General features: G+C 46.1%; 2 protein-coding genes across 26 annotated transcripts in view; one reads left to right on the top strand and one right to left on the bottom strand.

The window, feature by feature from the left end:
• The window catches only part of FNBP1 (formin binding protein 1), a 204412-nt gene extending 203788 nt beyond the window's left edge, over window positions 1-624 (bottom strand). For 7 of the 24 annotated variants that reach the window (XM_083160836.1, XM_083160839.1, XM_083160844.1 and 4 more), the window contains exon 1: window positions 294-622. In XM_083160836.1, coding sequence (XP_083016962.1) covers window positions 294-317 — 24 coding nt within the window. In that variant the 5' untranslated portion in view covers window positions 318-622. Of the gene's footprint in view, window positions 1-293 lie in introns of all 24 variants that reach the window. The other 17 variants (XM_083160859.1, XM_083160835.1, XM_083160838.1 and 14 more) reach the window with 4 other exon arrangements.
• A 50391-nt stretch (window positions 625-51015) lies between these two features.
• On the top strand, window positions 51016-123436 carry FPGS (folylpolyglutamate synthase). Of its 2 annotated transcripts, none has more exons than XM_083160834.1 (15): window positions 51016-51051; window positions 82072-82200; window positions 85829-85882; window positions 90778-90842; window positions 91886-92000; window positions 94764-94841; window positions 94926-94987; window positions 96480-96582; window positions 98733-98810; window positions 98887-99037; window positions 102997-103092; window positions 106211-106361; window positions 120800-120875; window positions 121134-121200; window positions 122675-123436. In XM_083160834.1, the coding sequence occupies exons 1-15, from the start codon at window positions 51031-51033 to the stop codon at window positions 123088-123090; spliced, it is 1662 nt and encodes a 553-aa protein (XP_083016960.1). In that variant the 5' UTR covers window positions 51016-51030; the 3' UTR covers window positions 123091-123436. The 2 variants fall into 2 exon arrangements, with proteins under 2 accessions (XP_083016960.1, XP_083016959.1); XM_083160833.1 differs by lacking the exon at window positions 51016-51051 and adding an exon at window positions 73319-73536.
• Window positions 123437-144179: the final 20743 nt, after the last annotated feature.

The raw sequence follows: 144179 nt of genomic DNA, 5'->3' as shown, positions 1-144179 counted from the left end.
CACCAGGCACGCACACCGACAGGAGGGGGATCAGCACCATTTATATAATGAGAGACGGAGAACAAACGCTGTATATACAAAAAGGTTGAACCCCAATATTGCAGAAATAAACACAGATCAGGGACTGGATATAGAGGTGGGAGCAGATGGATCAGAATAATCCCTGATATACTGTGTGTGATAGAGGGAGTGGATTATACAGAGAGTGATGAGGGAGAGACAGGACAACAGTATACAGCGGGTCACACATTATATATCGGCTGCTGCTGCTATCGCCGCGGGTGGGGACTCACCCAGAGCTCTGTGCCCCAGCTCATGATGTCCCGGGGGGCGACGGGTTCCCACGCCCGCTCCGCGCTGCAGAATAACGGTACACTCCTCTCTGTCCGCCCGGTAGCGGCTGGATTCCCGCACGGCCTCACAGGAGGACGGACACTAGCCACACCCAGCGGTGGCCCCCGGGGCTGACGGCGGCGGGCAGAGGGCGCTCCCGGTGTATCAGTCTCCGGCCGGCTGCAGCGTCCCCCGTGCACACAGTGTGCGCGTCTCTGGAGCGTGTCCGCGTCTGGGGGGCGGGGCCTCGTTTGACAGCTCGGGGACGCGGACCTCAGAATAACGGTTATTAAAAAATCTCTGAGGAGAGAACCAATCATCTGTTAGCAGGCGTGGCCCGTGCCTGCTACACGAGGCTTGGAACGCAGCCAGGGCACACAAGTGGGCGTGGCGCAGAGGGAGCCGTATTTCTAGGTAACACTGCGCCGCCTGGTGGTTGATGGATACGCTGTGCAAAGCATTTTTAGCACATTGGTAACCTGAAAAACCTGGAAATGTTTGGGAGCAAATGACAATCAAAAAAATGTTCCCAAACGCTTGAAAACAGACAGTGATCAGTCACACAAATTGTTTCAATCATTCTGATATAACAAATTTATCAAAGCAGATATTTTTTTCTGTTTTCCTGCATTTGGTTGGAAATGTTTGATTGTCAGTTGCTCCCAGACATTTCCAGGTTTTTGTTCCCACCAGATAGATCAGACAGAAAAATCTGTACGTGTGTACGCACCTATAGAAGGATGTGGATTATTACATAAACATTAGGTCGACCACTACTGGTCGATGGTAAAAAGGTTGATGCATGAAAAAAGGTCGACACAAGCAAAAGGACAATAGTGAAATGGTTGACACAGGGAACATGAGTTTTTGCAGTGTGTTTTGATTTCATGGATCCCCAATTAGTGAGGTGCCGGATGACTCAGCGACAGTGGGGATTCTGACAGTCATTACCCCGACGTGGGAATCCCGACTGCTCCCTCGTGGGGGTCCACGACCCCCATAAAGGGGGAATAAAATAGGTGGCGAGTGCAGCGACCCCGCTGTGCAGTCGGGATTCCCACGTCGGGCTCCCGACTGTCTGTGTGTTATACCACACCCCAATTAGTGTACAGTTTCTCTATTGCAGTCCATGGGGATCAGAAAGTACGGACAAGTCATCTGGATGAAACAATTGTGAAAACCTCATGTCGACCATTTGATGTGTTGCCCATGGTTATGGTATAAATCATCTACAGTCTCTAGGTCTACAATCATATAGTCGACCACTAATGATCGACAGTCACAAGGTCGACAGGGTTAAATGGTCGACAGGGTCTAAACGTCGACATTGAAAATGTTGGCAGGGTCCAAAGGTCGACAGTCAAAATGCTGACAGGGCACAAAGGTCAATTGGTAAAAGGTCGACAGGGCTCAAAGATCAAAAGTGAAACAGCTGACAGGGTCAAAAGGTCAACATAAAAAATCGACATGGTCAAATTGTCGACATTGAAAAATGTTGACATGAGTTTTTTATCTTTTTAGGGTGTCTATGTTTGACACTGTCTACGTGTACCGCTGCGCTCGCCATGCTTTGGGCTCGGTGCCTCGCTGCGTTCTGCACACTATATTATTCTCCCTCTACGCCCTAGTGGATGGTAGCGCATGAAATACCGCCTGTCGGCTCAAAATTTAGTTACAAAATACATGTCGACCTTTTTCATGTTGACCTTTTGACCATGTCGACCTTTTGGCTTTTGACCTATTGACCCTGTCGACCTATTGTCTGTCGACCTTTAAACCCTGTCGACCTATTGTCTGTGGACCTTTAAACCCTGTCGACCTTTTGACTGTCAACCTTTAAACCCTGTCAACCTTTTAAGTGTCAACCTATATTGGTCGACCTTATGACTGTTGACCTAGAGTCATTCTATGATCAGTCCGATACTGTTGCCCATTGCCATGTCGACTTTTTGACCATAGTGGTCGACCTATCAACCTGAACCAGCATAGATAACCTCCCACCCTTATGTGTACCCGGCCGCCTCATCATATGTCATTTCTCCTTAATCGGGGGAGGGGGTCCTATTGCTATTGGACAACTACAATGTCCATCATGTCTTGCCAGTTGCACCTTGGGGTATATTCCATTGAAGAGAGAGAGAGAGATGGGATTAAATTTGCTAAAGCTTCTAAAAATGAAAAAAAAAAACCTCACCTTCATCTTTCGCATGGACTGGATAGAAAGCTGCTTCCTTCTTCTACACCTGGGAAAGCCTCATTACTACCTTACTCTGTGCGATTGACCCAGTGGTATGAGAACCGTGTCTTGATTGGTGATCCGCCTATTGAGCTGCCCAGTGGGTGAGCTCCAGACATCTTTCCCCATTATTGTATTTTTAAGCATAATTCTTTTGCAATAATGTTTAAACATTGTATGTACAATTCCTATCCAAGTAGTTGAGTCATATTTAAATCTATAGGCAATGACAAGACACTGTATTGTATCAAATCCTGTTTCACTGTATTTCATTGGGCGGTATTCAATGTGAATACCGGCGACGTGCAGCGAATCCTGTTTAGGATTCGCTGCACATTCGCCACTGGTCACCGCGTTCCGGAGCCTCGCCGGCTCCGGTATTCAACGAGTCAGGGGCTCGCTGCTCCTGACCGGCGAATGAGCTCCTGCGGCGAACACCGCAGGGAGCCTGAGGACGGTGGAAGGCAGGGAGATGGAAGTCTCCCTGCCTGCCCCAGAACGTTTGTGGGTGGGAGGTGGGCTCCCCGGGTGCCAGGCAGCACAGGCTGCCCCCCGGGAGTGCCAGCAGGGGACCGGGTATATTCACTACACCCGATCATGCATATGTAATGATCGGGTGAAGTGAATATATGAATATGTAATGAGCGGCTCGGCTCCGGCCCCCTGCTGGCTGCTGTGTAAAAAAATATATATATATATTCATGTGCTTACAAATTCCTGATTTTTTTACACCAATTGTAAAAAACAAAACACTTTATTTTAAAAGATCACCTTCCACTTCACCATAAAAAGATAGCGATTGCTACTCGGTGAATCATGGCGAAAAAAACCTTGAAATGTATTCGCCATCTGGTCATTGAATAGGGTGATTCACCGTTTTAGTCAAAAATTCGCCAAACAGCACAAAATCGTCATAAAAACCTGGTGAATCAGCCTCATTGAATACCGCCCATTGTCATTTCTTGTAACGCTTGAAATGCTCAATTCACCTGTGTACTTTGTGTTCCTATGCTTCTGCTTCAATAATAATAATAAACACATGGGGGACCCTTACTCTTTTTGTCCCCTGTATTCTTAGAACCAGTACTGGTCCAAGAGCCCGGTGCTGGTTTTTGAAATACAGACCCTATTCATATGTCCCCTGTATTTCTGGAATCAGCACCTGCTAAAGAGCCCGGGGCTGCTTATACTCGTGGAGGGGACTTTATGCCATTAACTAAAATGATTTATTTTTGCACAGAGAAGAATCACGTGGATCTAAATGATCCATATGATGCTTCAGAGACATCTGTATTTGGCTGCTGGGAAACCCGTGGGCAGCGGGTGGTGCTGACCTGTTCGCTAGGGTGCCAGTGTAATCAGCCTAGCGAACAGGTCCAAATAAGACCCCAAATTTACAACTGTGACATATAAGCGTGTTTCTTTCTTTATATTTGTGCTCTGTGATTTTTATACCCATGTATTAATGTATGATGTGTTATTGTTACTAGTTTTGTCTTTTTCTTTTTGCAACTTTTCTATAAATAAACACAATTAAATGAAAAATATTTATTAAGATGGTGAAATGTTATTTTGTTACAGCCGCAGCTCTAAAATGCTCTGAAATCAATGGTTGAGTTACTCCACTAGGAAGTCATTATGATTTTAGGGGTGTAGAGAGCCACACGGGGCACGGAGCATTGTCAATAAAGGGCCACTTGACAAAAAAAAAAGAGAAAAAAGTACATAAATTTCTAAACACAGCCTCAAATCATTAATTCTCGGTGGGTACTATTACCCCAGCCCCACGCTTCTTACCTGCAGCCCAATCTCCCCAGCGCAGCACACAATCTGACTGTAATGGGTGAGTGTGTGTGTGTGTGTGTGTGTGTGGGGGGGGGGGGGGGGGTTGGGGGGGGGGGGGGGTTCTTAATGACCTGGTGTCAGATATCTCCCAAGCACCAAAATCCATTTTCCTTCATGTTTCTTTTGTATGTTGCCATACCCTCCAACTTTTGAGGGGAAGAATTCGATACAAAATTGGAAAGGGGGTGTGAACCACTGGAAAAGGGGGCGTGGTCAAAACTCCTTTCCTGTGGCTCCCAGCTGTCGTGGGACTACAAGCCCAGCAAGGCATGTCAGTCACACTCTTATTTATTAACATTTATACTCTGATGCACCGAGCTGTCTGAGGGGCACAGATGACAGCACTTAAGGCAATCTAAAACTTTATAACTTTATTTATAACTCATAGACTTTCGCCAGTCCTCCTCACCCGCCTCATGCCGCACCATAGGCTCCTGCTCCCGGTCCCGCAGCACAGCGATGTTTACACTTCGCATCCTGGGGGGACCCAAGGCCGTTGAGTGGATCGGATGCGGCTTTGGGGACATGTCCGCGTTGCTGAAGCATGAGCTGGCCTACTGCCTCCAGCTCCCTCTGTAACCGATGTCTCCCGTCAGTTTGTCCATAGCTCGTTATGCAGCTGAGCCGCTTATCGCACAAGAAAGGCCGGATTGGAGGCCTCTTTTCCTGCCGGCTTCCTGCTGGGGTTGGTGGGGGAGAGATGCTAACGTCCCCCTGTCACACTGCGAGGACCGGTATGCACCGCTGCAGCATATACACAGGCGTGGATGGAGTTGGGGAGCGCTGCTATCTCTGTGAGTGTGTGCTCCGTGTTATTACACGCACCCAGTGATGTGCGGAGGTGGCTGTGAGCGTGGGATGCAGTTAAGATGCCGGCGGTCGGGATGCCGGCGTTCAGAATCCCGACGCCGGAATCCCGACCACCGAAATCCCGACACATTCTCCTCCGTGGGTGTCCACGACACCCATGGAGGGAGAATAAATTAGTGTGCCAAGCGTAGCGAGGCACCGGGCCCGCTGCGTGGCGAGCGCAGCGGCCCGCTGCGTGGCGAGCACAGCGAGCACGCAAGGGGGTGTGATCCCCGTCCCCCCCTTGTCGGGATTTCGGTGGTCGGGATTCCAGCGTCGGGATTCTGAACGCCGGGATCCCGACCGCCGGGATTCAGTACTGAATCCGTGAGCGTCACTGTCACAGCCACCACTGCACCCCCACCCCAGCCGCTAGAGACACCTGGCCCCTGCCCGGCTACTCTCCCAGATTTCTTGGGGGGGGGGGGGGGGCGGCAGGGGAAGCTTTGCCTAGGGCATCTAGAAGCCTTGCACCGCCCCTGCAGGAGCGCACAGTCAGTGACAGCCCAGAGCAAGGAGGAGTCGGGGGACAAAGAGAAAAACCGGTACATTCGGTACAGTTGTTATTTGCCGGTACAGACCATTACAGACCTGCCAAATTCGGTACAGTTGGAGGGTATGTGTTGCTAGCTCTTCAGTTCTAACTTTATGTCAAATGTCATATATTCAGAAGCGTACCTAGATATTCATAGGCCCCATAGCAAAAGTTTGTAAGGGCCCCCTATTTAGCAACTGATGGTGATAAATGTATGTAAAACATATTACTTAGACAGCTCTGGGGCCCCATAGCAGCTGTACCCCCTGCACCTATGGTAGCTACACCCCTGTATATAACACATGTAACTGTGACAGGGAAGGTGGCCCCTCTCAGCTCTGGGCTCTGCACACCTGTAATCCAGACAGGCTTGTGGGTGGAGTCTCAGCAGTCTGTGCTGAGTCAGCTGTGAGTAAGGTGTTTGGTGAGCTCCAGCAGCTGCATCCAGTGTTTGCAGGGGGATTCCCTGCGATTTTCCCCCAGGGGGATGGATCCTCCTGGGGGACATGTCTCCCGGAAGTCCTCACGTGGTTGTGGTACTACAGAATCCAAAGTGAAAATTCCTGGTGCCCAGACAACTAGTGCGGTTGGCCAGTCTGGTGCATCAGGTAGCAACATGAGCAGCTCGAGAGGCAATGACGGCAGTTCCCTCAGCATGGCTTCGGTACAGGTAGAGCCGCAGCAAGCCCTCCCTATGCCACAGGGTGCTCTCCTGTGTGATGGAACACAGGATGGAGCAGAAATGGAAGTGACCTGCTCTGTTGGCAAGGCTCCAGTGGGTCAACTGGAGCCTCAGTCGGATAACCCCAAACTCTCCCTGGATGCTCCCCTGATGAAGTAATGCAGGATCGAGTAGCAGCAGCCATTGCTTGTCCAGGGGGGAGTGAAGCGGGGGGGGAGGTGAAGCCTCTAGATGCATTGGAAAATGTACCTACATCCCCAGGTAATACAGAGGATGAAGAAGAGTGTGGTGAGGAGGAGGAAGAGTCCTTTAACAATTTCTCTATAGAGGACCTGCAAAAAGAAGCCAAGCGCATACAGTCCAGAATTGCAGATAAAAAGAAAAAAAGAAATACCTGCCGCAAGTGGGAAAGGTCTGTACTGAAAGAGTCAATTGAATCCCTTTCTACCAACCTGGAAAGGGTTAAAGCCAAATTACAGGAGAAGCGACTGGAGAAGCAGGCAGTAGTGAAGGGGTTACCTGATTGTGATGGAGCTCAGCTGTTAACGAGGCCTGTGGAAATGGCAGAAGCTGCAGGTAGCACACCTGTGTCCCTTTCTGCTGAACTCGAAAGTAAAGCATCAACTGAGAGTGTGTCAGTCCTGGCAGCAGCAGAGGATGCCAGAAAGGTAACATTGTCTAGTATGGATCAGGGTGTCTCTGCTAATAATAATATTCCTACAGCAGCTGGTAATGTGGGCTCTGCAGCAGCTCAGCATGGTAGTGACTTTTGTACATTATCTGTATGGGATGGGTTAACAGACAAGGCTGTGAAGACTGTTTCTAACATTGTACAGACTTCTGCTTCTCACAGTGACTTAGTGCAGCCTTGTAACACGGCACAAGGGATGCCTATCTTGGACAGAAACATTTTATCTGAGGGGGGTAGGGAAGTGATTCAGGCTGTATATGGCCAGTTGGATGCTCCAGCCAGGTTAAAAGCTGCAGCTGAATCAATCAGCAGTGAGAAAAAGAGACTTGAAGCCAGAAATGTAGTAAATGTGTCTAATGCTGCAAATAATAAGACTGATGAAGTAAATAAGAAAATTGTCCCAGGCACAAGGTCTTATGCTAGTTTGGTAAATATGAATGTACCCCCAACAGCAGTTACTTCTGGCCAAATGACTAAGAGGAGAAATCTTTTGCAATTTAAATGGGCAGGGACAGGTGAAGTCCCAACTAAAGAAGTCTTTTTAGAGATGATTTTCAGCCTGGGCTTCCATGCTTCAGATCTGTATGCCTGTATCCATCCAGTCAAAACACCTGACTTTGATGTAAGTTTCCTTTCCTATCAGGGCTTACAGGCTTTTTGGACAAAGTGGCAGGCATGCAGATCCCAGGCACCATATAGTAACTATAGAACTAATTTGGTTACAAAGCAGGATAAGGTTAAAATAACAATATTAGTCAGAAATGAGTCCATTCCTGCCCAGGATATTTTGTTTTGGTTGTCCAGATTCTGCACAGTGCAATCTAATTTAATAAAGGTTGGTTTCACAATGGGAGTCTGGGGAGGTGCGTGGTCGGCTATGGTTCAGTTAAAAAGTACGGATAAAGGTTTCTTGCATATACCATCTGCGGCCTATATTGGCAGAGACCGCGTCCAGTGCTTTTACGCTGGGCAGCCACGCACCTGCTTTAGATGTGGAGACTTCCGCCACTTGAGTAGTGATTGTAATGTCACCAAATGCACACTCTGTGGGAAAATTGGGCACATCTCAAGAGACTGTAATGATGTTAAATGTAACCTTTGTGGGGAGGACGGCCACCCTTACAGTCGATGTCCATGGGCAAGCCATAATATGGAGAGTGAGCGAGAACAGAGGGAGGAAGCTGTCAGGAAAGAGAAGGAGGGTCCAGTCAAAGAAATTGTCTTTGTAGGTGTGAAAACCAGGGCGGCTAATGTTGGGGAAAAGAAAGATAAATTTCAAAAAGAAAATAAAGGGAAGAGGAAAAAGGATGACAGTGAAAAATTAGTCCTCTCTAATAGATTTGATGTCTTTTCTACTGATGAAGAACAGGAGGGGGAGGTTCTAAAAAAAGGTAAAGAGTTATTTTTTGTCCCCAAGGTTAGTAAGAAGAAAGCAAAGCAGGGTAAGAGAAGGAAACAAGTGGAGAATGAGGAGAGTAGTGGAGAAGAGGGATTAGAGTGGGATCCGGTAGGCACAGAATTAGGGGCTGAGGAGGTAGCTGGAGATTCTGAGATAGATGGTACAGGCTGCTCTACTCAAGAGATGGTTATAGAGGAGACACAACAGGTAGAGGAAGATGAGGAAAAAATTGAAATGGATTCGTCAAATTCAGTAATTGCACCGAGTGGGGTAGCTGCAAAAGACCTATTGAGAGTTCCAGGTTTACCTCCTAAGTCAGAGAGTAAACCACCAGATCCTGGACCCTCACAAAGTAAGGGTGGTCTGACCCAGAAGTCAGGCAGTGATGGCATGCTGGGTGCCATTGGGGAGAGGGAAACCTCTCTCAAAGGGAAAGGTTCTAGAAGATCTAGGTCTTCAAATAGGGTGTCTGGGAAGAATGTAAATGAAAAGTGAGCAAGGTCCTGCTTTTATAACCCAATGAAACATGGATCCCCAACCCATACGATGTGCCACCATTAATGTGGCTTCCGTAGTCTCTGAACGTGCTCGTTTTATGGCCTTTGATTTTTTCAATACGGTTGAGATTGATTTTTTGTTTTTGCAAGAGACCAGAATTAGTAAGTTGAACATCCTCCACAAGGCAAAGAGGGAGTGGAAGCGCTGGCCTTCTTACTGGTCTCTTGCGGCCGAGCCGTACAGTGGGGTGGCAGTGCTTTTTACTGGTATGGTAACCGTGCACAGGGTTATAGAATTACAGGCAGGTAGGTGTATGATTTTAGATGTCAATCTGAGGGGACATGACCTGAGGCTCATTAATATCTATGGACCACAGTCAAAATGGGACAGGAAATGTCTCTTCAGTGAGATAAAACCGTTTCTTTTTACGGCTCAGCAGATTGTCTTTGGTGGTGATTTCAACACCGTTATTAGGCCAAAAGACAGGGGAGGTTCAAAGACAGCCCTGGGCTATGATTCTAATTTTTTAGTTAGCATGGTTAGACAGGCAGGTTTGGTAGATGTGCACGTTCGCCATTCTCCAGACCTCACGGGTTACACTTTCTTTAGTGGTAGTTGTAGGTCTAGAATAGATAGGTTTTTTGTTAAGGAGACTTTGAAAACTTTGCCTCCAGAGGTAAAGCCAGTAGAGTTCTCTGATCACGTTTTTCTCTCTGTCATTTTGAATGCTTCAGAAGCTACTCAAAAGGGGTGGGGCCTATGGCGATTGAATTCTGAGCTCCTAAAAGAGGAAAAGGTTAGACAATCCCTTAGAGACTTCTTTCAATCTCAGGAAACACTTTTGGAGGCTGGATGGAGTAGATCTGAGTGGTGGGAAGAGATTAAAAAGAGAATTCGGAGATTCTTCAAGAGGTTGGTAGCTAAAAAGAACTTGATAAAGAGAAATATCTACCAGAGTTTGAGAAGGAAATTAGATTTCTTGATTTCTGAGGGTGGAGATAGTGGGGAAATCTCCCGAGTGAAGGCTCAGATGAGGGAATATCAGTATAACCGTCTGGATTCTTTGATTTTGGAAAGGGATTTTGGCAAATACCACTCGCCTGATCCTTACCAAAATTGCGGAAGATCAGTCGAGATGAAGGAGGTGAGGGGTCTTTTTGACAAACAGGGTGTTCTTCGTGAGGATAAGGAAGGCATCTTGGGAGTCATTAGATCTTATTACTCCGAATCTTTTGTCTGAGCAGCCACTTATCAGAGAGAGGATGGAAACATTTCTGAGGGAGACACCTGGACTTTGTAATCAAGATGCCTCGATTGAAACCTTGGGTAGGAGTGTGACAGCAGAGGAAGTTAAGATGGCGATTGATAAGTTGAGTTGTAAGAAATCCCCAGGCCCAGATGGTTTAACATCTGAGTTTTATAAAGTATTTGCTGACCTCTTGATTCCTCGCCTTGTAGAAGTATATAATGAGTGCCTGGGTGGGGGAATCCTCCCTCCTTCTATGAGGATATCTGCCCTCATATTACTGTCCAAGGGGAAGGACCCATCTCGTATTGAGAACTGGCGCCCCATCGCACTTCTCAATACAGATAGAAAGATTTTGGCAAAAGTACTTTTCAACAGGTTGTCAGAATTTTCAGAACACCTGCTTTCCCCATCCCAGCACTGTACTGTGAAGGGTCGAAGCACATTTAGTGCTGTCCTTGGTGTCCGGGAGGCCATAGAACGGTGCAGTGCTGAGAAATGGGGAAAATACTTGCTGGCGTTGGATCAGTCTAAGGCTTTTGACCGAGTAAATCATGAGTACCTATGGGCCCTACTTGAAAGGTATGGTTTTCCAGTCAGGGTGGTCTATTGGCTCAGAACATTATACAGTCAGGCCGAGAGCTTCCCACTTGTAAACGGTTGGGTGGGCCCTGCTTTTGAGGTGAGCTCTGGAGTTCGTCAGGGATGTCCCCTGAGCCCTCTCCTGTATGTATTCGCGATTGACCCCTTCATACGAAGGGTAGAAAACGGTACGGTGGGAGGGGTGCAGCTGGGCCCAGAGTTCCCTTTTAAAGTGGTGGCTTACGCAGATGATGTCACAGTGGTTCTGTCATCAGTGGCAGAGGCACGTGATATGGAAGAGCTCATCTGTGAATACTCTATAGCCTCGTGCTCTAGGGTAAACCAAGAGAAGTGTGAAGCTTTCTGGATGGGGGAGGAAGGAGAAGAATTTTCCCTTCCGGACAGCCTCCCCCGGCCCAGTCCTCAGATAAAGATTCTAGGTATTTGTTTTGACCATGGTGATTATGCCACTCTAAATTGGGTGAAGTGTCTGGAGAATGCTGCCAAGAAAGTGGAGTGCTGGAAGAGGTGTAAATTCTCTTTCAGGGAAAGGGTGAACTTGTGCAAAACTTACCTGATCCCGTTATTTCTATATGTCAGCTATGTGTGTTTTTTTGCCTCAATCTTTATGGGCCAGGTTGAACTCCTTGTTTTTCCTTTTATTTTGGGGAAACAGGATGAACCTAATCAAGAGAGGTATTACTTACAAGTCGAGGAAAGACGGAGGGGCTGGCATGATCAACCCTGTCGTCTTTTTTGTTACAACCTTTTTAAAACTTAATCTTGGGAGTTTATTGTTAGAAACTCCTCCTCGATGGGTAAGTGGATTTGAAGTCTGGGTGTCCCCCTTCCTCAAACTTTGGTTAGGTGGTGGCCAAGTGAAGAATCTTCAAATTCGGAAAGGGTATCTTCCGATCTACGTTATCCAGAGCTTGAAGGTGACAAAGCGTTGGGGTCTGGAAGTGGGGGAAGTACAAAACCTTTCCAGGAAGGAGTTGGGGGACAGGATTTTGCGAACCCACTTTCATGTTCCGTTGTCACTAAGGGATTGCCCGAGTGATGTCGCTTCAGCTGGATTGGCTCTCATAAATTCAGAGAGAATACCGCCGAAGTTTAGAGACATTGCTTGGCTTTCTTTCCATGGGAAGCTTTACGTGAAGGGGAACATGATGTGGAGAAATGCCAATGATCGTGGTTGTCCACGGGAGGAGTGTCTAGGGAAGGTGGAGACGATGGACCATTTCTTGATCAAGTGCCCCTTTAATGTAAATGTTTACAAGAGAGTTTCAGGAGCTTTGGGTATCCCGTGCCTTTCGGGGCTTAGTTACCCAGAGTGGGCTTATGGAGCATTCAGAAGATATGGTGTATTTAATTTGACCACAATTTATTTAGTTAGTTTAGTAGTTAGATACCACACATGGATGGCACGGTGTCAGGTTTCCCTAAAAGATAAAATCCTTCCTTGTGAAGTGGTGGTGGATTTGATTCTGCACGAGGTGGAGAGGATGATGGATCTAGACCGGAAAAGGGTAGATGCTGTTAGGTGGTCCAATTGGTGGGGCCGCCTGAAACCCCCTTGAGTGGGTGGCAGATATCCTTTTCCAGGTTTAGCTGGAACTTTCTATCTTTTCACATCCTTTAGATTTTGGTAATAAGGGTTTTTTAATGGAACAGGTTTTGCATAGATCTAAAAAGCCTTGCTCAGTTTTCCTTTGCAATATTGGGATGAAGTAGTTATAAAGTTAATATTCATGTGTATATATTTCTCTATTGATATTTTGCTTATTAGGCAGATGTATCCTTTGAGATTGCGGTTTCAATTCATTTATGTTATGTATTAAGATTTCATTTGTAAAATACTATTTATTTATTTATTTATTGTGATATATTGTAAATATTGTAAAATTTGTTGCAAGTTTTAATAAATGGGAGAATTCCCTCTCAGCTCTGGCCCCATAGCAGCTGTACCCCCTGCACCTATGGTAGCTACACCCCTGTATATAACACATGTAACTGTGACAGGGAAGGTGGCCCCTCTCAGCTCTGGTCCCCATAGCAGCTGCATTCCCTGCACAAATCATAGCTACACCCCTGTATATAACATATGTAACTGTGACAGGGAAGGTGGCCCCTCTAAGCACTGGGACCCATAGCAGCTGCACCCCCTGCACCTATGGTAGTTACACCCCTGTATATAACACATCTAACTGTGACAGGGTAGGTGGCCCCTCTCAGCTCTGGTCCCCATAGCAGCTGCACCCCCTGCACCTATGGTAGCTACACCCTGTATATAACACATGTAACTGTGACATGGAAGGTGGCCCCTCTCAGCTCTGGGCCCCATAGCAGCTGCACTCCCTGCACCTATGGTAGTTACACCCCTGTATATAACACATGTAACTGTGACAGGGTAGGTGGCCCCTCTCAGCTCTGGTCCCCATAGCAGCTGCATTCCCTGCACCTATGGTAGCTACATCCCTGTATATAACACATGTAACTGTGACAGGGAAGGTGGCCCCTCTCAGCTCTGGGCCCCATAGCAGCTGCATCCCTTGCACCTATGGTAGTTATGCCCCTGTATATAACACATGTAACTGTGACAGGGAAGGTGGCCCCTCTCAGCTCTGGGCCCCATAGCCAGGGCCGGTGCAAGGCACCGGAGCGCCCCAGGCGAGTCGGGGTGGGGGCGCCCCGGTGCGGGGGGGGGTAGTACCTGTCCTGCTGCGGCGCTGTGTATTTAAATCTGGCGGCGGAGGCAGCGGGGGTCCCTGCAGTCCATTAGAAATCACGAGCGCTATCCGCCGGGCTATGCGGAAGCGCTTCTAGTGTGAAAACACTGGCAGCACGCTGATTGGCTGAGATCAGCGTGCGCCGTGCTGCCAGAGTTTTCACACTAGAAGCGCTTCCACATAGCCCGGCGGATAGCGCTCGTGATTTCTAATGGACTGCAGGGACCCCCGCTGCCTCCGCCGCCAGATTTAAATACACAGCGCCGTAGGACAGGTACCCGGGCGGCACAAAATGCCGCCCTCCAGTGGCTGGCGCCCTAGGCAAATGCCTAGATTTGCCTAGTGGTGGCGCCGGCCCTGCCCATAGCAGCTGCACCCCTTGCACCTATGGTAGTTACGCCTTTGCATATATTCTTTTCATTTGGTTATAAATCGGTAGACGGAATAGTAATCCTGCACAGTTACAAATCTCAGAAAGATTATAATGATTATGAAATTCTTGGTCTGATTCGGAACTTATCGCCGGGCTGCGTATATAAATAAAACTGACTTTTATTTCTGCCGGAGAAGGCCCATAGGGGGCGGAGCTGAGGTCATGTGACGTCATGTGACGTCAGTCGCTGACCCAAGCAGGCATTGATCCGCCAGGGTAACGCCCAGCATTTTCATGGGGACACCCATAAAATGCTGGGCGTTATAATATTTGTGCATGTGCAGGTCCCCGCCATCGGAAACGGGGCTGAATGTGGCCCTGTCCGATTAGGTCTGAATTAGGCCCTCAGACATGTTGATTTTCTGAATTCTGTTTCTCATGTACAGTACCCGTAAACAGGGCCGGCAACAGAAATCTTGGGGCCCTGTACAATGATATTTCTGGGGCCCCACACCTAATCCCAAATCCACACTCTTCTGCATGAGCCTCATTTAACCTTTTGCTGCTCCAGATCCTGCTTTCAGGTGCGGATTTCTCGTGTTCTCAGTCCTGCTGGCTCCTGGCTGCTGCTGGCTCCTGGCTGCTGCCGGCTCCTGGCTGCTGCTGGCTCCGGCTGTTGCTTCCTGCTGGCTCCGGCTGTTGCTTCCTGCTGGCTCCTGGCTGCTGCTTCCTGCTGGCTCCTGCTGCTGCTGGCTCCTGGCTGCTGCCGGCTCCGGCTGTTGCTTCCTGCTGGCTCCTGGCTGCTGCTTCCTGCTGGCTCCTGCTGCTGCTGGCTCCTGGCTGCTGCCGGCTCCGGCTGTTGATTCCTGCTGGCTCCTGGCTGCTGCCGGCTCCTGGCTGCTGCTGGCTCCGGCTGTTGCTTGCTGCTGGCTCCTGGCTGCTGCTTCCTGCTGGCTCCTGGCTGCTGCTGGCTCCGGCTGTTGCTTCCTGCTGGCTCCTGGCTGCTGCTTCCTGCTGGCTCCTGGCTGCTGCTTCCTGCTGGCTCCTGGCTGCTGCTTCCTGCTGGCTGCTGCCGGCTCCTGGCTGCTGCTGGCTCCGGCTGTTGATTCCTGCTGGCTCCTGGCTGCTGCTTCCTGCTGGCTCCTGCTGCTGCTGGCTCCTGGCTGCTGCCGGCTCCTGGTTGCTGCTGGCTCCGGCTGTTGCTTCCTGCTGGCTCCTGCTGCTGCTGGCCTGTCACTTTCACAAAAGAACGCTGAGCACTACGAGCAGGCAGGGCAGGTCTTTTGCAGAGTGCGGAACAGATGACCTGCACATGCGCAGTATAAGTACAGGAGCCAGAGACTGAGGCCACAGAACCAGCGGCGGGTACGGGTGTGCGCCTGCGGCCCCAGGCCGTGCGCACACACAGAGTAGATGGCTCTGCGCGCCAAGTGGCAGGGCACACACACACACAGTAGACGGCAGTGGAACACAGTGAGTCAGTCAGACTCAGCCAAAACAGATGGTGCACAGTAACAGCCGGGCCGCAAGGGTCACTGACAGGCCAGCTAGTACAGGCAGTGGCCGTGCCGGGGTATGGAAACTCTGGGGCCCTTCAGATCTCTGGGGCCCGTCACACTTGTCCCCCTTGACCCCCCCTGTCGCTTGCCCTGCCCGTAAACTTGGGGCCCCTTATCCTTATCACCCTGTACATAGAATAGGCAGGATGCTGACAGCAGGAGAGTAGAACAAAAGTTTTTTATTCATAGAAAATAAAATTATTGCATTGATCATTTCATTAAATATATTTTCAAAGAAAAAAAAATCTATCAGCTTTTTTTCCCCCTGTTTTCCATGAAGGTGGAAGTGTCAAATGGCGCATATATATATATATATATATATATATATATATATATATATATATATATATATATATATATATATATATATATATATATATATATATATAATATATATATTTGTAGAGGGGAGGCACTCCGACTTGAGCCTTTTTTAAGTTAAGCTGTACAGACAGCGAGAAAAACTGCTGACTGCCCTCCAATCTGCAGGGGATACTGCTGTATGTAGACGGCTTGGGGGGATGGCGGCACTCGGCAATGAAACAGACTCCACACTGGTTAAACCAACGTTTCTGGGCTTTATTAGCCCCTTTATCAAGGTGCAGGAAGAACACACATACATACAAACAAAATACATTTATACCTTACCGTCCGTTCACGCCACCCGCCGTCTCCCGCCTCGGCGTCTGAATGATGACATCACCCGCTTGAAGACGCTACGGGTAGCGTGGAGGGATCCCGTGCTGTGTTGTTGCCGGGCAACCACCATAAATAATATGGCCACCGGCTCCCCGGCAATCACTCAATGCTGTAGAATAAATACAAAGAATCACCATAAAAAAACATACAAAACCTTTAAAAAACACCATAAATTGTGCTATTGCAGACATCGACTAACAGCATAGGTCATCTCAATAATAGGAAATCTCATACACGAACAGTATTAGACTGTATTTTTCTTAGACTTCTTCCCAGTGTCTGTACATATTATATTATTACCAATGCAAGAACATATTTGTATCTGCCTACGTAGGATAATACTTATAATGGAGCAATACACCTTAATTATAAACTAACTCTAAAGATATTTCAATGGAGTTTTCTATAAGAGGTGTTTACAGGATAATTATAACACAATTATAAAAAGCAGGACAGCCCTAGGTTCTCATTGAGCCCCCGGGGACTTAAGGTATCTAGTAGGAAAATCCACCGGCTCTCTAACTGGAGCAAACGTAAACCCCGATCACCCCCTCTTTTTAGGGGGGGAACATGGTCAATGATCCTATATCGGAGCATTGCCATGTTATGTCTGGCCTCGGCAAAATGCCGGGCTACCGGTTGTTCACTACGGCCAGATTGAATGGCAGCCTTAATGGCTGAACGATGTGCAGTTGCTCTCTCCTTGAACGATCTTTCAGTTTTGCCCACATAGTGGCGTCCACAGGGGCAACTTATCAAATAAACAACAAATTTAGTATTGCAACTAACTCTGTGGTGCATTTTAAATTTTTTGCCTGTATAGGGGTGACAAAAAGAATCACCCTGAATCATGTATGAGCAGGTAATGCATCCACTGCATTTAAAGCATCCTGTTTTAGCTGAACTCCAGAATGCAGAACTTTTTTTAGGAGGGGGAAAGGATACATCATTCCTAACTACAAAGTCCCGAATGCTCCTACCCCTGGTGTAGGAATGCATCAGCGACTTGTTTTTAAAGCAAGGTAGAGCAGGATCTGAGGTCAAAATAGGCCAATGTTTTTTAGCAATTTTTCCCAAAGCTGGGCTGGCTGGATGGTAAGAATTCACCCAGATCACTTTGTCATCTACTTTTTTAGATGCAGTTTTAGAAGTTAACGCCTCTTCTCTTGTAAGGCTCAACACCTTCCTCCTAGTGTCTGCAAGTAAATCATGGTCGTATCCTCTCTCTGCAAATTTGGCTGACATGGTTACCAAACAATTATCCAATTCATCATGCGCACTGGTGATTCTGTGCGCACGAAGCATTTGCGAAAAAGGAAGACCCTTTTTCAGTGGGATTGGATGGAAACTTGAATTTAGCAGAATGTTGTTTCTGTCAGTCGGCTTGTTAAAGAGGGCCGTTTCAATTTTACCATTATTAATTTTGATGTTGACATCAAGGTAATGTACTGTCAACTTGTCCATGACATATGTAAATTTTACTGGAGAACATGTTGAATTGTGGCTATCTAAAAGTGTCTTAAGATCACCACTATCTCCCACCCAGAACACCAGGAGGTCATCTATGTATCTAGTGTACAATAGTAATGACCCCCTGGTGACCGGGTTGTGAGTAAACAGGGCTTGTTCAATAATGAACATATATGAGTTAGCGAACGATGGGGCCACTGAGGACCCCATCGCACACCCTTTAAGCTGCAAAAAAAATTTGTTATTGAACATAAAATAATTGCGCTTCAGCGTCAATTCCAGCAAAGTCAAAAACAGTTCAACATCAGGACCTGTGTACAGTGGGTTGCCAGCAATTAATATTCTAACAGCTGCTAGACCAGCTTCATGCGGGATGCACGTATAAAGACTTGTTACGTCTATAGTACTAAGCGTGCACCCTGGGGGAACTGTCCCCAAATTTTTTAATTTAATTAACAAACTGGTGGTATCTTGTAAATAACTGGCATCGCCCTGCACACATGGCTGCAAGAAGTAATCCAGAAATACTGAGATGGTTTGATACAGAGAACCCCGGGCAGATATAATGGGTCTGCCTGGAGGTTTAACTGGATTTTTGTGCAATTTAGGAATCGCATAAAGAACAGGAATAATAGGGTAATCGACATTCAAAGCTTTTCTGGTGGCAGCATCTATCTGGCCATTGTTAACTGCCTGATTTAGAAGTCCATCTAGTTCTGTCTTGTACCCCACTGTTGGATCACGTGTTAGGGGACAGTAGGTGCTGCTGTCCGCCAACTGGGCATTTATTTCTGCCACATATTCAGAAGTGTCCAACACAGCAATGCCCCCTCCTTTGTCAGCTGATCGTATAGTTATTGATGGATCGTCTCTCAAGCTTTTGAGAGCGGTCCATTCTTCCTTTGTAAAATTAGATCGTCGTGCGCACAGAATCACCAGTGCGCATGATGAATTGGATAATTGTTTGGTAACCATGTCAGCCAAATTTGCAGAGAGAGGATACGACCATGATTTACTTGCAGACACTAGGAGGAAGGTGTTGAGCCTTACAAGAGAAGAGGCGTTAACTTCTAAAACTGCATCTAAAAAAGTAGATGACAAAGTGATCTGGGTGAATTCTTACCATCCAGCCAGCCCAGCTTTGGGAAAAATTGCTAAAAAACATTGGCCTATTTTGACCTCAGATCCTGCTCTACCTTGCTTTAAAAACAAGTCGCTGATGCATTCCTACACCAGGGGTAGGAGCATTCAGGACTTTGTAGTTAGGAATGATGTATCCTTTCCCCCTCCTAAAAAAAGTTCTGCATTCTGGAGTTCAGCTAAAACAGGATGCTTTAAATGCAGTGGATGCATTACCTGCTCATACATGATTCAGGGTGATTCTTTTTGTCACCCCTATACAGGCAAAAAATTTAAAATGCACCACAGAGTTAGTTGCAATACTAAATTTGTTGTTTATTTGATAAGTTGCCCCTGTGGACGCCACTATGTGGGCAAAACTGAAAGATCGTTCAAGGAGAGAGCAACTGCACATCGTTCAGCCATTAAGGCTGCCATTCAATCTGGCCGTAGTGAACAACCGGTAGCCCGGCATTTTGCCGAGGCCAGACATAACATGGCAATGCTCCGATATAGGATCATTGACCATGTTCCCCCCCTAAAAAGAGGGGGTGATCGGGGTTTACGTTTGCTCCAGTTAGAGAGCCGGTGGATTTTCCTACTAGATACCTTAAGTCCCCGGGGGCTCAATGAGAACCTAGGGCTGTCCTGCTTTTTATAATTGTGTTATAATTATCCTGTAAACACCTCTTTTATAGAAAACTCCATTGAAATATCTTTAGAGTTAGTTTATAATTAAGGTGTATTGCTCCATTATAAGTATTATCCTACGTAGGCAGATACAAATATGTTCTTGCATTGGTAATAATATAATATGTACAGACACTGGGAAGAAGTCTAAGAAAAATACAGTCTAATACTGTTCGTGTATGAGATTTCCTATTATTGAGATGACCTATGCTGTTAGTCGCTGTCTGCAATAGCACAATTTATGGTGTTTTTTAAAGGTTTTGTATGTTTTTTTATGGTGATTCTTTGTATTTATTCTACAGCATTGAGTGATTGCCGGGGAGCCGGTGGCCATATTGTTTATGGTGGTTGCCCGGCAACAACACAGCACGGGATCCCTCCACGCTACCCGTAGCGTCTTCAAGCGGGTGATGTCATCATTCAGACGCCGAGGCGGGAGACGGCGGGTGGCGTGAACGGACGGTAAGGTATAAATGTATTTTGTTTGTATGTATGTGTGTTCTTCCTGCACCTTGATAAAGGGGCTAATAAAGCCCAGAAACGTTGGTTTAACCAGTGTGGAGTCTGTTTCATTGCCGAGTGCCGCCATCCCCCCAAGCCGTCTATCTATATCTATATATATATATATTGTAGTGATAGGCGACTTTCAAATAAAGGAGACAGACGCCTGCTCACATCTGATGTAAGCAGGCGTCTGTCTCCTTTATTTGAAAGTCGCCGGAGTGCCGCCCTATCACTACAATATATTTTGGGGACCTGTTGGTCTGCCAAGGGAAGGCACCTGGTGCTGCTACTTCTACACTGAGCCGTGGAGTGCCGGCTACCCCACAAACTATATATATATATATATATATTTAAAAATAAGAAGGGTTGATAATACTCCCTCTCCAAATCCATAATAATCGTTAGCCGAGAGGTAAATGTATGGAGCTTGTAGTATCTATCCCCATAACGACCGCTGTGTGCAGGGTGATAATGCTCCAGCCAATCAGCTACAATATGTACATTTACAGTTGTGAGCTGATTGGCTGGAGCATTATCACCTTGCACATAACGGTCTTTATAGGGATAGATTCCACGTCTCCAAGTTTCATACATTCACCCCTGAGTGCTTGGACCAAGGGCCCTGATTCTGTTCCATCGGTGTTCACATGGGGGACCGATGCTAAGCCTCTGCACATGCCCATATTCTCATATGCTCATGTTCAGGGCTTCTGTGGTGCTCGCACAGGGATGGGGGGGGGGGAATGGGGGCGGTGATGGTGATGGGGCATGGGAACCCCCTGCATTTCATGGGCATTCCCATGCAAATGCGAGCAGGATGAAGTGTGTTGGGCGGGTGGCTGAGTCATATGAGGTCAGCCTTCCGCCCTTTCTTCGTTACGCTGCCCACACATATAAGTCAGTCTCCACTGGGCAGGTGAAATCATTGGCTGACCATTGGATGATGATGTGTTTTTGTTATGTGAGACAGGTTGCTCAGGGCTGCTCTCTAGTGGTGAATAAAACATATGTAATCTCTATATAACGTGGCTACGGTGCTTATCACCTCCATGCGGATTCAGGAGGGGACACCCAGCAGGAGTCTGGGGATAAGAAGCAGTGGGCAGCCCCCAGTACCTGCACCTGCTCCCCCCAGACGGCCAAGCAGCAGAGCTTCTGCACCCCAGTCAGACACGCTGAAGATGTTTGTGCATGCGCAAAAAAAGGGCTCACCCACTGCCTCTCACTGTCACCATCTGCCTTTTCTTGTCACCCATTGCCTCACCATCTTCCAACGGCTCCCTGATAGGCAGCCTCACACTTTGTCTCTTGCCTGTATCACTATTTCCCCAACACTCTCTACCCCGTCACCATCTCCCCGTCATATGAATAAGGCGTTGCTTTTCAGGCCACGTCTCTTGCAAGGCTATGCCGTTTTGTGAGGTCACACTCAAAGTCCCCTGGTGCATGCGAATATCACACCCCCCCCCCCTTCTTTTCCTTCCCCTGTCATGGTGACCCCCTGTTATTTTGTTCTGGATCCACCCCTTCACATGCACACACCTGCTTCTGCTGTATTATTGGTCCCAGAGAGTCATACAGGTCCCTCAGTTCCTGAAACCCGTAATGGGGTTTAGGGTCCCAGATGTACCTCCCTTTGGTGAAAGCTGGGCAGAACTTTGACACAGGGAGCCTTTTTTGGGCCTTCCCTTCAGGGCCACTATCAAGAGGGCACAGCTGTCCTGGGCTCGGCCACTCTGACAGAGAGGGAAGGGCCCAGGCTACTCAATCCGCCCACCGCACCCCCCGCAGTCATGCCCGACAACCTCTGCTGAGCTGCCCCCGCTGAAGCCCACTGCTCTCGGGACACTTCTAGAGCGCAGGCTTCTCCTTCACCATTTACAATGCTGCACCATCTGATGAGCCAATCAGAGTTCATGAACCAGCAGCTGCTCAGGTTGGCCGCTGGGCTGCTAGCTCCAATTGGCTCACAAGCCGGCCCGCCAGTGTCCAGAGTTGGAGGAGAAAACTGCGCTCCTATGCAAACACTTCGGGAGCAGTAGGATTCAGCGAAGGCAGCGGAAGGGAGGGGGGAGCCTGTGCTTTGCCCTGCTACCCCCCAGTAGAGCCGGTGGTGAGTGGGGGTGGGGGGGGAGGGGGCGGGGGACGAGCCTAGAAATCAGTACCGAGCACCACAATTCTAGTGGCAGCCCTGCTTTCCTTAATGGATTTTGATGAAAACATCAATGAACTATAATAAATAACAAATGACTATGGAGCAACTCATCCTGTGTGGGAGCCATATCTCCCAACTTTGTGGTCGCCCGACCCGGGACACTGCTTACGCCTGCCGAATGGGGGGTGTGGTCTAATTTTGGGGGTGTGGCCTATACTCGCAGCTCCCCCATGAGGCCACGCCCCCATTTTGCCGCTATGGGGGTATGACCCAGAGGCTCTGTGAGCCTCTAGCCATGCCCCCAGGCTGCGGGAATAGATGCTGTGCGCATGCGCACAGCATCTATTCCCTGCTGCTTAGCATCCAACAGGGGGGACTCCCAACAGCCCCCCCTCACCGCGGGACACTGCCGCCCGGGACAGCGGGACAGGCCCTAATAATCTGGACTGTCCCGCTAAAATAGGTTCTGTCATTTTGATGGGCTGGTAACTAATCAACAATTGTCTGAGAATCCTCCGCAATGCCAGCTACAGAAGACAGGTGGCAGTGCAACATCAACACTGCCACCATCAGCTCATTCTTCATGTGCGCAGACGGTATCCGGTTCCTGGGACGATAATGTCACTAGATGGACCACTAAAGGTCGACAGTGACTAGTTTGAAACCTAAGCATGATCGACATACCCTAGGTCAACAATCACAGAAGGTCGACACATGGTTATGGTCAACTTTCAAAAGGTTGACACTAGTTTTTCATGTACTTTTTTAACGTTTGTACCAACTTGGTTAATACTTTACTTTTCAAGTGGGCATAGAGTTACAGTTAGATTATAACGTGTGCCAAGCATAGCGTGGTACCGCGCCTGAAGCATGATGAGGGCGGCGAGCCATGTGAGGGAACGCGGTCCAATTATACGGTGTCCATGTCGACATATGTCAACATAGACATTTCTATGGTTTCGACATAGTCACTGTCGATCAATAGTGGTCGACCTAGTGACTGTTGACCTAGACATTGTCAACCCATTATCCAAGAACCGTGCAGACGTTATAAGAAAATCACTCCTATCTATTTATCATTACATATTCACGGTATTTTCCCCAAACTCTGATGTTTTATCTCCGGGATATAATATAGAGGAATCACATGAAATATCTCCAATATGTGCTGCACCCACTCCATTTCTGCAGAGCAATCCGAGGCTGGACCCCGATAGGATAGGCCTATGGGCTATGGGCTGCTATTCTACAGAGAGGGACACTTTGTCTCTCCCAGCATGGTGACACACGTGCAGTGTACACAGGGGACCTGAACCGGGAGGCAGCGTGATAGCGTTATGCTCTAAAGGTGCCCATACATGGTACAATTAACGGGTGCAATGCGATGCGCGCTCCCACGCACATCACATCGCACAGCATAAAATGTATGTGCTGCATGGACTTTTTTAACTAGATCGCATTGCACCGTGTATGGCGGCATCACCCTGCTTCCACCGCTTCCCCAGGACAAGCACTTATCAGAGCCAATCTCCCATCAAGAGCAACTTGGAAAATGTGCCTGAAAATAGTAATTTTCACTTTGCAATATTTTTCATATATTTATCAAAACCGCATAAAAAATGTGACTTGTGAAAAATATGCCAGTTCCCAGCCGCTCCTGGAACAGTGCAGAGCAGCAGTAACCCCTCTATACCCAACACTACATCCCTAACCCCTCTATAGCTTACCCTATACTACTCACCCCTCTTCTATAACCTACACTACATTACTGACCCCTCTATACCTTACCCTATACTACTGACCCCTCTTCTATAACCTACACTATATTACTGACCCCTCTATACCATACACTATATTACTGACCCCTCTATACCCTACACTACATCACTGACCCTCTATACCATACACTATATTACTGACCCCTCTATACCATACACTATACTACTGACCCCTCTATACCCTACACTACATTACTGACCCCTCTATACCCTACACTATACTACTGACCCCTCTATACCCTACACTATATTACTGACCCTCTATACCCAACACTATATTACTGACCCATACCATACACTATACTACTGACCCCTCCTCTATAACCTACACTGTATTACTGACCCCTCTATACCATACACTATATTACTGACCCCTCTATACCCTACACTACATCACTGACCCTCTATACCATACACTATATTACTGACCCCTCTATACCCTACACTATATTACTGACCCCTCTATACCCTACACTATACTACTGACCCCTCTATACCCTACACTATATTACTGACCCTCTATACCCACCACTATACTACTGACCCCTCTATACCCTACACTATATTACTGACCCTCTATACCCACCACTATACTACTGACCCCTCTATAACCTACACTATACTACTGACCCTCTATACCATACACTATACTACTGACCCTCTATACCATACACTATACTACTGACCCCTCTATACCATACACTATATTACTGACCCCTCTATACCCTACACTATACTACTGACCCCTCTATACCCTACACTATATTACTGACCCTCTATACCCACCACTATACTACTGACCCCTCTATACCCTACACTATACTACTGACCCCTCTATAACCTACACTATACTACTGACCCTCTATACCATACACTATATTACTGACCCCTCTATACCCACCACTATACTACTGACCCCTCTATACCATACACTATAATACTGACCCCTCTATACCCTACACTATATTACTGACCCTCTATACCCTACACTATACTACTGACCCCTCTATACCGTACACTATATTACTGACCCCTCTATACCCTACACTATATTACTGACCCTCTATACCCTACACTATACTACTGACCCCTCTATACCGTACACTATATTACTGACCCCTCTATAACCTACACTATACTACTGACCCCTCTATACCCTACACTATATTACTGACCCCTCTATACCATACACTATATTACTGACCCCTCTATACCCTACACTACATTACTGACCCTCTATACCATACACTATAATACTGACCTCTCTATACCCTACACTATACTACTGACCCCTCTATACCGTACACTATATTACTGACCCCTCTATACCATACACTGTACTACTGACCCCTCTATACCCTACACTATATTACTGACCCCTCTATACCATACACTATATTACTGACCCCTCTATACCCTACACTACATTACTGACCCTCTATACCATACACTATAATACTGACCTCTCTATACCCTACACTATACTACTGACCCCTCTATACCGTACACTATATTACTGACCCCTCTATAACCTACACTATACTACTGACCCCTCTATACCCTACACTATATTACTGACCCTCTATACCCACCACTATACTACTGACCCCTCTATACCCTACACTATATTACTGACCCTCTATACCCACCACTATACTACTGACCCCTCTATAACCTACACTATATTACTGACCCCTCTATACCCACCACTATACTACTGACCCCTCTATACCATACACTATAATACTGACCCCTCTATACCCTACACTATATTACTGACCCTCTATACCCTACACTATACTACTGACCCCTCTATACCGTACACTATAATACTGACCCCTCTATACCCTACACTATATTACTGACCCCTCTATACCATACACTATACTACTGACCCTCTATACCCTACACTACATTACTGACCCCTCTATACCCTACACTATATTACTGACCCCTCTATACCCTACACTATACTACTGACCCCTCTATACCCTACACTATATTACTGACCCTCTATACCCAACACTATATTACTGACCTCTCTATACCATACACTATACTACTGACCCCTCTATACCCTACACTATATTACTGACCCCTCTATACCATACACTATATTACTGACCCCTCTATACCCTACACTATACTACTGACCCCTCTATACCATACACTATATTACTGACCCCTCTATACCATACACTATATTACTGACCCCTCTATACCATACACTATATTACTGACCCCTCTATACCATACACTATATTACTGACCCCTCTATACCATACACTATACTACTGACCCCTCTATACCTTACACTATACTACTGACCCCTCTATACCCTACACTATACTACTGACCCCTCTATACCCTACACTATATTACTGACCTCTCTATACCCACCACTATACTACTGACCCCTCTATACCATACACTATATTACTGACCCCTCTATACCATACACTATACTACTGACCCCTCTATACCATACACTATACTACTGACCCCTCTATACCCTACACTATACTACTGACCCTCTATACCCTACACTATATTACTGACCCTCTATACCATACACTATACTACTGACCCCTCTATACCCTACACTATATTACTGACCCTCTATACCATACACTATACTACTGACCCCTCTATACCATACACTATATTACTGACCCCTCTATACCCTACACTATATTACTGACCCTCTATACCCAACACTATATTACTGACCTCTCTATACCATACACTATACTACTGACCCCTCTATACCCTACACTACATTACTGACCCCTCTATACCCTACACTATACTACTGACCCCTCTATACCCTACACTATATTACTGACCCCTCTATACCCTACACTATATTACTGACCCCTCTATACCATACACTATACTACTGACCCCTCTATACCATACACTATACTACTGACCCCTCTATACCATACACTATACTACTGACCCCTCTATACCATACACTATACTACTGACCCCTCTATACCATACACTACACTACTGACCCCTCTATACCATACACTATACTACTGACCCCTCTATACCATACACTATATTACTGACCCTCTATACCCTACACTATATTACTGACCCTCTATACCATACACTATACTACTGACCCCTCTATACCCTACACTATATTACTGACCCTCTATACCATACACTATATTACTGACCCCTCTATACCCTACACTGTATTACTGACCCCTCTATACCCTACACTATACTACTGACCCCTCTATACCCTACACTATACTACTGACCCCTCTATACCCTACACTATATCACTGACCCCTCTATACCATACACTATACTACTGACCCCTCTATACCCTACACTATACTACTGACCCCTCTATACCATACACTATATTACTGACCCCTCTATACCCTACACTATACTACTGACCCCTCTATACCCTACACTATACTACTGACCCCTCTATACCATACACTATACTACTGACCCCTCTATACCCTACACTATATTACTGACCCCTCTATACCCTACACTATATTACTGACCCTCTATACCCTACACTATATTACTGACCCTCTATACCATACACTATACTACTGACCCCTCTATACCATACACTATATTACTGACCCCTCTATACCCTACACTATATTACTGACCCCTCTATACCGTACACTATAATACTGACCCCTCTATACCCTACACTATACTACTGACCCCTCTATACCCTACACTATATTACTGACCCTCTATACCATACACTATACTACTGACCCTCTATACCCTACACTACATTACTGACCCCTCTATACCCTACACTACATTACTGACCCCTCTATACCCTACACTATATTACTGACCCCTCTATACCCTACACTATATTACTGACCCCTCTATACCCTACACTATACTACTGACCCCTCTATACCCTACACTATATTACTGACCCCTCTATACCATACACTATATTACTGACCCCTCTATACCATACACTATATTACTGACCCCTCTATACCCTACACTATATTACTGACCCCTCTATACCCTACACTATATTACTGACCCCTCTATACCCTACACTACACTACTGACCCCTCTATACCCTACACTATATTACTGACCCCTCTATACCATACACTATATTACTGACCCCTCTATACCCTACACTATATTACTGACCCCTCTATACCATACACTATATTACTGACCCTCTATACCCTACACTATACTACTGACCCCTCTATACCCTACACTACACTACTGACCCCTCTATACCCTACACTATATTACTGACCCCTCTATACCCTACACTATATTACTGACCCTCTATACCCTACACTATACTACTGACCCCTCTATACCCTACACTACACTACTGACCCCTCTATACCATACACTATATTACTGACCCCTCTATACCCTACACTATATTACTGACCCTCTATACCCAACACTATATTACTGACCCTCTATACCATACACTATATTACTGACCCCTCTATACCGTACACTATAATACTGACCCCTCTATACCCACCACTATACTACTGACCCCTCTATACCCTACACTATATTACTGACCCTCTATACCCAACACTATATTACTGACCTCTCTATACCATACACTATACTACTGACCCCTCTATACCCTACAATATACTACTGACCCCTCTATACCCTACACTATACTACTGACCCTCTATACCCTACACTATACTACTGACCCCTCTATACCCTACACTATACTACTGACCCCTCCTCTATAACCTACACTGTATTACTGACCCTCTATACCCAACACTACATCCCTAACCCCTCTATACCTTACCCTATACTACTGACCCCTCTTCTATAACCTACACTGTATTACTGACCCCTCTATACCATACACTATACTACTGACCCTCTATACCTTACACTATACTACTGACCCCTCTATACCTTACACTATACTACTGACCCCTCTATACCTTACACTATACTACTGACCCCTCTATACCCTACACTATACTACTGACCCCTCCTCTATAACCTACACTGTATTACTGACCCTCTATACCCAACACTACATCCCTAACCCCTCTATACCTTACCCTATACTACTGACCCCTCTTCTATAACCTACACTGTATTACTGACCCCTCTATACCATACACTGTACTACTGACCCTCTATACCTTACACTATACTACTGACCCCTCTATACCTTACACTATACTACTGACCCTCTATACCCTACACTGTACTACTGACCCCTCTATACCCTACACTGTACTACTGACCCCTCTATACCCTACACTATATTACTGACCCCTCTATAACCTACACTATATTACTGACCCCTCTATACCCTACACTATACTACTGACCCCTCTATACCCTACACTACACTATATTACTGACCCCTCTATACCCTACACTACATCCCTAACCCCTCTATACCATACCCTATACTACTGACCCCTCTTCTATAACCTACACTATACTACTGACCCTCTATACCATACACTATATTACTGACCCCTCTATACCATACACTATAATACTGACCCCTCTATACCCTACACTATATTACTGACCCTCTATACCATACACTATACTACTGACCCCTCTATACCATACACTATATTACTGACCCCTCTATACCGTACACTATAATACTGACCCTCTATACCATACACTATACTACTGACCCCTCTATACCATACACTATATTACTGACCCCTCTATACCGTACACTATAATACTGACCCTCTATACCATACACTATACTACTGACCCCTCTATAACCTACACTATATTACTGACCCCTCTATACCCTACACTATACTACTGACCCCTCTATACCCTACACTACACTATATTACTGACCCCTCTATACCCTACACTATACTACTGACCCCTCTATACCCTACACTATATTACTGACCCCTCTATACCCTACACTATATTACTGACCCTCTATACCCAACACTATATTACTGACCCTCTATACCATACACTATACTACTGACCCCTCCTCTATAACCTACACTGTATTACTGACCCCTCTATACCCTACACTACACTACTGACCTCTCTATACCTTACCCTATACTACTGACCCCTCTATACCATACACTATACTACTGACCCCTCTATACCCTACACTATACTACTGACCCCTCTATACCATACACTATACTACTGACCCCTCTATACCCTACACTGTACTACTGACCCCTCTATACCCTACACTGTATTACTGACCCCTCTATACCCAACACTACATCCCTAACCCCTCTATACCTTACCCTATACTACTGACCCCTCTATACCATACACTATACTACTGACCCCTCTATACCCTACACTGTACTACTGACCCCTCTATACCCTACACTGTACTACTGACCCCTCTATACCCTACACTATACTACTGACCCCTCTATACCCTACACTACATTACTGACCCCTATATAGCCTACACTATACTACTGACCCCTCTATACCCTACTCTATATTACTGACCCCTCTATACCATACACTATACTACTGACCCCTCTATACCCTACACTATATTACTGACACCTCTATACCCTACACTATACTACTGACCCCTCTATACCCTACACTATACTACTGACCCCTCTATACCCTACACTATACTACTGACCCCTCTATACCCTACACTATACTACTGACCCCTCTATACCCTACACTATACTACTGACCCCTCTATACCATACACTATACTACTGACCCCTCTATACCCTACACTATATTACTGACCCCTCTATACCATACACTATATTACTGACCCTCTATACCCTACACTATACTACTGACCCCTCTATACCTTACACTACATTACTGACCCCTCTATACCCACCACTATACTACTGATCCCTCTATACCCACCACTATACTACTGACCCTTCTATACCCACCACTATATTACTGACCCCTCTATACCCACCACTATACTACTGACCCCTCTATATCCTACACTATACTACTGACCCCTCTATACCATACACTATACTACTGACCCCTCTATACCCTACACTATATTACTGACCCCTCTATAACCTACACTATATTACTGACCCCTCTATACCCTACACTATACTACTGACCCCTCTATACCCTACACTACACTACTGACCCCTCTATACCCTACACTGTACTACTGACCCCTCTATACCCTACACTATATTACTGACCCCTCTATACCCTACTCTATATTACTGCCCCCTCTATACCATACACTATACTACTGACCCCTCTATACCATACACTACATTACTGACCCCTCTATACCCTACACTATATTACTGACCCCTCTATACCCTACTCTATATTACTGACCCCTCTATACCATACACTATATTACTGACCCCGCTATACCCTACACTATACTACTGACCCCTCTATACCCTACACTATACTACTGACCCTCTATACCCTACACTATACTACTGACCCCTCTATACCATACACTATACTACTGACCCCTCTATACCCTACACTATATTACTGACCCCTCTATACCCTACACTATATTACTGACCCTCTATACCATACACTATATTACTGACCCCTCTATACCCTACACTATATTACTGACCCCTCTATACCCTACACTATATTACTGACCCCTCTATACCCTACACTGTACTACTGACCCCTCTATAACCTACACTATATTACTGACCCCTCTATACCATACACTATACTACTGACCCCTCTATACCCTACACTATATTACTGACCCCTCTATACCATACACTATATTACTGACCCCTCTATACCATACACTACATCACTGACCCCTCTATACCCTACACTATATTACTGACCCTCTATACCCTACACTATATTACTGACCCTCTATACCATACACTATACTACTGACCCCTCCTCTATAACCTACACTGTATTACTGACCCCTCTATACCATACACTATATTACTGACCCTCTATACCCAACACTACATCCCTAACCCCTCTATACCCTACACTGTACTACTGACCCCTCTATACCCTACACTATATTAACTGACCCCTCTATACCCTACACTACATCCCTAACCCCTCTATACCCTACACTGTACTACTGACCCCTCTATACCCTACACTATATTACTGACCCCTCTATACCCTACACTACATTACTGACCTCTCTATACCCTACACTATACTACTGACCCCTCTATACCCTACACTACGTCACTGACCCCTCTATAACCTACACTATATTACTGACCCCTCTATACCCTACACTATATTACTGACCCCTCTATACCCTACACTGTATTACTGACCCTCTATACCCTACACTATATTACTGACCCTCTATACCTTACCCTATACTACTGACCCCTCTTCTATACCCTACACTGTATTACAGACCCTCTATACCCTACACTATATTACTGACCCCTCTATACCCTACACTACACTACTGACCCCTCTATACCATACACTATACTACTGACCCTCTATACCATACACTACATTACTGACCCCTCTATATCCTACACTACATTACTGACCCCTCTATACCCTACTCTATATTACTGACCCCTCTATACCCTACACTACACTACTGACCCCTCTATACCCTACACTATATTACTGACCCCTCTATACCCTACACTATATTACTGACCCCTCTATACCCTACACTACATTACTGATCCCTCTATACCATACACTATATTACTGACCCTCTATACCCTACACTACACTACTGACCCCTCTATACCCTACACTATATTACTGACCCCGCTATACCCTACACTATACTACTGACCCCTCTATACCCTACACTATATTACTGACCCCTCTATACTCTACACTATACTACTGACCCCTCTATACCCTACACTATACTACTGACCCTCTATACCCTACACTATATTACTGACCCCTCTATACCCTACACTATACTACTGACCCCTCTATACCCTACACTATATTACTGACCTCTCTATACCCTACACTATATTACTGACCCCGCTATACCCTACACTATACTACTGACCCCTCTATACCCTACACTATATTACTGACCCCTCTATACTCTACACTATACTACTGACCCCTCTATACCATACACTATACTACTGACCCTCTATACCCTACACTATATTACTGACCCCGCTATACCCTACACTATACTACTGACCCCTCTATACCCTACACTATATTACTGACCCCTCTATACCCTACACTATATTACTGACCCTCTATACCCTACACTATATTACTGACCCCTCTATACCCTACACTATATTACTGACCCCTCTATACTCTACACTATACTACTGACCCCTCTATACCCTACACTATATTACTGACCCCTCTATACCCTACACTATACTACTGACCCCTCTATACCCTACACTACATTACTGACCCCTCTGTATCCTACACTATACTACTGACCCCTCTATACCATACACTATATTACTGACCCCTCTATACCATACACTATATTACTGACCCCTCTATACCCTACACTATATTACTGACCCCTCTATACTCTACACTATATTACTGACCCCTCTATACCATACACTATACTACTGACCCCTCTATACCCTACACTATATTACTGACCCCTCTATACTCTACACTATATTACTGACCCCTCTATACCATACACTATACTACTGACCCCTCTATACCATACACTATATTACTGACCCCTCTATACCCTACACTATATTACTGACCCTCTATACCATACACTATATTACTGACCCCTCTATACCCTACACTATATTACTGACCCCTCTATATCCTACACTATACTACTGACCCTCTATACCCTATTCTATATTACTGACCCCTCTATACCCTACACTATATTACTGACCCCTCTATACTCTACACTATATTACTGACCCCTCTATACCATACACTATATTACTGACCCCTCTATACCCTACACTATATTACTGACCCTCTATACCATACACTATATTACTGACCCCTCTATACCCTACACTATATTACTGACCCCTCTATACCCTACACTATACTACTGACCCTCTATACCATACACTATATTACTGACCCCTCTATACCCTACACTATATTACTGACCCCTCTATACCATACACTATACTACTGACCCCTCTATACCCTACACTATACTACTGACCCCTCTATACCCTACACTATACTACTGACCCCTCTATACCCTACACTATATTACTGACCCCTCTATACCATACACTATACTACTGACCCCTCTATACCCTACACTATATTACACTATATACCCTACACTATACTACTGACCCCTCTATACCATACACTATAATACTGACCCCTCTATACCATACACTATATTACTGACCCCTCTATACCCTACACTATATTACTGACCCTCTATACCATACACTATATTACTGACCCTCTATACCATACACTATATTACTGACCCTCTATACCATACACTATACTACTGACCCCTCTATAACCTACACTATATTACTGACCCCTCTATACCCTACACTATACTACTGACCCCTCTATACCATACACTATATTACTGACCCCTCTATACCGTACACTATAATACTGACCCCTCTATACCTTACCCTATATTACTGACCCTCTATACCCTACACTATACTACTGACCCCTCTATACCCTACACTACACTACTGACCCCTCTATACCCTACACTATATTACTGACCCCTCTATACCCTACACTATACTACTGACCCTCTATACCCTACTCTATATTACTGACCCCTCTATACCTTACACTATAATACTGACCCCTCTATACCCTACACTATATTACTGACCCCTCTATACCCTACACTACGCTACTGACCCCTCTATATCCTACACTATACTACTGACCCCTCTATACCCTACACTATACTACTGACCCCTCTATACCATACACTATATTACTGACCCTCTATACCTTATACTATACTACTGACCCCTCTATACCCTACACTACTGACCCCTCTATACCCTACACTATATTACTGACCCCTCTATACCCTATACTACTGACCCCTCTATACCCTACACTATATTACTGACCCCTCTATACCATACACTATATTACTGACCTCTCTATACCCTACACTATATTACTGACCCCTCTATACCATACACTATATTACTGACCCCTCTATACCCTACACTATACTACTGACCCCTCTTCTATAACCTACACTATATTACTGACCCTCTATACCTTATACTATACTACTGACCCCTCTATACCATACACTATACTACTGACCCCTCTATACCATACACTATATTACTGACCCCTCTATACCCTACACTATATTACTGACCCCTCTATACCATACACTATACTACTGACCCCACTATACCCTACACTATACTACTGACCCCTCTATACCATACACTGTATTACTGACCCTCTATATCTTACACTATATTACTGACCCCTCTATACCCTACACTACACTACTGACCCTCTATACCCTACACTATATTACTGACCCCTCTATACCCTACACTACATTACTGACCCCTCTATACCATACACTATACTACTGACCCTCTATACCCTACACTACATTACTGACCCCTCTATACCATACACTATACTACTGACCCTCTATACCTTACACTACACTACTGACCCCTCTATACCATACACTATATTACTGACCCTCTATACCATACACTATATTACTGACCTCTCTATACCATATACTACACTACTGACCCCTCTATACCCTACACTATACTACTGACCCCTCTATACCCTACACTATATTACTGACCCCTCTATACCATACACTATACTACTGACCTCTCTATACCGTACACTATATTACTGACCCCTCTATACCCTACACTATATTACTGACCCCTCTATACCCTACACTATACTACTGACCCCTCTATACCCTACACTATATTACTGACCCTCTATACCTTACCCTATACTACTGACCCCTCTTCTATACCCTACACTGTATTACAGACCCCTCTATACCATACACTGTATTACTGACCCTCTATATCTTACACTATATTACTGACCCCTCTATACCATACACTATACTACTGACCCCTCTATACCCTACACTATACTACAGACCCCTCTATACCATACACTGTATTACTGACCCTCTATATCTTACACTATATTACTGACCCTCTATACCATACACTATATTACTGACCCCTCTATACCCTACACTATATTACTGACCCCTCTATACCCTACACTATATTACTGACCCCTCTATACCCTACACTATATTACTGACCCCTCTATACCCTACACTATACTACTGACCCCTCTATACCCTACACTATATTACTGACCCTCTATACCTTACCCTATACTACTGACCCCTCTTCTATACCCTACACTGTATTACAGACCCCTCTATACCATACACTGTATTACTGACCCTCTATATCTTACACTATATTACTGACCCCTCTATACCATACACTATACTACTGACCCCTCTATACCCTACACTATACTACTGACCCCTCTATACCATACACTATATTACTGACCCCTCTATACCCTGCACTACACTACTGACCCCTCTATACCCACCACTATACTACTGACCCCTCTATACCATACACTATACTACTGACCCCTCTATACCCTACACTATATTACTGACCCTCTATACCATACACTATATTACTGACCCCTCTATACCCACCACTATACTACTGACCCCTCTATACCATACACTATACTACTGACCCCTCTATACCCTACACTATATTACTGACCCTCTATACCATACACTGTATTACTGACCCTCTATACCATACACTATACTACTGACCCCTCTATACCATACACTATATTACTGACCCCTCTATAACCTACACTATATTACTGACCCTCTATACCATACACTATACTACTGACCCCTCTATACCATACACTATATTACTGACCCCTCTATAACATACACTATACTACTGACCCCTCTATACCATACACTATACTACTGACCCCTCTATACCATACACTGTATTACTGACCCTCTATATCTTACACTATATTACTGACCCCTCTATACCCTGCACTACACTACTGACCCCTCTATACCCACCACTATACTACTGACCCCTCTATACCATACACTATACTACTGACCCCTCTATACCCTACACTATATTACTGACCCTCTATACCATACACTATATTACTGACCCTCTATACCCTACACTACATCCCTAACCCCTCTATACCCTACACTATACTACTGACCCCTCTTCTATAACCTACACTATATTACTGACCCCTCTATACCTTATACTAAACTACTGACCCCTCTATACCATACACTATACTACTGACCCCTCTATACCATACACTATACTACTGACCCCTCTATACCCACCACTATACTACTGACCCCTCTATACCATACACTATACTACTGACCCCTCTATACCCTACACTATATTACTGACCCTCTATACCCTACACTACATCCCTAACCCCTCTATACCCTACACTACATTACTGACCCCTCTTCTATAACCTACACTGTATTACTGACCCTCTATACCATACACTATATTACTGACCCTCTATACCTTACACTATACTACTGACCCCTCTATACCCTACCCTATATTACTGACCCCTCTTCTATAACCTACACTACACTACTGACCCTCTATACCTTACACTATACTACTGACCCCTCTATACCATACACTATACTACTGACCCCTCTATACCCTACACTATACTACTGACCCTCTATACCCTACACTATACTACTGACCCCTCTATAACCTACACTATATTACTGACCCTCTATACCATACACTATATTACTGACCCCTCTATACCCTACACTGTACTACTGACCCCTCTATACCATACACTATACTACTGACCCCTCTATACCCTACACTATACTACTGACCCCTCTATAACCTACACTATATTACTGACCCTCTATACCATACACTATATTACTGACCCTCTATACCATACACTATAATACTGACCCCTCTATACCGTACACTATATTACTGACCCCTCTATAACCTACACTATATTACTGACCCTCTATACCATACACTATATTACTGACCCTCTATACCATACACTATACTACTGACCCCTCTATACCCTACACTACATTACTGACCCCTCTATACCCTACACTATATTACTGACCCCTCTATACCCTACACTATATTACTGACCCCTCTATACCATACACTGTATTTCTGACCCTCTATACCATACACTATACTACTGACCCTCTATACCCTACACTATACTACTGACCCCTCTATAACCTACACTATATTACTGACCCTCTATACCATACACTATATTACTGACCCCTCTATACCCTACACTATACTACTGACCCCTCTATACCCTACACTATATTACTGACCCCTCTTCTATAACCTACACTATACTACTGACCCTCTATACCCTACACTATACTACTGACCCCTCTATAACCTACACTATATTACTGACCCTCTATACTATACACTATATTACTGACCTCTCTATACTCTACACTATGGGCCTTATTCTGGTTGGAGTGGCCAAACGTGCGTACGTTCGCTATTAACGTACGCTAGCCGCACGCGGCCGTTGGGGTTAAGTCCACCCACAACTCAGCCGCATACGTACGGGCATAAACAACGTAGAAGGGGAGTGGCGTACAAGTGAGCGTACGCCAACGTACACGGACGGGCCAGCCTTACACTCCGACGTCTCTCGTCCGTCTTCCCACCGCCTTCTTGCGGAGATCTGAGCGTACGCCAGCTTGCACGGACGGGTCCCTATTGTTTACAATAGAAAAGTCAGCTTATGTCACCGCTCGTGAGAGTGAACGTACGTCCGTGTACGCTGACATACCCTTCATATATATGGACCTGCAAATCTTGCCTTTCAACTATAATTATGAAAATTAATTAATTGATTGAATTAATTAATGTGCAAAATAGTGGTCATGGTCTTAAAACATTGCTGAAACATCCTTTGTAGGTGTTAGATGTGGTTTATGTTATTGTATCCTAAATACAAAACCTATGTTTGTATTAGAGTGAACACGTTGACACATGTCGACTTGTGTAGATTGAGTGTGCTACTGTGTAAAGTCTATGAAAGCACGTAGTGAATGTGTCTAACTGTTTAGCAAATAGCTACCTTAGCAAATATAAGCAGGTCTTAAAAAGATTCTTACCTTAAATTAAACAAACCTTTAAATGTCGAGAAGTATAGAAAGATAAGCTTCCAATGTGTTTGAGTGCTGTGTGTGGCTTGCAGGTAGTGAAATCATGGTTTGGACTTAATAGACTGCAGCATTGCTTATTACATTCAGGTGTATGTGTTTGAGTAGGAATCAGCGTTAATTAGCAAACTCAGGCGCACGCTGGCATGCGGTATCTGTAGGGGTGGTTTGAGTTGGCGGTTGGCGGCCGCCTGTTTTGTGTCCGAAATGAACGGTGCCTTAGTCGATCGTGCGGTAGTAGCACCGCTCATTTTTGGTGCACACCCCCGTGTACGCCCATATTTACGCCCATTTTCCCTCATTATTTCGGCCGCTCCCCTCTTCACGCCCCTATGCCGCCCCCAATACCCGTACACTCGCGTACAGGTTTTTTCGCACGTAGAGACCCGTCCGTAAGCGTTGGTGAGTGGTCGCGCCTGCGCATTAGCGAATGTACGCATGCGCAGATCATAAAAAAACCCGGGACGTACGCGTACGGCCCGGCCGCTCCAACCAGAACCAACTGACCCTCTATACCTTACCCTATACTACTGACCCCTCTTCTATACCATACACTATATTACTGATCCTCTATACCCAACACTACATCCCTAACCCCTCTATACCTTACCCTATACTACTGACCCCTCTTCTATAACCTACACTATATTACTGACCCTCTATACCCAACACTACATCCCTAACCCCTCTATACCTTACCCTATACTACTGACCCCTCTTCTATAACCTACACTGTATTACAGACCCTCTATACCTTACCCTATACTACTGACCCCTCTTCTATAACCTACACTGTATTACAGACCCTCTATACCTTACCCTATACTACTGACCCCTCTTCTATAACCTACACTATATTACTGACCCTCTATACCAGGGACCAGCAACTGGCGGACCGCGGCCCATCTCTGTACCGCGGAAGCCAGATCTCCGGACCGCCAATTACCAGAACGGCGGGGGACGCGGACACAGATCTCCTCCGTCTGACCTCATCCTACTGACCTGCCCGCAGCGGCTTTGTGGTGCCGGGACTGCAGCCGTCAGGAGGTAACTGCAGACGCTGTGTGAGTGCTGCTGTACACAGCCTCATACACCTCACAGCTCCCATTGACCTGCGCTGAGCGCAGCATTACGCACAGAGAGACACTGCGCCCTGACTGTGCCCTAACTGTGCCAAGGATGAAGTGTGTCCGCCTTCTGCTGCCCTGCATGGCAGCACTGCTCTGTGCCCGGGTGGCTGCAGCTGTATCAGTGGAAGAAGAGCTGGTGGCCCCTGTCAGGGTGGAAGCTGATGCCGGCCAGGAGCCACCACCCCAGGATAGAAAGGTGCTGTACCGCCTGGATGCATTTGAAGAAGCCCTGACCCTGGAGTTGGAGCCTGACCCCAGCTTCCTTGCACAGGACTTCAGTTTGCAAAACGTGGGTCGCCCCAAAGGCTAATGGAGAAGAAGAGGTGGCAGGGACCCTGGCTGACCTGGCTGGCTGCTTTTATTCTGGCACTGTCAATGGGGACCCTACGAGCAGCGCAGCCCTGAGCTTGTGAGCTGGGATCAGAGGTGCATTCTATCACCGGGGGGAAGAGTACTTCATCCAGCCCAGCAACCATACACTGACAGTGGCTGCTGCTGCTTCTGCTAAGCCGGCCAGTCCTCTGGTTCTGCATCTGCTCAGCAAGCGGAGCCGTGCCAAAGCCAAGTGTGGAGTGACAGATCTCAGCCCCCGGCAGTTGGAAACTGATGAGCCACCATCCACCAAAACCATGCCACCACCAGGTAGGACACTCACCCTCCACTTTCTTTAAGCCAGGGGCTTCCATGTGTCACAAAAACTTTTTTAAACTTTATTAGTTGCCAGGTGCACTGGGGGAAATATACAGGATTCCTTCCCCCCCCCCCCCCCCCCCCCCCCCAAAAAAAAACCCTCGGTGAAGAGGTCTGTGCTCTGTGCAGTCAGAATATTTCTAATTATTTTGATTGAGGTCCACAAAACACAAAATCTAATATCTGAATATGAATATATATATATATATATATATATATATATATATATATATATATATATATATATATATATATATAATGATATTTGATTTTGTGGACCTCGATCAAAATAATTCGAAATATTCGGACTCCGTTAAAAAATACTTGCCTACCCCTGCTCTATACTCTACACTATATTAATGACCCCCTACGTACCTTAAACTATACTACTGACTATATTACTATAAAAACATTGATGGTAATCCATTGCATAGTTATGCACCATTGATGGCCAGTTGCACTTTCAAACATCGATGGTAAAGACAACGATTGCCATCCCTTGCAGGAAGAAAGCAAAATCATCTCTGTACTCTCCTCTGCACTCTAGCACATTCTGCTGATGTCATCAGACACACAGTGAGCAGCCAATAAGCAGTTTATAATAAACCATGGGTTGAATAACCCGGGTTGGACCATTTGGCTACATCTGTATCATTGAGAAGTCCCCTCAAGTGTAGAGTGCTGCTTCTCTCCATGGAATTACCACTGAAGGGACAAAAGACAACACACAAATATAGGCCAGTGATAATGACCCTCTAGGACTCATAGTCTCTGACACCATAAAGTACCATGTGGAATTGGCAGGGCCGGTGCCACCACTAGGCAGCTCTAGGCATTTTCCTAGGGCGCCGGCCACTGGAGGGCGGCAGTTTCCAGCAGGTCCCCCCAGATGGAGGTAAGCAGGTCCCCCCGTATGGAGGTAAGTGGCCGCAACTCCCCCCTACTCCTCCCCCGCCGGAATGACTAGGCCCTGGAGTTACCTAGCGGCACTCTCGACATCTCCCCCCACCCAGCCGCATCACCCGACACCACCTCCCTGGCTAACACACACCCACCCCCTGGAATGACACGGCAGCCTGCCACCGCCTCACCCGACACCCCCTCCCTGGCAAAATCCACCCCTGGAATGCCGACGCAGTTACCAGCGCCCCCCACCGGCACTGGTAATTGGTGTAATCCCCTTGATTTTTATATGGGTATGGATGACATTTTTCACATGACCCCAGAAAAACGTGGACTTTTCCAGATCATATGGTTCCCGTGGTTAGAATTCAAGGCAACGTCTTCATATAAAGCTTTATACCCATGATGTTGAAGTGACAATTAGCTAATTAAAGATCTGGCTGTGATTATCGTAACTCAATCGGGTGTGGATTGTTAGGTCTACAACAACTAGACAAGCATTGGGTTGACACCACTAGGTCGACAGGCAGCAAGCTCGACATGGGTCAAGGTCAACCTGTGTCTAGGTCGACAGGACATTAGGTCGACACAAGCATTAGGTCAACATGGGCAAGGTGGAGAGTCAAAAGGTCGACATGGGGTTTATCACTGTTTTTCACCCGAATGTCACAGTCGACATGGACACAGTTTGAAGTGCACCTTCGGGCACGGTGCCTCGCTGCGCTCGGCACACTATTGTATTCTCCCACCACGTCCTAGTGGATGGTAGGGCATGAAATACCGCCTGTTGGCGGGATACGGTCATATTGTCTACAGCATTTAGGTCTACAAGCATTAGGTCTACACCACTAGGTCGACCTGCATTAAGGTAGACCTGCATTTAGGTCGACATGACTGAATGTTGACAGGGTCATTAGGTCGACTTTTATAAGGTCGACAGGGTCATTAGGTCAACATGGGGAAGGTCTACAGGCAAAAGGTCGACATGGGGTCATTTGACTGTTTTATGAGTCTACATGTGCCGTATTTCATGCCCTACCATCCACTAGGGCAGGGCTGGGCAATTGCGGCCCTCCAGATATTGATGAACTACACATCCCAGTATGCTTTGCATTAGTTTTGCTATGTGGCCATGCTGAAACTGATGCAAGGCATGCTGGGACGTGTAGTTCATCAACATCTGGAGGGCCGCAATTGCCCAGCCAGGCACTAGGGCGTGGTGGGAGAATAAAATAGCGTGCCCGAAGCATGGTGAGCGCAGCGAGCCATGCGAGGGGACGCGGTGCTATGTTGACTGTGTTGACGCTTGAAAAAATGAAAATAAAAAAAACATGTCAACTTTTTCACTGTCAACCTAATGATCCGGTCGACCTTATACCTGTCGACTTAATGACCATGTCGACCTAACACATGTCGACCTAATGACCCTGTCAACCTAACACATGTCAACCTTCAGTCAGGTCAACCTAAATGCAAGTCGACCTAATGGTGTAGACCTAATGCTTGTAGACCAAAATGCAGTCTGACGAATGATCCCATTCCCTGTTGGCATAGGTTGGCTCAAAAAACAGTGAAAAACCCCATGTCGACCTTTTGACTGTTGACCTTGCCCATGTCGACCTAATGCTTGTGTCGACCTAATGACCCGTCAACCTAGACCCAAGTCGACCTACACCCATGTTGACCGTGATCCTTGTTGACCTTAACCCATGTTGACCTTGTTGCGTGTCGGCCTAGTGGTGTCGACCTAATGACCGTATCCCCTCATAACCATACTGACTATGCACCACAATGCTTTTTTGTTCCATTCTGGACGGACTTCCCTCTCAGGTATCCCCTCCCTCTCTTTCTTTCTCACCTCTTTACACTGTGTCTTTTACAACAGGTTCATGATTGTTGTTTTCAGATATTATACATTTCACGCTTTTTTTTATACCATTTTAGATGACTGTCATTGTTCTCCTGATCCTTTGTGTTATAGAATACCAAATTACTGTACTGGTCATATATACCATTTATACATGTATATTGATATATGAAAATAAATAATTAAAAAAATAAACTAAAACATCCTTACTGCAATAATGGGAAGTACCTGTTATACTGCTGCATGTCTATAAAAAAAAAAAAGATATATGATTTACTAAGCAGTTGTTTTGAAATCAATATGTCAGATGGTATGGCCATATAACCACGGCAGCTTGCAAAAAGAAATCAATAACTAGGCTTCGCTGCTGCCCACAGTGTTGATATCAACTAGGACTAATGGTTGTGCTTTAATTACTGTTTTATTAAAGCAAGGAGTGTTTGTTTAACAATGAAACGTGTTTATAACATAATGCTGACATACCACGGGGACGTCATGCTTCATAAAAGCAACAAATTGTGATGTGCATAGTAAGACAAGGTGCGTCACTGAAATGTTGAACTGCACTCAGTTGTATATACTATAGGAGTTGCATCCAGTTGTATATATTATGGAGGTCATTCTGGTTGACTCCGAAAGATACGATCCTTGCAGCTTTGCGAGCCCGGCCCAGGAGACACTGCTGCCACGCGCCGGGGCCCCGGCCAGAGTACGTCCGGTGAGTAACACCAGGTACCTCACTCCTGAACCGCTGTACTTGACTGTTCCTGTTTGGCATACTCATAGAAGTATAAAAAAGTTCAAAATACCAATGTCCACATGCCTATGGTAGACGTATCGGCCCTTTTTACCACATTTGACCACATTGACCATATCGACCTATTCACTTTCCACCTAGACATGGTCTGTACCCCAATGACTCCTACTGCTAGGAAAGGCCTAGTGCTGAGAATAGAAGGATCCCCTTGTCCACTGGAACAGGGGTATGTCATACTTACCTGCTGTCCCATGTTCCGAGATGGGGGTTGTCAGGTTGCGGTGATGTGCAGCACCTTTCCAATGTTTCCCATAGCTAGAGAGACTGGACTGAGCCTATTCGGAGAGGAAGTGGACACACGAAACAGGTAAGTGGACGGAACAGCGCATCAATTGGAGTGCGCACATTACAATGCGACGGAGCAGCTGGCAGAGAGAGCGAGGAGCAGGATGGAGCAGATCAGTGGGACAGCATGGATTGGCAGGCAGACTAATTGGCTTCACAACAACAAAATGGTGCTCTAATTGGCGCTGTAGTCCCCTCTTTTGGGTGATAAAGATAGTCACCACTATATGAATAGAGCTTGGCAATTCTTCCGTCTGGTCGTTCTTTATCAATTTGAGAACTGACCTTGGAGAATGGCCCTATATGCCCGTAACAGTTTCCTTGAATCTTCCCAACCTTGGCATGCATGGATCACAACCAATCAGATTTCATCGCCAGGTGGCCATAGAAATACACACTCACCAAATTCAGGTGCCCTATGTGGCTTGGCATATAATTTGGCTTAAGATACCGCTCATTTTGGGCCTTCTAATCAAAATCGTTTACAATATAAATCATTGTCTACGGCAGTGGTTCCCAACCCTGGTCCTCAAGTACCCCCAACAGTGCACGTTTTCCAGGTCACCCAGCAGGTGCACTCATTATTCAGGCACATTTAAAAAGATCCAAAGGTGGAGCTAATTATTTCACTGATTCTGTGTGGAGACCTGCAAAACGTGCACTGTTGGGGGTACTTGAGGACCAGGGTTGGGAACCACTGGTCTACGGTATGAACGACTAACGATGTGCGTTCCCGGCACATAACCCTCCCCCCTCCCCCTAGTCGTCTGTACATGACAATCTCTGAATGACATCGTTATATGTGTATGCACTTGATGCTGGAGCTCCGCCAACAGTGTGTTCGCGCCTGTAGAATCTGCCCGACTTCAATATTTTTTATCCAACTTTTATTGAAAGTATTGTGCCAAGTAGCAGACTATAATTTCTATTTACAGAAACATAGAGGGTCAGATGCTCTAAGCTTCAAAAGTAATAAAATGGAGAGTGATAAATCACCAACTAATCAGCTCTAACCTTCCATGTCACAGACTGCGTTTGAAAAATGTCAGGCAGGAGCTGATTGGCTGGCTGTTTATCACTCCCCATGTTATCACTTTTGAAGCTTAGTGCATCTGGCCCAGTGGTAGCCAACCCTAGCCCTCGAGAGCTACCAACAGTTCACATTTTCCAGACAACCTAGCTGCTGCACTCATTAATCACTGACACATTTTAAAAGATCCACAGATGGAGCTAATTAGCTCACTTGTGATTCTGTGAGGAGACCTGCAAAACATGCACTGGTAGCTCTCGAGGACTAGGGTTGGCTACCCCAGATCTGGCCCATAATCAGTCAATAAATACTAAAAGCAACAACACCTGCACAAAAAACACATAGATATGAGGAATTGCATTAAATTACAATGTCATTTTGTCGTTTCACAAATAGGGGTGGTCTGGTCTCCAGAAGCACAGAATGCTGCAAATCCAAGTATTGAGAGCTTGAACCAGTGGCGGAACTTGTGGGTGGTGAACCCAGGTGAAAAAATATAATTTGGGACCCCTTCCTCCACCCCAACTCAAGTTTACAATACGTAACACGACAGTGGGTGACAGGGAGAGGCAGGGGTAACATGGGAAGGCAGAGGGTGACAGGGGGAGGCAGAGTGTGCCAGGGAAAAACAACTGGAAGAGGATGACATGGGCCCCATAGTCCTCAGGGGCCCATGTGCACTGCACCTGCTGTACCAGTGGTAGTTCCGCCTCTGGCTTGAACATTTAGCTCTTCTGTGGTACAAAGTAGTACATGGAATAGCAATTCATTGTGTGGTCACGTGTGTGCCAAATAATCTGCCCTAGGCGCTATTGAATTCTAGCCAGTGAGTTTATAGCCTCGTTTTAGTGGATTATCCAGTTTAGTTTGTTTTTGCTATTTTATATGTTTGATTTAGACCTTTACCTTAGATACCATACTGGGATAGTTATATAAGTGTATAAATAGTTCACAGAGGATCACAAACTGTCATTTGTAATCTGACACCTGCTCTGATGGAGACTCGCTTTAAGGTATGAAGAGAAAATTATACTATTGTTACTATTTAATAGTGTGTGTGTGTGTGTGTGTGTGTGTGTCCCATCCCCCTCCCCTGTGCTGACAGCTTACCCAGACTATGGCCCTTATTCTTGTTCACTCACAAAGGCAAACTCCTTCTCAAATGAAAAAAAAACATGTGCAGGGGGGCAGATGTAACATGTGCAGAGAGAGTTACATTTGGGTGGGTTATTTTGTTTCTGTGCAGGGAAAATACTGGCTGCTTTATTTTAACACTGCAATATAGATCTCACTTTGAAGTAAAACCCCACCCAAATCTAGTTCTCTCTGCACAAGTTACATCTACCCCACCTGCAGTGCACCTTGATTTTGCCCATTTGAGAAGAAATTTGCCTTTGTGAGTGAACCAGAATAAGGGCCTATGGCCTAGTAATGATGAGAGCACACACTAGACCAGGGTTTCCCAATCTTTTTCTAATCACGGCACCCTAGAGTATCAGAATTTTTTTAAGGCACCCCTAGGCCCCAAAAAATATATATCAAATGAAGTAGATTGTGTTTATATGAGCTTCTTAGGGTCAGTTATGTGGTAAAGGGCAGGATTTGGTTCTGATTGTACACATTTTATGATTGGCAGCAACCAGCACTGGTTTTGTCCAGAAATAATTAGTACTATTACATACCTCCCAACTGTCACGATTCCGTCGGGACAGTCCCGATTTTCGGGTCCTGTCCCGACGTCCCACCCGCGGCAGGCATTGTCCCGCTGCGGGGGGGTGGCAGTTGGGAGACCCCCCAATGTAGTAGAATAGACGCTGTGCACATGCGCACAGCGTCTATTCTCGTATGAAAATGAGGTCGCGGCTAATTAGCATAAGCCGCGCCCTCATTTGCATACGCCACGCCCCCTTTTCGGGCGCTCGCGCGGCTTCGCCGCGCGAGTGTCCCTATTTCTTCCAATGAAAAGTTGGGAGGTATGCTATTAGGGAATGCTAAAACTATGGCGAGGCATGCTATGATTCTAGGACTTGTAGTTCCACAACAGCTGGAGGGCCATAGTTTGGACATGCCTGGTGTAGGGCTTTAGACAGATCCTCAGCTGCAGATTTGGGGCCTGTTTTTCCCTAGAGATACAAGGATGGTGTGGTATATGCCTGGGGGTCCTGGTAATAATGGCAGGTGTATGGTGGGGAAGGACTCCCACATTATACCCAGTAGTGTACAGTACCTGCGCTGATCCCTGGGGTAGGGAGGTAATATTGTGCTGTTACGATGGATGGGGGCACTTACTCAGCAGGGGGGGGGGGGGGCAGCACACAAATGTCTCCCCCAGCTGATGGCGGCCATTTCCAGGCTGCTACTTCCCTGTGGTGCCGATGCTGTCACTTTATAAATCTCCCACACTGCGGTCAGAGGGCCCGATTCAGACCTGCGTATATTTGAAGCCTAGAGACACCACCCTGCCGAACGCATGCCCCCCCCCCCCCCCCCCGAACAAATCCCCACAATAGCATGCAGCCGCAAGCCATCCAGCCTTCGTTCCACTTACTTATCAGATGGCTGCAATCCAATGCATCATGGGACATCAGCTGCCCACCCAAGAATACATGGGCACCCCTGCGTTTGCAGTAGTATGCCCAGCATTTCTATGGGCGTGGCCACCGTTCTATCCTTCTAAAGCCCCGTACACACGGGGGAGATATATTGCTCAGCAATATATTGCTAGCAATATATTGCTGAGTGTCTCTCCTGTTCATCAGCGACCAGAGATGGTCGCTGATAATCAGGAGACTCTGCCGGGGGAAGAGGCAGGGAAATAGCTGCGACCAGCGACCATCAGGGGCTGCACACGGGAGCGCGCACCCGGCGATTCATAGCCGACAGCACACACAAATCACTGGCAATATGGTCGCTCAGCGACCATATTCCCAGCGATATGTGCTGAAATTGCACCCGTGTGTACGCACCTTTAGATGGACAAAACCATGTGCACTGCAGGTGGGGCAGATGTTACTTGTGCAGAGATAATTAGATTTGGGTGGGGTTTTACTTCAAAGTGAGATCTATATTGCAGTGTAAAAATAAAGCAGTCAGTATTTACCCTGCACAGAAACAAAATAACTCACCCAAATCTAATTCTCTCTGCACATTTTACATCTGCCCCACCTGCAGTGCACATGGTTTTGTTCATCTAAGAAGGATTTTGTCAGAAAGAATGAACTAGAATAAGGCCCATAATGAGGAGACACGGAACGTGACATGGAGGAGACACGGAACGTGACATGGAGGAGACACGGAACGTGACATGGAGGAGACACGGAACGTGACATGGAGGAGACACGGAACGTGACATGGAGGAGACACGGAACGTGACATGGAGGAGACACGGAACGTGACATGGAGGAGACACGGAACGTGACATGGAGGAGACACGGAACTTGACATGGAACGTGACAAGGAACGTGACATGGAGGAGACACGGAGCGTGACATGAAGGAGACACGGAACGTGACATGGAGGAGACACGGAACGTGACATGGAGGAGACACGGAACGTGACATGGAGGAGACACGGAACGTGACATGGAGGAGACAGGAGACACGGAACGTGACATGGAGGAGACACGGAACGTGACATGGAGGAGACACGGAACGTGACATGGAGGAGACACGGAACGTGACATGGAGGAGACACGGAACGTGACATGGAGGAGACACGGAACGTGACATGGAACGTGACATGGAGGAGACACGGAACGTGACATGGAACGTGACATGGAGGAGACATGGAACGTGACATGGAGGAGACATGGAACGTGACATGGAACGTGACAAGGAACGTGACATGGAGGAGACACGGAGCGTGACATGGAGGAGACACGGAGCGTGACATGGAGGAGACACGGAACGTGACATGGAGGAGACACGGAACGTGACATGGAGGAGACACGGAACGTGACATGGAGGAGACACGGAACGTGACATGGAGGAGACACGGAGCGTGACATGGAGGAGACACGGAGCGTGACATGGAGGAGACACGGAGCGTGACATGGAGGAGACACGGAGCGTGACATGGAGGAGACACGGAACGTGACATGGAGGAGACACGGAACGTGACAGCTTATCTAATTACTTGTAATAATGCACACATCACAGGCAATATGATTATTTGTATTTTTAAGGGAACATTAAATACCATAAAAGACATAAAAAAAAAACCAGACATCCATACTGTTATCCAATTTATGTGATTAAAACTCTAGGATTTACAAATGATAAATACTTGTACATTAAAAAAGAGAAAAGAAACCGTATCTGAAACCGGCAACCAACAGCTAAAACCAACACATTTTGACAAGATAGAGTCGTGTCTCATCCCTCAAGGTGCGCACACACTGACCAATATATCGGCCGTTCAATCGAATAGCCAATATATCGATGGACCATTGATCAATGTGTACCAGCAACACAGTCGATGTCCCAATATATCTAATATCGACCCATCCTGCTGTGTGTACAGACGATCCCACACAGGAGCCCCAAGTGATTGACAGCTTAACTGAGTTGGCACATGTGAGTCCAACCAGTTTTGATGTGAAGCATAACGGATCAGGCAGCGACTATGGATAACATTCCGTCTTACCCGATGAAAAGCGGTATCGGCACACATAACATGCGCTGATACCACTTCTCACCCATAATGGATGTTCTTCCATCTACCCCATGGTGGTTTAGCATGTCTTATACACATATTAAGTTACCCAGCTCCCCGTGCCTGCATTACCAGTGTGCATTTCTTCCTGATAATTCAGGATGACAGCCCCGGCCCCCAGGGGGTATCAGAGGACATCTCATTATGACCCACATGCTGTTAGTAATCAGGAATCACACTGAAACAAATCAGTAAACTATCTCCTGACGTATCCTCCCGGCTCCTCCTCTGTATGTATACACCCCCCCAACATCAGTGCGGGATTGGCCGAGGATCTCCTACACTATGCAGTACATTATATTCATATGACACCCTGCTCATTGCTATAACCTTTGGCCTGTCATACTTCAGAGTGGAGCTGCATATAATGATCACACGCCAACACAAGGTAAAGCGTCAGGTTTATTATGGAGCAATAATGGACACTACTAGTATATATGCTGGACACTACTAGTATATATGCTGGACACTACTAGTATATATGCTGGACACTAGTCTATATGCTGGACACTAGTCTATATGCTGGACACTAGTCTATATGCTGGACACTAGTATATATGCAGGACACTAGTATATATGCTGGACACTAGTATATATGCAGGACACTAGTATATATGCTGGACACTAGTCTATATGCTGGACACTAGTCTATATGCTGGACACTAGTATATATGCAGGACACTAGTATATATGCTGGACACTGACACTAGTATATATGCTGGACACTAGTATATATGCTGGACATGTATAACATGTATTTGGAAAGGGGAATACAGTGGCTAGGTCGACACTATGAAGGTTGACATACATTAGGGTGACCACTAAAGGTCGACATGGCTAAGATCAACAGGGTCAGAAAACACCGGGCAAGGGGGAAAGTCGCTCAGTGTGTATGGACCTTTAGGGTCAGTGATGTGGCGACGGGCAGGGGAAAGTCGCTCAGTGTGTATGGACCTTTAGGGTCAGTGATGTGGCGACGGGCAGGGGGAAAGCCGCTCAGTGTGTATGGACCTATAGGGTCAGTGATGTGGCGACGGGCAGGGGGAAAGCCGCTCAGTGTGTATGGACCTTTAGGGTCAGTGATGTGGCGACGGGCAGGGGGAAAGCCGCTCAGTGTGTATGGACCTTTAGGGTCAGTGATGTGGCGACGGGCAGGGGGAAAGCCGCTCAGTGTGTATGGACCTTTAGGGTCAGTGATGTGGCGACGGGCAGGGGGAAAGCCGCTCAGTGTGTAGGGACCTTTAGGGTCAGTGATGTGGCGACGGGCAGGGGGAAAGTCGCTGTGTGTATGGACCTTTAGGGTCAGGTAAGTGGCGATGGGCAGGGGGACAGTCGCTCAGTGTGTATGGACCTTTAGGGTCAGTGATGTGGTGACGGGCAGGGAGAAAGCCGCCCAGTGTGTATGGACCTTTAGGGTCAGTGATGTGGTGACGGGCAGGAGGAAAGCCGCTCAGTGTGTTTGGACCTTTAGGGTCAGTGATGTGGCGACGGGCAGGGGGAAAGCCGCTCAGTGTGTATGGACCTTTAGGGTCAGTCATGTGGCGACGGGCAGGGGGAAAGTCGCTCAGTGTGTATGGACCTTTAGGGTCAGTGATGTGGCGACGGGCAGGGGGAAAGCCGCTCAGTGTGTATGGACCTTTAGGGTCAGTGATGTGGTGACGGGCAGGGGGAAAGTCGCTCAGTGTGTATGGACCTTTAGGGTCAGTGATGTGGTGACGGGCAGGGGGAAAGCCGCTCAGTGTGTATGGACCTTTAGGGTCAGTGGTGTGGTGATGGGCAGGGGGAAAGCCGCTGTGTGTATGGACCTTTAGGGTCAGTGATGTGGCGACGGGCAGGGGGAAAGTCGCTCAGTGTGTATGGACCTTTAGGGTCAGTGATGTGGCGACGGGCAGGGGGAAAGCCGCTCAGTGTGTATGGACCTATAGGGTCAGTGATGTGGTGACGGGCAGGGGGAAAGCCGCTCAGTGTGTATGGACCTTTAGGGTCAGTGATGTGGCGACGGGCAGGGGGAAAGCCGCTCAGTGTGTATGGACCTATAGGGTCAGTGATGTGGTGACGGGCAGGGGAAAGTCGCTCAGTGTGTATGGACCTTTAGGGTCAGTCATGTGACACCGGGCAGGGGGAAAGCCGCTCAGTGTGTATGGACCTTTAGGGTCAGTGATGTGGCGACGGGCAGGGGGACAGTCGCTCAGTGTGTATGGACCTTTAGGGTCAGTGATGTGGCGACGGGCAGGGGAAAGCCGCTCAGTGTGTATGGACCTTTAGGGTCGGTGATGTGGCGACGGGCAGGGGAAAGCCGCTCAGTGTGTATGGACCTTTAGGGTCGGTGATGTGGCGACGGGCAGGGGGAAAGTCGCTCAGTGTGTATGGACCTTTAGGGTCGGTGATGTGGCGACGGGCAGGGGGAAAGCCGCTCAGTGTGTATGGACCTTTAGGGTCAGTGATGTGGCGACGGGCAGGGGGAAAGTCGCTCAGTGTGTATGGACCTTTAGGGTCAGTGATGTGGCGACGGGCAGGGGGAAAGCCGCTCAGTGTGTATGGACCTTTAGGGTCAGTCATGTGACACCGGGCAGGGGAAAGTCGCTGTGTGTATGGAAATACAGAGATGGACTTCCCAAGCTTCTGAGGCGCAACAACCATCCAGATGTTTTTTCTGGTCATCAATGTTTCCTTTGATATGTCTGGTGATTTTTCAGATGAATTCTCCGAGGATAAATCAAAAAGGAAAATCGCCAGTTAGATGTAAACCAATACAAATGAATTTCTATTGTCTGGATTTGAGATAGGAGGTCATAGACGGGCGTACCCAACTCACAGTGTGGATGGCACTGTACGTGCACGTAGCGGGTTCTTTGCTCCGTTGGACAAGCCTCTATGATTATCCTCTCCACTCCAGATAATATGTGTACCATAAAAAATAAAATTGAATAACAATGTGTAACTCTATTTAATTACAACATGTGAGTTTCTTTTGTGATGGAAAAAGAATCTCGTGGGCGCACCTCACTCACTTAAAACAAGGGGGAGGTACACACATAAAGGTTTCTTTTCCCATATCAAATCAACGTGTATATTTGTGACAGAATGGTAGGCGTACCCTACTCACGGTAAGTATGGAATAGTATAAGCCCGTAGCAGGTTCTTTGCCTTCCTTTTCAAATTTCCAAAATGTTGTACATATTCTCCGTTCAATGTGTATACATAAAAAACAAAAATAAACAATGTGTAGTCTCGTCACTACTTCCTATATCTCATTTAGAGATCTACAGGACAGCAGGATTTTTTTACCCAGATTTTATAAAGGTAGATGTACATTCGTACCGGGACTCACACTGAGTGATGCTATCAACATGTGCATAAAGGTTTCTTTACGTGCTCATAGTTTGTGAACAGGAATCCTTCACCAAGTGGAAAGAACCATAATTCTATACCCCGTCTGCGTGAAGATTCTTAATATTCATTGTATTGGCGTACCCCAACTTACGATTGTGGGGGTCTTTACACTCCCGTAGCGTTTTCTTTTTGCCCTGTGCTGCTGGTATAATGCTGGGAGATCCTCATCCAGATATATACCCGGTGTGCATGGGGTAAAAAAGGAAATAATGCCTCAGAGTTCTTGCCCCCAATTTAACAGGGATAATAGAAAAAGCCGATTCAAAGCTGAGTGACAAACGATGTTTTTTTCTTCCATAAAAAAATTATTTTATTCTCCAAAATTTCTAAAAATTCTCCATCCCCATAATGGTAGAATAGCACAAGTTCCAATAATCATTCAGACCCACAGTGGTCTTTACACAGGATAAAAATATTATAAAACCAGAAAAATAAAAACAAATTCTTGAAAAATATACATACATCCAATGTTGGGTAGACAAGATGTGATGGCTGCTCACTCTCCACACTGGCTGTCGACGCGTTTCGGTGACTAGCACCTTTATCAAGACATGCTGGTGGAGTGTGAGAGGCCATTCTTTTATACCCAGAGCAGCCAATACTCTTTAGACAGGAAGTGATGTAATAGTCACTTCCTGATATTTAACAGGGATTCAAAACATATATTCAAATAGTGTAATAACATTAATCCATATTCCACAGTCTATTCATAAAACATGTGGCAATTTTTGCATAAAAATCAACATAACAGTACATATATACTTGTGTCGGCCGGACGGTTACCATGGCAACCGAGCATACACTTCCGGTGGACGGATTGATGCTCCTGTTATTTCGATTTAACGGAGGTTAGTTTGATGGTGACTGGTCCTCATAAGTGAAGTGTCTTTGTGCCTCCCATTTACTGGGGAAAGGTAGCGTCTGATCGCCGCAATTATGGTGACGATCATAGTATCTAGAAGGAGGACGTTGCTCCGCTTCATCCCTCGCCTCTTCCGGCTGCTGGACCGCAGCTACGGAAGCCTGGCGGGTTCAGACGGGTAGTCACGTTCTCCAACTTCCGGCTTGTTGAAACGCAAAACGCGGAAGAGCTTTTGCTGTGTGTGCTCCGTTGCCATGGCATCGCGTCTGTAAGACACAATTGACAGTTAGATTACACATATACATATTACACATAATTGCAGGATATTTAACAAACAACATATACTATACAGAAGAAAAGCTAAGTGGTAATCAATTCATATATAGTTTTAGTAGATGTTACAGCGAATCTTAAAGGGGACGCTTACTAATTCAGATCTCTGTATAGTAGTATGTTGACAGATGTACTTAAGCTAAAACTGGAGGTTCCCCCCCCATCATTCAAAAGTGTTGCAATATGACTACAGCAGGTTCAATACTGCCATAGGTGGTTCAGAGTGCTCACAGGAACCACTTCAGCTCGAAGTCGCCATTAAGGCCCCCAGGTATTAATGTATTGCAATTGAATATGAGGTTCATCTCCAGTTTTGCCAATGGAACAACGTCATCCTTCTGTCTAATATTGCCTTTGGCAATTCTAAGACCACAGAAGGATACAATTTCTTGTGTTGAGCATTTGTGTACATTTTTAAAGTGGGAAGATAGAGAGTGTGTCTCCATCCCATTTTTGACATTTCTTAAATGTTCCCCCAACCTAGTTTTTAAAGGCCTAGTCGTCCTACCAATATAGTGTTTTTTGCAGCTGCACTCGATTGTATATACCACATTTTTTGTATTACAGGTGATAAAGTCATTTATCATCATCTTGTGGCCATTAATGGTATATTCAGAAATTTTGTTAGAACCATTGCTTTTAATATTTTTACACCCAATGCAGCTGCCACACCTAAAAAAACCCTTGGATGTGATCTTTGATAAGGGTGGTTTGGAGGAAAAACTGCTCTTGACCAGACTATCACGTTATGTTGATTTTTATGCAAAAATTGCCACATGTTTTATGAATAGACTGTGGAATATGGATTAATGTTATTACACTATTTGAATATATGTTTTGAATCCCTGTTAAATATCAGGAAGTGACTATTACATCACTTCCTGTCTAAAGAGTATTGGCTGCTCTGGGTATAAAAGAATGGCCTCTCACACTCCACCAGCATGTCTTGATAAAGGTGCTAGTCACCGAAACGCGTCGACAGCCAGTGTGGAGAGTGAGCAGCCATCACATCTTGTCTACCCAACATTGGATGTATGTATATTTTTCAAGAATTTGTTTTTATTTTTCTGGTTTTATAATATTTTTATCCTGTGTAAAGACCACTGTGGGTCTGAATGATTATTGGAACTTGTGCTATTCTACCATTATGGGGATGGAGAATTTTTAGAAATTTTGGAGAATAAAATAATTTTTTTATGGAAGAAAAAAACATCGTTTGTCACTCAGCTTTGAATCGGCTTTTTCTATTATCCCTGTTAAATTGGGGGCAAGAACTCTGAGGCATTATTTCCTTTTTTACCCCATGCACACCGGGTATATATCTGGATGAGGATCTCCCAGCATTATACCAGCAGCACAGGGCAAAAAGAAAACGCTACGGGAGTGTAAAGACCCCCACAATCGTAAGTTGGGGTACGCCAATACAATGAATATTAAGAATCTTCACGCAGACGGGGTATAGAATTATGGTTCTTTCCACTTGGTGAAGGATTCCTGTTCACAAACTATGAGCACGTAAAGAAACCTTTATGCACATGTTGATAGCATCACTCAGTGTGAGTCCCGGTACGAATGTACATCTACCTTTATAAAATCTGGGTAAAAAAATCCTGCTGTCCTGTAGATCTCTAAATGAGATATAGGAAGTAGTGACGAGACTACACATTGTTTATTTTTGTTTTTTATGTATACACATTGAACGGAGAATATGTACAACATTTTGGAAATTTGAAAAGGAAGGCAAAGAACCTGCTACGGGCTTATACTATTCCATACTTACCGTGAGTAGGGTACGCCTACCATTCTGTCACAAATATACACGTTGATTTGATATGGGAAAAGAAACCTTTATGTGTGTACCTCCCCCTTGTTTTAAGTGAGTGAGGTGCGCCCACGAGATTCTTTTTCCATCACAAAAGAAACTCACATGTTGTAATTAAATAGAGTTACACATTGTTATTCAATTTTATTTTTTATGGTACACATATTATCTGGAGTGGAGAGGATAATCATAGAGGCTTGTCCAACGGAGCAAAGAACCCGCTACGTGCACGTACAGTGCCATCCACACTGTGAGTTGGGTACGCCCGTCTATGACCTCCTATCTCAAATCCAGACAATAGAAATTCATTTGTATTGGTTTACATCTAACTGGCGATTTTCCTTTTTGATTTATCCTCGGAGAATTCATCTGAAAAATCACCAGACATATCAAAGGAAACATTGATGACCAGAAAAAACATCTGGATGGTTGTTGCGCCTCAGAAGCTTGGGAAGTCCATCTCTGTATTTCTTGTATTATTGTTTTAGTTATTTGGTGATAACTAGGGATAAGTACGAGCTAGGGGCAGCATTGCGCCAAAGAAGGGTCATATCCTATAATCTTGTTTTGCTGTGTGTATGGACCTTTAGGGTCGGTGATGTGGCGACGGGCAGGGGGAAAGTCGCTCAGTGTGTATGGACCTTTAGGGTCAGTGATGTGGCGACGGGCAGGGGGAAAGCCGCTCAGTGTGTATGGACCTTTAGGGTCAGTGATGTGGCGACGGGCAGGGGGAAAGCCGCTGTGTGTATGGACCTTTAGGTCAGTGATGTGGCGACGGGCAGGGGGAAAGCCGCTCAGTGTGTATGGACCTTTAGGGTCAGTGATGTGGCGACGGGCAGGGGGAAAGCCGCTCAGTGTGTATGGACCTTTAGGGTCAGTGATGTGGCGACGGGCAGGGGGAAAGCCGCTCAGTGTGTATGGACCTTTAGGGTCGGTGATGTGGCGACGGGCAGGGGGAAAGTCGCTCAGTGTGTATGGACCTTTAGGGTCAGTGATGTGGCGACGGGCAGGACTTGCTTCCGTTTGTGCACATTCTGTGACTGGCAGCCGCGAGCACTGGGTTTTCTCATAAATAATTAACCTTTAATAATTTGAGTTGGTCCTGGACCCCCAACCCAGGGCACCCCTGCATGTGTCCCGAGGCACCCCAGGGGGCACACAGTTTGGGAACCACTGCACTAGGCTGTGGAGGGAGAATATAATAGTGTGCCAAGGGCAGCGAACTATGCTCGGGCCGCGGTATAGTGATAGGTGACCATGTCGACTTAAGTCCTGTTGACCCTTAGTGGTCGATCTAATGTATGTCGACCTTCATAGTGTTGGAAAGGAACAATGGGCCTGATTCAGTCACTATTGATCGATGTTTTCGGAGCACGTGTCTTGATGCTGCTGCAGCTGCCGTTGCAGTGCCTTGTATGCCACAACCTGATTGGCAGGCTGCAGTTATTGGGGGGAGGTGACGAGGAGGTGTATTGTTTCGGGGCTGCATTTTCGGGTGTGCACATCTTACAGCCCATGGCATCTTGTATTGTTCTGATGTTGCGGCTGACGGTTGCGATAATGATCCAATGGCGCTTCTTTAGATGCAGGCAGCACCTCAGGGAACCTGGCAGCGGGCGTCTTTGGGCACAAGATGCCTTCTTCAGCATTTGGAAATGTTCGCAAACTTCTGCATAAAGAATCGCAACGGCTGCAAAATGTATCGTCAATCACTGAATCAGACCCAGTCTGGAGCCCTCCCCTCAAATGCTTGGGCCCTCCCTGACACTCCCAGAAAATGACTGATTACCACCTCTAAATACCGGCTTTCTGTCAATCAACTTGTGTATGTCCAGCAATAAAAAAGTAGGATGTTCTCATAAAATGGCCTTGCGCGTGTGCGCACGATCCCTACACATGCACAGTCTATTGATTATCGCCCTGCCTGCAAATTACGGCTGTTTTTATCAGGTATGAATATTATGTTTATAAGTGGCACTACAGGGGGCATTATGTGTACAGTACACTAAAACGGTGATTATGTGTAAGTGGCACTACAGGGGGCATTATGTGTACACTAAAGCGGTGATTATGTGTAAGTGGCACTACAGGGGGCATTATGTGTACACTAAAGCGGTGATTATGTGTAAGTGGCACTACAGGGGGCATTATGTGTACAGTACACTAAAACGGTGATTATGTGTAAGTGGCACTACAGGGGGCATTATGTGTACACTAAAGCGGTGATTATGTGTAAGTGGCACTACAGGGGGCATTATGTGTACACTAAAGCGGTGATTATGTGTAAGTGGCACTACAGGGGGCATTATGTGTACACTAAAGCGGTGATTATGTGTAAGTGGCACTACAGGGGGCATTATGTGTACAGTACACTAAAACGGTGATTATGTGTAAGTGGCACTACAGGGGGCATTATGTGTACAGTACACTAAAACGGTGATTATGTGTAAGTGGCACTACAGGGGGCATTATGTGTACACTAAAGCGGTGATTATGTGTAAGTGGCACTACAGGGGGCATTATGTGTACACTAAAGCGGTGATTATGTGTAAGTGGCACTACAGGGGGCATTATGTGTACACTAAAGCGGTGATTATGTGTAAGTGGCACTACAGGGGGCATTATGTGTACACTAAAGCGGTGATTATGTGTAAGTGGCACTACAGGGGGAATTATGTGTACACTAAAGCGGTGATTATGTGTAAGTGGCACTACAGGGGGAATTATGTGTACACTAAAGCGGTGATTATGTGTAAGTGGCACTACAGGGGGCATTATGTGTACACTACACTAAAGCGGTGATTATGTGTAAGTGGCACTACAGGGGGCATTATGTGTACACTAAAGCGGTGATTATGTGTAAGTGGCACTACAGGGGGAATTATGTGTACACTAAAGCGGTGATTATGTGTAAGTGGCATTACAGGGGGAATTATGTATACACTAAAGCGGTGATTATGTGTAAGTGGCACTACAGGGGGAATTATGTATACACTAAAGCGGTGATTATGTGTAAGTGTCACTACATGGGTAATTATGTGTACACTAAAGCGGTGATTATGTGTAAGTGGCACTATAGGGGGCATTATTTGTACAGTACACTAAAGCGGTGATTATGTGTAAGTGGCACTATAGGGGGCATTATGTGTACAGTACACTAAAGCGGTGATAATGTGTAAGTGGCACTACAGGGGGCATTATGTGTACACTACACTAAAGCGGTGATTATGTGTAAGTGGCACTAAAGGGGGCATTATGTGTACACTACACTAAAGCGGTGATTATGTGTAAGTGGCACTACAGGGGGCATTATGTGTACAGTACACTAAAGCGGTGATTATGTGTAAGTGGCACTACAGGGGGAATTATGTATACACTAAAGCGGTGATTATGTGTAAGTGTCACTACATGGGGAATTATGTGTACACTAAAGCGGTGATTATGTGTAAGTGGCACTATAGGGGGCATTATGTGTACAGTACACTAAAGCGGTGATTATGTGTAAGTGGCACTACAGGGGGAATTATGTATACACTAAAGCGGTGATTATGTGTAAGTGTCACTACATGGGGAATTATGTGTACACTAAAGCGGTGATTATGTGTAAGTGGCACTACAGGGGGAATTATGTGTACACTAAAGCGGTGATTATGTGTAAGTGGCACTATAGGGGGCATTATGTGTACAGTACACTAAAGCGGTGATTATGTGTAAGTGGCACTATAGGGGGCATTATGTGTACAGTACACTAAAGCGGTGATAATGTGTAAGTGGCACTACAGGGGGCATTATGTGTACACTACACTAAAGCGGTGATTATGTGTAAGTGGCACTACAGGGGGCATTATGTGTACACTACACTAAAGCGGTGATTATGTGTAAGTGGCACTAAAGGGGGCATTATGTGTACACTACACTAAAGCGGTGATTATGTGTAAGTGGCACTACAGGGGGCATTATGTGTACAGTACACTAAAGCGGTGATTATGTGTAAGTGGCACTACAGGGGGCATTATGTGTACACTAAAGCGTGATTATGTGTAAGTGGCACTACAGGGGGCATTATGTGTACACTAAAGCGGTGATTATGTGTAAGTGGCACTACAGGGGGAATTATGTGTACACTAAAGCGGTGATTATGTGTAAGTGGCACTATAGGGGGCATTATGTGTACAGTACACTAAAGCGGTGATAATGTGTAAGTGGCACTACAGGGGGCATTATGTGTACACTACACTAAAGCGGTGATTATGTGTAAGTGGCACTAAAGGGGGCATTATGTGTACACTACACTAAAGCGGTGATTATGTGTAAGTGGCACTACAGGGGGCATTATGTGTACAGTACACTAAAGCGGTGATTATGTGTAAGTGGCACTACAGGGGGCATTATGTGTACACTAAAGCGGTGATTATGTGTAAGTGGCACTACAGGGGGCATTATGTGTACACTAAAGCGTGATTATGTGTAAGTGGCACTACAGGGGGCATTATGTGTACACTACACTAAAGCGGTGATTATGTGTAAGTGGCACTAAAGGGGGCATTATGTGTACACTACACTAAAGCGGTGATTATGTGTAAGTGGCACTACAGGGGGCATTATGTGTACACTAAAGCGGTGATTATGTGTAAGTGGCACTACAGGGGGCATTATGTGTACACTAAAGCGGTGATTATGTGTAAGTGGCACTACAGGGGGCATTATGTGTACACTAAACATATGTGTAAGAGGCACTACAGTGGCGGCGTGGCATGGAATTGGCCATTTAACGCTGGGCATTCCCATGTAAATGCGGTCATAAAGTAGTGTGCCGGGGGTTGGCGGCTGATGTCATGTCTTCGTTCCAGCACACACAAATATAACTCAGTCTCCATTGACTCATATTAGGAGAATTAATTTGATGGTCGGCGACCAGTGAATGATTTCTCCTTCTGCGGGACATATGAGGGGATGTGCTGTCATAACACATTTCCTCGCATGGTTGCGAGAGAGAGATAGAGCGAGAGAGAACGGGCCAGATGTACTAAGCTTGAAAAGTGATAATATATTATCACTCTCCATTTTATCACTTTTCAAGGCTTAGCACATCCCGCCCAGAGAGAGATGTTAAATCCAATGAACCCAAAAAGTTAAATCATAATTTAATACAAAATGTTGCACCATTCTCCTATAGACCAGGCCTGGCCAACCTGTTGCTCTCCAGATGTTGTCAAACTACAAATCCCATCATGCCTTGCCACAGTTTTGCTATAAGGGAGTGTTAAAACTGTGGCAAGGCATGCTGGGATTTGTAGTTTCCCAACATCTGGAGAGCCACAGGTTGGCCTGTCCTGCTATAGACTGTGCAACAGCCACGGTCAAAGATTAACTCCAAGCTAATATTTGCTATTATTTTTACTTACACACTGCGCCCTTGAACATGCAGCTCTTTGGACTCCCACTTTCCCACAGTAACATAATACTGGATCCAACCAGATATTTGTTATGATTAATGTAATGTATCTCCAGAAGAGCCATGTGAGGGGTACAGTATTTACACACTGGGCCAGAGGTGGACACTATGGAGTAAATGTACTAAAGGTGCCCATACATGGTGCGATATGTGCTACAGTATGTGCGGTTTATACTAGATTATTGCATCGCATGCGATACACTACAGCAGCGTGAACTAGATGCCATGCGATCTAGTACAGAAAGTACTGCCTGCACATGTGATGTGAACTACACGCAATCCGTGTGGGGTAACCATAAGACACCATAAAATGGGATTTTGCCCATAACAACCAATCAGATTCTATCTATTGTCTTCTAGAAGGTGCTAAATAAGATGTAGAACCTGGCTGGTTGACTTATGGTGACTTATGGTGCCCACACACAGATGCTTTGTGAACGTCACACACCCTCCATCCAAACGCATGGGCCTGCCTGCGCTTTTCCTAGGCACTACTGTGGTTTTTTCTAGTATTCCCATAAAACGTCCAGTTACCACCCTCAAACCATAGCTGCCTACCCTCCTGCATTATGCAAGAGACTCCCTGAAATAACAGTAATCTCCCTCTCTCCCTCATTAGTCTAGCAATCTCCCTCATGTCACCTAGACCACATTACACTGTTACATTTTTTGGGGAAAAGGAATGACAGACAGATACATTTACATTGAATCCTCAGCACCATTTCCCTGCACTTTACCAAGTATAGATTCTATAGATTGTAAGCTTGCAGCAGGGCCCTCTAACCCCCAAGTCTGTCTGTTGTTACCCAGTTTGTTTTATCACTGTCTACTATTGTAAAGTGCAACGGAATCTGCTGCGCTATATAAGACACTGTAACGGAATCTGCTGCGCTATATAAGACACTGTAACGGAATCTGCTGCTCTATATAAGACACTGTAACGGAATCTGCTGCGCTATATAAGAAGCTGTAACGGAATCTGCTGCGCTATATAAGACACTGTAATGGGATCTGCTGCGCTATATAAGACACTGTAACGGAATCTGCTGCGCTATATAAGACGCTGTAACAGAATCTGCTGCGCTATATAAGATGCTGTAACGGAATCTGCTGCACTATATAAGACACTGTAACGGAATCTGCTGCGCTTTATAATACACTGTAACAGAATATGCTGCGCTATATAAGACACTGTAAAGGAATCTGCTGCGCTATATAATACACTGTAACAGAATATACTGCGCTATATAAGACACTGTAACGGAATCTGCTGCTCTATATAAGACACTGTAATGGAATCTGCTGAGCTATATTAGACTCTGTAACGGAATCTGCTGCGCTATATAAGACGCTGTAACGGAATCTGCTGCGCTATATAAGACGCTGTAACGGAATCTGCTGCGCTATATAAGACGCTGTAACGGAATCTGCTGCGCTATATAAGACGCTGTAACGGAATCTGCTGCGCTATATAAGACGCTGTAACGGAATCTGCTGCGCTATATAAGACGCTGTAACGGAATCTGCTGCGCTATATAAGACACTAACGGAATCTGCTGCGCTATATAAGACACTGTAACGGAATCTGCTGCTCTATATAAGACACTGTAACGGAATCTGCTGCTCTATATAAGACACTGTAACGGAATCTGCTGCGCTATACAAGACACTGTAACGGAATCTGCTGCGCTATATAAGACACTGTAACGGAATCTGCTGCCCTATATAAGACACTGTAACAGAATCTGCTGCGCTAAATAAGACGCTGTAACGGAATCTGCTGCGCTATATAAGACGCTGTAACGGAATCTGCTGCGCTATATAAGACACTGTAACGGAATCTGCTGCGCTATATAAGACGCTGTAACGGAATCTGCTGCGCTATAGAAGACGCTGTAACGGAATCTGCTGCGCTATATAAGACGCTGTAACGGAATCTGCTGCGCTATATAAGACGCTGTAACAGAATCTGCTGCGCTATATCAGACGCTGTAACGGAATCTGCTGCGCTATATAAGACACTGTAACGGAATCTGCTGCACTATATAAGACGCTGTAACGGAATCTGCTGCGCTATATAAGACACTGTAACAGAATCTGCTGCGCTATAGAAGACGCTGTAACGGAATCTGCTGCACTATATAAGACGCTGTAACGGAATCTGCTGCGCTATATAAGACACTGTAACGGAATCTGCTGCGCTATATAAGACGCTGTAACGGAATCTGCTGCGCTATATCAGACGCTGTAACGGAATCTGCTGCGCTATATAAGACACTGTAACGGAATCTGCTGCGCTATATAAGACGCTGTAACGGAATCTGCTGCGCTATATAAGACGCTGTAATGGAATCTGCTGCGCTATATAAGACACTGTAACGGAATCTGCCGCGCTATATAAGACGCTGTAACGGAATCTGCTGCGCTATATAAGACGCTGTAACGGAATCTGCTGCACTATAAAAGACACTGTAACGGAATCTGCTGCGCTATATAAGACACTGTAACGGAATCTGCTGCACTATATAAGACACTGTAACAGAATCTGCTGCGCTATATAAGACACTGTAACGGAATCTGCTGCGCTATATAAGACACTGTAACGGAATCTGCTGCACTATATAAGACACTGTAACGGAATCTGCTGCGCTATATAAGACACTGTAACAGAATATGCATCACAGCTTGGGGATGGAGCTTCACGGGTGTCGGAGTGGAGTTATGCTCCATGTCCCGGCAAATTACTAAATAAATAATATTTGTGTGCCATTAATGGAGGGAAACTATTTGGTTCTCTCCATCGATGGCAAAAGCATTCTACATCGGCCATAAACCAGTGATGTCTGTGAATCATCGATGGTCAATAGTCATCCTTAGTGATGTGTTAAATGATTACATAAAGTGATTTCTAACACAGCAGGAGACAGTGAGAGCAGGTGGCTGGCCTTATTTACCTGGGTGAATGCACTGCCCAGGTGAGCACCAACCCTATAGCTGACGATGGAGGACACTAGTTGCCAGTAACATGCTGACGATGGAGGACCAAGACGGAGGACACTTGCCAGTAACATGCTGACAGATAAGAGGCCAGGCCGCAGCCCAATTAATAAAACAATGTTGTACTGTCGGCTGATGTCAGGGAATTCTTGATTATGCTTCAGCTGCTAAATGGCTTTGGGCTCTGACTCAGATTAGCACAACGAATCCTGGGCCACAGAAGCAGCAAATAGCACATACACTGAATCTGCAGCAACAAAGCCAATGGACACTGCGATTAAGAATCAATCCCTCTCCTTTAGGGGGCAAACAAATATTTGGCCACTCACACCTGGTATCCCAGACTGTTGGCTACTAGGAAAATATACTTGTAGTACCCCACTGGGAAAATAACAGTGAACCACTGAGCAGAGCCCCTTCTGAATAAGTGATTGTGCACCCACTGAATAAATATTTCATAGGGGTAATTCAGACCTGATGGTACAGCAGCGGCCAGCGTTCAGGTCCCACCTGTGCAAATTGATGTGTATTACTGCAAACCATTCGGAAGCCGCTCACCAATGAATGATTTCTACACTGGGCACCAGCCATCCCCGGCTCAGAGTGGCTGCGATGAATACAGACATATCCGGCCTGCTGCTGACATCACACACACCCCCCTAATACAGACATATCCGGCCTGCTGCTGACATCACACACACCCCCCTAATACAGACATATCCGGCCTGCTGCTGACATCACACACACCCTCCCCTAATACAGACATATCCGGCCTGCTGCTGACATCACACACACCCTCCCCTAATACAGACATATCGGGGGACATTTACCAAAATGGATTCGTAGAAAAAAGGTGTATTCGTAGGGAGAAATACACCTTTTTTTTACGAATTTGTATTTTCGGGATTTACAATCCCAAAAATACAACAATTCGTAGTCCTAAAGATGGAACATTCGTATTTGTAGTTACAAATACGAATGCCCTACACCATCGATAGGATACGACAGAAATCACCATTCAAAAGAATGGTGGTTCCTGATGTACTAAGCAGCCGTACTGATAATACGGCTGCTAAGTGGTGTGAAACACCCACGCAAATACGACAGGAAAATAGAACACCATTTTCCTGTTCTATTTGCGTTTTAGCCTGCACGGATCAGTCAGATCCGTGCAGGCTGCAGTGTAAAAAAATAGAAAAATAAATAAATAAAAAAAAAAAACGGCGTGGGGTCCCCCCCACAGCCGAAACCAGCACCAGACTGAAGGAGCCGGGGCCGGTAATTAAAAATCAGGGAACCCGACAAATAGGGGTTCCCCGATTTTTAACAACCAGCCCCAGGCTCCAGGTCCGGGGCTGGTTCCCAAAATACGGGGGACAAAATGAGTAGGGGTCCCCCGTATTTTAAGAACCAGCCCCAGGCACAACCAGCCGGCAGGGTAATGTCACAGCCGGGGGACACTTATAATATAAGGTCCCGCGGCCAAAACATTAACCCTACCGACCAGTCAGCCTGGCCAGGGGCCCTGGGGGAGTGGGGACCCCCCCAATAAAGGGGTCCCCCCCCTCCAGGACTTACCTGACCAGGCTGAAGCCTGGTGCTGTCCCCGATGCCCCTGGGCGGTGGGCATCGGGCTGATTATGTTGTAAAAAATAGATAAACCATTGTTTTTTACTGTGGCACTACAAGTGCCAGCAAGCCTCCCCAGCAAGCTGGGACTTGGAGAACCACAAGTCCCAGCCTGCTGGGCATTAAAGGGCCCGCTGGCACTTGTAGTTCTACAGTTAAAAAAATAGTGCACAAAACACACTGATACACTTTTAAAATAAAACTTTATTACACACAAAGCCCACACATACTAATACTTACCTATCTTCTTCCCATAGGTCGCCCTGGTCCTGTGTCGTCTTCTTCCTCCATGTCGACGTCGCTGTCGGCGATGGTGTCCCCGTCCGGATCCGACGAAATCCATTTGGGAAGCTGTGGAAGGAAACCATACTCACCTGTCCCAGCGCGACGTAGTCCAGGTAAGGGTCTTTGCAAAAAAATAAACCGAAAACCCCGAAACCAAACCGGACTGACGGAGACGCACGGTGTTTACATCGTGCGGCTCCACCTCCCGAATGCCGCTATTGGCCGCCTTGCGGCCTAGCGGCTCCTGATTGGCCGCTAGGCCGCAAGGCGGCCAATAGCGGCATTCGGGAGGCGGAGCCGCACGATGTAAACACCGTGCGGCTCCCTGCTTGTCCGGCTGGATTCGGGTGTTCGTTTTGTTTTTTTGCAAAGACCCTTACCTGGACTACGTCGCGCTGGGACAGGTGAGTATGGTTTCCTTCCACAGCTTCCCAAATGGATTTCGTCGGATCCGGACGGGGACACCATCGCCGACAGCGACGTCGACATGGAGGAAGAAGACGACACAGGACCAGAAGACGCCGACACAGGACCAGGGCGACCTATGGGAAGAAGATAGGTAAGTATTAGTATGTGTGGGCTTTGTGTGTAATAAAGTTTTATTTTAAAAGTGTATCAGTGTGTTTTGTGCACTATTTTTTTAACTGTAGAACTACAAGTGCCAGCGGGCCCTTTAATGCCCAGCAGGCTGGGACTTGTGGTTCTCCAAGTCCCAGCTTGCTGGGGAGGCTTGCTGGCACTTGTAGTGCCACAGTAAAAAACAATGGTTTATCTATTTTTTACAACATAATCAGCCCGATGCCCACCGCCCAGGGGCATCGGGGACAGCACCAGGCTTCAGCCTGGTCAGGTAAGTCCTGGAGGGGGGGGACCCCTTTATTGGGGGGGTCCCCACTCCCCCAGGGCCCCTGGCCAGGCTGACTGGTCGGTAGGGTTAATGTTTTGGCCGCGGGACCTTATATTATAAGTGTCCCCCGGCTGTGACATTACCCTGCCGGCTGGTTGTGCCTGGGGCTGGTTCTTAAAATACGGGGGACCCCTACTCATTTTGTCCCCCGTATTTTGGGAACCGGACCTGGAGCCTGGGGCTGGTTGTTAAAAATCGGGGAACCCCTATTTGTCGGGTTCCCTGATTTTTAATTACCGGCCCCGGCTCCTTCAGCCTGGTGCTGGTTATGGCTGTGGGGGGGACCCCACGCCGTTTTTTTTATTTATTTATTTTTCTATTTTTTTTTACACACTGCAGCCTGCACGGATCTGACTTGATCCGTGCAGACTGCTAGAAATAATTCGTATTAGCAGCCGTATATACGGCCGCTAATACGAATCATTACACCATCGGAGGGTTACAAAGCAGTCGTATCTGACTGCTTTGTAAATCCCCCTCCGGAACACGACTTTGCATACGACTTAAACAGTCGTATGCAGTCGTAGGGAAACAACCAATACGAAAAACTAGGTTTTTCATATTGGTAAATTTCCCCCATCCGGCCTGCTGCTGACATCACACACACCCTCCCCTAATACAGACATATCCGGCCTGCTGCTGACATAACACACACCCCCCTAATACAGACATATCCGGCCTGCTGCTGACATCACACACACACCCCCCTAATACAGACATATCCGGCCTGCAGCTGACATCACACACACCCCCCCTAATACAGACATATCCGGCCTGCTGCTGACATCACACACACCCTCCCCTAATACAGACATATCCGGCCTGCTGCTGACATCACACACACCCCCCTAATACAGACATATCCGGCCTGCTGCTGACATCACACACACCCTCCCCTAATACAGACATATCCGGCCTGCTGCTGACATCACACACACCCCCCTAAAATGCTAGGGCATGCCTGCGTTTCCCGGTGGCTCCCAGCATGTTGTTCTTGGCACTCCTATGAAACGTCCGCTTACCATCTTCCTGTAAATCAGTAGCAGGCTTTCATTGCAGGATGGCCTCACGCATGCGTACTACGGGCATGCACAGTCTATCGATAATCACCCGGCCTGCTAAATCATGGCTGTGTGATCAGGTCTGAATGACCCCCATAGTGCAGGTTTTCTGTAGTGGAGATGTTGGGGGTTATTCATACCTGATTGCTGCTCTGCTAAATTGTAGAGCCCTACGATCTGGTATACGCTGCCCCACCAGAGTGACATCCTACAAATGACTTAGTAGGGCTCAGCATCAAACGATTTTCCCGTTGTATGCAGTTTGTGTGTAGCCCAGGACGATAGAAATAGGCTGATCGGGGTGGAGCTGACATCACATGACCTACCTGAAAATGTTTGGGCACACCTGCGTTTTCCATGACACTCCGAGAAATGACCGGTAACCACCCACAAAGGGCGGCTTCCTGTCAATCAACTTGAGTACTTCCAGTGATAGCAGGATGGCCCAAATAAATAGTGCACAGCTGATCAAATAACTCCTAACTGGCATGCCAGTGGGTTGTGATTGGTTGGGATTGGCATTGGTTTAATCCAGCTCTTGCTCATGGAGCAAGCCGCGCTTTAGTAAATAATATGTCCTTGTGTGCCTCTATTTGGCAACTAGAATAGCTTATGTTAAAAAGAAGTAGTGTTCATTCTAGCACCCGCCAACTTTGAAAACCCATGCAGTTCCTCTTCCCTGTCTGGGGTGTCGCTGTCTGCTGTAGTGATTCTAGCACAGTATGGTCTGTATATCAGCATTGATATGCAAACCAGACCTGTGCTAGTAGCAGCAGACAGCGACACCCCAGGCAGGGAAGAGGAACTGCATGGGTTTTCAAAGTTGGCGGGTGCTAGAATGAACACTATAGAAGTATTTATTTTTGTACTTCCTCATCTTTGCGGCCCCCACTTACGCCAGATACGCTATCCGCTACGTGGATTGCGATTGGCATCTTGCGGGCTCGCTTCAGGCTCGGTGGCTTGCTTCACTCACCACAACTATACTAAAGGTAAAAGATGGTGGCGTGGACACAGGAGGGTGGCGTAGACCCCAAAAATAACCCTCGTGGCTTGCTGTACGCTAAGTAAGTTCCATAGTGTAAGAGGTGGCTGCAAAGCTGAGGAAGTACCTTTTTTTTGTTGTTTTATTGCAGGTTTCACTATTTTGCTGTAATAAAATACATTGGCTACATTTTAAATCAAGTGGGAAGTGCGGAAACAAGGAGCAGCAAATTGAATCAACGTGTCTAAGCCACTGCTACGTACTGGCTTGTTCCATTGAGCAGTAGGTGCAGCATTGCGAATTGCATCACCAAAGCCCTAAACCGCCCAAATTGTAACATATAATATACATTTCCCAGTATATAATACCAGAGTAAAAATGTACTGATGTTCTACTTTTACCTCTTACTCCAGCAGGTCTTCTAAGCCTAATAATTAAGAGATGGCAGGCCCATTCCTTCTCTGCTGTCTCATCAATGAAACGTTACGTGGCATTAGGCCCCCAAAGCCCTGTTCTTTCCTACTGGCAGGTGGAAGGCGAAAGGAGATGTTTATAGATCCCTCTATCTCCTCCTACCTGCTCTGGGAGCAAGCAAATACTAGGTCACCCTGCACCCAGATATAGTAATAGGGATCGCCAATACTCAGAGAAGCCTTGACGATTGGCTTTGGGGCTTTCCATATATTTGCAAATCTATGTAACCAGGATATCTGAATTCTGTTACCATCTAGATCTAAATCCTGGTTACTGATCTCATTCAGGCGCCCATTTATCATTCAATATTTGCAGCTAAATCCCCGAAAACACCCATTTTCAGAGGTTAGTCGCAAGTATTCAGTATCACTAGAATATATCATGTGCATATATCGTTAATGATATATATTCCTAATACCGATATTATTAATAATACATTGTAAATCTCTGTACAGCGCTGTGGAATATGTGTGCGCTACATAAGAAACTGTAAATAATAATAACACATTGTGAACATTGGTTAGTGTGTATGCTGCTCCCACACTTTGTTGTCTGTACGTTCAGCTCAATCTGACAAAATCGTCAGCGAATGCATGTATGGAGTGGGGGTGATGTCACTGACGGATATCGCGAACAATATCGGTTATTGTTTTCCTGTGGCACTATCAATATAGTTACCTATGTCGTTGGCATGGAATCGCTAAGTCCCAGTATTAGACGTGTATTGTGTTCCAGCCAGACGCCATAAAAATACGGGATACGATCATTTGGTCAACCCTATTAAGGTCGACATGCATTGGGTTGACCAGTGAAGGTTGACACTTGAAATGCTGTAGGTTGACAGGGTTGGAAGGTCGACACATACATTAGGTGGACAATGGAAGGTCAACAGTCAAAAGTTTTTTTCCGTCTTTCTTAAGCCGACATGTGCCGACAGGCGGTATTTCATGCCCTACCATCCAGTACGGAGTGGCAGATGAAAATAGTACCCGAAGCATGGTGGGCGCAACGAGCAACGCGAGGGGAAGCTGTACACTTAGATGGCATCCATTTCAACTATGTCGGCATTTGGTGGGAAAAAATAACAGTGAAACTCTCATGACCTTTTGACTGTCGACCTTCAAATTGTTGAACTAATGCTTGTGTCGACATTACGATCCTGTCAATATATTTCAGGTGTCTGCCTTCAGTGGTCAACCCAATGCATCAAACCCAAAAATACAGTTTGTTAATGTTTGCATGGCGGGCCCGGCTCGCTGATCCATAGTAAAACACTGTTTATGCTGAGCCTCAATCCTGTTATTTCCTCAGATTATGAGTGGTGTCTGCATAATACTGTCAGAATTCTGTCTTATTCCGCATATAGGCCCTTATTCTGGTTGGAGCGTATATTTCCGATTTATTTCAGAGCGGACCGCACGCCACGCTGTGCGGACATCGTACGAAGAAACGCCCACCGGTCCTCCGCATTCGGACGGACTCACACTTTAAGAAGAGGGCGTGTTTACGGACGACATCCAAACCTTTGCGTGTGCGGTGGACACACACATATTCTGCACGGTCTTACAGCATATGCACGGTCTTACCGCGTCAGAACGGACGGGAACCTGCCCGTACGCACTGATGTTATTGGTGAATGTAAAAGTGACATGTATATTTATATTAGTGATAGGAAGTTCTGTCCATTGCTTGCAGTGTAAATGTGTGTCAAAAATGCAGCATATATTTGTGTGTTTAGTAATGGTCCATTTAAGCTGCAAGGTTTCCAATTGAAGCAATGACAAGCGTGTAATTAAGGAGTGGATTGTATTGTGTTCAGCTGACATTGGTTGAGGTGCGCCTGTACTGATTGGGCGTTCCGAATGCCTAGCGCATGACCGAGTGGTGTCCGCAAAGCAATACTTGCTTATGAACACCGCATGTTTCCTGCCTTTTTGTTCGTGTGCAGTCGGTGTGCTGTCCGAATGTACGCGTACCAGAATTAGTGCACTCCCTCGTATACGCCCATGTTTACGCCCAGTTTAGCCCACTTTGAAACTACGCCCCTGTGTAGTTCCGAATGACGCCCATATTTCCTGAGGGAATGCGGTGCACATTTCTGTACGGTATTGGTGAGAACAAGTACGGAGACCTTGCGTGGCACATGCGCATAGCGTTGCCCACGCATGCGCAGACGGCTAAAAAACGCCATCCGAAAGAGTGCGGGAAAGTACGCACAGACCAGAATAAGGCCCATAGTGCCAGTTAGCAGCAAAACTGTAGTCCATTAACTATTGGGAAGCATAAGTAAGTGCATTTAGGGGCGAGAATTAGCAGTCCATTAAGTAATAGGAGAGCTGTGACTGTAACATAACTTATAAGTATCAGGCGGACGATACACGCTGAAATCACTGCTCAGTGCCCGAATAAGAGCTGTGTGCGTGACGTCACCAGCCCGCCACCGTGACCTACGTATCGAAGTTCCCTGCCACACGCAAGATGGCGGCGATGCTCTGCCTCCCCGGGTTCCCGCGGGGTCACGAGGGTGTGTCCTGTGCTCCCAGCATGGCTCCACCACGGTACCGGGCTGCATTACACGCGGTGCTCAGACAGCTCCCATACCAGTGCAGCGGGTTACGGTTCCGAGGCTTCAGCGCCCAGGCTCTCCCGGCGGTCAGGATGGAGTACCAGGTAGCTGCTGCACGGGTACCTGGGTGGTTGTGGTGGGAGGGGAGAGCCGGGTTACATCAGCCGGACACGTTGCTAGTGGGGGCAGGAGGAGGCCCCCCGCGTTGCTCACCTGCTCCACTGTCTCCTCCTGTGCGGCAGGTGACGTCCAGTTCCCATTGCAGTGCACACAATGTTCTGTATAGAGCTGCGTATCCTGCAGTGTATACAGTGCTGTGTATAGTGCTGCGTGTCCTGCAGTGTATAGTGCTGCGTGTCCTGCAGTGTATACAGTGCTGCGTGTCCTGCAGTGTATACAGTGCTGCGTGTCCTGCAGTGTATACAGTGCTGCGTGTCCTGCAGTGTATACAGTGCTGCGTGTCCTGCAGTGTATACAGTGCTGCGTGTCCTGCAGTGTATACAGTGCTGCGTGTCCTGCAGTGTATACAGTGCTGCGTGTCCTGCAGTGTATACAGTGCTGCGTGTCCTGCAGTGTATACAGTGCTGTGTATAGTGCTGCGTGTCCTGCAGTGTATACAGTGCTGCGTGTCCTGCAGTGTATAGTGCTGCGTGTCCGGCAGTGTATACAGTGCTGCGTGTCCTGCAGTGCACACAATGTTCTGTATAGTGCTGCGTGTCCTGCAGTGTATACCTTGCAGTGTATACAGTGCTGTGTATAGTGCTGCGTGTCCTGCAGTGCACACAATGTTCTGTATAGTGCTGCGTGTCCTGCAGTGTATACCTTGCAGTGTATACCTTGCAGTGTATACAGTGCTGTGTATAGTGCTGCGTGTCCTGCAGTGCACACAATGTTCTGTATAGTGCTGCGTGTCCTGCAGTGTATACAGTGTTGCGTGTCCTGCAGTGTATAGTTCTGTGTATAGTGCTGCGTGTCCTGCAGTGTATACAGTGCTGCGTGTCCTGCAGTGTATACAGTGCTGCGTGTCCTGCAGTGTATACAGTGCTGCGTGTCCTGCAGTGTATAGTGCTGCGTGTCCTGCAGTGTATACAGTGCTGCGTGTCCTGCAGTGTATACAGTGCTGTGTATAGTGCTGCGTGTCCTGCAGTGTATACAGTGCTGCGTGTCCTGCAGTGCACACAATGTTCTGTATAGTGCTGCGTGTCCTGCAGTGTATACCTTGCAGTGTATACAGTGCTGTGTATAGTGCTGCGTGTCCTGCAGTGCACACAATGTTCTGTATAGTGCTGCGTGTTCTGCAGTGTATACCTTGCAGTGTATACAGTGCTGTGTATAGTGCTGCGTGTCCTGCAGTGCACACAATGTTCTGTATAGTGCTGCGTGTCCTGCAGTGTATACAGTGCTGCGTGTCCTGCAGTATATACCTTGCTGTGTATAGTGCTGCGTGTCCTGCAGTGTATATAGTGCTGCGTGTCCTGCAGTGCACACAATGTTCTGTACAGAGCTGCGTATCCTGCAGTGTATACAGTGCTGCGTGTCCTGCAGTGCACACAATGTTCTGTATAGTGCTGCGTGTCCTGCAGTGTATACCTTGCAGTGTATACAGTGCTGCGTGTCCTGCAGTGCACACAATGTTCTGTATAGTGCTGCGTGTCCTGCAGTGTATACCTTGCAGTGTATACAGTGCTGTGTATAGTGCTGCGTGTCCTGCAGTGTATACAGTGCTGCGTGTCCTGCAGTATATACCTTGCTGTGTATAGTGCTGCGTGTCCTGCAGTGTATACAGTGCTGCGTGTCCTGCAGTGTATAAAGTTCTGCGTGTCCTGCAGTGTATACCTTGCTGTGTATAGTGCTGCGTGTCCTGCAGTGTATACCTTGCTGTGTATAGTGCTGCGTGTCCTGCAGTGTATACCTTGCTGTGTATAGTGCTGCGTGTCCTGCAGTGTATATAGTGCTGTGTATAGTGCTGCGTGTCCTGCAGTGTATATAGTGCTGTGTATAGTGCTGCGTGTCCTGCAGTGTATATAGTGCTGTGTATAGTGCTGCGTGTCCTGCAGTGTATATAGTGCTGTGTGTCCTGCAGTGTATATAGTGCTGTGTATAGTGCTGCGTGTCCTGCAGTGTATATAGTGCTGTGTATAGTGCTGCGTGTCCTGCAGTGTATATAGTGCTGTGTATAGTGCTGCGTGTCCTGCAGTGTATATAGTGCTGTGTATAGTGCTGCGTGTCCTGCAGTGTATATAGTGCTGCGTGTCCTGCAGTGTATATAGTGCTGTGTATAGTGCTGCGTGTCCTGCAGTGCACACAATGTTCTGTATAGAGCTGCATATCATGCTGTGTATAGTGCTGCATGTTCTGCAGTGTATAGTGCTGCGTGTCCTGCAGTGTATACAGTGCTGTGTATACAGTGCTGTGTATAGTGCTGCGTGTCCTGCAGTGTATACAGTGCTGCGTGTCCTGCAGTGTATACAGTGCTGCGTGTCCTGCAGTGTATACAGTGCTGCTTATGGTAGTACTGGACAGGTACTAAATTTGTGCGCTGTACCCACATTCAGCAGCTAGAACCTGGGAGTCCTAATAAAGCATTGGCCAGCTGCTGGGGAACTACAAGTCCCAGCATGCCAGGCTAAACTTGCCTACTTCTGAACGAAACTTGGCTTGGTAGTAAGAAATAAATACTCTGTACAACGGGATAGTGATCAACGTTTCAAAAAACGTGTATTTGTCATCAGGATGATCACGATCCCGTTGTACGGAGTAATTATTTCTTACTACCAAGCCAAGAGTGCTGCACCACAAGACTCTCTCTCCATTACCCTGTGAGGGCACCGGCTGCAGTTAAATGTCAGATTTTGCTCATGCAGCGAGGGCAGTGCATTTGTTTACACATGTATATTCTCTTGGTGTGTGCACACGGTAACATTTACTATATAGTCGAATCCGTATCGCATAGACATTGAATGGAGATCGAACAGTTTTAAGCTTTCGATGCCGATGCGCGCTCCCATTCAGCTGAATTCAAAAATCCAAAGAGTGCAGCAATGATTGTATAGTGCACATTGAATGTAGATAGCTCTAGTTAGCAAACATTGCACAGTGATGGAATCTTATTAGTCAAATTGCAAAGGTGTCGCCCTGTAGTTCTTGGCTGGTTTCACACACTCCGGCTCCTGCCGGACGGTGAAATCCCGCACGGCCACGGAGCTGTGCCGCACACAGTAGTTGTGAATGGACACTATTGTGTCCATTCACACGGGACGGCCACGGCCTGGCCGCACGGCTGCAGCCGGATCCCATCACTGGAAGGGACGGCTGCCGGGCTGTGGCCATTCCCACCATTGTAATCTGCTGAGTGCGGCACGGCTCCGTGGCTGTGCGGGATTTCACCGTCCAGCAGCAGCCGGAGTGTGTGAAACCAGCCCTTCAGTGGTCGCCCTTTCATAGTGTTGACCTAGAGACTGTATCCCAAGCCTGGTCCAGGTCCGATCGCTCATCTGAAACGTTGCAGGTGACTGTGAGTAGATAGCCGCCGCTCAGACAGGACACTCGCAGAAATATTGCTCTCCGCTATCGCACATCCAGACGCAATTAGCACATCCAGACCCATTTCACAGCTCTCAGGAAACAGCCCGTTACCACTCCCAAATGTTATTTTGGTTTGTTCATGCACGCTACGATCTGTACACATGTAAATTTGGATTTCGCACAACAGTGATCATCTCCAAATCGGGCTCTTACCCCTGTGTCCCTGTGCATGATGCATCTGTAGGTTACCAGTGTTCCTAGAGAACTGGAACTACCACAATATAAATATATATCATTTTTATTTTCACCTGCTGTTGGGGAAGTGCAGATAACTGATGTTTATGGGGAGGATTATATTTATCTGTTCCGTGTATACTGATGACTTAGCCGGGTTCTTGTGTTTGCAGAAGGATAAGATCGGGTTAAGTCCTATAATTACCACTTTCATCTGCTCTGCCTCATGGCCTCTCAGCTTGGTGGCGTCACTGACGAGGCTGCCACCTTCTTCTCATGTCTGTATACTAGGAAATGTACCGTGTAAGGTAATAGGATATGAGGGTTTGTGAATCACATAGAGAACTTGCTTTACATGCTTTCTGAAGTTAGCTGAGTTCACACCCAAGTGCGCTACCAGAGTGTGCAAGGTACAATCCTTGCTGGACTTCATTCAGTGTAATTATCACTGTTGAACTTAAGCCCGTTTGAGCTTTCTGTGGGGAGTGTACTACTTTCCTTTGCTCGTGGTGCTGTTGGTTCCTCTCCACCTGAGCTGAAATGTGCTGTGCTGGAAGGGGCACCATGTGTGCTGTTGTGGTTTATCTGATTTGTGGCTTCCCTACCTTTCATCTAGAACTATTTGGTACCTGGCCTCTGTAGCTAAGGCCTAGGGATCTGCCTTCACTTTCCAGCTGCCTGTTCTGACTTCTCTATTAAACATTAATTTCTAGACTCTCATTAAACATTGCCTTAACATACAGGCCAATCAAGAAGCAGAGGGGCAGAGTGGGACACTGAGGTCATTAGTGGCCTCCTCCGATCCGTGCACTGTGTAATGTGGCATTCATAAACTTTATTTAAATTAAGCTGCAGAAGTTTTGAGATGATTTTCGGCTGTAGGGCACCACAGATGTGCATTATTAGAAAGACAGTTAGGTCTACCCCCAAAATATTGACGGGGTCAAAGGGTAGACATGATTTTTTGTTTGTTTTTTCAGTGTAATGCATACCCTTACATGGCTCACTGCACTATTATATTCTCCCTCTGTGCCGACCTATTGCATGTTGAGCTTTTGGGGTAGACTTATTGACATTCTAGCTAGACACTCCAGGTCTATCAACCGTAGCACACTCCCATGTATACACGGTTAGGTCCCTTCTCCTGGTAGCACGCTCCCACGTGGACGTGGATAGGTCCCTTCTCCTGGTGGCACACTCCCATGTATACGCGGATAGGTCCCTTCTCCTGGTGGCACGCTCCCACGTGGACGCGGATAGGTCCCTTCTCCTGGTAGCACACTCCCATGTATACGCGGTTAGGTCCCTTCTCCTGGTGGCACGCTCCCACGTGGACGCGGATAGGTCCCTTCTCCTGGTGGCACGCTCCCACGTGGACGCGGATAGGTCCCTTCTCCTGGTAGCACACTCCCATGTATACACGGTTAGGTCCCTTCTCCTGGTGGCACGCTACCATGCGTATGTGGTTAGGTCCCTTCTCCTGGTGGCACGCTCGCATGCGTATGTGGTTAGGTCCCTTCTCCTGGTGGCACGCTCCCACGTGGATGGGGATAGGTCCCTTCTCCTGGTGGCACGCTCCCATGCGTATGTGGTTAGGTCCCTTCTCCTGGTGGCACGCTCCCATGTATACGCGGATAGGTCCCTTCTCCTGGTGGCACACTCCCATGTATACGCGGATAGGTCCCTTCTCCTGGTGGCACACTCCCACGTGGATGTGGATAGGTCCCTTCTCCTGGTGGCACGCTCGCATGCGTATGTGGTTAGGTCCCTTCTCCTGGTGGCACGCTCGCATGCGTATGTGGTTAGGTCCCTTCTCCTGGTGGCACGCTCGCATGCGTATGTGGTTAGGTCCCTTCTCCTGGTGGCACACTCCCATGCGTATGTGGTTAGGTCCCTTCTCCTGGTGGCACGCTCGCATGCGTATGTGGTTAGGTCCCTTCTCCTGGTGGCACGCTCGCATGCGTATGTGGTTAGGTCCCTTCTCCTGGTGGCACGCTCGCATGCGTATGTGGTTAGGTCCCTTCTCCTGGTGGCACGCTCCCATGCGTATGTGGTTAGGTCCCTTCTCCTGGTGGCACGCTCGCATGGGTATGTGGTTAGGTCCCTTCTCCTGGTGGCACGCTCCCATGCGTATGTGGTTAGGTCCCTTCTCCTGGTGGCACGCTCGCATGGGTATGTGGTTAGGTCCCTTCTCCTGGTGGCACGCTCCCATGCGTATGTGGTTAGGTCCTTTCTCCTGGTGGCACGCTCCCATGCGTACGCGGATAGGTCCCTTCTCCTGGTGGCACGCTCGCATGCGTGCGCGGATAGGTCCCTTCTCCTGGTGGCACGCTCGCATGCGTATGTGGTTAGGTCCCTTCTCCTGGTGGCACGCTCGCATGCGTATGTGGTTAGGTCCCTTCTCCTGGTGGCACGCTCGCATGCGTATGTGGTTAGGTCCCTTCTCCTGGTGGCATGCTCCCATGCGTATGTGGTTAGGTCCCTTCTCCTGGTGGCACGCTCGCATGCGTATGTGGTTAGGTCCCTTCTCCTGGTGGCACGCTCCCACGTGGATGGGGATAGGTCCCTTCTCCTGGTGGCACGCTCCCATGCGTATGTGGTTAGGTCCCTTCTCCTGGTGGCACGCTCGCATGCGTATGTGGTTAGGTCCCTTCTCCTGGTGGCACGCTCCCACGTGGATGGGGATAGGTCCCTTCTCCTGGTGGCACGCTCCCATGCGTATGTGGTTAGGTCCCTTCTCCTGGTGGCACGCTCCCATACGTATGTGTTTAGGTCCCTTCTCCTGGTGGCACACTCCCATGTGGATGCGGTTAGGTTCCTTCTGGTGGCACACTCCCATGAATACTTGGTTAGGTCCCTTCTCCTGGTGGCACATTTCTAAAAAAAAAAATGGTGTAGAAAGATTTTGGTTTATATGTTCAATTGATGCCGGATCCATTCCGATATTCTTTTGACGGAATGTATCCTGCATCCATTATTCAATGCAGCGGGCAGATCCGGATGTCTGATTTGGCTGGTGATTGATGCTCAACTAGTCGGTGCAAGGACCGGGTGAGCGCAGCGGCGGGAGGCAGCGGGAGCCAGGACTGGGCCGGGTGAACTGCTCTCACCTGGTGCGGTGGTTGTATACGGGAGGCGGTGTGTAAGCTGTTGCTGCTCACCCGGTACTGTCCTCCCTGCCACAATCCAGCGTCTTTTGATGTCGGATTAAAATTGCCGGAAACATGGTTTTGGCTGTATTTCCGGCAAAACCAGGTGGATTAGCGGCTATTTCGTCAATCCATCTGGCTTTCTGCAGGTCGGAATATTTCAAACTGACACAAAAATCATCTAGCATAGAGTAGATCGCAACACCTTCTGATCTATTCATGTCGAAAACAGACGTCCTTTCAGCAAGACTTCAGTTTCGACATCAATTTAATATACCCCTTAAAGTGGTTGTCTGGCTCTAAAGTAAAGTATTCTGCTGCATGTTAAGGAGGAAGACCGTTGCTGGCGTGCTGCTTATCTGCGCACAAAACGGACCGTTACGCAAACGCCGGTAATGCAGGATTTCCTGCACACTACTATGGGGTGGAACATGCAATGCAGATGGGCAAATTTAATTTGGCAGCCAGGTATATGCCAGTATATGTGTGCGGCGGCACTCGAACAAAAAATACCAGTATATGAGTGCTGCCATATATATATTTATATTTATTTTAGTGTCCGTTTGTGTGTCTCCGAAACACTCACCTGTTGGCAGCTAGTGAAACTACATCTTTTTCTCACACATTTACGAACACAGAGGCAATCACAAGGTAGCATTTGAAGCTATTGCTTCGAGATGGCTTACTAGTATATAATAAGTTTATACACAAAATAAAGAAAAATGCTGATGAGGCCTAAAGCATGCACAGGGTTTACAGGTAATATCTAGCTTAATCAATACTCTTATTAATACAAAAAAAGCCTTAAATCCCTTAAAAGCAAGATATACTATAAAATATTTAGCTACAAAGGAATTTACTGTACAACTCTTTCCTCACCAATGCAAGTCATGGTATTACTAGGAAGATGGTTCAAAGAATTGTAGAATTCTATCATTTATTTTCCAGTATACAGTTTTACAGACATCCTTATCTCTTCTTTATACTTTCAGTTTTTTGTTTTATTTTTTCTTATGGGCCCCACTCGAGTAACGACGCGCTGGGCGGTTATAGAACGCTCAGCATGGTCGCTCGGCACACTGTGATTTTGCCAGAACTGTGTTCTGAGCGATCTGTCTGGGCCAGTGTTCTTACCGGAGAACACTCAACGCACAGCTTAATATCCAGTGCGCTGGATATTAATCACCGGGACATAGCGACGTGCAGGCGCCACACACCGCCGTGGTCCCTACGTAGGGGCATTTTCTGAGCGATGAAGTAAAATCTCTCCGAATATGCCTGTATACGTGTATCGGCCCAAAGCAAGCTTGTGTATTTTCATTCTACTTTATTTTTTGGGTCTGGTGCTTTGGGTGACTCTCTTAAAATCATTGGCTTCGTATTGTGGTAGAGGAGTAGACCCTTATTAGTGCCTTGGCCCATTCTTTTTGCTTTATTTTTTTGATACTTGTCCCTTTTACTTTGCACATATTAATGTTTGCTCTTGTAGCATAGCACTTCAGTGAAAGGCTTCTAATTTGATTGGTTACTCATTGTTCTGTCCCCACCCACTTTAAAAAGGAGCCATGTTTTAGAGAAAGATTGAATGGTTGATATGTTAATGAATAGAGCACTTTGTATCTGCTGTGCGCACATTGGCGTTCTGTCTGTGTATGTTATGCATTATTTTTACATCTATATATATAATGTGGTTCTGCTAGTATTTAGTGACTCGTTTGCTCTTGTATTTAGGATGCCATACGCACCCTTAACACCCTACAGACAAATGCTAGTTACCTGGACCAGGTGAAGAGACAGCGGAATGATCCTCAGGAACAGCTAGCGGCTATGAAGTTGTTTCTGGAGAGGAGCGGTCTGCAAGTAAGTGACCTTGTACATATGTCTTCATTCACCTTTATGTAGTTCCAACATAATATTCAGTGTTTCGTACAGAATGATTCATCTGCTAGTATATTAAGGATGGATTGTGTGGGTGACTGGATATTGCCAGAGAATAGCTGTGTCCCTTTCTAGTATATTAGCAATAAACCAAAACTATTAGGCTTTTAGTTTTTAAATACAATTATATAGATACAAAAATATGAATAATAAATTCTATAAATAATCTATAAAGCTGCTGATGTCATCACGCCTGATTTTATTACTCAGTTATACACCGAAGGTGAACACAGAATATACAAAGAACTTGGAATTGTGTGGAAGCAATAATTCAAATGATTCTTACACAATGTACTGGATAACACACATCAATTATATTATATAAATGTATTTAATTAGAAACACAGTATAAACTAAATTAATAATATATACTTTTTTATACGGTGGCCACCGAGTAATATAGAAAACAAATCACATGCAAACATATAATACACAATAAAAAGACAATCTACTAGTATAATTTAAATTGGTCACGTGGGAATATATAAAAGACGTGTGTGGATGCACCACACCTAAATGAATGATTGAAAGTCAATGAATGACCGTTTTGCCATGCATGCAGTGATGTTATTAATGAGTCCACTGGTATTCGCTGTGTTATCGGGACTCGATAGTCACAGCAGGGGTCCCAATGATTCAGCCGATGGTAACTGGCTATGGGTGTGTTGGGTTTCGGAGGGAGCAATGTCTCCCATTCGCCATGATTGGAGGCGAGCTGGTCTGCTTTGATGCACTGCAAGGCAAGCGTCTCTTTCCCGCCATACCTGTGTGCACCGACAGATGTTGGAAAGTTCCAAGGGAGACAAGCAGTTGGTAAGGTGGTGGTGCTGCAATGCGTCTCTCCTCTGCAGTAGTTCTCCTACACCCGGTGTTGGGACTCCGCTTCCAGCGGCACAAAGATCCACACAATGCCTGATGTTGCTAGGCTCACCAGCACATGAATGTCAATATGAGGGCGGCAATGGTCCTCTATATGTATGCATTTGATTTAGATATTACTCTGTGGCCACCGTATCAAAGTATACATTATTAATTTATTTTATACTGTTTCTAATTAAAGACATTTATATAATATAATTGCTTGTTATTCAGTACATGGTGTAACAATTAGCGCAGTGCTTCCACACAATTCCAAGTTCTTAGTATTTTTGACCTCTAGGCTTTTTGTTCAGCCAGGGTGCTGAGCACTGTTGATGCAGGGTTATCCAGAGGCATGGGATCTCGGGCGGTGACTGAGCTAGATGCAGGGTTATCCAGAGGCATGGGATCTCGGGCGGTGACTGAGCTAGATGCAGGGTTATCCAGAGGCATGGGATCTCCGGCGGTGACGGAGCTAGATGCGGGGTTATCCAGAGGCATGGGATCTCGGGCGGTGATGGAGCTAGATGCGGGGTTATCCAGAGGCATGGGATCTCGGACGGTGACGGAGCTAGATGCGGGGTTATCCAGAGGCATGGGATCTCCGGCGGTGAAGGAGCTAGATGCAGGGTTATCCAGAGGCATGGGATCTCGGGCGGTGACGGAGCTAGATGCAGGGTTATCCAGAGGCATGGGATCTCGGGCGGTGACGCAGCTAGATGCAGGGTTATCCAGAGGCATGGGATCTCCTGCGGTGACGGAGCTAGATGCGGGGTTATCCAGAGGCATGGGATCTCGGACGGTGACGGAGCTAGATGCAGGGTTATCCAGAGGCATGGGATCTCCGACGGTGACGGAGCTAGATGCAGGGTTTATCCAGAGGCATGGGATCTCGGGCGGTGACTGAGCTAGATGCAGGGTTATCCAGAGGCATGGGATCTCCGGCGGTGACTGAGCTAGATGCGGGGTTATCCAGAGGCATGGGATCTCCGACGGTGACGGAGCTAGATGCAGGGTTATCCAGAGGCATGGGATCTCCTGCGGTGACTGAGCTAGATGCAGGGTTATCCAGAGGCATGGGATCTCCGGCGGTGACTGAGCTAGATGCGGGGTTATCCAGAGGCATGGGATCTCGGGCGGTGACTGAGCTAGATGCAGGGTTATCCAGAGGCATGGGATCTCCTGCGGTGACGGAGCTAGATGCAGGGTTATCCAGAGGCATGGGATCTCTGACGGTGACTGAGCTAGATGCAGGGTTATCCAGAGGCATGGGATCTCTGACGGTGACTGAGCTAGATGCAGGGTTATCCAGAGGCATGGGATCTCCGACGGTGACGGAGCTAGATGCGGGGTTATCCAGAGGCATGGGATCTCCGACGGTGACTGAGCTAGATGCGGGGTTATCCAGAGGCATGGGATCTCCGACGGTGACGGAGCTAGATGCGGGGTTATCCAGAGGCATGGGATCTCTGACGGTGACTGAGCTAGATGCGGGGTTATCCAGAGGCATGGGATCTCCGACGGTGACTGAGCTAGATGCAGGGTTATCCAGAGGCATGGGATCTCGGGCGGTGACTGAGCTAGATGCAGGGTTATCCAGAGGCATGGGATCTCGGGCGGTGACGGAGCTAGATGCAGGGTTATCCAGAGGCATGGGATCTCGGGCGGTGACTGAGCTAGATGCAGGGTTATCCAGAGGCATGGGATCTCGGGCGGTGACTGAGCTAGATGCAGGGTTATCCAGAGGCATGGGATCTCGGGCGGTGACGGAGCTAGATGCAGGGTTATCCAGAGGCATGGGATCTCGGGCGGTGACTGAGCAAGATGCAGGGTTATCCAGAGGCATGGGATCTCTGATGGTGACTGAGCTAGATGCAGGGTTATCCAGAGGCATGGGATCTCCGGCGGTGACGGAGCTAGATGCAGGGTTATCCAGAGGCATGGGATCTCCGACGGTGACGGAGCTAGATGCGGGGTTATCCAGAGGCATGGGATCTCGGGCGGTGACTGAGCTAGATGCGGGGTTATCTAGAGGCATGGGATCTCGGGCGGTGACTGAGCTAGATGCGGGGTTATCCAGAGGCATGGGATCTCGGGCGGTGACTGAGCTAGATGCAGGGTTATCTAGAGGCATGGGATCTCGGGCGGTGACTGAGCTAGATGCAGGGTTATCCAGGGGCATGGGATCTCCGGCGGTGAAGGAGCTAGATGCGGGGTTATCCAGAGGCATGGGATCTCGGGCGGTGACTGAGCTAGATGCGGGGTTATACAGAGGCATGGGATCTCCGGCGGTGACTGAGCTAGATGCGGGGTTATCCAGAGGCATGGGATCTCCGGCGGTGACTGAGCTAGATGCGGGGTTATCCAGAGGCATGGGATCTCCGACGGTAAAGGAGCAAGATGCGGGGTTATCCAGAGGCATGGGATCTCAGGCGGTGACGGAGCTAGATGCGGGGTTATCCAGAAGCATGGGATCTCCGGCGGTGATTGAGCTAGATGCCTCAGCGCTGTTTTAGAGCCAGTCACAACTTAGCTTAAGCTCAGTCAGGGAACGCCCATCAGGCCGGTACTCCCAGGAGCCGACAGTTTGTGACCCTAAACTAATAGTAATACACACAGAGTACAGGCAGCGTGATCCGTCCATGATGGGGGGATGTCTTTTACTGAACTGACTCTATTCCTGTGACTCCAGGTTGAGGATCTTGATCAGCTGAACATAATTCATGTGACCGGAACAAAGGGCAAGGTGAGTCCTTGCCTATAATATATTTATATTACGATGAGCCTGACATCACTGACTACGTTGCTTTTCCCTTCTGGCTCCTGTCTTTAATTTTCACTAGAGCCATTCTATCCTTCATAGCAGGGGTTCCCATGGCCTTGTAACGGTCCAGGTATTGGGTATATCCATGGCTCAGCACAGATGGTTAAATATAACTGAATGTGGTACTAAGTCCACATAGAGAAAAGCGTTTGTCCTTAATGTGGTGCACCTAATGTTTTTTTTTTCTTCATTAATTTTATTGAATTAACGTTTATAAAGCTGCGAAATATACCTAATGTAGTGATGTTTGACAAAACAGAGACACTGATAGTGTATAAAAGGGTGGGGTGGCGAGCAAGTGGCATACTTTTATTACACTTTATTTTATATGATAACTGGGTACTTGTGTATTATCACGGCACCCATCGCAAACCTTATTTAGTGGTAAATAGTGCAAATGCATTAAATGACCCGGAATGTACAATTATCGCATGTCAGCAAATGGCATGCGATGCGATTCGATTTTTAATTGTACAAGCACCCTGATGGGTGCTTACAATGTTAAATGCACCCCCATTGTCAACGCGACCCCCACTATCTACGCCAACCCTAAGAGTGGCGAGGCTGCGAGGGGCGGCGGTACGCGTCCTCCGACCTTTTCATACCCCCACTATCCACGTCGGCGTGGAGTTGATTTGTACAATTAAAAATCGCATCGCATGCCGCTATATTGCATGCGATGCAGTACGATGAACATTGTGGGCACCGTGATAATACACAAGTACCGATAACTGTTATAATTTTTGGCCAGTGTTTTTTATTGGTTATTTTATCAATGGAGTGTTATCAGCACTTAGATGTATTTTATCCCACAGTAATAGCTGAATCGCATAGCGTTAATTAATACAATTTGATGTACTGACTGTCACTCGTAATTTCATAGGAGGATTGAAGCAATTAGCCACAATTCAGAGACTTATTAACAATTTAAATGTTCCATCTGTCTCATTGTTTACACTAAATGGTTACAATGAGTTAGTGTAATGCTCTGTTGTACATATTAGCTTCAATATATAAAGATGAGCAGGGGTGTCGGTTCTCTACATATCCTGTGCCTCCACTTATATTAATATAATTAGGAGCAATGCAATGAATGTGACATAAATTGGTAACCCACACGGCTGGGGCATATGGTGCCGATCCGGCTCGTTTATAATAATAGTAGACCCCCGATATGAGTCTATAGTTATTGGTATAATATGTCAAACACATACATTCTACATATACTCCGCTAATATAATCAGCGTGTGGGATGGATATTTATATTGTAGTCACATTAGGGGTATGGCGCAGTCCAAAAATATAGCAAATCTAATCCCAAAAAATACTACAATTATATAAACAGGAAACGGTAAAGAATGGAAAATTTTGGCCCACTAAAAAATAAGCAGGTACCCTGGTAATAGAAGGAAAAGAGAAAGCGGAATTATTCAATTAATTTTTTTGCTTCTGTATTTACAAGGGAGGAATCTTCAGAAGATCTCCCACAGATTAAATGCTCGGCTCTTGATTGCTCCCAATCTGTATGTTTGAGTGAGGAAATAGTCAAAAATAGATTACAGAACCTAAATAGTAACAAATCACCTGGTCCGGACTAAATATACCCTAGGATGTTAAAAGAATTTGATTTCTGTCATCGCATTACCATTATATCTGATATTCGAGGAATCTATAAACTCGGGGACAGTACAATTAGCTAACGTAGTACCAATATGGAAGAAAGGTAGCAAAACTAACCCTGAAAATTATAGACCGGTCAGCCTTACATCCATTGTGGGGAAAATATTAGAAGGAATAATAGGAGATGGTATCCAACATTTCTTAGAACAGGAGAAAGCGATCAGTAAGGCTCAGCATGGGTTCATCAAAAATAGATCATGTCAGACTAGTTTAATTAGCTTCTATGAGGAAGTTAGTGGGGGCTGGACTTGGGGAAATCGGTACATGTTTAGTTTCACGGCGGCCGATATATTGGCGATCCGATGCAATTTTTTTACCTGTTCCTAACCCCACTATCCACTACGCATGGAGTTGATTTTATATAGTGTGGTGAGCGCAGTAATCGGTGTCCCCTCATGGGGCTCGCCACGCTTCAGGCTCAGTGGCTCGCTGCGCTCGCCAAACTATATAAAATCAACTCCATGCGTAGTGGATAGTGGGGTTATGAACAGGTAAAAAATCGGATCGGCCGATATATCGCATCCGATATATCGTCCGCCGTGAAACTAAACAAGTACCGGGAAATCTGTTGATGTAATACTGCTTGATTTCACTAAAGCGTTTGACACTGTGCCTCATAAAAGGTTATTAATGGAACTAGGTAATTTAGGGTTAGGAGAGAACCCTTGTAATTGGATTAAAAACTGGTTGCACAATCATGGACAGAGAGTGGTGGTAAATGGCATACATTCCAGCTGGGGTAAGGTCCAAAGTGGAGTCCCGCAAGGTTCAATATTGAGGCTCGTCTTGATTAATATATTCATTAATGATATTGAAAGTGACATAGTGAGTAAAATTGCAATATTTGTGGATGACACAAAATTGAGTAAGGAAATTAAATCAGGAGAGTATGTGGAAACACTACAAAGTGACTTAAATAAACTGGAAAGGTGGAAAATGCAGTTTATCGTTGAAAAATGTAAAGTAATTATGGTAACAAAAATGAACAGCTACTTATAGGCTAAATTGAGTTGTTATAGGGAATTCTGCTGTAGAGAAGGATTTGGACCATCATAGATAAAAAAAAAATTGGGTAATAAAAGCAAACTGGACACTGGTATGCATTTAAAAGGGATACCAATGTGATAGTGCCTCTTTACAAGGCATTGGTGAGACCACACTTGGAATATTGTGTTCAGTTCTGGGCACCGCACCTTAAAAAAGACATAAATGAATTGGAACAGGTACAGAGAAGGGCGACTAAGCTAGTAACAGGTCTGGAATCACTAGAATACAAAGATAGGTTAACCAGGCTGAATATGTTATCACTGGAGAAACGGAGGCTGAGAGGTGATATGATTAGTATGTTCAGATACAGGATTGGGAATCATATGGCTCTGGGAGATGATTGGTCACTAACAGGCCTATACTTAGGACACGCGGCATGTACTGAGGCTCGAGGAAAAGAAATTCCATACTGAATTAAGAAGAGGATTCTTCACCATTAGAGCAGTAACATTCTGGAACTCATTGCCGGTTGGGGTGATTACAGCAACTACTGTTACTGAATTTAAATAAAAAACTGGATGCGTTTTTGGCCACCATGGGAATCCTATAGATATGACTCAAGTCAGTAGTTACAGGTTAGATAGATTGAAGTTGATGGACTAACGTCTTTTTTCAGCCTTAATTACTATATTACTATGTAAAAACAAAATGCGTACAGTGTGAGAATTGTCAGTATCGTGTCGGCTTTCACCACCGTATTGCAGGCCGTGGGAAACGCACGCTGGATCTAATGAACAATGTATCAGACTGATATTAGAAACCGTATAGGAGTCTGATACCTATATTGCTCTCCTTGTAAGGACACAGAGCAGGCTGCATGCTGTGTGCACAGCGTTACAATCACGGGTAACGCGTCGGCTTCCTCTGCCCTGATAAGGGCTGTGGGAACCACACCGCTCGGTCAATTCAACAGTAATTTACATATAAATATTTGTTGTGTAAGTGTGCCACTCTGCTAGGACACCGCCAGCCAGCGTACACTTCGCAGAGTAGCTTCTTCAAGGGCCAACCCGACCAGGAGGTGGTTGTAATTATAACGGTGATTATATAAAATAAAGTGTAGTACGTTTGCCACCCCACCCTTTAAAACACGATGACTACATGTTGTATGTGTTCTTTTAGGTATATTTCCCAGCTTTTTAAACATTAATTCAGTAAGTTAATTTTTAAGACAGAAAACTCTAGGTGCACCACGTTAAGGACAAACTCTTTCCTCTGTGTGTTTACATTCCATAGTCCAGTGGTAGCACACCCCCATAGTATACATTATTTCAAGTTAGACCAATTTATTGAGGGTCCTCAATTCTTATGTCTGTCCTGTGCGATTGGCATCATTCCCCCCCTGTGTCCTGTTCTAATTGTCTCCTGTGGCCAAGCATGGCTGTACTTAAAGCCTGGACCGGTGGGGTGCTTTGCGTACTGAGTATCGGAACCTCTGCTCCAGAGTGGTGTTATTCCTTTGGATATGGCACATAGGTCAGCTCTGTTTATCCCCAGAGTAGCTATGTCATATCTACTAGGGAAAATATATAGGGGGTTTGTACGGCGAGGAAAAGCCTTCCTCCCCGTCCAACCCCCTCACCGTATTCAATGTTTTGCCAGGATCCTCGCCGTCACAGGATGCCTTGCTCGCCACAAAATGCAGTGAGTCCGCTGCATTTTGTGGCGAGCCCCACTGTTTTACTAGCCACACTCGCCGTTTCCGCCCCGCCAAATGGAACCAGCGAGGTTGAAATGGCAAGTGAAGGGGAGGGCATTGAATACTCTGCCGGTGAGTTATTCGCCATGCTCGCAGTCAGGGTCATTGAATGCCCCTCAGTAATAATGGGGATTGGCCTATTCTAAAGTCCTTGACTAAATCACAGGAAGACATCCGAGTAATATAGTTGTCTGAAGATGAGAACGTACTTATACTTTAAAATCTGTACACTTGAAATTAAAGTATAAACCCCTGTATAGAAGAGCATTACATAGCTCACTTAATTTGGCCAGTGTGACCTTGTATTCTGTTTAGTTAGTTTTCTACTGTTTACAATAATATACCGTTATTTTATTACAAGAGTCCTTAGTCTTTGCTCTGGTGTTTTAAGGGATCCACTTGTGCCTTTGCAGAGAAGATCCTGCGTAACTGTGGCCTGAAGACTGGCTTCTACAGGTACTATTGTCCCCTTAAAAACTATTAGCGTATTTATGAAAACTAGGTCCTAGGCTCTGGTTGTAAGTGTTCTAATCCTTTGAGTTAAAGCACCATACACTCTACTTGATATTCCAAAAAATATCAATCATTTTGGTCCTTCTGAGCGATATGTGTAATATCCTTCAGTGTATACAATCAATATTGTAAACTGTGTACTCCCAAGGGTCACTGATGTCCTCCATTTCCAGTACACACAGATCTATTTTGACTATAGTCCATGACTGCATGCACGGAGCAGGGACCCCGATTACGTTAACAGTATCGTTCAGTGTCTATGCACTATATTGTTCACCCAGGTGTTCAAGTCCTTGAGAATAACGGCTTTTGTTTTGTGGGTGGAGCCTGTGGTATGCGTCCAATCCATTTATTAGGAGCCAATGAATTTCCGGTAACAGTGGTCATAATGGTGGTGCTTTTATGGAAATGAAAAGAACAATCATTTTTTGTTTTAAATAAACCTATTTTATCAGTAAGATGAAAGACATTACAAAGAGACCCTATAAGAGGTCCAATAGCAGTATCACACCATGTCACAGAAATAAACGAGTAAAATGCCATTGCACATAGTAAAACCTGAATAAACGTGAAGTCAACTATGCAGATTTATTTAATTTTTCCTATATTGAAAAGAGAAAGATAATAACAGGCTTATACAGCACCTGTGTGTCAAATAACCAAATCCTAAAGTGGTCAATTCAATGCCGGCTGAACCCCAAACTAAGAGGTCCATGGCTCCCAAATTCACTTAGCACTCAAAGGATTAAACCTTTTAGGAGAGCCTCTCAGTATGCCAGTTATATATTCCCTAGAATGGATGTACCATATTTTGGCTATGATCTCACTCGTAGCAGGTGCCTCAACGATACATCTAGCCGCTAAACCTTTTCCTGTTGTGTTCTCTGCAGTCGAAGTTACCTTTTTAGATTTGAATATCATTTTCTTAGGCTGTTACATAATGTACAGTCTGTGATCTGTGCCCTCTGGACCCCCTTCTTCCCCAGCTCCCCACACCTGGTGCAGGTGAGAGAGCGGATCTGTATCAATGGGCAGCCAATCAGCAAGGAGCTATTCAGCAAATACTTCTGGCAGGTGTACAACCGCTTGGAGGAGACCAAGGTGAGTCTGTGACGTACTTCTCTGTTATGTGTAATTAAGGTGGAACTAAGGAGATGATTGACAAACATTGAAAGCTATGGGCAAAATATCCACTTTTTCGAATTTTTGCTCAATCTATTCTAAATCTTGGGCATATTTTCTATTATACTTTAGAATGTCAATTCTATACTGTCCGTTTGAATTTTAGAACCTTTCCAGTCAATTGCACATGAATGTAGAAGTTGCTCACCGCATGCTGCTGAGTACTGGCAATTCTGTCGCACTTACAGATACTGACTCTTAGCTATACTCAGACGGCAGTGTACAACTTCCTGTTTACACCGGGATACGGTTGCTAGGTCACCACTAACGGTCGGAAAGGTTGACCGTCAGGACAACATGAGTTTTTCACTTCTTCCCTCCCCTGGAAAGAGAAAGTACTCTCTTTTTTTTTGGGGGGGGGGGGGGGGGGCGCTGCTTTAAAGCCGTGCCTCCCCAAAATAGAGTACTGTCTCTTTCCTCTATGTACTTGTATATGCTCTCGGGAGCACCTCCGCCAGCCATTACTTATATTGTGGATACTTCCATTGTTACACATTTCGCTTTCTCTGCTGGTGTTTAGTGACTTGTGCACCGCTACCTTCCCCAATTCCCCTTTTCCCGTGAATTAAGAACAGTGCCTGAAGCATGGCCAGTGCAGCGCACAGATACGGCGAAATTCGGGACAAAAACAAACGATGTAAAACTCACGTTGACCTTTTTGACTGTTCACCTTCCTATTGTCGACCTGATCCTCATGTCAACCTTATCCCTGTTGACCTATTTCATGCGTTGACCTTCATTGTTTCGACACTATGACCCATACTATTTCCGTCTCACTTTTACTGCTGTCTGCCGTTCTCATATACTGCTACCCTATGAAAATCCGAGTACAGAAAGTCCCAGCCACGTAGCCGATTTGGTGTGGTCATGGGATAAAGGGTGTGTATGAAATGAGATCAGTCACAGAACTAGCTGCCTATGGCTGCGGGTAATGTCCGTGTTAGGATTTCATGTCCTGCAACTTCCATTCTGTAGAGAAGTCTGTGTATACAGAGCACAAGTCACGCCTACAGGCCAACCGCTCCATCCTCGCTTGCTCATCGGTGTAGAGGTGACTGGTCAATACCCAACTGATACATTCCCGGTACACACGGACTTCCTGCACGTCACCGCTACCGGCGGAGGACACAAAGCTGGTTATTGTAGATAGGCAAAGAGTCACGCCTACAGGCCAACCGCTCCATCCTCGCTTGCTCATCGGTGTAGAGGTGACTGGTCAATACCCAACTGATACATTCCCGGTACACACGGACTTCCTGCACGTCACCGCTACCGGCGGAGGACACAAAGCTGGTTATTGTAGATAGGCAAAGAGTCACGCCTACAGGCCAACCGCTCCATCCTCGCTTGCTCATCGGTGTAGAGGTGACTGGTCAATACCCAACTGATACATTCCCGGTACACACGGACTTCCTGCACGTCACCGCTACCGGCGGAGGACACAAAGCTGGTTATTGTAGATAGGCAAAGAGTCACGCCTACAGGCCAACCGCTCCATCCTCGCTTGCTCATCGGTGTAGAGGTGACTGGTCAATACCCAACTGATACATTCCCGGTACACACGGACTTCCTGCACGTCACCGCTACCGGCGGAGGACACAAAGCTGGTTATTGTAGATAGGCAATGATGGTTTTGTGTATGTGTACAGATACATTACTGCTGCAGTGCCACCGTGTAGCCCTTCCCTGCTTCCAAGGTTCCACTCCGCTTGCACTGAGTGTCTTTGCTTCTTTGATACCTGAATATGTTTTGTTGCAAACTGATAACCATTAGCTGCTTCACGAGTAGTTGGATGCACAGCGCTTGCTGATCTGTCCGCCTGAGTCTCCGAGTACTCTTCTACAAAGTTACAATGCAGGACAATCCCATTGTGCTGGTCATAAAAACTCATACACACAAGTATACAAGTTTTCCATATCAAACTGATCAGTGCAGTCCCAGGAAGCGGCTTGTCGTAAACAGATGCGACTGAAGGCCTCCATACACTATGCGACTTCACATCCAATTCCCTCTTGAACCGCCCAGCAGCTTCCCAGGAAGCACTTGATATGCCAATTTTATATGCAATAAATCCCATGCGATTTATCGCATGTAAAGACTGGCAAGTAGCTGTGGCAAGAGATTAAAAAAAAAAAAAAAGAGCACTCAGCGGCCACCCATTCTTTTTAATGTTTTTGAATGTATGCACCGCTGGCACATACCTACGGACGGAATCCGATGCACTACATCACATCATAGCACCTGCGATGTGCCGCTGATGGGTCAGATTCCAATTTATCTCAAGTCCTGCAGGCCTGACTTCCATCTATGACCCAATGCCGTATGTGACCGTGCATTGGATCGGATGTCATACACACGCGCTTTGGCACAATCCTCCAGAATCGGGTGAAATCAGGCCCTAATCGCATAGTGTATGGGGCCTTTAGACCCACTTTTAGGGTAAAAACTAGTTTGGCGCGAGCAGAGTTGCATAGGACCTGGTAACCAGTCCTCATGAGTAGATGTTTCCATTAGCAACCTGGCATACCGCAGTAACATGTCTAATAGGACTTGGTGCCCAAACCTGACCTTGCGGGGGAAGACTCTCCATTTGCTTAATGATAAGCGGGACTGTTACAGCTCTTGGTGTATCTGCAGCATTCATCTGTCTGACCTTTTCATGTTTCACCCTCCTGCATCAGAACGATGGCTTGTTTTCCATGCCGCCGTACTTCCGGTTTCTGACTATTATGGCGTTCCATGTCTTTCTGCAGGAGAAGGTATGTAGTCTGTGACACTGGCACCCCCCCCTGGTCCTGGGCAGCTGGACCGAGCCTATATCTCATCCACTCTTTTCCTTACAGGTAGACTTGGCTGTATTGGAAGTTGGGATTGGTGGCGCATATGACTGTACAAATATCATAAGGTTAGTAACCCAGGCGTGTTTTCTATTCAGTGCCCCATCCGTTATGATTGGCCTCACAACTGGGCGGGTGCATTTACATGCGATCACCGACTGCTCCTAGTCCTGGGTTACAAGCGGTGCGAGGATTGTCTGCGCCAATAGATAGCCTATGCGATATGTCTGTGAATGTCATTGTTCAGACATGTCGCTGGTCCACTAGCCGATGGTCTACCGATATATTGGCCGTTTAATTGGACAGCTGATATATTAACCAGTGTTTACCCACTGGCCGATCTATCGTTGACGATATCGCGTGCATATCCTCAAGTGTGTATGTTCAATATTGTTAACTATGCGTGCGGCTATGGGTCGTTAACAGCTCCACTTGTTGTCTGTACATACAGCACAATCTGACCATATTGGCGACCTCATATATGGACCGGGGGGCGGTGACTTCACTCGCCAAGATTGTTCCGTGTGTATGCAATATATTGTTCTCCTCTGTATCTGCAGACGCGGGGTCACGTCAGTGTGTACCCAGCTTCAGATCAGTTGTTCTACATACACACTGCCTGATCCATTGTGACTGATGTCACAGCTAGCTGGGCATTTAAACACCCTGCCCAGTTCTGCCAGTCACCACTGGCTTGTGCAGCTGGTTGTCGGGTGGTTGTTGGATCACCCATACACACAGTATGATGCCCCAATATATCTTTACATATAATGTCCACAGCCGATGCTGTATGTCTGAACTACATCATTTAGACACATGGCTGGTACACACTACCCAACCGACCAGCGATATATCGGCCGGTTTATGTAATGTCTGGATGAACAGCCAGCGTGTACCCAGCCTAAGATTCAACTCTGTACTTTAAGGCTCCTGGGTTGAGGAGATCTGTGAGTTACAGCTTCCCATATACAAAATGAGAATTTGATAGTAATTATAGTACATTTTATTTAGGTTCGAGAGAGGAATTCACACTCGCATTTAAGATGGTCTTTTGCTAATGCAACGATCGAGTAATTACAATTTTCAATGGATTTTTAGTTGACATCACGGGGTCAATTAAGTAATTTGCAATGCAGTACGTGCATCCGCTGAAAGTTTGGTATACATTACTGTGTGGCTGCAAAATTAGCCTGGCAAAGCCCATGACTGCTTCCACCTCATTCTGGACAATATTTTATTTCCTCTATAGCAGGCATGTCGAAACTATGGCCCTCCAGCTGTTGTGAAACTACACATCCCATCATGCCTTGCCACAGTTTTGCTGTTAGGGAATGCTAAAACTATATTAAGGCATGCTGGGATATGTAGTTTCATAACAGCTGGAGGGCCACAGTTTATGCTCTATAGTACCATCAACCAGATCGCTTATGTGCTGAAATTATTATAGATTCAACTTGTGTTTTTTTTTTTATTATTATGATTTTCCCTTAATGCAGGTAATTAATGATTTTTCTTTTATTTATTTTTTTTCAAGACCATTTTTATCCTTTTTTCTTCCAGGAAACCCATAGTTTGCGGAGTGTCTTCACTTGGTATCGATCATACAGCCATCTTGGGAGACACGATTGAAAAGATTGCCTGGCAGAAAGGGGGCATCTTTAAGGTTAGGAGGACACTAGCCATTGGATTAATTGTGACGCCATTTCTGGTCTTTGTACTTGCATAGTGGTCCCTATAGTATGACTGTATATCGGCATAGGGAAGCAGTGGTCCGTTATCATGGATAATAATCTCATCAGCTGTGTGTGTGCCACAGACATTACCTGTGTAATCGAGACGTTCCTGTACATGGGCAGATCCAGTTCCGCAACTAACCTGAGTGTATTTGCCCTGTCAAGTGCTTATGCTTGTGCCAAGTAATTGGTTTGGCTGCACGCTACGCATACTGGAATATAGTGTGGGAGCAGCGCAATGAAAATCCTGTAATAGTGAATGGGAGCTGGTGATCCCCGCAGAAGAGAGACGCGGAGTGGTCGAGATGGGAGATATTTTCCGAGCACAATAAGACTCTCCACTAGCCTCCAAACTTTTAAGCGTTCCCTGAAAACACCTCTTCAGGCAAGCCTATCATATTTAAGTTCCACACGCATAACCCTCTGAGGCACTTATGTATTATATAGCTTCCCTTCTGGACCTACAAGCTATGCTATTACTAGTGGCTGTCCTTGTGTTTCCCCCCTATGTCCCTATAGATTGTAAGCTTGCAGCAGGGCCCTCTAACCTCCAAGTCTGTCTGTTGTTACCCAGTTTGGTTTAGCACTGTCTACTATTGTAAAGCGCAATGGAATCTGCTGTGCTATATAAGACCCTGTAACGAAATCTGCTGCGCTATATAAGACGCTGTAACGAAATCTGCTGCGCTATATAAGACGCTGTAATGGAATCTGCTGCGCTATATAAGAAACTGTAACGGAATCTGCTGCGCTATATAAGACGCTGTAACAGAATCTGCTGCGCTATATAAGACACTGTAACGGAATCTGCTGCGCTAAATAATACGCTGTAACGGAATCTGCTGCACTATATAAGACACTGTAACGGAATCTGCTGCACTATATAAGACGCTGTAACGGAATCTGCTGCTCTATATAAGACGCTGTAACGGAATCTGCTGCGCTATATAAGACGCTGTAACGGAATCTGCTGCGCTATATAAGACGCTGTAACGGAATCTGCTGCGCTATATAAGACGCTGTAACGGAATCTGCTGCGCTATATAAGACGCTGTAACGGAATCTGCTGCGCTATATAAGACGCTGTAACGGAATCTGCTGCTCTATATAAGACGCTGTAACGGAATCTGCTGCGCTATATAAGACGCTGTAACGGAATCTGCTGCGCTATATAAGACGCTGTAACGGAATCTGCTGCGCTATATAAGATGCTGTAACGGAATCTGCTGCGCTATATAAGACGCTGTAACGGAATCTGCTGCGCTATATAAGACGCTGTAACGGAATCTGCTGCGCTAAATAATACGCTGTAACGGAATCTGCTGCGCTAAATAATACGCTGTAACGGAATCTGCTGCACTATATAAGACGCTGTAACGGAATCTGCTGCACTATATAAGACGCTGTAACGGAATCTGCTGCTCTATATAAGACACTGTAACGGAATCTGCTGCGCTATATAAGACGCTGTAACGGAATCTGCTGCGCTATATAAGACGCTGTAACGGAATCTGCTGCTCTATATTGTAAATCGATAAGAACCAGGCAGTGGAACTCCTTTTAATATTATTATGCAAATACAAATTGTGTGCAAGCTCATAATGACCAATCAAATATCCTCTCTTATTTGACACTACCAGACTGCTAACATACATGGCTGTTTACTATGGACTACAGCTCTGTGATGCTATTTTTGCCATGTCCTTAGAGGAATCCTGATATCAGACTGTTGTATAGCGTTATTTCATATAGTTTATGTGGTTGTACATGTAGGTTGAGCCTTTGGTGAATGTCCTGTAAGCACTCATGTAATCTTTCACCCGGCTTTAACCCTTTGAGTGCCAAGTTAATTTTTTGAAAATAGGTGTGTAAATATCCACGCAAACATTTTTACTTCGTAATGATGGCCTGTAATGTTGTTGTTCCATATTGTTACCTTTTTTTTTTATTATTATTATTCAACATTTTCTATTTGAATTGATATAACAAATGTCAGTTTTAGCAGATATTTGGCAGATCTCACAGATATCGGCACTAAAAGCCGTTTGTGCTTTCATGCCTGATTTCTTGCGTTTCTCAGCCAGGTGTTCCAGCATTCACCGTTCCACAGCCTACAGGACCCCTAGAGGTGCTGAAAAACCGAGCCCAAGAGATTGGGGTAAGTGTCTCCCCATTATATGCTCCCTTCCACCCCAGCCTTCCTGGCATACTCACACGAGTGCCATCTATTATAGTGCCCACTGTACATGTGCCCAGACTTGGCGGAGTATGAGGAGGACGACGACATCTCCCTACGCCTGGGTCTGGCCGGAGACCACCAGAAAACAAACGCTTCCCTGGCGCTGCAGCTGGCTCAGACGTGGCTCCAGCAACAAGGCTGGCAAGGTGCAGTACATACAACAGACTTCTGGCCATATGTGTGGTGTCAAATACAATATGGAACAGTATCCTAGGTAAAGGCAGTACAAGGCATTTCGGTGAATCAGAATGAATGTGACAGTTGTATTTAGAGACAGGTGCCAATATACATCAATAAAAAGAATTTATTAATATATAATAGAAAATATATGAATAAAAACTGAATGGACATGAATAACACTGGATGGCATTGAGTGCTCGAATGGATAGAGCTTTAGGGAGGGAATAACGGTTAGAGATCAGTCCATAAGGTACCGTATTTCTTTGGGGAGTGGAAGGTGAGATCCGTTCCTATGGTGCCTTTAGGATGTCCTTGTTGTAGTCCCGATAGATGGGGGGTCCTGTTCCTAATAGGATGGCGGTATTAGGAACAGGACCAGGATTAGCAAATAGATAGAATCATATATATATGATTCTATCTATTTGCTAATTCTCTGGTGCTGTTACTGTATAATGAAAAGATTGTACTCTTTATATAAATTGTATTGACCACACGGTATCAAACTTATGTCTATCATAAGTACATGGAATGTACCTATACCATACTATTTTCTCCGTCTCTGCAATTGCCAAAATCAAAATATCTCCTTCGAAGTAAATACTATACCTTTCTTGGTATATATGTATCTATTTACTCATTTATTAGTCTTATTATCTTTCTGGTGCTGTTACTGTATTTCTAGATATAAACTATATTGACCATACTCTATCTAACTTGAAACTACTATAAGTGCATCTAATGTATCCAACATGTATAGCAATACTCCCTCTGTACCTCAAAATGCCCGGAACCAACCAAAAAAATATCCCTTTATTAAACATATAGCACTTGTATGCTTTTCCATGTGTTATGCATGTAGGGAACTATTGCCATCAAGAAAGATGTCCGCCAGGGTCCCGTGACATCACGGGCTACAATAACCCCTTTAATGCTCGAAATATACAATTTTATATAAAACAAATACGCCCCCCGTTTGCATTTAGGATGGCCAAATATGTATATATATTACCCCAAGCCATATACAGCTAATGTGGATGGCTTTAGCCCGAGTGGAACGCAAACCCGGAAGTTCTTTGCGTTCCACCGCCTCCGGGCGCGATAAGAGATATGGGAACACTTCAGAGGGAAGACCCCAGTGCGCGCATGGGCTCTGGACGCACCCGGAAACGGTGTGCGGTCCAGAGATGAATAAGAAAACATACCCTTACACCTAAACAGGAAGTCCAATGCGTTCCAAAGCTCCGATACAGGATATCCGGTTTCTATGTAAATGATGTTCTATGTCTGATATTCTTTTGTATTTTTATACAGTTTGCAATGCTTGTTTTCTGTGTTAATTATTAGATATAAATATATATCCTCCCTGCTCATGCGATCCTTCTATTAACTGTATATTTTGAAGTATCCTTTTACTAATTATGCATAAGACAGGTGCCAATTAGGTAGCTCATTATCATAACACAGGTATTTAAACCCTGAAGCCACAATGCTTCCATACACCTTGAAAAAGCCTTTTCTACAGGCAAAACGCGTTGGTGGAGGAGAGGGAACCCACAGTCCCATACTAATTGCTACAAGCATTGGGAGATTTCATCTGAGTCCGAACCAGCCTATCCTGCATCCATCTTGTCCTTTACCCCAGTTCTGGAGGATTTGTCCTGAGTCCACCGGAGTGGACACGTTACCATCTGGCCGGGGAACTTTACCCCCTTATCATACCGCCATCATATTAGGAACAGGACCCCCATCTAACGGGACTACAACAAGGACATCCTAAAGGCACCATAGGAACTGATCTCACCTTCCACTCCCCAAAGAAATACGGTACCGTATGGACTGATCTCTAACTGTTATTCCCTCCCTAAAGCTCTCTCCATTTGAGCACTCAATGCCATCCAGTGTTATTTATGTCCATTCAGTTTTTATCCACATATTCTATTATGTATTAATAAATTGTTTTTATTGATTTATATTGGCACCTGTCTCTAAATACAACTGTCACATTCATTTATCAGCGCAGTGTACACCATTCATCTGTCCTGTCCACTTCGACGGGTTTGACCACCCTTTCTTAGTACATAGCAGCTTTGATAGGGCAACTCATCGTTTGCGCCCCCCACATTTTGATAACTTATCTCCCACTACCAGTGAATCAAAATAGCTGTACGCCAAGGGGCGGCCAAACGTGTCCTCAAGATCTACCAACAGTTCATGTATCTCATGCCACCTGTGGGTCTATAGTATGAATGAATGCAGCATGTATGAAAATGTGACAGTAATGACTACACCTGTGCACCAGCTAGGTGGTCTGGGGAATGTGACAGTAATGACTACACATGTGCACCAGTTAGGTGGTCTGGGGAGTGTGACAGTTAGTAATTACTACACATGTGCACCAGGTAGGTGATCTGGGGAGTGTGACAGGTAGTAATGACTACACCTGTGCACCAGCTAGGGGATCTGGGGAATGTGACAGTAATGACTATACCTGTGCACCAGCTAGGTGGTCTGGGGAATGTGACAGTAATGACTACACATGTGCACCAGTTAGGTGGTCTGGGGAGTGTGACAGTTAGTAATTACTACACATGTGCACCAGGTAGGTGATCTGGTGAGTGTGACAGGTAGTAATGACTACACCTGTGCACCAGCTAGGTGGTCTGGGGAATGTGACCGTTAGTAATGACTACACCAGTGCACCAGCTAGGTGATCTGGGGGAATGTGACAGTTAGTAATGACTACACCTGTGCACCAGCTAGGTGGTCTGGGGAATGTGACAGTAATGACTACACATGTGCACCAGTTAGGTGGTCTGGGGAGTGTGACAGTTAGTAATTACTACACATGTGCACCAGGTAGGTGGTCTGGGGAATGTGACCGGTAGTAATGACTACACCTGTGCACCAGCTAGGTGGTCTGGGGAATGTGACAGTTAGTAATGACTACAGCTGTGCACCAGCTAGGTGGTCTGGGGAATGCGACAGGTAGTAATGACTACAGCTGTGCACCAGCTAGGTGATTAGGAAAACGTGGACCGTTGGTAGATCTCTAGGACCGGTTTGGGCACCCCTATACCTCGAGGGTAAATGTGCTGCCAGGGACTGTATAATATGTCACTAAATCCATGGACAAGAGACCATCTATAATGGAACACAATGAAAAAAGAGCCTTCAATGTACAGAATGGTCACATTACTGACGTGTGCTGGCTGTAAATACAGTCCGATACGGAAAGTCTGAGGGACCAAAAACCAATATTTGGGACTTTGCACATTTGCAATATGGGTTTTGTGGTGTTGGATATATTGCAGATGCCAAGTGACTGTGTGCAGCCATTTTGGGCAAGGAGGGCATGACAATGGGCTCCGTTTCCAAAAACAGGCACGTCTGCTCTATTTTTGGGTGGTAACAAGGCAGGATTTCAGTTAGACTGAGATTCGCGGACTCTTGGTCAGAGCTGTGATGACTGGCTTGCATGACCCCGTCAGTCGCTCATCTGGCTGATTGGTGTTGCGGGTACTCAGACGCAGGAGCGATCTCGAATACTTGCAGGAGGCATCTTCTACATTACCACATAAGTGCAGCCGTAATGCTCACTCCAACCACATCTAAACTGGGCTCAGTCCTTCGCAATCCCCCTTTTCATCTAACATGTATGCATGCTGTTGAACGCATTGGCCTTTCCATGTAAATGTTTAGCGGTTTTCCTCAGTGACGCTTCTGGATTGTGACTAGGAGATCCTATGTCTATATACATTTCTGCGGAATGAAGAGCACAAGTAGCATGACATTACTATAAAATCAGTTTGTGCCAATCTATTATTAAAGCCTGAAATTGTGACTTCTGAATCTTTGCTTCCTGGACTATTAGGAAAGAGAACACTGCCCAATGTGACACCATTTTGCTTTACCACCTCATTTTCAGGTATCGGCGCCTTTAAGCCAAGACCACAACATCCTCCGGTTAGGTGGCTTCTGCCCATGGCATCTCTATTCCGCCCCACTATACCAATGGTTCAAGGTGAGAGACTGCAGTGCCGACAGAAGGGCCAGATTGAGCAATGGTACATAATGATGTATATCTGTCACTGTAGCTTTTACTACATACACTACCACAAACTGGGTGCCATGGCACCCTGGGGACTTGCAGGGTTGCCCTGGATTAGTGGTCCATGACCAATTCAAAAGTAATGGACAAACAGAAGTGAATCCTGTCCACATAACTGACACTAGGGGCCAAATGTAATAGGGTGTGACCGTGTGAGAAACAGAAGGTGAGTTTTTCCTTTTTATATTAAGCTGCAATCAATTACACTGGGGATAAAAAGGTGATTGCTGCTTTCCCAAAATCTCTCACTTTCAGATTCTCAGACACGATTACATTTGGCCCTAAGGGATAGATATAAACACAATTTAAATAATTTTTTTTATTTTTTTATAAATGAGAAACTTATGGGGGGTGCTGTGAAAAAAAATCTTATACTTCAGGGGAGCAGTGATTCAAAAAAGTTTGGGAGCCACTGGGTTATGGTATAAGGGTTATTTTTGGGTTTTGGGTCTGGTGTTAAGGTATGGAAATGATTTTAGGGTTGATTTGGAGGTTTGGTTAGATATTCTGGTAAGGTAGAGGTGTTGGTGTTAGGGTTGATGATGAGGGTAAAGGCCCCCATACACTATGCGATTTGGGCACGATTTCACCCGATTCGGATGAATCGGGCCATGAAATCGGCCCAAATCTCATGTTTAAACATCCCCTCTGATCCGATGCGCGGTCCCGTGCGCATTGCATCGGAGTCGGACCGGATGCACATAAGATTTCCCAAATCTTATGTGCAGCCTCTGGGCAGCAGGGTCAGCGGGCGGGGGACACTACGAGGGCAGTGAGAGGCGGGCAGTAGCAGCGAGCGGGGGACGCCTGAGAGCCGGGCAGAGTCAGCGGCGGCAGATGCTGGGGACCTGCAGGGGGTGGGGGGGAAACGGGCATGGTACGCTGTCAAATAGGCAGCGGGCAGGGGGGTGCTGGAGAGCTGGGCAGGGGACACAGAGGCAGCGCTTGGGGGTGGACGCCGGTGAACCGATGAGGGAGCTGGGCAGGAGGATCGAGGACTCACTCTGCAGCTGCAAGGAGATAAAAACCAATACAAATGAATGGGCAGCCAGTGATTGGCTGAGAGCTCTCAGTTTTTTTATTTTTCCTCCCTTGCAGAGTGAGTCCCCAACCCTCCTGCCCAGCTCCCTAGTCGGTTCCCCGGCGCACCCCCGCGCGCTGCCTCTGTGTCCCCTGCCCGGCTCTCCAGCGCCCGCTGCCTATTTGACAGCTTACCATGCCCGCCCCCCCCCTCCTGCAGGTCCCAGCATCTGCCGCCGCTGACTCTGCCCGGCTCTCCCCCTGCCCGCAGCTCCCCGGGAGTTGCATATGATAAATCGCATGGCTATTTATCATATGCAAAACTTGGCACATCAAGTGCCTAATCGTGTGTTCCCCTCCCGGGGGAGCTCCCTAGGACAAGTCGGGCTAATGTATGGGGGCCTTAAGTGTAATCACCTCCTCCCACTCCCGTGTCCAAGACTTCTCTCGCGCTGCCCCCCTGCACTGGAACAACCTCCCGCCACCCATCAGGCTATCTGATTCCCTTACCTCCTTCAAGCGCTCCCTCAAAACCCACTTTTTTCGACTAGCCTATCCCTCCTCCTAACCTCTTTTGATCCTCCTATCCTGCCTCCGTTCCCCTCCGTTCCTACTTATCCTATTGTATTTCGTTCGTCCACCCACCTATTTTTAGTATGTTAACTCTTATGAGCAGGGCCCTCCTTCCTCACGTACTCACCCTACCTCATTACCTCACCTGTCCTCCTGTCCTGTTCTTCCCTTCCTCTACTTCATCTTCGGTCTCCTTGACTATTTTGACACCTACTTCTGAACTGATGCTGATTTTAGTTCTACCAGCTATACCCCTATTTATACTGTATCTTTCTACACACCCTGTACGTAACCTTGTAATTTGTTTTTTTTTTTGTTTGCTATGTACGGCGCTGCGGACACTTTGTGGCGCCTTATAAATAAACGTACTACTACTACTACTACTACTAGGGACGCTCATCAGATTTGGTGGGATGGTTTGTTTCCTGGGAATAGTGCTGCAGAGAGGCTAGTTAGTCACCCTGTGGCCAGAAGGTTGCAAGGATCGGAGCATTAGGAAAAGTTGTCTGTCTGGCAGAAATACATGGGCCAGGTCACAGAGGTCCAGCTGGGGAGAGTGTCCAGGCTGCAGTGCTGGAGCTATAGGCCAAAGACTAACTGTCAGAAGTTTATCAAGCAAGGTTACCAATCGAGCAATGCCCAGGAAGACGAAGTTCTGGGTTACGCACAGACCACACACTGGGAAGATCATTTGATAGTAGGTTGTGAATAGATTTTCAGTTAATTGCCAAACGCTCGTGATTTTTTTCACTAGCCATTCCCAGCCTTGCAGAGGGCGAGTTTTTGCTCTGACGGGGCAACGGCTATGTAATCGCAGAGCTCTGCAGAATTGCCCCACTGCGATCAGATACAAATATACCCCTCTGTTAGCAGTTGTCCAAAGCTGGGTACACCCTAGAGAGAAGGGGGTTAGGTCACGTCTGCCCAGACTGACTAACTACTGTTCCGTCCATTAGCATGCATAGTGTTAACGATATCTTTAGGTTGGATGTGCAGTACATTGCAGGTGACCATGGAAGTGCGCATATTGCTGGTACATTCAATGCTACTCCGATCAACCGGACAGCATATTGCTCATTGTGTGCCCAGCTTAAGTTTGTTAAACTCTTGGTTCAATTCTTATGCTTTATGGAATAATACATGATAATATATACATAAAAATGATTTACTTTTAATTTAAAGGCAAGATGATATTTTGTAAGTTCTCTTGCTGTTCTCAATTATGAAGTTGTTTTATGTTTGCTGCAAATTGCCATTTTCAGTGGATAATCCTATTTGGGTATTGTCCATTTACATTTTCACCCAAATGTGAGGCTGAGCCATTCGTAGGTGTATGTTTACAATGAAGCACTCGCCATGTAACTTCTGTTCTGTCTGACCTGATTTATGACTGACACAACTGCCTCTCGCATTTTGTCATCTGTATATCCTATTACAGGGTTACAGGATACTGTGTGGCTTGGACGCACACAGGTATTACACCACGGCCCAATATCTTATTACATTGATGGAGCGCACACCAGCAGCAGTATAAAGGCCTGTGTCAAATGGTTCCAGGAGGTGGCACACAATGATGAGAAAGCTGAAATGTAAGTGCCTGTAATGAGGTGACGTCAAGCTGTATGTCTATGGCAGGTCTCCCTCAATGCTAGTGTCTTGGGAATAGTCCTACGCTGCCCCTCTATTGTCCGCTGTGCTTTTATGGGGTTTTAGCAAACTTACTTCTGCTGTTGGTGACAAAGAAGTCACGCCAATGTCAACTGTGCGCCAGCTTGGTGTTGTAGGAGGGTACTTCATGCTGCCACCCTCTCACTTGCTTTACCAAGGCCTGGTCCACAAAAGCTGGTTACACAGTAGTCAATGTTTTGACTGATTTGTTCAAATCCAATTGATCGGAAGAGCAAAACGTACGATTCCGTTTATCCGCTCCTGCTCATTCAGAGACATCCTCCATAGGGCTGACAGGAGACATAACTAGCGGGGGCCATGCTCCTGGCATCAGTTAGTGAGGATCAATGTTCCCTCTAATTTTCCGAAGGCTGTGTGCGGCAAAAGATTTTGGCTGTGCAACTTTGGAAGGAAATGTACATTTTTGTGCGTCAATTATATATAACTGGAAAATGACCTTCAGCATTTGTGTTAACTTTATTTCAAAATGATATTAAGCATTTAAACATTAAAAACACAGCACACAATGTAGTTAATGGGTGAAACACACATTGAGTCCACAACTGCAAAAAGGGACCACTGCTGCTTTGTGCGCTCTGTTGTAATGTCTGTGCGCATGCTCGTTGAGTTGTGTGCGCGCGCACAGCGAAGAGGGAACACTGGTGAGGATGCACTTTCCTATGCTGTGTCCCATCGCTACTGATGTCCTGCCAGGTACACCTCTTCTAATGTGTACCCAGAAAACTGTACATTGGCTGCAGCACTTCTTAGGTGGGTACTCTGACCTCCTGATCTTATTATAGATCAGTGATTGAGAACCTTGACACTCCAACTGTTACAATTTACAGAGGTGGATCTTCACAGTGCTTTTCTCAGGGTAGACGGTTCTAATCCAGGTGTTCACCAACACGTGGGACAGAAGAAAAAAGGATTTTTCAGTTAGCACACAGACTGAAAACTCTGGAAAAGAACGGGGGGGTCAGTTACCAAAGTAACTGAAGGGGCGCCTGTATGAGTGGCCTCAACCAGCAGCTGTCAAAAAAGGGATTGTCAGTCCCTATAGAAAATGGAAAAAGGAAGGGTAGACTGCGCTCATTGATGACAGAGGGCGAGATTTACTAAAGGGAAAATGCCGTAAAACCCCTGTTTTACGGCATTTTCCTATGTATCAATCCTCGTCCGCCCCGTTTTCGCAAGGCTGGGTGGCGATACCCTATAGAAGCCTATGGGCTTCTTTCGCCTCCCGCCGTACGATGTCCGCGCGCCCCCCCGTCCTCCAAAATCTCCCCCCCCCCCTGGTGTGACAGGCGGGAGGACATCCGGCTTCAGGGGGGAGGAGGAGATGCAGGGGGACGCTGCCAGCCGCCGGGAGGTGACGGAGACCCCCGCAGCCCACATCACAGGTATCGCGGGGGTCTCCGTCACCGCAACCCGATGCTGGCCGCATATGTTAGTACATATGCGGCAGCATCGCGGCGGCTGCAGTGCGAAGGGCGGCGATGTATGTTAATACATCCCGCCCAGAGTGAGGATATTTAAAAAGAGTATATTTTAATACTACAATAACATGCAATGCAATACAATACAATACATAAAATACAATACAAATTCACAGTAAAAAAAGAGGGGGGAGGAAGGGAGGGAAATATGCTGCATCCACTGGGGTATTGATATCACCTTTTGTAAGTCCACAGTTCAATGGGAACCCAATGATGGTTAGATCCTGTAGTGCTTGGCCACAGCGGTGCTCTGTAAAACTTTATCCAGGTGTGATATGGGGGTAGCGAGCCTCCCAATTCGGAATGGAAAGTTAGGTCGAGGCGTCCACAGGATGACACTGGGTGGGTATTAGATAGGCGGCTTGCCTTCAGAAGGAGAGTGCCTCACTCCAGGTCAGGTGTGCCGATGGTATTCGCAGTTTTTGGATCTCCAGTTGGTTGTGGGTTGTGGGTAGTGGATGGTGATGGTAAGGAGCAGCGTATTCAAGGGGCAAATTGAAGCCTGGGCTAACGCGTTTCGCCGCAAAAACAGCTTTTTCAAGGTGAAAACTCTGATTCAGTAGGGTGAAACAACCACCGCCACTCACCTAGATTGACTAGGAGATGTTCACATCAAGGTATCTTTAAACGTCTATACACCAAACCAATGGAAAGACACTCACCGAGGGAACAGCCCCTATGTTCATCAAAAGGTTTCTTTATTCAGCAGACTTCACACGACTGGTCCACAGGTAAAAATCACATTTATTTAAAAATCAGCAAGCAACAGGGCCCCACACTTCCACGGCTGTATATCTGTCCTCTCACCCGGAATAAGAGGTGGCATCGACACAGACGACCCAACGATGGCACAAGGGTTGGATGGAGGTGGAAGGGTCCAGATAAAAGTCCTTTAAACACCAACGCGTTTCGAACATTAATGTTCTTCCTCAGGGTGTAGTACAAGATAAAATGGATCCAGGCAGGGTATATATGCCTGAACCAAACATGATAATTCTAAAACCTGGCAGAGATCAGTGCTCTGACAAATTCATCAATGCACATAAAACACTTAAAATACAATTAATTTCATACTTACTTAACAATAATAAAAAAGACATTCATAATCCACTATTAAATACATATAAAGTGCGAGATAAACATAGGGAGCAACACTTATATACATGCATAAGAGATCCGCTTCTGGTTTTCTTTTTAATTGCACGGCGTCTGTCAGGAGATACTTCCGGGATCTTACTGTGTGATCATACACGCGTCATGTCCGTTTGGTGGAACGCAACGTGCGGGTCACCGCCCGGCATGTCGCTTCCTGTCAGACCGCGGCGCAGACTTCTGTGGAACGCAAGCTGCAGGCTTGTTACCAGGGATTAGTTGTTCTGAATGCGTTCCACTGCGGATCATATGAACTAGACACTGGTGGTAGCTGTCATGCTATCGCGGGTCATCTCCCCCATAATAAAATAGAAAGATAAAAAATGGGTCAGTCACTGTAGAGATTTACACCATTTCATCCTTAAGATTTGTACGTCATTTCTATATGTAGTAGCGAATATGCAGGCAGATCATATAAAAAACCCATTATATACAGGCAGATCATATCAAGAAACATTTTAATTAAAAATCTGTGTTTAAGCCCTTTGGCATCAGGGTTTTGAGGTCATATATCGATTTAATTTCAGTTTGAGACAATCTGATGTCTCTATCGTCCCTCCTCCAATTGGAATTAACCACCTTGATGCCACAAAATGATTTAATAAACCGAGGGTCACTACCATGAACATTTTTAAAGTGTAAGGACACACTATGACTCTCCATGCCCTTCTTGATGTTGCGTACATGTTCCCACAGGCGTACTTTTAGTGCTCTAGAGGTTTTTCCTATATATTGTTTATCACATGTACAGCATAGTAAATAGATACAATATTTCGTGTCACAGGTCACAAAGTCCTTAATTTCGTATATTTTCCCTGTTTGGTTTGACTTATACTCCAAAAGCTTTCTTTCTGTGGACTTGCACACCTTACAGATGCTGCGAGTACCACACCGATGGAACCCCTTTGTTTTTATCAAGTTCCGTGTTTCAGGTGTATTAATTGCACTCCGTACTACCATATTTTTAATGTTATCCGATCTCCTGTAAATAAAATTAGGAGTAGTTCCTATGTACTTCTCAAGCAGTGGGTCACTCTTGAGGATACCCCAGTGTTTTTTTATAATGCATTCTATCTCTTTATGTTGAGAATTAAATTTTGTAATGAAGGGTACCCCTCTCTTATTTTCTTTGATCTTTTTGGGGCCCTTTTTCAAAGCCTCTATTCTATTAATTTCTTCGGTACTCTTTACTTAGCACGGCGCCACCGATCAAAATCGTGGTCATCGCGGGTAAAAATCGCGGTGATCGCGGTAATCGCGGGTAAAATTGGATGGTCGCGATGACCGCGATCACCGCGATTTTCCCATAGGGAACAATGTTAAAAAAGGCTGATTGACCGCGATTTCACTGTTAAATGGCTCAATTGACCCGATTTGGCCATATTAACCCTGAATTAGGCCCAATTAACCCTTAAATGTCCCCAAAAAATTTTAACGCCACCCCACGATCCACGCCAACCCGAAGCGTGGCGAGCGCAGCGAGCCCGCGAGGGGCGGCGGTACGCGTCCTCCGACCTTTTCATGCCCTACTATCCACGTCGGCGTGGTGTGAGAATATAATAGTGTGGCGAGCGCAGCGAGGCGAGCCCCGCGAGGGGACGCGGATACCTTCACAGGTAGACGCGTCCCCTCGCGGGCTTCACAGGTGTCCGGGTCGCCACGGACACCTGTGAAGCCCGCGAGGGGACGCGTCTACCTGTGAAGGTATCCGCGTCCCCTCGCGGGGCTCGCCACGCTTCGGGCTCGGTGGCTCGCTGCGCTCGCCACACTATTATATTCTCACACCACGCCGACGTGGATAGTAGGGCATGAAAAGGTCGGAGGACGCGTACCGCCGCCCCTCGCGGGCTCGCTGCGCTCGCCACGCTTCGGGTTGGCGTGGATCGTGGGGTGGCATTAAAAATTTGGGGGGACAATTAAGGGTTAATGGGCTCTGTGGCCCATTTAACATTGATTCCTATGGCCAAATCGGGTTGATTGAGCCATTTAACACTAAAATCGGGTCCATCGCGACTTTTAACATTGTTCCCTATGGGAAATCGTGAGCATCGCGTCGCGGGCATCGCGGGTACGTTTATGGCCGGCCGCGACGCGACCGACACGATTTTTATGTTTTACATTGATTTCAATGGCAAATCGCGGGCATCGCGTCGGTCGCGTCGCGGCCATACATTAATGTACCCGCGATGCCCGCGACGGGCGCCGCACTAAGTAAAGAGTACCATTTCTTCTTCTTTTAGAGCACTTCTCACTACTACTGGATCGTACCCTTTAGCAATGAATTGTTGTTGCATCACTTCCGCTTGTTCTCTATACATGGTTACATCTGTGCAATTCTTCCGTATACGGAAAAATTGGCTCTTAGGCACACTCCTTTTCCAGTTTGCATGATGATTGCTATCAAACGGGATATATGAATTGCAATCTGTACTCTTGATATCATTTTTTGTTTTTATCACATTGTTCTCTATATAAATGGACAGATCAAGAAAATGCACCTCCCTTTTACTGGTTTCAAAGGTGAGTTTAATAGACAAATTATTCTCATTGAGATATCTCGAGAAAGTTTCAAGGGAAGACTCTCCTCCCCTCCAGACGAAAAAGACATTGTCAATGTACCGGGACCAGGACACCAGGCTGGCACCATACGGGTGGCCACTCCAGACCGAAGTGGCCTCCCACCATGCCATGAAAAGGTTGGCATAGCTAGGTGCCAGCCTGGTGCCCATAGCGGTCCCGGTGAGCTGAAGATAGTAGGACCCCTCATACCAGAAATAATTATTTGTTAGAATGAGGGAGATACCCTCAAGGATGAATCTTTTTTTCATCATTAGATGTATTTTTGAGGTCCAAAAAATATTCCATAACTGTTGTTGAACTACACATCCCAGCATGCCCTGCATCAGTTTTGGTATTTGGCCATGCTAAAACTGGACACCACCTTTACAGTGTTTGCAAATAGCCTGGTAGGCTTTGGTGAAAATAAATCCCTCTGACCATACAAAAGGAGTAAATAGAACAGCAGATAATCCGAATCCCTGCGCCTTGGTTATGGAGTGAATTACAGTTGGGAGGGGAGTGTAGTAGGTGGGGAGACAGTGGGTGTGTGTCCGGGGTGGGGGGTGTTTGGCTCATTGTGGGAGAGCAACTCCCACGGACATAGTGATCCTAGATGCAGGGAATGCAGCTGCTATGGGGCTTTTACATGTGTTAGCGACATTTCTTCATCTGGCATTTAAAATTTATTTTAGAAGTATAGTTGACGACTCCACTTCTAAACCTCACCTTTTGTTTAGTGAGCTGGGGGTACAAGCAGCACTAGGTGTGCACGGTAAGCACCATCAGCCGCCTTTGGTATCTTGGCATCTCCTGCATAGAGCTGACATGGCCATTCTGGAGGGCTGTAATTCTCCCACGTCTGTGTCCTCTCCGGGCAAGCACACAACCATGCAAGACCATGTTGCACTACAGGTGCTGCCAGCGCTGGATTTCCCACTAGGCCCGCAAGGCACAGGCCTATGGGTGGCACCTGCTGGAGGCGGCAAGCTGTGGCATGATTTTTTATTTAATGTTGTGGGTTTGACAGCTGCAGAAGACCAGAGACAGACACAGGGGGGTCTAGATCTGCCCCTGGTAGAGAGAAACCCGGTGGCTAGAGAAGAGATCCCGGAGCCGCCGATTTTCACTGTGCCTGGAGAGACCAGCGAATATGGGGATGGCTGCAGCTTCTAGGTGGCCGGCGGAAGAGACCCCCCCCCCCCCGGTGTGCAGCTGTGTCGTGTGCACAGTGCAGTGTGTGGGATGCTAGGGACTGCCACCAGTGTGAGTGACCCAGGATTGGCAGCCTGGAGTTACCTGTGCAGTTAAAATTTCGGTACTTGTGTATTAGCACGGCGCCCACGATATTAAGTCGTATGACATATAATCGCATCGCGTGCCATACACCCGATGCACACCGATGCGATTTAAAATTGTATAAAGCCCCCTATACGATTTTTTATTGTATAAGCACCCTAATGGGGGCTTACAATGTTAAATGCACCCACACGAAGCGTGGCGAGCGGAGGCGGTACGCATCCTCCGACCTTTTCATACCCCCACTATCCACGTCGGCGTGGAGTTGACCCTATATAGTATGGGGAGCGCAGCGAGCCACCGAGCACGAAGCGTGGCGAGCGGACGCGTATTACTTTAAATGTAATCCGCGTGCTCTCGCAGCGCTCGCCACGCTTCGGGCTCGCTGCGCTCGCCACACCATATAAAGTCAACTCCACGCCAACGTCCCTAGTGGGGGTATGAAAAGGTCAGAGGAGGCGTATTCCCCTGAATCTTCCTCCCTCTAGTGTCAGTGCATGTCCGCGTTTTCTGCTGCTCCTCTTCCTGTGAAGAATGTCTCCCACCTGTACCTTCCTCCCCCTAGTGTCAGTGTATGTCCTCGTGTTCTGCTGCTCCTCTTCCTGTGAAGAATGTCTCCCACCTGTACCTTCCTCCCTCTAGTGTCAGTGCATGTCCTCGTGTTCTGCTGCTCCTCTTCCTGTGACTAATGTCTCCCACCTGTACCTTCCTCCCCCTAGTGTCAGTGCATGTCCGCGTGTTCTGCTGCTCCTCTTCCTGTGACTAATGTCTCCCACCTGTACCTTCCTCCCCCTAGTGTCAGTGCATGTCCTCGTGTTCTGCTGCTCCTCTTCCTGTGACTAATGTCTCCCACCTGTACCTTCCTCCCTCTAGTGTCAGTGCATGTCCCCGTGTTCTGCTGCTCCTCTTCCTGTGACTGTCTCCCACCTGTACCTTCCTCTCCCCAGTGTCAGTGCATGTCCTCGTGTTCTGCTGCTTCTCTTCCTGTGACTAATGTCTCCCACCTGTACCTTCCTCCCTCTAGTGTCAGTGCATGTCCCCGTGTTCTGCTGCTTCTCTTCCTGTGACTAATGTCTCCCACCTGTACCTTCCTCCCTCTAGTGTCAGTGCATGTCCCCGTGTTCTGCTGCTCCTCTTCCTGTGACTGTCTCCCACCTGTACCTTCCTCCCTCTAGTGTCAGTGCATGTCCCCGTGTTCTGCTGCTCCTCTTCCTGTGACTGTCTCCCACCTGTACCTTCCTCTCCCCAGTGTCAGTGCATGTCCTCGTGTTCTGCTGCTTCTCTTCCTGTGACTAATGTCTCCCACCTGTACCTTCCTCCCTCTAGTGTCAGTGCATGTCCCCGTGTTCTGCTGCTCCTCTTCCTGTGACTGTCTCCCACCTGTACCTTCCTCTCCCCAGTGTCAGTGCATGTCCTCGTGTTCTGCTGCTCCTCTTCCTGTGAAGAATGTCTCCCACCTGTACCTTCCTCCCTCTAGTGTCAGTGCATGTCCTCATGTTCTGCTGCTTCTCTTCCTGTGACTGTCTCCCACCTGTACCTTCCTCCCTCTAGTGTCAGTGCATGTCCTCGTGTTCTGCTGCTCCTCTTCCTGTGACTAATGTCTCCCACCTGTACCTTCCTCCCTCTAGTGTCAGTGCATGTCCTCGTGTTCTGCTGCTCCTCTTCCTGTGAAGAATGTCTCCCACCTGTACCTTCCTCCCCCTAGTGTCAGTGCATGTCCTCGTGTTCTGCTGCTCCTCTTCCTGTGAAGAATATCTCCCACCTGTACCTTCCTCCCTCTAGTGTCAGTGCGTGTCCCCGTGTTCTGCTGCTCCTCTTCCTGTGAAGAATGTCTCCCACCTGTACCTTCCTGCCTCTAGTGTCAGTGCATGTCCTCGTGTTCTGCTGCTCCTCTTCCTGTGAAGAATGTCTCCCACCTGTACCTTCCTCCCCCTAGTGTCAGTGCGTGTCCTCGTGTTCTGCTGCTCCTCTTCCTGTGAAGAATGTCTCCCACCTGTACCTTCCTCCCTCTAGTGTCAGTGCATGTCCTCGTGTTCTGCTACTCCTCTCCCTGTAACTAATGTCTCCCACCTGTACCTTCCTCCCCCTAGTGTCAGTGCATGTCCTCGTGTTCTGCTGCTCCTCTTCCTGTGAAGAATGTCTCCCACCTGTACCTTCCTCCCTCTAGTGTCAGTGCGTGTCCCCGTGTTCTGCTGCTCCTCTTCCTGTGACTAATGTCTCCCACCTGTACCTTCCTGCCTCTAGTGTCAGTGCATGTCCTCGTGTTCTGCTGCTCCTCTTCCTGTGAAGAATGTCTCCCACCTGTACCTTCCTCCCCCTAGTGTCAGTGCATGTCCTCGTGTTCTGCTGCTCCTCTTCCTGTGACTAATGTCTCCCACCTGTACCTTCCTCCCCCTAGTGTCAGTGCGTGTCCTCGTGTTCTGCTGCTCCTCTTCCTGTGAAGAATGTCTCCCACCTGTACCTTCCTCCCTCTAGTGTCAGTGCATGTCCTCATGTTCTGCTGCACCACTTCCTGTGTAGAATGTCTCCCACCTGTACCTTCCTCCCTCTAGTGTCAGTGCGTGTCCCCGTGTTCTGCTGCTCCTCTTCCTGTGACTAATGTCTCCCACCTGTACCTTCCTGCCTCTAGTGTCAGTGCGTGTCCTCGTGTTCTGCTGCTCCTCTTCCTGTGAAGAATGTCTCCCACCTGTACCTTCCTCCCCCTAGTGTCAGTGCATGTCCTCGTGTTCTGCTGCTCCTCTTCCTGTGACTAATGTCTCCCACCTGTACCTTCCTCCCTCTAGTGTCAGTGCGTGTCCTCGTGTTCTGCTGCTCCTCTTCCTGTGAAGAATGTCTCCCACCTGTACCTTCCTTCCTCTAGTGTCAGTGCGTGTCCCCGTGTTCTGCTGCTCCTCTTCCTGTGACTAATGTCTCCCACCTGTACCTTCCTCCCTCTAGTGTCAGTGCGTGTCCTCGTGTTCTGCTGCTCCTCTTCCTGTGAAGAATGTCTCCCACCTGTACCTTCCTCCCCCTAGTGTCAGTGCGTGTCCTCGTGTTCTGCTGCTCCTCTTCCTGTGAAGAATGTCTCCCACCTGTACCTTCCTCCCTCTAGTGTCAGTGCATGTCCTCGTGTTCTGCTACTCCTCTCCCTGTAACTAATGTCTCCCACCTGTACCTTCCTCCCCCTAGTGTCAGTGCATGTCCTCGTGTTCTGCTGCTCCTCTTCCTGTGAAGAATGTCTCCCACCTGTACCTTCCTCCCTCTAGTGTCAGTGCATGTCCTCGTGTTCTGTTGCTCCTCTTCCTGTGAAGAATGTCTCCCACCTGCACCTTCCTCCCCCTAGTGTCAGTGCATGTCCTCATGTTCTGCTGCACCACTTCCTGTGAAGAATGTCTCCCACCTGTACCTTCCTCCCCCTAGTGTCAGTGCATGTCCCCGTGTTCTGCTGCTCCTCTTCCTGTGACTAATGTCTCCCACCTGTACCTTCCTCCCTCTAGTGTCAGTGCATGTCCTCGTGTTCTGCTGCTCCTCTTCCTGTGACTAATGTCTCCCACCTGTACCTTCATTTGGTCTATTGCATTATGTGTGAAAAACTCCATGTCGACCTTGTGAATGTCGACATAGACAATGTCGAACTAATGACCTTGTCGAACTAATGACCTTGTCGAACTAATGACCTTGTCGAACTAATGACCTTGTCGAACTAATGACCTTGTCGAACTAATGACCTTGTCGAACTAATGACCTTTCGAACTAGAATCATGTCGACCTTTTCCCATGTCGACCTAGAGGCATGTCGACCTAATGGATTCGACCTAATGACTGTCGACCATAATGCAGTAGACCAAATGACCGCATCCCCCTTCCTCCCCCTATTGTCAGTGCATGTCCCCGTGTTCTGCTGCTCCTCTTCCTATGACTAATGTCTCCCACCTGTACCTTCCTCCCCCTAGTGTCAGTGCATGTCCTCGTGTTCTGCTGCTCCTCTTCCTGTGACTAATGTCTCCCACCTGTACCTTCCTCCCCCTAGTGTCAGTGCATGTCCTCGTGTTCTGCTGCTCCTCTTCCTGTGACTAATGTCTCCCACCTGTACTGTACCTTGTTACTTGTCATGTCAGTGTCCTCACCTATGTACTGGGGTTTGGAGTTATACTGCATGGCTAAGCCGGTCTCTCATCCCCCACCCTAACCCCCCCCCCCCCCTGAGACAGGCCAGTCTGTGGGTCCAGGCCATCTTATGTATAATCTCCCTGCAAAAAACACTTACAAAACCTGTTTGATTTGTGCGACATCCGTCAGGTAACCTGGCATCACAGCTTGGAGTCTCTCTACTGTAACAATGTTGCTGTTCTGTATAATCTCTCTGTAGAGTCAGGAGCTTCCTGCAGCTTTCACTAGGCTGGTCTGTAAGGTTGAGCACAACGGGTGTCTCATTACAATTAAGTTAATAGACCTGTAAAATTATAGGTCGCAACCTCAGATCCCATCTCTGATGTCTTAGCCCTTTTGCAAAACCTGATACGTTCCACACACGGAGATACTACTCCGTACCTTCTCCGATAGCTCATATGCCAGCACTCTACACAATACTGACCTGACGCGGAGACTTTTGTTATGTTCTGCAGTGCTGCTGCCTTGCAGCCACTATTTCTGGATATGTTTGTGCAGTTTCTCAGCACATTCCCAGGGCTGCAGTGATACGTCCTGGTGATTTTCCTTACTACAGTGTTCTTTGGTAGGCTTCCAGCTACTACTTGGTTATCTCTGTGTTTTGGTCCTTGGACATTTTCCGGGTTGGTTCCTCCTTGTCTCTCTTCCTCGGTCTCTACTCTTCCCCTCTTTCTGCTCGTGCTTGGTTATGTATAGAGGGGAGCAGCCAACCACAATTGTAAAGAAATGTAACCTGCAGGCTCCACTCTCACCCGTTTACACCCAGTGCGTTCTCCAGTGTCCCCTATGTAATCTGATAAAGGGATTTAGCTGTAAGGACAAATCCTATTTTTCTTTCCCCATTGGGTGATTCAATGAACTGCAGGGTATTATGTTACATAATATGTACTGGGACACTCTTATATCACAATATGAGCACAGGGGTCTGTTCTGTAAATTAATAGTTCTTTGGTGCAATAGTAACGACTGCTGTGGAGAGGTGTCTCCTATAGGAATCAGGTTCGGTTCTTGGGCCCATTTTATTTAACATTTTTATTAACGATATTGGGATGGGGTTACTCAGCAATGTATCCATCTTTGCAGACGATACAAAACTGAGCAGAGTTGTTAAATCAGCAGAAGATGTCACCATGCTTCAAAATGATCAGGACAATCTAGACGAGTGGGCAAAAAAGTGGAAGATGAGGTTCAATGTGAACAAATGCAAGGTCATGCACCTTGGGAGACGCAACCAGTGTGCTAGTTATAACCTAAGCGGGGAGGAATTGGGTAATTCAGTACTCGAAAAGGATCTAGGAGTCCAAATAGACAACAAACTGGGGTGTAGTGCTCAATGTAATATAGCAACAAAAAAGGCCAATAAAACTCTAGCATGTATTAAAAGGGGCATGGAAACTAGGGATTCAAAAGTAATTATCCCTTTGTACAAATCATTGGTTAGACCGCACCTCGAATACGAAGTGCAATTCTGGGCCCCGCACCATAAAAAGACATCATAGAAGTAGAAAAAAATCCAAAGAAGAGCAACAAAGCTTATTAGGGGAATGGAGAATTTACGCTATGAGGAAAGATTAAACAATTTGGGACTATTTACACTAGAGAAGAGACGTTTAAGGGGGGACATGCTCAACATGTATAAATATATTAGGGGCCAATATAAGGAACTATCAAACACCCTTTTTTCTACTAGAAAGGAATCTAGGACGCGAGGGCACGAGTTTAGATTAGAAGAAAAAAGATTTTGTTCATCTATAAGAAAAAATTTCTTTACAGTCAGAACAGTCAAACTTTGGAACTCTCTCTTCCTGGAAGTGGTGTCGGCAGACACTATAAATACATTTAATATAAGGTTGGATAAACATTTATTGGTTAAAAACATCCATGGGTACAAATAATTAACATAATCTGTTTTAAATATCAGAACATACTATACAACAAGGGATAAGCTATTATAAACATAGATTGAACTATAGATGGACGCAAGTCTTTATTCAGCCTCACCTACTATGTAACTATGGAAGGACAAGGGCCCATTAAAATGTTGCTATGGCACACACAGTTCTGGCTCTGCTCCAGCTGTGGACTGCCATGGATCAGCAAGCCTTCCACGCTCCACAACATAGTCCGCTAAGCTGTATGTACGATCTGAAATGTGCATATATAACAATGGCTTAACTGTGTGAAGTGTCACTAATTCGGTGTAACCTTTCCCAGGGTGTAGGAAGTCTTTCCTAAACCTATATAACTAATGTGATTTACCTCAGATGCTCTATCACACAATACTTAAATATAATTAGTCATTCACTGTGTTTCTCTATCTAGCCCCGATCATGTATTTCTTGTCCGTACCAAACCAGATAACATAAGACTCTCTCATCAGGGATTCGATGCCTACGGCAGATCTGTCACAGCAGAAGTCTAATTATCAGGTGATCTGACACTCTGCACCTGTGATCCACGTTTCCAACACTCTCTCAACCATCCAGTCCTTGGTGCCATCCCTGCAATACTGAAAAGCATCAGGGTGACATATTGTACTGTATTGGAAAGCAGAAGGGATCTGTACCTTAGCTCCCGTATACAACCAACCTGGTACTCTCATTTGACACCACTTCCGAATAGTTACCTATATACCCCAACCTGGGCTAGATTCCAGCAGTGCCAACAAGGGGCCAGCTTAATAACCAGAGAGGAGACTCCTGGTGAATAACTGGTATGATGACCAAACAGCAGATGCACAGGAGCCACCGACTGTGGGAGCACTTGTTCACGCGGGCTTCTGTAGACTACGAATACCCAACAATCTTCAGACATACAACATTACTCTGAATTACAGAGCACTGAAATAAATATAAAAAGACAGACAACAAAAGTGTGAGATCACCTGGGCTAAGTTGACAAAGTCTATTGAATGCGACATGCGAAGGCAATTGAAATATTACGTATCTGTGATTAATTTTTAATTAAAGTGAGAAAAGTTACAAATAGTCTTGTGATATGCCAAGGCAATCAAGATACAATTTATTTGATTGACAGTCGAGATATAAGGTGTAACCAACTGATCAATAATCAAAGAAGTATTGATGAATGCTCCCTATATTTTATATGAAGAGTCCATTAAAAGTTATGTTAAGTTAATAATTATGTCATACAATTAACATACAAAAGAGTGCGCCCAAAAAGACACATTTGTCTTTCCGTTTGCTTCTTGCAAACAAACCGTTTGTATTCTGTATGGTTACTCCACAGCTTTGGGAATGGAGTACATCAGCCAAATTCAGACCAGCCCTTCCCAGAGGTATCGCCTCTTCAAGGTCCATTCCATACTGGGAGATATTTGATGGGCTTTAATTTCTTAAATACAAGCTCTTCTGTCACACTTGCGTTATGTGCAAATTTAACTTCATAATGGTATTTTGACACTAGACACAATGATTTACGATGTCCGATCCATTTGCAAATGCTGCTATTAGGTGTGTCGGGATTCTGACCGCCGGGATTTTAACTGCATCCCAGAGTGTCCGCTGCAGGGCACACCAACATATGTATTACTTTAAATTCTGGCATGAATTTCATTTTAAAATTCCAGCCACTTTAATGGAGGCTGCAGCAACCTATGGGTGCCTCAAGGTGTCGCTGTCTGCCACAGTGGAAACTGCTATCTGTTTAATTGCATTAACAGTACTGATCATGTTTCTTTGCAGGGGGTCTGTAGTTCGAGTACTGGTCTTTAATGCCACAGGGGAGAGGGACACTGCTGCACTGTTAAAGCTGCTACATGTAAGTCAGTGTTTTTATCTACTTGACATATTGCCTAGTTAAGCATTCATTGTTTCCCAGCATTCTTAATGCCTAAATATAGTAGCCATTATGTTGGCTTATTGTTTGGCCTATCAAACCTCTTGTGTAGAACATTTGTACGGGCCTATATGAATTGTCTCCAGTCTGTATAATGGTCACACAGCGCCAGTTCTCCTGGCTGCCCTTATAATGTTTCTGGTAATGTCCACATCTCACCAGCTTCTCTTGTGCTTTCAGCCCTGTGATTTTGACTATGCTGTATTCTGTCCCAACATCAGTGAAGTATCAGGTGTGGGGATAGCAGGTAAGAATCTAATCCGAGATGACACAAGCTGGTATCTACAAACACCACTTCCTGTGTGTTCTGTAATGCTGGCATCACACTGCAATATCTTCTATTTCAGATCACCACCAAAGTGGTTTCCCATTGGCTGTCATGTCTGATTTTAAATTGGTGACATTAACAGCCATTTTGGTAATACAGGGTTACCCTATTAGAAATTGGTTTCCTGTAGATCATGGGTCCTCAAACTGCGGCCCTCCAGATGTTGTGAAACTACAAATCCCAGCATGCCTTGCCACAGTTAACACTCCCTTATAGCAAAACTGTGGCAAAGCATGCTGGGATTTGTAGTTTCACAACATCTGGAGGGCTGCAGTTTGAGGACACATGCTGTAGATCTGGGGTAGCCAACCCTAGTCCTCGAGAGCTACCAACAGTGCATGTTTTGCAGGTCTCCTCACAGAATCACAAGTGAGCTAATTAGCTCCATCTGTGGATCTTTTAAAATGTGTCAGTGATTAATGAGTGCAGCAGTGCAGCAGCTAGGTTGTCTGGAACATGTGAACTGTTGGTAGCTCTCGTAGGTTAGGGTTGGCTACCACTGCCGTAGATGATATCTTATTTAGGTGATGGTAGATACGTTTATTGCGCTGATTCCTAATCTGCATACACACTGAGCTGCTATTCGCTTTTCTGAGCAATTTTCCCAGGATTCTATGGAAAGCCAGCAGATGAGTGGCAGCTGTCGGCCGATGATGTGGGAGTGTGCATCAGCACTCACCGCAGCCCCCTACACACTGGCCAGCTGAAAGCAGCTCAAACAAGAAAATTGATCTGCTTTCAGCTTAGTCGTCCAGTGTATATGGTCCTTTACACCAATGGTTCTCAACCTCGGTTCTCAAGGTACTTGCACCCAACAGTGCAATTTTGCAGGTCTCCACACAGAATCACAAGTGAAGTAATTAGCTCCACCTGTGATCTTTTAAAATGTGTCTATGAATAATCTGTGCGCCTGTTCGGGGGTACTTGAGGATCAAGGTTAAGAACCACTGCTTTACACAACAGCACATAATATGGACAGACTTTGTCCGTCTTCAGATGTCTTTGAATTGTAACTCTCTTAGTGTGGCAGATTATATTGCATTAAATACCCTGATAGTGACAAACATGGCAATTAAGATGGAGGCTTGGCCTACAGTCACCTCTTCTGGTCGTGTCATTTATAGTAAAAGTGATTATTGCAGAACATACAGTCACTGCAGTACAGTCTTCCTTTTTTACTTTGCTTATTTGGAAAGCAGAATAAGGAATGTCCTTTAAATATCTTGCTAACCTTGCAAAAAAAGGAAATGTTTTCCATTATCAATGTGTTTAAAATGTGCCCCACCCAGTTGGTGACCTTTGTACTAGACAGAACCTGCTGTGACATAACAGGTTATCAAAGCTGCTGTACAAGTCCTACTTAATAGTTATTTCTATTGTTTCCTCTCCTCAGATCAGCAGAATTATAATGTAACTCTAGAGAACGTCTTGACCCGCTGTTTGGAGAACCAGAAGAAATGGAACCTGCTGATGGGGGAGAGAGGCTGCTCTGACCCCTGGGGCTCTCCTGTTGACTCGCTGATTAGAGGCAGCCCCCGTGGCACCCCACTGCTCCTTGCCCCCTCTTCAGAGCATCTCTTAAACTGTAACTCCCTTGTGTTCCCATGTATCTCTCACGCTTTGCAGTGGGCCACCCAGGGGAGGGACCCTGACTTCCCTTGCATGGATACCAATCACCACCACCACCCCATGGCTAGTTCTGGCTCCATCCTGCTGCGGGAGGCTGCTCACATCCAGATTCTCATCACAGGAAGTCTCCACCTGGTGGGCGGTGCTCTGAAACTGCTTGACCAATCCCTCACTCAATGACCTGGCCTGCGCACAGTTTACAAAGCAGACACCTTCATGTTTACTTGAATCGGCTGTCAGACTTGCTGCCGATGGATGTGGGATCCTCTTAGTTGCCAGAGACATCTTCTAACATGGTCTTTGTTGTTTTTGCCCCTTCTGTTGGGGTTTCTGGAAGCAAATCTGTTTAATCTCACTAATAATTACATCTGGACCTTCTTTTTCAAAAGGGCTGCTATTTTAAACTGTCCTAGATAACTGTTCATGGATTCACTGACGCCCTTCTGTACATAGGTGGGAGAAATTTGGATAATTGCCTTGCATAATTTTTTATTTCATTCCTGAAGAGAAGTATTTATTAACAATGTTTGTGTTGTGTTATTTTACTTTGGGTGAACAGTTCTTCTGCTGAAAGGGGGATACAGATGTTAGCGTATACCAGCATACACACTTTATTATGATGAATTAAGGAGTGGGAAATGGAGACCCTTCCCCAGTGTTGCATTGTCCACAGACATGGAAATGGTGGGTATATACCTTCCCTTGTGCTGTACATGCCATAGGTGATGGCTAGAGCAGTCTGTCTACAGACCACCAAGTCACAGGTCACTGATTCCATCCATGGCCCACTGTAGTCAGTGTCCCTCGCAGCGTATGTAACATATCCATTCACAGCCTGTGGGTGGACACCCACATCATTCGATGGTCGCCGACCATCGAATGGTGTGGAACATGCGCATATCAAAGTGACTCTCGGAGCGCTTAGATCGGCGTGCACCCTCCGGAGGAAGTGGCCGGGCAGCTGTCATCTGGTAATCACTTAACCTCCTCAAGTAAATAAGGACACTGAGATGTAGGTTTGGCAGAGAAACGGTTTGCTAATTTATTGAATGCATTATTAATGGAGCAAGGTGGCAAAGAAAATATGTCCAGAAATCAGCAACTCTGGAATACCCAAATGCACCCAACAAGAAGAATTACATTGCCCAGAGTCCACAAACGCAACTATATAACCAGAGGATATCTGCTTACCTTCTACATTCACTAAACATCTGTTTGGGTGATGACACCTCCCCTCGTTAGGGTGGTACAGCCAACTACCAGTCAAGGAAAGTAGACCAATTGCAGCTGGACTGATGACTTGCCTTTATTTCCTGTATGACCAGAGAACCACTGCACTGCCGCTATACAAATAGGTCCTTGTCAAACAACATACCTTCCTTCATTAACTAGACCCCATTCTACCTGGTACAAATAACCAAAATGGAATTGAATCCTTAAGCCATGCAAGCAACTATACAAGTTTTGTAACTGCTGTTGCAAAAGCCAAAAGCTACCGCGTTTCCATGAAACCAAAGCAACTATCGAAGGACTTTATCTGATCCTTTAAAAGCCGGAGCCCTGAATTGAAATTGTGAACCCAGTGTAAATACTAGTGACCCACAATCCAAATTCTAAATGACTCAAATAGAAAATTTGTACTGCCTGGACCTGCGACATCCTCCCTGCACTGAAAATCAACTTCCGGTTGCAGGGAGGAGGAGAGCGTGCCCTGCCCCCCCCCCCCCCCCCCCCTGCAGCAGCAAAATTAGCCGGATAAGGGAGGGAGGAGCTGCCGGAACCCGCCGTGTATCGCCGGCTCACCGCAAAAGACCACTCTTAACGCAAGAGCTGTCTTTTGTCATAATTTATTTATTTATTAACAGTTTCTTATATAGCGCAGCATATTCCGTTGCGCTTTACAATAGCAGACAGTGATACAACAAAACGGTATTTACAGACAGTCAAAATGTAGGAGGGCCCTGCTCGCAAGCTTACAATCTATAGGGAAAAGCATATGCGATAATTATGTTAGCTGTAGCTGGTGATGTGCAGATGTTAGAGCATCACCCCCTCAATGAGCTCCAAAACCTACCAAGCTCCATTAAGTACCACTGAAAACTATACCTCCCAACATGACACTCTCCAGGAGGGACATATTGCTCTGCTCCTGCACTTCCCTCTTAATGCGTGATTGCCTTCACCTGTGTTACAGCACCTTTCTTATCAATTAACCTGTTCAACACAGATGAAGGTAATCATGCATTAAGAAGAAAGTCCAGGAACAGAGCATTGTGTCCCTCCTGGAGGTATGGAAATGCTACCTGTAACATAAAGGCCTCTTACTGGCAATAAGCCACCCCATAAACTTCCTCTAAAATGGCTTGAAGCAGGTGCGTCCACCAGCCTCATGTGGTCAGCTTAAAACTTGTAGCAAGATCAAGGACTTCATTGTAGAATAAAGTGAAATACCAGCTAAGGCAAGCGCAAAAAAACCCTGGATCTGCCAGCTACATACAGAAATCAACTTTCTCCGTCATCCACTAGGTGTCACTAGAGTTACAGTGGGGAATAGAAGAGCGACTGCAGGGAGCATGGGCACTTTTTAAATTAAAAGTCAGTGTGGCCAACTCCTTCCCTTCTACTTTCCCTCCCAGGCAGTCTTAAGGGGCATACACACAGAGATGTGTGCTAAGCTATTTAGGGTAAATTATTTCTTGGTGTCCAGATCTCCCATGGAGAGCACATACACATGCAGAGATTTGTGCTAAGCAATTTTGCTTAAGCCAAAAAAAAGGCCGGGTAATGGTTCAGAATGTGAGCTAGCGATTTAGTATCTCTCATTCTGTACACAGAGATAATTGCAGTCACATGCTAAGCAATTTGACTAGCTCTTTGGCCAGTATTCAATGGCCGGGGGTCGAGGGCAGCAGCGAATCCTGTGTAGGATTCGCTGCACTTTCGCCCAGATTCTCCCTGCTGGAAGATTCGCTGGCAGCCGCCCGTTCACATTATTCAACGCGTCAGGGGCTGAGAGCCCCTGACGGCGATAATTAGCCTCTGCGGCGAATTGCACTCGGCTCTCTCCCCTGCTGCTGTGTCTACAATGCCACTGCAGGGGATTGAGCGGAGTCACATCGGGGGAGCACGCTGATGCTGCCAGGAGCCCCCGCACAGCTTGAGGACGGGGACGGGTCCAGCAGCAGTAGCAGACCTCCAGCTCAAGCAGTCCCAGCGCTGACATCTGCTATCACCACGCTGGGGCTGCCAGAGCCGGAGGACTGCTGCTGCTGGAGCCTTCCCCGCCCTCAGGCTGTGCGGGGGCTCCGTGTTGATCTGATGTGCCGGAGGTCTGCTGCTGAGAGCTCATAAAAGCAGCTCCTGTCCTGCACTGTGCACTGCTCTATCTCCTGTCAGCGTCTCACAGCAGCAGGACAAGACGCTGCTGGTGATGCTGCTGCTGCCGCTTGTCAGAGGCTCTGAGCGCGATGAATGGTGAGGGCAGCTTGCACTGCTTTGTCCCCCACTGCTAGGATACACAGGTCCTGAAACTCCCCCTGTATGTTCTGCATGACTTATCCCCCATAAAATAAATCATGTACCTAAGCACGGAGGAGTCCGGGTGTCTGACAACTTCCCCCATTACAGGCTGCTGCTGCTGCACGGAGCTCTCCTGTGTTCAGGGCTGCCCCACACAAGTGGTGAGTTAACTGTTTGAAGCCCATGGCTTCTGTAGCAATTGCTCATGCATACCATCAGTGTATGCTTTATTTTATAAAGTACATGTTCAGTTCTCCGAATGCTAAATGGAGAATCATGGCGAAAATCAATGGAGAAAGCAGTTCTCCATTTGAGCATTGAATACACTGTCGGCGAATTCCACTAAAAACCCCATTGAAAATCACAGGCGAATTGTGGAGAATCATTTACGGCGAATCGGCAGACATTCGCTGTTCATTTGTGGCGAATTGCCTCCATTGAATATGGCGAATTGTTTTTTCTAACAGAAAATTCGCCGTTAACCCAGCGAATTGCCAGATTCACTGAAAAAAACAGCGAATCTGAGGCATTGAATACTGGCCTTTGACTACATGCACTGACTAAAGGTGCATACACACTGTACAATTTATTTTTACCAATTTCGTTGAAAGACAATGCCCTTGAACCCGTGTCCTGGACAAAAGATGTTGATGAAAGATATTGACGACAGACTAGTTACATATTATAGGCTCTTTTTGAAAGACATCCAAATTGAGCTGCATGCACAGTTGACTAACAACCTTGATAACCAACTGGCCGGTATGCGCATTATCATTAGTCGTTCGTCACAAATGCACTGAGAGATATTTTGACCAATTTCGTATGAATGGCCGAGATGAACGAAATTGGTCAAAAAAAATTGTAGTGTGTATGCACCTTTAGTTAGCAAGCTCATCGTCATCTCTCAGGGACATAAACACAGAGAGAATGTCCGATTGTCTTTCTGCCTTAAATGTCGAGCACACGACAAGGTGGTGGTAATTCTCAATCAGCGCCCTCTACATCTTTCTTTTTATATATATATATATATATATATATATATATATATATATATATATATATATATATATGCTTGAGGGTAGCAAGGCGGCACTCCACAAAGGGCAATACGTATTCCGGTGCCTGGTCCATAAAATACAAAGTAAAGTACACTTACCCCCCATGGGAAGGATTCCAGACCGGCACTTTAGTTTATTCCATAGGTGCAGATAGTAATAACAGCAGCTGTCCCAACAGCTGTTTCAACTGGCTACAACCAGCCATAATGAAAACTATTTGTAGCCAGTTGAAACAGCTGTCAGGACAGCTGCTGTTATACCTATCTGCACCTATGGAATAAACTACATTTTTTCTTCAATCGAGAAAAAAAAAAAATCGAGAAAAAAAATAATAAAAAAAATATATATATATATATATATATATATATATATATATATATATATATATCTCGATACAGCTGGAGATGCGCTAGTTTTTTTTTAGCTTACAAGTGTTTTTCTTAAACCACTACACCTGAGTGTTAGGGTAATAGTACAGTCACAGTCCTTTTTCAGGTTTCTGCTCGTGAGACACACTAGATCCTTTAAGCTTTAGGACCGCAGCTTTCCAACTAGTGGGGAATCCCTGGATCTGTAGGGATTAAAACAATCTGTAGAAAAATGTAGAAGGAAGCGCTTCTTAGTGTATTAACGTTTTATTAAAAGGCAGTCTGCCACTTTGTAAAAGATAAAAAGATATACAAATGCTCGTACCGCACAATACATCAGTGTGGGCTTAAATACCACATGATATAATTGAATTCCATAAAGCACACGTCACCGTCATAGAATGGAGCTGGGGAACTTCAGCTGATCTCGACACGCTGGATCTGTAGCTGGCTGCCACGTTTCTTCCAGGCCACAGCGACTCTCCCGAACAGTGACCGGTATGCCCAAACGCGTTTCGTCATGGACTTCGTCAGTGGGCTGTCTCACCAGACGCAAGCTTCGCTTGTTATGCTGCCCTCCTTCATTGATTAGTACAATTATTACATACAGCTGTTTAAGGTCTCACCCATTGAGACACATTAGCCTTGTTTCATTCCAGTCATTATTACTATTGCATATTACAAAAAACACACAACACTGACGACACTACATATACACGTATGGCACAATGAATTGTACATAAAAAAGCACAAAGACATTTAGACCAACTGTGCAACATTGCGTCTCAGAAAAAAGGCATACTCCTTTTATATATATATATATATATATATATATATATATATATATATATGGTTGGGATCTGGCCAATTTAGGCATATCAGTTCAGTCTGTGAACGAGAAGAAAATAATTAATTGCACGTCACCGTAAATTTGCCGTCATTCCATTTTTACAAACAGTCAAAGCCTAGGTATATCAATGGGTGAGATTCACAACTTATATCACTCCCCAAACACCCATTAATATATATCGACTCTTGTACATACAGTCATCTAGAGGGTTATTAGCTCTAGATAAATCCATTACAGACTCCCATCTCCCGATTGTCTACAAGTCTTTTATATGAGGGAACTACGTCTCTCTCTCTAATCACCCCGCAAAAGGCATAATTATTTCTTATTAGACTTGTCCAGCAGTTTTGACCTAAACACCTATGGGCTGTATTGGACATCATTTTAGTAACATAGACAATGATTACACTCTCTTTTGATGATTATTATAATAATTCAATCAACCATATCGACACCTCGAGGTTATGTCGACACAGCTAATGTCAACACCATAAGTTCGAACACAGATTCTTTATCATAATTATATGGACATTGGGCTACACAGTTTTTGGTAGTGTGGTAGGGAGTTTTTTGAATAGTTAATCCCAGCCAAATTTCACTAGTTTAGACATGAACTGAGCAAAACTATTTTCCATAAGATATTCTATTTTTACGTTTTTTTCCGACATAGCCATAAACCAATTTTTCAATACTATTGTTACTGGGGACAGGTTTTAATTTCAGTAAGTTCCTTTAAGTATTATTGATAAAGGGGGTGATCTCAAAATTTTCTTTAACCCGTTTGGGATTACAGTGTCTAGGGTCAATATCCACTGAGTCTCCCTCCTTGTCAGTTGCTTTTCCCTATCTCCCCCCCTCTTGTCCTGTGGGACTATTTCTATTCCTTTAAACCTTAGTCCACTTATGTCGCCATTATGGTGTTCAAGAAAGTGTCTTGGTATGCTGTGATTGGATATTTTATTTTTAATGTTACGTGTATGTTCCAAAATCCTAAGCTTTAGGACTCGCTTAGTTTTTCCTATATACATGTAACCGCATGGACAGGTCAACATGTATACAACGTATTTGGAATTACAATTTATAAAGGTTTTTATCGGGAATTTTTTCCCTTTTTTGTCAGCAAATTCTTTTGCTCCCTTTTCTCCTAAAGGACATATTTTGCAGCTTCCACAAGGATAAAATCCTGTGATCCCTCCCAGTATTCTACTCGGTTCTTTTGTTATTAGGGGTTCTAGTTTACTTCGGGAAACCATAGATTTTAAGTTTTTTGCTCTTGGCAATTCCTTGTTTAACACCGGGTCGAGCTTCAGGATGTGCCAGTTTTTTCTAAGGACGTCTTTAATCTCTTTGTCTGCAGCATTGTATTGAGTAACAAACGGAGAAGATTTTCTTATTTTTATCTTCAGTAGATCGTTGTTTGTCTTTATATATTAAAAGTTCTTCCCTTGGTCTATCAAGTGCTCTCCCTTTTGATGACTCTATCAGGGATTGGGGATAGCCTCTCTCAGCAAATCTATTTTCATAGATCTTTGATTGTTCTTCAAATTTTGCAACATTACTACAATTCCGTCTTAGACGTGAGAATTGCGAGAAAGGGATGTTGTGTTTCCAAGAGGGGAGATGGCAGCTATTGAATTCTAGGTAGCTTTAAAACGGTGGACGCTAATAGCATTATGGCGGTTATGGTGGCCCTCTTTGTTGGCCCGTAGGGCCCTATCCCAGGTGGCGGCTGGACACAGACTCCAAAAGGAGTCTCCAACGTCTTGTTCGGCAGAACTTGACAAATGTATCACTAAAGCAACTGGGGGGGAAATCACATTTTTACTGACGGCAGCTCCTCGGTGGACCTTTCAGGCCCCTAGTTGGACCTTTTAGCGGTCCTACTACTTATAGAGGTTCCAGGGGACATGGAAAAGGCGCTTCCTCTTCCCATCATAAGGCAAAAGCCTCTGCCAAGCCCTCTGCATGACTGACAGACTGCTGTCCCTTCTGGGGGATCCTAAGGTGAGCGCACGTCTAAGAGACTTCAAAGACGTGTGGTGGCGGTTTCACAATGCCTGGGTCAGAGATTTGATAGTAGTCAGCTACAAAATCCTATTTCGGCTACCTCCACCTCAGCGGTTCTTCACAACCGTTTTGCCAGTTTCTTTTGAAAAGGATCATCTCTTGATGGCTGCCATAGAGAAATTTAGGAATACTGGAGTGGTGGTGCTATTCAATCACCGGTCCTAGGGGTTGTACTCAAGTCTTTTCCTAGCGCTGAAGCTGGACAGCTAGGCATGTCCCATACTCAATCTAAAAGACCTGAACCCTTCCCTAAAATCAGTAAAGTTCAAGATGGAATCCCTGCAATCTGTGATTGGCGGTCTGGAATGGGAGGAGTTCCTGAAGTTTCTCAGGGATGCCTACCTAAATGTTCTGATCTGGCCCCTGTGCTTCGCGGGTTGATACCTTCATTGGCAATTTCAGGCATTTCCATTCGGCCTCTCCTCTGCCTAAAGATCTTCACCAAGGTCATGGTGGTCATGATGGATTTGCTACGGACAAAGGGGGTCACGATACTACCTTATCTTGATGACCTTCTGTTGAAGGCTCAATCACCGGAGGTTCTGTTAGACAATTTCCATCTGACACAGTCCACCCTTATAGGGTGGATCCTGAACTTCCTGAAATCTCACCTTCAACCCACACAGCGGCTGCTGTTCCTGGGAATGATCATGGATGCAGTCCAGATGCAAGTTTTTGCCAGACAACAAAATTCACTCCCTTTAGCTTTTAGTCTGTTCTGTCTTTCAAGACAAAAGGTTGTCGGTGCACCTCTGCACCAAGCTTCTGGAGAAGATGGTAGCCACGTTCGAGGTGGTGCAGTATGGTCGCTTCCACTCTTGCCTATTTTAACTCTGTCTGCTCCATCAGTGATCCGGCTCTCAACTGAGCCTCAATCACAGAGTGATCTTGTCTCCCCGTGCATGTCTCTCATTGCTGTGGTGGCTCAGCTCTACCAACCTACGAGACTGCAAGAGGTTTGGCATTTGAGATGTCTTGTTGGACCATCAGTTCCAGGGCCTTTGGACACCACAGGAGGCTCTCCTGTCAATCAATGTGCTGGAACTTAGAGCAGTGTATTATGCCGCACTGCAAGCAGGACACCTTCTTCGGAACTGGCCCAATCAGGTCCAAACCGACAACTCCATGGCTGTCACCTATATAAACAAGCAGGGTGGCATGCATAGTTGTGCAGCCATGAGGGAGGTGAGTCGAATTCTGCTTTGGGCCCAAACCCACGCTCAAGCCATATCAGCTGTGTTCATACCAGTTGTGGAAAATTGGGAGGCCAACTTCCTGAGCCAGTGAGACGTGCACCTGGAGAGTGGTGTCTCTATCCTCAGTTTTTCCATAAACTAGTGCGTCATTGGGATTGCCCCCAGATAGACCTGATGGTGCCCCTATACTGCGCTTGGACTCACGATCCAGCAGCGGTGGGGGTGGACCTTACCAGTTTGTCTACCTCTTTCCACTCTTCCCATTGATGCCTCAAATCCTGAAATGCATTCGGAGGGTGGAGATCATGGTGCTCCTGGTGGCAACAGAGTGGCCTCAACAGTCCTGGTACACCTGCCTAACATCTCTGTTAATAGACGAGCCATGGCCGCTCCCTCTTCAGGAAGACTTCCTCAGTCAAGGTCCATTCATTTATCCAGACTTAAGGCGTCTTCATTTGACGGCTTGGCTACTGAGAGTTCCATCCTGAGGGGTGAGGGCATCTCTTCAGCAGTCATCCCTTTGATGATGCCTGCCAGGAAGGAAGTCACGTCAGGACACTACTATTGCATTTGTGTGTCTATGTCTTGTGGTGTGAGGGTCGCAGTGTTTTGCTTATCCTTTTAAAAAATGCATGGCTCCAGGGGCGTGGTCTGGCCACGGAAGGAGCAGGCAGCTCAGTCACGCAGCTCCTGCAGGTTTTTATTTAAAAAACAGTTTATAGCACTCCCCCACCCTCACCTAGCCGGTGGAGACACTCCGGGCCCAAGGAGAACGCACAGCAGACGCCGGGGACGGCATATACTCCCTCCCGTGATTGAGGCCTACTCAAAGCTCCAAGCCGCGGCCTCAATTTCTGCGGGCACCCAGCGGCGGAGCTCTGGAGCCGGAACGCGGCTAATCTGAGCGCTGGGACAGCTGGAGACCCCAGAAGAGGACGCAGGGAGGTAAGCTGACCTCCCCCTGACCCAACACAGCCCGGGAGGACAGGTGTGAGTGGCCCTGGAGCTTCCACGTAGTAGTGGATCTCCACTTCTCCCCTGCCCTGCTACAAACGGCGGCCATCTTGGAGTACTTTTAAAGCAGCAGCACTTCAGCAGGGATACTACTGCTGAGTCCCCATAGTGCCTGGCTGCCATCAGGGATCACCCTCACCTGCAAGATCCCTCACAGCACACCCCAAAGCCCCTTCTCAGCTGCCCCTCTCCCCAGGAACCTAAGGTGGGACATACCCTTGGTAGGAGCAATTAGATACAGGTGGCCAGTGCTGGCACGACCACCCCATCTGGATCCTGCTACACAGTAACCGTCCCCACTACACTGTCCCTTAATCCCTTCCTGACACAGCATGTTTTTGCCTTCCTGACAGAGCCCTTTTTTTCAAATCTGACATGTATCACTTAAGTGGGGATAACTTTTTTTTGCTTTTACTTATCCCAGTGATTTTGAGATTGTTTTCTCGTGACACATTGTACTTCAAATTAGTGGTAAATTTGGGTCGATACAGTCTGTGTTTTTTTGTGAAAAATACCAAAATGTCGTAAAAAAATGGAAAATTTAGCAATTTGCAAAATGTTAAATTTTCTGCTTGTGAGACAAATAATCATACCACTCAAAATAGTTAATAACTAACATAGACCATATGTCTACTTTATGTTTCCATCATTATTTCAACTTCCTTTTAATTTTTTTGGACACTAGGAGGCTTACAATATGAATAGCAAATTCTCAAATTTTCAAGAAAATTTCAAACACTGATTTTTTTAGGGACCAGTTCAGTTCTGATGTGACTTTGAGGGACTTGTATGTGAGACACCCCCATAAATGATGCCATTTCAAAAACTGCACCCCTCACAGTATTCAAAACAGCATTTTGGAAGTTTGTTAACCCTTTAGGTGTTTCACAGGAATTAAAACAAAGTGTAGGTGAAATTTCAAAATTTCATTTTTTTTGCAGATTTGCAATTTTAATACATTTTTCTAAGGAACACCGTAGATTTTACTAGAGAAATGTGACTAAAAATTGATTCCCCCAATTCTTTTGTTTTCATAAATATCCTATATGTGGCTCTAGTGTGCACGTTGACCAAACTACAGGCTTCATAATAGAAGGAGCACCTACTTGATTTTGGAGCCTCCTTTTTATGAGATTATTTTTTAGGCACCATGTAGGTTTCTAGGCACCATAAGATGCTAAAATTTAGGAACCCCCCCACAAGTGACCCCATTTTGCAAACTACACCCCTCAGGGAATTCATCTAGGGGTATAGTGTACATTTCAAACCCCCAGGGGTTTCACCAATTGTGGTACAACTGGGCAGTGAAAATGAAAAATTTTATTTTTTACACAAAAATGCAGTTCTGGCTCAAAATTTTTCATTTTCACAAGGAATGAAGGAGACAAAGCACCCCAAAATCTGTGCCCCAATTTCTCCCGAGTACGGCAATGCCTCACATGTGACCAAAAAATACCATTTGGGTGCATGGCAGGACTCAGAAGGGAAGGAGTGATTTTGGGATTTTGCAGCTCAGATTCTGGTGGAATGTTGGTGGGTGCTATGTCGCATTAGCAAGACCCCCCAAGCACCAATACAGTGGAACCCCCCCACAAGTGACCCCATTTTGCAAACTACACCCCTCAGGGAATTCATCTAGGGGTATAGTGTACATTTCATACCCCCAGGGGTTTCACCAATTTTGATACAACTGGGCTGTGCAAATGAAAAATTACATTTTTTACACAAAAATGCAGTTCTGGCTCAAAATTTTTCATTTTCACAAGGAATGAAGGAGACAAAGCACCCCAAAATCTGTGCCCCAATTTCTCCCGAGTACGGCAATGCCTCACATGTGACCAAAAAATACCATTTGGGTGCATGGCAGGACTCAGAAGGGAAGGAGTGATTTTGAGATTTTGCAGCTCAGATTCTGGTGGAATGTTGGTGGGTGCTATGTCGCATTAGCAAGACCCCCCAAGCACCAATACAGTGGAACCCCCCCACAAGTGACCCCATTTTGCAAACTACACCCCTCAGGGAATTCATCTAGGGGTATAGTGTACATTTCATACCCCCAGGGGTTTCACCAATTTTGATACAACTGGGCTGTGCAAATGAAAAATTACATTTTTTACACAAAAATGCAGTACTGGCTCAAAATTTTTCATTTTCACAAGGAATGAAGGAGACAAAGCACCCCAAAATCTGTGCCCCAATTTCTCCCGAGTACGGCAATGCCTCACATGTGACCAAAAAATACCATTTGGGTGCATGGCAGGACTCAGAAGGGAAGGAGTGATTTTGGGATTTTGCAGCTCAGATTCTGGTGGAATGTTGGTGGGTGCTATGTCGCATTAGCAAGACCCCCCAAGCACCAATACAGTGAACCCCCCCACAAGTGACCCCATTTTGCAAACTACACCCCTCAGGGAATTCATCTAGGGGTATAGTGTACATTTCATACCCCCAGGGATTTCACCAATTTTGATACAACTGGGCTGTGCAAATGAAAAATTACATTTTTTACACAAAAATGCAGTTCTGGCTCAAAATTTTTCATTTTCACAAGGAATGAAGGAGACAAAGCACCCCAAAATCTGTGCCCCAATTTCTCCCGAGTACGGCAATGCCTCACATGTGACCAAAAAATACCATTTGGGTGCATGGCAGGACTCAGAAGGGAAGGAGTGATTTTGGGATTTTGCAGCTCAGATTCTGGTGGAATGTTGGTGGGTGCTATGTCGCATTAGCAAGACCCCCCAAGCACCAATACAGTGGAACCCCCCCACAAGTGACCCCATTTTGCAAACTACACCCCTCAGGGAATTCATCTAGGGGTATAGTGTACATTTCCTACCCCCAGGGGTTTCACCAATTTTGATACAACTGGGCTGTGCAAATGAAAAATTACATTTTTTACACAAAAATGCAGTTCTGGCTCAAAATTTTTCATTTTCACAAGGAATGAAGGAGACAAAGCACCCCAAAATCTGTGCCCCAATTTCTCCCGAGTACGGCAATGCCTCACATGTGACCAAAAAATACCATTTGGGTGCATGGCAGGACTCAGAAGGGAAGGAGTGATTTTGGGATTTTGCAGCTCAGATTCTGGTGGAATGTTGGTGGGTGCTATGTCGCATTAGCAAGACCCCCCAAGCACCAATACAGTGGAACCCCCCACAAGTGACCCCATTTTGCAAACTACACCCCTCAGGGAATTCATCTAGGGGTATAGTGTACATTTCATACCCCCAGGGGTTTCACCAATTTTGATACAACTGGGCTGTGCAAATGAAAAATTACATTTTTTTACACAAAAATGCAGTTCTGGCTCAAAATTTTTCATTTTCACAAGGAATGAAGGAGACAAAGAACTCCAAAATCTGTGCCCCAATTTCTCCCGAGTACGGCAATGCCTCATGTGTGACCAAAAAGTGGCAGGACTCAGAAGGGAAGGAGTGATATTTGGATTTTGCACCACAAATTCTGGTGGAATGTTGGTGGGTGCTATGTCGCATTAGCAAGACCCCCAAAGCACCAATACAGTGGAACCCCCCCACAAGTGACCCCATTTTGCAAACTACACCCCTCAGGGAATTCATCTAGGGGTATAGTGTACATTTCAAACCCCCAGGGGTTTCACCAATTTTGATACAACTGGGCAGTGAAAATGAAAAATTACATTTTTTTACACAAAAATGCAGTTCTGGCTCAAAATTTTTCATTTTCAGAAGGTATGAAGGAGAAAAAGCACCCCAAAATCTGTGCCCCAATTTCTCCCTAGTACGGCAATGCCTCATGTGTGACCAAAAAGTGGCAGGACTCAGAAGGGAAGGAGTGATATTTGGATTTTGCAGCACAAATTCTGGTGGAATGTTGGTGGGTGCTATGTCGCATTAGCAAGACCCCCAAAGCACCAATACAGTGGAACCCCCCCACAAGTGACCCCATTTTGCAAACTACACCCCTCAGGGAATTCATCTAGGGGTATAGTGTACATTTCAAACCCCCAGGGGTTTCACCAATTTTGATACAACTGGGCAGTGAAAATGAAAAATTACATTTTTTTACACAAAAATGCAGTTCTGGCTCAAAATTTTTCATTTTCAGAAGGTATGAAGGAGAAAAAGCACCCCAAAATCTGTGCCCCAATTTCTCCCGAGTACGGCAATGCCTCACATGTGACCAAAAAATACCAGTTGGGTGCATGGCAGGACTCAGAAGGGAAGGAGTGATTTTTGGATTTTGCGGCTCAGATTCTGGTGGAATGAATGGTGGGTGCTATGTGGCATTAGCAAGAACCCCGAAGCACGGTGAAATTATGAACCTAATAATCCATAGATGTGTGGTATATTTTAAAACACTCCTTTATACATAGGCCGGGTTTGTCGGGGCAAGTGTCACACTGGAAAATAGTTTGCTTTCTTATTCCCTTTTTATAGCAAACTTTGCACCTTTTTTGTGTCCTGCCCTTTTTTCCAGTGGAGGGGATTTCATCAGGAAAATGCTGCCCTGGTACAATACGGGGGCCAGTACTAGAAGTACTGGGGCCCTCTGCCTGCTGGTTCCCAAATATTAGGCCCTTTATGACTTCCTCTTGAAAGTGCATAAATGTCCCCCTCTGGCCGGTAGAACGGAATAGCACGTAAGCGTTATACAGTGCCATCTGGATGATATACACGGCCAGCTTCTTGTACCAGATTTTTGTTTTCCGCAGGGCACTGTACGGCTTCAGTACCTGATCTGAAAGATCCACTCCGCCCATGTACCTATTGTAATCCAGGATACAATTAGGTTTTGAGGTGTGGGTACTGGTACCTCGTACAGGGACGGAGGTGGTACTGTCTCCGTGAATTGTTGTCAGTATAAGGACATCCCTCTTGTCCTTATATTTGACCAACAACATATTTTCGGTGCATATTCCCCTGCTTTCACCCCTTCTCATTACTTGGGCAATGTGCGTTTTTGGGAGGCCTCTTTGGTTCTTGCGCACATTACCGCAAGCTGCTGTACCTCTTGAACCAAGGGCCTTAAACAGGGGGATGCTAGTGTAAAAGTTATCCACATAGAGGTGATAACCTTTATCCAGGAAGGGGTGCACTAAATCCCAGACAATTTTTCCACTAACACCTACGAGGGAGGGGGGGCATTCTGGCGGTTCAATTCTTGAATCCTTCCCTTCATATACCCTAAACATGTGGGTGTACCCTGAGGTGCTTTCACACAGCTTATACATTTTTATGCCATACCTTGCCCTCTTACTGGGAAGGTACTGGCGGAATTTAACCCTTCCTTTAAAATGTATTAGGGACTCGTCAATACAAATAAATTTTTCAGGGATGTACATCTCTGCAAATTTGGCACTGAAATGATCAATGACCGGCCTGACTTTGAATAGCCGGTCAAAGGTGGGATCATCTCTGGGTGGGCACTGTGCATTATCGTTGTAATGCAAAAATTTAAGGATCATCTCAAAACGAGCCCGAGTCATGGCCATACGGTAAAATGGGGTGCTGTACAGAACATCTGTACTCCAATATTGCCTAATTTCTGGCTTTTTTACTATGCCCATATGAAACACCAGACCCCAAAACGTCATCATCTCTACTGCATCTACAGGGGTCCACCTAGCAAATGATGACGTGGGGTTTTGAGCAATAAACTGCTGGGCATATAAATTAGTTTGGTCCACCATTAAATTTATAAAATCATCAGAGAAAAATAATTTGAAAAAGTCAATTTCTCTGAGACCTGTGGAATCAAATTGGATTCCTGGCATGGCCAAAAACTCAGGAACCTGGGGCTCAAAATTGTCTGGTGGTGGGGTCCATACGAGATCAATTATTGGGGGGGGGGGGTCTCAGCTGCTCTACGGGGGCGTCTTTGAGGGGGTCCCTCATCACTAGAGGAGGAAGAGGAGCTTAAGATGAATCCTTCAAATTCCCCGCTTGCCTCACTGGCTGTGTCAGAGTCAGAGGCAAGCATGGCATATGCCTCCTCCGCTGAATACATTCTTCTGGATGACTGGGATGACATTTGGGATGACATTTGGGATGACATTTTTATTTTTGTGTTTCTGGTAGTGAAATGTTTCAACACGTGTATAGTGTAGGGGGGGTACAAACTTTATTTCAACCAGGGGGGTATGTAGTGTGTAGTGTGTATGTAGTGCAGAAAAAAAAATACTTTATACAGGAATTTGATCCCAATATAAAAAAAAAAAAATTGATGGGGTTAAAAAAAAATAAAAATTGAAGGGGTTAAAAAAAAAAAAAAAAAGGTCCTGCGCCAAAAATTGAGCACAGATGTTGGTCACTAACGTCCGTCACTGAACAGCGCTCAAAGGCAACAGGAATTTGATAAAAAAAAATAAAAAAAAATAGATCAACCCTGTGCCGAAAAAGCTGATCAGTGATGTACGTCACTGATCAGCGCACAGTGGCCACAGGACACCCACAAAATCACAGTGTGTGTAAAAAAAAAATTAAAAAAAGACCCCACAGCACCCTAAAAAAAAAAAAAAGGTGATCACTGATGCGACACTGATTACCAGTGAGGGGCAGCAGGTGCACAACCTTTGGTGCAACTGACAGTGCAACTGGCAGCAACTGACAGGTATATATAAAAAAAAAAAAAACCTCTGCACCCCCAAAAAGTTGCTGATCACCTCAGATATAGTGATCAGCACAAAAGGCGGGGGCAGCAGACACAAAATATAGCACTCTCTATCACTCTCTGTCACTATCTCTCTCTATCTCTCTCTATCTCTCTATCTCTCACTATCTATCACTCTATGACACTGCAGCAGCAGCACTGACAGTTATATATATAAAAAATAACCCCTGCACCCCCAAAAAGTTGCTGGGGGTGCACAAAAGGGGGGCAGCAGACACAAAATATAGCACTCTCTATCACTATCTGTCACTATCTCTCTCTATCTCTCTATCTCTCACTATCTATCACTCTATGACACTGCAGCAGCAGCACTGACAGGTATATATATTAAAAAAAAAACCTGCGCCCCCAAAAAGTTGCTGATCAGTTAATTTATACTGATCAGCACAAAAGGGGGGGCAGCAGTCAGTTATATAAAAAATATATAGCACAATCTGTCACTATCTCTCTATCTCTCTCTATCTCTCTCTCTCTATCTCTCTCTATCTCTCTATCTATAACTCTATCACACTGCAGCAGCACAAAATATAGCACTCTCTGACACTATCTCTCTCTATCTCTCTATCTCTCTCTATCTCTCTCTATCTAACGCTATTACACTGCAGCAGCACAACACAGGAAGTCACAAGTAGTAACAGGATCCAGGAAGCATCCAGCACGCTACAAGCAGCGATCAGGTAAGTATTTTGCAAGGATCAGGTCAGTATATCACGGCAGCTAGGTACGGTGACCGCACTGCACGCAATTCCAGACCGGAATGGCGTCTGCAGTGCAGTCACCGTTAGTTTAAATCCCCCTCCATGGCTGTGATTGGTTCGTCGGTCCAACGAACCAATCACGGCCTTTGGGGGCGGGCGGGGTGAGGTGGGGTGACACCAGTGTCACCCTTACACCCCGTGGTGATTGGTGCTGTACTTTACAGCACCAATCACCTCCGATCCCTGTGTCACCGGCGAACGTTATTCGCCGGTGACACAGAAAACGCTGTAATTGGCTGTTCACACTGAACAGCCAATCACAGCGATCGCCGACGGGGGGGGCGGCATCGCAGCCCCCCTGGGCATGCAGGGACATGTCTGCTGTCAGGGACAGCAGACATGTTTAAACTGTCACCGCGTCTATAGACGCGGTGACAGTTTAAAGCCATGACGTACATTTACGCCATGTGTCGGGAAGTACTTCCCGACCATGACGTAAATGTACGTCAAATGTCGGGAAGGGGTTAAGACCTGCTCTTCTTCAAATATGACACCCTGTATGCCCTAGGGGATGCTGGCACTCACCATCACTCCGACATGATTTGAATCTCTAAACCACAGTAGCGGTATGTCGGCGGACCTACTTTTACCTGCCGACAGCTTAGCGTGCACCTGTACTTGAGCCTTCAATAAGTCTATTTACCTCGTCGACCGTCCCGCAACCTGCGACAACCATGTCCCCTAAAAAAGCAAAGGAACCAAGTGGCGTCCCCCCAGTCAGCTTCTTTAAAACCTCATCTCAGTCCCCTAACCCAAAGCAGACTGCAAACAAAGGTTCCGGTACGCCTACTTTATCAGCACACAGCGCACCATTTGATCCCATCATGGCGGGCAACAGTCAACAACCCCCAGTAGGAGACGATGCCCCCCTCACATTGGGTCTGATGAAACAACTATTAGCCTCATTTAAAACAGAAATATCCTCAGAATTTAAATCTGCGCTCCAATCCTGCCAGCAGGAGATAGAGGCGGTCGGACGCCGCACAGACCACATCGAGAATAAGATGGATGAAGTGGTCAAATCCCACAATGAACTTCTTGTCCTTCACAAAGGAGTTCAGGATGAAGTGAGGGCCCTACAATCTAAGATTTGCTACATGGAGGACAGATCGAGACGCAACAACATCAAGATACTGTAAGAGGCATCCCGGAATCTGTTTCTAATTCGGACCTAACGCAATATGTAACGGATGTGTTCTCGAAACTGATGCCAACTACACAGATTACAGATTTCCTTCTAGACCGCATTCACCGTTTACCAAAGACCCGGAATGCCCCCCAAGATGCTCCGCGGGACACACTAATGCGCCTACATTACTTCCATATCAAGGACTCATTGCTCAGGTCCGTTAGACCATCCAGCCACACCGCCTCAGTCCTGGGGGACCTCCAGATTTTTGGCGATCTATCCGCAGGTACCCTGTCTCTTCGCAGGTCATTTGCCCCAGTGACAAAAGTCCTCAGAGAAGTGGACATTCTTTACAGATGGGGATATCCTACAAAATTACTCATCCGGAGAAATGGTTCTACGTTTGTGGCTTCTACACCTTCTGAGGGCTTACAGCTGCTGGCTTCCTGGAAACTAGAGGTGGGCCCTACGAGAAGCCCTGAAGACTTGCGCCTCACCCAGGACTGGTCGGTGGCAGGCAGGACAATTAGCATCACGTCATGTCCCGGAACATGACCGTGTCTCTCAACTTTAATATTTGCCTACATAGAATTGCCTAAAATGCTCTTTGATTGACGTTATATTTTCTCTCTAATAGTTTATCTTTCCTCAAGTTGTGTGACGTGGAATTGTTTGAGATCTTTATGGTCCAGTTGACTTACATGCTACTGCTTAGTTTAATAATGTTATATAGTAACTCCTGATGAGTCCTGTGTCGTGGCCCTCCGTAATCCCCACATACGTCTCCTGTGCTAAACGTGGTAAAGTGTCCAAATCCATTGTAACTACTTGGCCTGAGGGTGCCCTGGATAGGCTCCAGGACAGGTTGGAGTTTACCGATTGGAATCTGTTTATTGAAGAGTCTGTTGACATGAATAATTTAGTCGATGTTGATAACCTAACATCTATGGTGTTAGGATATTTAAACTGCTGCATTGATAGCGTGACTGTTAAGAAGCAGGTGCGCTCTTTTCCAAACGATAAACCTTGGATAAATGGTGAGGTTCACTCCCTGTTGGCAGTGAGGGACAAGGCCTTTAAATCAGGTGATTTACCTGCTTTTAGGGCTGCCCGGCTGAATTTGAAAAAGGGGATTGTGAAAGCTAAAAAGTTGTATTCAACTAAATTAGAGCATATGGTTTCCCAGAGCAATGATGCAAAGTGTCTTTGGAGGGGGGTTCAGAATATTGTGGATTATAAGGCGAATAAAAAACCTAGCGTGGATACGTCACTGGTAGAAGATCTGAATATTTTTTATGCCCGCTTTGACAAATCAACTTCACCTTCCCCCCCTTCTATGAGTCAGTGGGACACAGGGGCCTACCTTGAGGTAGATGAGGAGTCAGTAAGGAAGTGTTTTCTCCGCACTAAGGTTGGGAAGGCTGCTGATGCAGATGGTATACAAGGCAAGGTTTTGAAAAAGTGCGCTGCCCAGCTTGCAGGAATTTTTACATTTATTTTTAACCTATCCCTCAGAGCCTGTTACGTGCCCAAATGTTTTAAATTTACGACCATTGTACCTGTCCCTAAGAAAGGAAAAACCGAAAGTCTTAATGACTTTCGACCAATTGCCTTGACGTCATTGATTATGAAAAGTTTTGAGAGATTGGTTCTTGCTCACGTTAAGGAGTGCATTCCCCCTGGCTTTGACTCCTTTCAGTTTGCTTACAAAGCAAAAAGATCTACAGATGATGCAATGCTCATGTTAGTTCATGAGCTTTCTGCCCACCTAGAATCCAAGGGTTCGTCTGCCCGGATTTTGTTTGTCGACTATAGTTCGGCGTTTAACACCGTGCCTCCACTATTGTTAGTAAAAAATCTTTCTGGTATAGGTCTAAGTGGGTCCATCTGTGGTTGGATCCTGGATTTCCTGTCTGATAGGCCTCAGGCCGTCAAGATAGGTGACCAGGTTTCCACTGCACTTGTAGTTAATACTGGAGTCCCCCAGGGGTGCGTTTTGAGCCCTTTATTGTATTCATTATTTACGTTTGATTGTTTCTCCAGCTCAGATTCTGTCCGTCTTATTAAATTTGCAGACGACATCGCCATTGTGGGTCTTATCACCAATGATGATGAGTCGGCTTACAGATCAGAAGTTTTGAAATTAGAGTCCTGGAGCAGTGGGAATTGTTTGATCCTTAACGTGAGCAAGACAAAAGAAATGATTTTAGATTTTAGGAGGTGCAAAAAGACTGTGTGTTGTCCGTTGGTCTTAAATGGTCAACCGGTGGAGATTGTTGATACTTTCAAGTTTCTGGGTATCAATATTGCTAACGATCTTTCATGGAATACCCATATTAACATCATTATTAAGAAGGCCAACCAGTGCATGTATTTCCTGAGGAAACTGAGACTGGCTGGTCTGAGTGAGAAGACCCTGACTAATTTTTATACTTGTGTAATTGAGAGCATCCTCACTTATGGGTTATTGGCCTGGTTCGGTCCTTGCTCGGCTGCGGATCGAAAGTCCCTTCAGAGGGTTGTGTCAACTGCGGGTAAGGCAGTGGGTGTTGTTCTGCCAAACCTGCACGACATCTTCCTGAGTCGACTTTCTTTAAAGACAAAATGTATTCTGAGGGATTTTACCCACCCATATAATGACTTTTTCTCCTTA

The sequence above is a fragment of the Crinia signifera genome, chromosome 9 (assembly GCF_055691185.1).
Source record: "Crinia signifera chromosome 9, ASM5569118v1, whole genome shotgun sequence".
Lineage (NCBI taxonomy): Eukaryota > Metazoa > Chordata > Amphibia > Anura > Myobatrachidae > Crinia > Crinia signifera.
This window is presented reverse-complemented; position numbering and strand designations above follow the sequence as displayed.

Excerpts from the sequence above, each read along its gene's own strand:
- FPGS (XM_083160833.1), top strand. The coding sequence starts at position 73,345 with ATGGCGGCGATGCTCTGCCTCCCCGGGTTCCCGCGGGGTCACGAGGGT. Across the intron at positions 73,537-82,071 it reads CGGTCAGGATGGAGTACCAG|GATGCCATACGCACCCTTAA; the intron begins GTAGCTGCTGCA and ends TCTTGTATTTAG. Across the intron at positions 94,988-96,479 it reads GACTGTACAAATATCATAAG|GAAACCCATAGTTTGCGGAG; the intron begins GTTAGTAACCCA and ends TTTTTCTTCCAG.